The sequence below is a fragment of the Artemia sp. Qi Xiang Cuo genome, chromosome 13 (assembly GCF_049724085.1).
Source record: "Artemia sp. Qi Xiang Cuo chromosome 13, ASM4972408v1, whole genome shotgun sequence".
Lineage (NCBI taxonomy): Eukaryota > Metazoa > Arthropoda > Branchiopoda > Anostraca > Artemiidae > Artemia > Artemia sp. Qi Xiang Cuo.
Genome location: NC_142806.1, coordinates 42,038,503 through 42,182,681, shown reverse-complemented (window position 1 = coordinate 42,182,681; position 144,179 = coordinate 42,038,503). Strand labels below are relative to the sequence as shown.

The window sequence follows — 144,179 nt, the reverse complement described above, 5'->3', positions numbered from 1 at the left end:
GGAACCTCTACAGTAGGGTTCTCTGATGGCGTGATTTCCATTAGAATTCTTTGATTTTTATGGGGTGTTTTTCACCTTTTTCGAAAATTTGGCAAATTTTCTCAGGCCCACTAATGGGTAAAACTATACTTAAAAAATATTATATATTTGGAATCCGCACAATAAGCTAATTTTTTGGTACATCTTTTGATATTAAAATTGATTCCAGATCATCAAGATTCTAATTTTTCTTTTGCTAACTTTTCATTTTTAGTTAGTAATACTTGATAAATAGATGTTTTTTCCTGACTATTGGAAGCCGAAAGCGATTTTAAACTAAAAAGGTGCCTTCTTGCATATTATCTTGACTGTAGTGTAAAAGCAAGGATAAATAAAATCGTTTATAGATGAAAGACTACAAATTTGTAAAGAATTTCAAGAGTATTTGCAAATAGTTGTCTGCGGGAAAGAGCAAGCGACTCCGAAAAATAAGAACGTGTGTAAAAAAATAGTAGAAAGTAAGTAGTTAAGTAAATTTAGTGCTAGGCAAGTAGTTTTAATACTGATTTGGTGAAATTTTTTTTTTCTACAAAAATATGTATCCAGCAGGGAAATATTCTATTTTATGTCATAAATTTACAAAATATTTCCCTTATATGTCCCAAATTACTAAAATATTTCTCTTTTTTCCCCTATTAGGTCACTGTGTCCCGGCACACAGAAATATGTCCTTTGGACATAAAATATGTCCAGTTAGCAACCCTGATTTCGCTACGTCTGCGTCCCAGGCAGTGGTGTTTTGCGTTCAAGATTTTCTTTTGTCTGACTGTTATGCTGTCAGGGTAGCCAACTGGACATATTTTATGTCCAAAGGACATATTTCTGTGTGCCGGGACACAATGACATAATAGGGCAAAAAGGGACATTTTTTTTACAAATATTATTTTTTTTACAAACGTTATTATTTTTCAGAGTTGCTTGCTCTTTCCCGCAGACAACTATTTGCAAATACTCTTGAAAACTCTTTACAAGTTTGTATTCTTTCATCTATAAACGAATTTATTTCTCCTTGCTTTTACGCTACAGTCAAGATGAAAAAGAGCGTATTTTACGCTTTCTAACGACTATAAACATCGCATAGTGGATATTTTTTCGTATTGGGGGGGTATACCCTGAATTTGAATATACTGGAGGGGGACTACAAAAAATGATTTTATTTGGAAAAACCTAAGAATATTTACTAAACAGAACTCACATTATTAATCGATGTAGCTAAAACTTCCATGTTATCAATATCAGATGTTCTCTCCATGATGCCTTGAGACTGTATGATAATTGAACTTCACCGCATGTCCATTATAAACAAAATCTCAAGGGCGAATTGTATAGCAAGGGAAACCTTACGTAAATCCCTGATTGTCCTAGAAAGAGACACGTGATTCTGTCCCGTTAGCGCATCAATACATTTAGAAACATCCCCTGTTTGACCTAGAAAGAGAAACATGATACTGTTCCCGCTAGTGGATCAATAATCCAGCAATTGTTGATGGAGTTATGTTGACATCGAAGAAACATCCAGCAATTGTTGTTAGACATATGTCTACATCCATGAAAACAACAAATAAATTGACCGACACTCATAATCATCAAACAACCATCCAAAAACAGAACAGAAATCATCATATAACCATGAAAAAAACTTCAAATATCCATCAAACAGAATAGAACCATAAAATAACCATATAACCATCAACATACAGAACAGAAACAACATCAAATAACCATCAAACAACAATATAACCATGAAAAAAAAACATCAAATAACCATCAAACAGAACAAAACCATCAAATAACCATCAACAAACAGACCAAAAAACATGCATAAATTATGTACTCGTCGTATCTATTGGGTCCCTCCTACTTTCCCCAATGACCTTAAAAAGGATCAGAAACTAAATGAATATAAGTCTTTCTTCAAATAAAAGTATGGCAAGGAGTATTTTTCAGGCAGAATCGTAAGCAAAAAAATTTCTGGGAATGATTCGTAGCAGGGATGGAATTGTTTGGGGGTAATTTCCCGGCGGAACAATTTTACATGGGAGGAACTTTATATAGAGGAATATTTCATGGGGAAGTTTTCCACAGAGGGGGTGGATTTCCTGGGATTATCTGAAAAACGATCAGAAATAAATACAAAAACTAGCTTTTTCTACCGAAAGTAAGGAGTGACATTAAAACTTAAAACGTACAGAAATTATGCCATATATGATGGAGGCTACTCCCTCCTCAATATCCCCCTCTCTACGCCAATGTTCGACCTTTTGTCTCATTTTTTTAAGAACGATTCTTGAAACACAAGGACCGTGCCACCCTTGGAGTAAGCCCCCCTCCAGCCTTTTTGGAGAGGGGTGGAGCCACCCCCTCCACACTCGTATTCTTGTCCCTAGAAATCCAACAGAAATTTTGAGATATAAATTTTATTAAAAATGGTCTAAAGAACATATAGCAATGTCCTCAGCGTTTACACAGCCTATAAAACACAGCCCCTGGGACAAGGGTTGTAAGTTATGTCCCAGGGGCATATAAGGTTTTATGGAATGGGTTGTCGTATAAACTTCAGATGGGGCTCATTTGATTGAACTTTAGTGCCCTTTATAAGAGTCAAAAGTGATTTGAGTGCAACCCCCCTCCCTGCACCTATAAGTTCTGAAAACCAGCATCCAATCAGAATTTGCAGACATCTATTTTGTTCAGCATTGTTCAAAGGTCCAGTAATCATGCCTTTGGGGATGTCACCCCTCGGATTGAAGGGCAACTCAGCTTACCTAGCGCTCCGCAACGTCGCTTGATTCCTGGATTGTACCTTATAACATGCACAAGAAACAGTCTGATTTGCAAAAAGCTACCAAAAGAAGTGAAAATACTGACTCTCGTGCCGACCATACCTGTAAAGCGGAACTCTCGTAGGAAGATGAGGCTCAAGCTCCGACAGTTAGTTTTTTACTGTTTATATGTTTTTATTACTTTTGTGCTTTCACACTAGTTCATTTTTTATGGATGAACTAAATGAATCTTTTTCGTTTTTATTATATTCTATGTTAACTGACCACTTTGAAAGAGGTATACCAGTCGTAAAAAAACTAGTTTCTGCGATTTCAAGATGGACATATTATAGACAAAATATGAACATAATTTGACTGAAAAGGACACATTTTTGGATGCTCAAGGGACATATTCATTGACCAAAAAGTTGGCAATCATGCTGTCGTCTCAGCCCAGCTCAAAAAGACACAAAACCACAATAAGAGCGAAACAAATTGGCTTGATTGGCTTTTGTTTTAAAATGATAATGTTGGCGCATAGGGCGCCGGCTCTGGGAAATTCTGGGGTCTTTTGCGGGCCAATTTAATGTCATGGAATCTTAGTGGTTTCTAAGAACTGTCAAAATTATTCTAAAGAGGACACTAATTCGCCATTTGGCACCCGTTATGTCACAGGTTTTAAAATTTTCTGATTTTTTAAAGGTATTATTTATAAGAGATACAAAAAAATGTACAAAATGATTTTTCTTTTTATGAAAAATAACGAAGGGGTCTTGAAGTTTGTCTAGGACTCTCCCTGTAGTGTGAATTCAGCTGTGTCGGCTTTAAAGTTTTTAATTGTCATTTATTTTTCAGTTTTCCTGATGTGTTGCATATATATATATATATATATATATTTTTATATTTATATATATATTTTATATCTATATATTTTTATATATATATATTATATATATATATATATATATATATATATATATATATATATATATATATATATATATATATATATATATATATATATATATATATATATATATATCTTCAAAAAGGGCTCATTCGATTGGAAATGAAAATGGCCAGTGCCATTTTTAATAGTCGAAAGTGATTGGAGGGCAACTAACTCCCCTCCCATGCCCACCATTTCCCAAAACACATCCAATCAAAATTTTGAGATAGCTATTTTGTTCATCGTAGTTGAAAGTTCTGGAAATGAGGTATTTGAGGATGACAACCCCCAGCCCTAAGGGCTAGGGTTGTAAGTTATGCCCTGGGGGCATATAAGGTTTTTCATAGAAAGCATTGTCGCGGAAACTTCAAAAAGGGCTTATTTGATTGGAAATTGAAAGAGCTAGTGCCCATTCTAAGAGCAGAACGTAATTGGAGGGGAACCAACTCCCCTCTCATATCCACCGTTTCTTCAAACACATCCAATCCAAAATCTTGAAATAGCCATTTTTCAACGTAGTTGAAAAATCTGAAAATTAAGTCTTTGAGGTTGACAACCCCCTACAGCCGTCATGGTCAGGGTTGTAAGTTATGCCCTGGGGTTATATAAGGTTTTTTATAGAAAGCGTTGTTGTAGAAACTTCAAAGAGGACTCATCCGATTGGAAATTGAAAGGGCTAGTGCCCTTTTTAATAGTTGAAAGTGACTGAAGGGCAACTAGCCCCCTCTCATGCCCACCATTCCCCCCACCTCCCACAGTCCTGAGGACTAAGGTTTTAAAATTTGCCCTTGGTATACAAAATGTTTTTACAGACGGTTTTGTCTTAGAAACTTCAAAAAGGGCAAAATCAAATACAAATTAAGTTAGTTTCTGATAATTATAGCAGCCGAGGACAATCGGAATGAGTAGCCATACCCCTAACACGCATTATTTCTATAAACATTTCCTATCAGAATGCTCGAATTGCCTTCTTGTTCTACGTAGTTGAAAGATCTGGAAATTATGTCTTTGAGGATGACAACCATTTATTTTCTGCTCGTTTTGAGTTTGACTCTTGTTATTTTTTTCTGTTTGTTTTGGAATTCATTTATTTATTGATACTGATTTGAGGTAGTTGTATGCTTGGTAGATTATTTGATTCAATTTTTTTTCATTTTTGGTTTAATGGAGTTCTTTACTTTTTCTGGAAAAACTTATTTTGTGGAAAAAGTTTTTTTTAATTAATTTCTGTTCGTTTTATATTGACATAGTCTTATTCAGGGAAAAAGACTGAGCCTCTTCTAAAGTTAAACAACCATCCCTTCCATAAGAACCTTAAATACCCCCTGGGCGTAAGTTACAACTCCTGCCCCTAATATCTGGGGTTTCTTTCAACCCCAAAGGCCTTGTTATACGATATCTTGACTATTTTGAATGTAAAATGGCTATCTCAAAATTTCTATTAGATGCATTTCAGGACAACACGATGTGTGTGTGTGGAGGGGGTATAGCTGCCCTTCGATTACTTTGACTTTTAAAAAGAGCACTAGAGCGTCCGATTACCAATCCAATGAGCCCCCTCCGAAGTTTATATGACCATGCTTATTTTGTGGAAAAAGTTTTTTTTAACTAATTAAGAGTAAAAAGAGATTGGAGGGCAAGCAACCATTCTCTCAAGCCCATTAATTTTCCAAACGTATCCAGTCAACGTTTTGAGAGAGCCATTTTGTTCAGCATAGTAAAACGGTCCAGCAACTAACACCCACCCCCCCACAATTATGCCATTGGTTCATTATGCTTTAAAATTAAGTGTTGCTTTAAACTAAATCATAAGGCACTATGTTTATGGGTTCCAATAGGACACTTCAGCAATATATCGAGAACGACTAGGGGTATTAAGTTGAAACTTGTTGGTGTACTACTATTACTAACACTACTCTTACAATTTAAATAAATAAATAGAGTGTAAGTGTATCCAGGTTGTAAAAGAGCATAGATAGAAACTTTTGGGAATGATATTAAGTTTTATTTTTCAGATCAACTTCAGGAGTTATAAAATTAAATTAAAAAGTACTTTCAATAAAAAAAGAATAGATATTAATTTCAAAAATATTTTCCACAAAACAAGTTTTTCAAAGAAAAGTAAAGACCTCCATTAAGCAAAAAATGAGCAGAAATAAAGTCAAATAATCTCCCAATCGTAAAACGACCACAAATCACTATCAATAAATAAATGAAACTCAAAACGAACAGAAATTATAATAAATAGCCGAGTCAAAATCAAAACGAGCAAAAATTAAAATGAATAAGGCTGATAACCCCCATCCCTTCTCAAGACCAGAATATAATTTACGGTTTACTGAAAACAAAATAAGTTTTAAATGTTTTCGCCTTTTTTTTACTTTCATAAATAAAACATTATCAATACTTTAAGGAATAAATATCAACATGAGTCAATTAAACTGACAATCCACGGTCATTTGCTTATTTTTTTGCCAAGTTTTTACCCGTATTTTAATAATTGAGAAGTGCCTGAGTCATTAAACACATTGAGACCTCAGTTTTATAAATTTTGAGCAAGCGTTCGATTCAGCTGTTAAGAAGAGATTTAGCGAAGGTTTTATATTTGTATAGCATACGAGAGAAATACAATGAAGTGATTGGTGTTATGCACGAGAATGACATTGCTACGGTTGACGCAAGAAATGAAGTTAGTAGCTGGTTTCATACTATATCAGGAGTTAAGCAGGGTTGCGTTCTATCCCCATTTATAGGGATCATTTTGATGGCCTTTGTCTTAAGGATCATAGCAAAGGCAATGAGAGAATACCGAAGCAAATGGGGAAGCAGAACTCTCCTCGACTTAGATAATGGTGATGATTTCAGCATCGTAGATGAAGATATTAGCCAAGTGAATAAACTTTTAAAGGTTTTGCGAGTTCTGGGTGCGAGAATAGGTTTGAAAATTAATGTTAAGAACATCAAGTTGCTAAGGCTAGGAATAATTGAAGGTGAAAAGGTGATGTGAGGTAATGAGTAGATCGGTCAAGTGGGCAGCTACACTTACCTTGGTAGTATTAAAAGTAGAATAGCCAAGGCCCAGGGTGTTTTTTCACAGTTAAAAAAGTTTTTCGCAGTTGAAAAGAAAGGTTGAGATGGCTAGGGCACTTTCTGTGAGAGAAGGATGGCAAATGGCCAAAAAGATTTTCCTTTTCGGCCAACCGTCTAGGGCCAAAGGAAAGGCAGCTCGTCCCCTGTTGGGGTGGGATTATGTCGTAAGGAAAGATTTAAGGGAAATGGGAAATTCCTGGAATGGTGCAAAGACTGTGTATAGATTGGGATGAAGGAGGGCCGTGCGTAGCTGTGTTGGCCTCGGGCAGCTTGATGTTGTAGTGAATTGTTAGTAGTAGTAGAAGTAGTAGTAAAATTGTTTAACATTTTTGGGGTTTTCAGCGGAGGGCCAAACTGTAATAGCAGCCTTTTTGAACAAATTAAGTATATCCAGTAAAACCAAAATCGGTGCTTCGGTACCCGGGTAGGGGCGTCTTTGGATCTAAAGTCGGGTGACGCATCCTGTATTTGGTACCCAAGAAATTTGAAGCTATCTTAAAATCGGGGACGCTGGCTACTAATTTTGGTGCTTAAGACAATCAATAAAGTAATTCAGAGAACTTTATAGTACATACGATGGGCACCGATAGGATTATTATTTTCAAAACCACTTTGCTTGGAAAGCATGTCAATAACATGAATAGAATAAAGCAGTGAACAAATAGGATTTATGTAGTACCTCCCCTCCCCCTCCCTGAGAGCAAAAATTGTAGCTATTGGAATGAAATATTTTGTGTCTACTGCAAAGTATTCGCTGTTTCTCATACCAAGAGAGATCGCAGTAAAAATTTCTCAGAGCTTTCTCCCCTTGAGATAGTAACGATAATGGGGAGGTTGGAAAGAGGCTTGCAATTACTCTCGCTAGGTCTTAAAAATTATTTTTTGTTGTAATCATTTTGGGAAATCGACAAAAATAGAACAATCGAGATTTTGAAAAACACCTACTTTGTACCTTAAAAAATCGTTGTCTGACTAGTTCTTCGTGATCTGTAACTACTGCTCAGAACAAATTAAAAAAAGAAAAAAAATAGTTCTGAAGTCCAATTGGTTGGCTTTACTACGGTACCGGAATTAGCCAGCTGATGCCCTTTAGATGCCTTTGGGTATCGAAATTAGCAAAATGCCTTCCTGATTTTAGATCTAAAAGGTCACCGACCCGGGTACACAAGATTGTAAAAACCTAGTATACCCTTTTTAAACTTTTAACCTTGATTTTTTTAAAGGAGTATTTTTTTCAATTTCTTTTTCCAAAATCCTTCTTTTTCTGTCTGTTTCTATTTTTTTAAATACAATCGACTCTCGCTAACTCAAAATTCATGGGAACACGATGTTTCTTCGAGTTACATATAGCTCAATTTATGCATAGTTCGAGTTATAGAGATCATTTTACATAAGATTTGACTTATAAAGGCAACGAGTTATAGAGGTAAGCCAAATAAGAAATCGAGTTACCGAGGTACAAAGTCGCTGAATTTACTCGCTAAAGTGACTATAAAGCGAAGAATAACTTACTTTCAAATGTTAAGACTTCATTTTCAAATGCCAATAATAAATTTTGTTTGCTAGGAAACAGACACCTGAACATTTACAAAATCTGATATAAAAATATTTTAAACAAAATTAATGCATATCAAAGTATACATGTTACAACCTGCATACCGGTGTTTCGACTAACAGAGGTCCGTTGGAAAAACCTTGAGATACAGAGGTAAACTTAGACTTGTAGAGGTAAAGTGAAAATCAAATGACGACTTATCTACTGAATCTCGAGTGATATAGGTAATTTTCGGGTCACTTCGACTTACAGAGGTAAAATATGACCACAAAATTATTTTGAGTTATGTATGGTATTTTCTTCGACTTAGAAAGGTTATTCCAAGAGGATTGAAAATAATTCGAGATATCATGGACTTCGAGTTATCGAAAGTCGACTGTAGAAGGAAAGAAGAGATACGGAGATTTATTTTTCTGTTTTGTTGCTTTTTTCGCAAAATTTGCTGGGTATTTTCTCCTTCTTAAAATTATTATTTGCCTTGAACCTCATTTTTTGTCCCTCTTACAATTTCATAAGTGTTCCTTGATATTTTATTTCCTATTACTTGTATATTTTTATGTTCTTACCTCTCACAAGTTCTGTCTCTGCAATTACTGCAATTGATTCGCTATAGACTTTGAAGAATTGAGTGAATAATGAATAAACAGAAGTGTGATTATTTACCAGCCACTCAGTTCGGCCAAAATAAGCCCTCTTAATTATACAAAAGTCTTAGAAGGCAACTTGACCCAATCAAAGTTTTGTATTTGTATGGAATGGGTTTTAGGGGGGACAGAGGGGGTATGAAACCAAGAGAGGAAAGGAAATAACAAATGAAAAATAAAATCAAATAGGTGAGAAAATGAGGATTTTGTCAGCCAGTGGCAAAATATGATGACGAAGAACAAACAAATTTCAACAAGGACCTCCGCCAAGTCGTCCTCGGTGCTAAAAAAAAAAAAAAAAAAAAAAAAAAAAATCTAACATTCCGAAGTGAACCTAACAAGAGCAGAATGACCAGTGTCTATTCTACTCTTGTTAGATTCACTTTGGAAGGTTAGATTTTTTTTTTTTTTTTGGTCCTTGTCGAAATATTTGCTTGTTCTTCGTCTTCATATTTTGCCACTGGCTGACAAAATCCTCGTTTTCTCACCTATTTGATTTTATTTTTAATTAATTATTTCCTTTCCTCTCTTGGTTTCATACGTCATGTATAGCCAGTGTGGTTTCAGAATGTATTTACAGAGGGGGTACTTGCCCTGGGCACAGAAAATTTAAAGACGCGAAGTTTCAAATAAATAATCTAACTTTTGTAATCATTTTGTAATTTTTGGAATTTTATTTTTATTAAAGTAAAGCAGAGGGGGCAGTTGGCAGTAAGTTTAAGCAAATTGAATCCGAAATTCTCATTTTCCCCATATCTTTTCAATAAATGTAATTTTCGTTAAAATTTGGCTGAAAAATTTTCGGGAAATAAAAGTTAGGGGGGACACTAATCAAGATTTTGCAACGGGCGCAAGAGAGGCCAGAAGTGCCACTGTATTTGTCTATGTTTTATCAAAACGCTTGGATTGACCCTTAATTTTTCTTATCCAGAAAGATATTGCAATTTTGTATCTGGGATTAATTACTTTTTGATTAAATTTGACTTTTTCCATTCTAAGATTACTGATGAAATTATAGTTGCTAAGACATAGGCACATACAGATATGTTTATTAGGGGGCAGGGTCCCAGTAGTCCCAAATTGAAAAAAAAATGCAAAACAACCCAATAAAAACGAAATTTATGGGAAATTACAGTCAAAATCGAAAGAATCTTGAGTTTTTGGGCAACACGGATACAAAAGTCCCCACGCCTCCCCCCCCCCCATGCACATGCCTGATGAGGTTTAAGTAAACAATATAATTTTTGAATTTTCAAATTCATTAATGGACTAAAATCAAAATCAAAATATATTTTTTGTTTCCTCCACCGTGTGTTTTATGAACTTGGCCAAATTGGACTCTGAATCATCTGAATGGATCTTTTCAAATACTAATAATTAATAAGTTGAGCAAGTTGTTTCGATTCGTGTTACTCTTAGAAAATGTTTGCGATAAGAAAATTAGACCCAAGATTTCATTACGAGCAGGACTCCTACCGCGTAAGAGCTGCGTAGGCAAATTAGTTCGACAGAATAAACAGGCAATTATTTAAAAAAAGGCAGAAAAACCAAGTCTTCGAAGCTGCTAAACTAGCTTAGCAGAAAGGGTCAATTTAAGATTTGGCTGAGACGAATAGATAATATTTTAATTTACATTTTGAGCATGTGCTTCGTCAATGTCGCTGTAAACATCGAATCCATCATTTGCCTTATAAAACCGAATATGAATAATTTAAAATTTGTCCGGTACTGCTACCTAGCTACCTATTCATAAATGAGCAGAGTTTAAGCAGGAAACAATCAACTATTATAAACAAAAGAAGGCTCAACATCTTTGTAGAAAAGTCCTGGCCTCTCTATGCATTATTAAGCTCTCTTAAAGGAGGTAAAACCCTTCGATTTGAATAGCGTCGTGGCAAGGCCGTATCCAGGAAGGTAGGTAGTGGGTTTGAACCCGCCTGAAATGTTTGTCCGACTCGCAAAACATAATCAAAATACATAAAAACACATTCTTGATGGGGTTTCTAAAGTTTTTTTGTAACCTCCCCCACCCCCCGAATAAAAATCCTGGATACGGCCTTGTGTGTTGTATCGTAGCCAAAAATCAAAGAGCGAATTTCCCATTTTCCTAATTGACATATGAACAGAAATAAGATTTTTAAGCTTTTAGTGGAACAGTTTGTAATGTTCAAAAATTTAAATAAGTAAAAGTATGTTAAAATTGCAATGTGGTCTTCATTTTGGCGGATATTACATGAAATTAAGTGGTCTATATATCTGCACGTAGTAGGGGAAATTTTTGGAACTTTTCCGTTAATTGACTACGATTATTTTTTACCTGTAATTCCGTTAGTCCACTATCACTAACGTTCTTAGTAAAATTAAGATGGAAAAAACTCAATATAGTTTAGTATAAAAACATTGACTTTGTTTGCTGAATTAAAGTTCCTGATTTATTTTGGTGGCATAAACTCAGAAAACCACTGAAGCAGCTTCTAAAAGGAATTAACGTCAACAACATCACATCGGGGGGTTGCTCTCTATCGGAAATCATGTACACCATGCGGCAAGTGCCACACGTGGTGGAACTGTTCAAAGCGTTTCAAGAGTGTATCAAGTGTTTTGGGGGGTACTTATGTCTTATAGCCACCACACTCAAGTTCTTGGTCTTAGTAGAACTGGTTTCTTTCTGTATTTCAGTTTGTACTCGGAGATAATCAGCTTAGCTTGAGGAAGAGAAACTACAATGTAGGAATATTTTAATTAAATATTTTATATATAGAGTTGGTATTTTGGTTATCTTAGACTAGAAACCATTTAACATAATGCGTTCTGATGGCCTGATTTACATAATTCTCTGTTGTAGTTTCCATAATTTTGTTACTAAAGTATCATATTTTCATCATATTTAGGTATGTTTCAGGAGAATTAACCTAGCTTCACTTCTTGAGTGTGGTTGCTATAAGACACAATTAACGCTTTGGGAACTGTGAAAGTCGTGGCGGAACCGTGTGGCATATGTGGCGTTCCTAAATGCCAGGTGACGGGAGTCAGCAACCCCTCACGCCACATGTGGTCAATCGAGTAGCTAGATACCACTTCTATTCTTTGAATTATATTTTTTTAGACACCTTCGGGCTTTTTATGTTTACATCTATTTTACTTAAATAAACTATTCCCAGAAATAGAAGGTTAGTGGTAGTGAGTTAAATAATCACAATTTAAAGAGTAGGGGTGGTGCATCGGTAGTAAAGCTCCAACTTATTTGTTCAGCAATAATTCGTCTAGCCTAAAGCCTAGTGCCGGATTTAAAGTTTTGACGCATTTAGGCCCAAGGGTTTTTGCCGCACGTTTTTGCGAGATTTTCGAGGAAATCCCCAAAAATTTGGGTAAAGTGGATACGCTGAACAAAACGCAACTGATGAGCCAAAAGTACTGAAAGAGAGAGGTGATACCGAACTCTCAGCTGCCATTCTTGGGAGACACCTCAGTCTCCCAAGAAAAAGCATTTTATAAGTGGCCACGGAATTCCTGTGCTGTTTTAAAATAACTTTTCTGTTAAAAGTCAGCGGGGTGGTGGAGTGCGTCTGGCACTTTGACAATATAATCATTAGTTTGGTTTTTGCTAAGAAAAAATCACTCAGTGGTAAGTTTTTGCGCCCTCTTGCATTATGCACCCCTAGGCCCGGCCTACTGGGCCTTTTGGTAAATCCTGGTCTGCTATTGCGTCCTAAGGAGTCAATACACCTCTGCAAATGTCAGAACAATGGATTAATGCCTGCTAGTAAAATCTTTCTCATTATCATTAACTCATTTTCAAATAAGTTTTATATATATCCTTTGGGCTTGGGCACAAAGACGTGTTTTATATGAAAAAACTATTATTGAATAAGAATGTAAAGGAAAATCTGTCTGAATAAATCTTAAGCAATACCACTAATTTTCACTTATTCTATAAATCAAGTGATGTCTATTTTTTTCCGAAAATTACATATCCTGTATTAGCAGGGCAAAAGACCAGCAAGGACATACTTGGACAGTTCCCAATTATAGGCTAAAGGGTAATAATTTCCCTCTTTGCTTCGTTTCCTTGTCCGAATATCAAGTTCTTCCTAATTGGATTTGGAACAGAGATTTCCTATTTTCTTTGATTTTATCCGGTCACGAAAACTAATCCGTCCACAAGCGAAATAGAAATCGAAGATTGTCTTCCATTTCCCCAAAGATTAAGCTAATAGAAAAAGTTGATAAAATGAAGTTGCACAATACATAACAAAAATGAATGGTTTTTTGTAGCTTTGGTTGCTTTTCTAAAGAGTGTGTAAATTTAAATCCCGTTTCAAGGTTCTCCTAAGAGGTTGGATACTTTTTCACGTCATATGAGCTTAAACAGATTTGTAGGAATTTATATCTAGACGGCGGCATTTTAGCAGGGGATCAAGTATGAAAATACCCACAAAAAAGGCGAATTACTTAAGAAAAATTTCTTGAAACCTTGAAATATCTAGATATTTCTGTGAAGGAAAGGGGATGGGCCCAAAAGCTTCTCTTCAGCTACACTGGAGATATGAAAGCAATGATAGTGGCACACGCATAAAGCTGGGGATAGGCGGATTGGGATGAGGTGTATGGCCACCGAAGGTACGGCTGGTGTCGCAAAGTAGTTCACACCAAGGATAGACAGCTGCCAGTACTTTAGGTTTATGTAAGAGGAGCTGTATAGATACTATGAAACAATGTGGGGGTCTGTAATAGGCTGCATTGATTTTTCTAATGAGCAAAAATAAATAAAAAAAATCACAACCAAGGAATTATGCCCTTTTTCTGCAAGTAAGGCATGACCAGAGGCTTAGGGGTAAATCCAGATGTCGACTCAGAAACACGGGAGGCTAAATCTTTGCTCAGGGTCAGTCACAGCTGAATCAGACCAAGTTCGATCTTTTGACGAATATCTCAATTCGTTTACTCCCCAATTACAGTAAATAACGTTATTCTGCTCTGAGGTGATCCCATGAAAAAAGAACATAAAGTGTGAGCTTGCCTTCCTTTTTTTGAACGTACTACTATTTAAACCAAAAAGAAAAATATATCCACCGTTGCCCTCCCCCCTTCCCTTATCCCATCCATCGGGAAATGTGATAATTTAACACACGAGGCTTTGCAACAAAATATTGCCTCAAAAAAGCTGTTTTTGTTTAAGAGGCCAAATTTTAGAAATAGCCAAAAAGTTTAGAGCAAACGGGTACAAAGGAAAGGGGGGGGATCCAGGTTCCTGCCCCTCTAGATCTAAAAAACTATTGCGATCTTTCTTATAATTAAGTGTGCCCGGATTATTGTTTTGTATAAAGGTGGACCAAGAATTGAACCAGCGAATTATCGACAAGTTTCAATTTTATCAGTATTTAGTAAAATCTTTGAAAAGGCTATGCTTTCTCGTCTCCTTACTTTTCTCAAATCTAAAAATTTTCTTCATGATTTTCAATTTTGTTTCGGAATGAAACTCCACTGAGCATGCCTGTATGGCCCTTTTGAATTTGATACATTCTGCGTTAGATTCGAGATTAATTCTGGCTGCAATATATTCCTGGATATTCGTAAGGCATTCGATTCCTTAACCATGAAATTCTTCTACCGAAGATGTTTCATTTTTGCATAATAGGAAATTTTCTTGGGTTCAGTCTTATTTGAATGATAGGTTAATTTCTGTTGATCCACTTTTCCGTTCCTCCTCAGAAGTGAATTTTGGCGTCCCTTATATAAATGATCTTTTTTATGTAGTAAAAAAAAACCAAACTTATTAATTGCTATAGACTTTGTCATACTAAGGCTTCCCCTGTTTATAGTGGCAACTGTAGTTGGCCTTCTTCTGATGTCCTTGTTTGTTTTTCTGATGACAGTACACTAGGTACTTCGGGAAATTGCGAATCAGAGCTTCGATTAAATTCGGGAAATGTGTTTGAGAGAGTAATTTTATGGCTTCATGTTAATTATCTTACCCTAAATTTTGTAAGTCCAGTTTTTTATTTTTTCGTGTGTTTCTCAGGTTTTTCCCCAGTTACATGAAATTCACCAGCCAAATGGGATAATTCATAGATCCAAAGATAGATATGTTCGTCATTCTTGTTGATGAAAACCTGTCTTTCAAGTGCCACATTGATTTGATTAAAATGAAGATACACAGGAGTCTCGGTATTTTAAGGAAACTTAAACATACTTTTCTTGGATCAATTTTGAAAAATCCTTTTTCCCTGCTTGATCCAATCTTATGTTTCTTACTGTCCAATAGTATGGACGTCAATCTTTCCTTCACTGTTGAAACCACTTTCTAAGGTTTACGATAAAGCTAGAAACTTTCATTCAGGAAACCAATCGTTCAGGAGTTATCCCATTGCTTGGTTTCGAGTCTATGTATATTCTTTCGTGTGCATGTTTTACTTTTTCTCAGCTTCATGATGACCTCCCCCAGTCCCTAAGTGTTCTGCCATCCTTAACCTCTGAATAATTATAATCTTCACAATACTTACTTACTTAGGTCCCGGCCATCCTCGTGGGACGTTTTGGGGCCCATCCTCTTGCTAGTTCATGCGTACGGGCTCGGTACATTGCTCTGTCTGGTGCGATACGTGATAACTGGGCTATCTTGACGTTGTCGAAGTGGAATTCTCCATCCATTGTTTTCGTGGTCTGCCTCGTGGACGAAGGCCATCGAGGGATCTTTCGAGGGCAGTTTTCGGGAGGCGGCTCGGCTCCATTCGCTTGACGTGGCCGAACCACCACAGTTGTTGTTTCTTGATTTTACTGAGAATGGTTTCAGTGGACTGGAGCCTTTGACGTACTTCCACATTTGTGATTCGGTCAGTATATTTGATTCTAGCAATGCGTCGGAGGCATCTCATCTCAAAAGCTAGTAGTTTTCTCTCGTCTTCGGTTTTCAGGGTCCATATTTCGTATCCATAAATAACTCTGGGGACTACTAAACTGTTGAACAGGCGTAACTTGAATTTGTTGGATAGATGGACACTTTTCCATAGGTTGGCAAGTCTTCGGAAGCTAGAGCTAGCAAGTGCAAGTCGATGTTTCACGTCAGAGTTATGGCAATTTTCTGAGGAGACTTGGCTACTAAGGTACAGAAAGTGGTCAACCGTTTCAACCTGTCTCCTGCCTATGGTGATAATGGACGGGTTGTCCAGTTCACGTCTCGTAGTTACCATGACTTTGGTCTTTCTGGCATTGATCTCCATCCCGAACGGCTTTGTGGCATTGTAGAGTTTATCAGTTTGTGCCTGCAGTTCTTGTGTAGATTTGACCAGCACATCAACATCATCAGCATGCAACCCTGATAAGATGATAAGATGCAACCCTGAAGAACTCCTGAAGAAGTTGTGAACTCTTCTGACAACCCATTAGCGGTTTTTACTTGGCCTCAGAACTGGTCGTACAGACTCTTGATTATTTGGACTACTTCAAAAGGGATCCCGTAGTGAAGGAGGATATGCCAGAGTCCTTTGCGCCATATCTGGTCAAATGCCTGACGGAAATCAACGAATATTTGCTAGAGTTCTTGGTTGAATTCAATGTGTCGTTCCATGAGTTGTCGAACGACAAATATCAGATTGATTGTTGATCTCCCTGGGCAAAAGCCAGCCTGATATTCTCCAGTGGCAAAGGCAGTTGTTGTTTGTTTGCATCGGAGTAGGACTAATGTCAGGACACGGGAATGGTGGCTCGTGAGATTGATCGGACGGTAGTTTCCGCACTCTTTCTTTGACCCCTTCATGTAAATGGGTACAATGGCAGCCTTGCACCACTGACGGGGTACACGGCCGGTTTCCCACACCGCAGATACAATGGTATGGCGCAGATCAGTTACATCATCCGATCCGTCGTTAATGACTTCAGCGGTGACTCCGTCTGGACCAGGGGCTTTTCCATGCTTCAGCGAATTGATTGCTGACTCGGTTTCTGACTTGAGTGGGGGTGGTGGTCTGAGTTCTTGGTCGGGTACGGGGAAACGGGTTAGTATTTCAGGATCCACAGCTACTGGGGGATTCAATTTATCGTTAAAGTATTCTTTCCATCTTTCAATTTTCATCTTAGAATCGCCAATCTCATTTCTGTTTCTGTCCAAGATCACTGACGTTAGCGGCTCTTTTTTTCGGCTTAACCCTCGTACCATTCTGATAACTGCTCCGCTGTCCCCCTTCTTGAATAGTACTTCACAGTCTTCGCATTTCTTCCGCAGGTGGTTACGTAGTGCCTTTCTGATCTCTCGCTCTACTCTTCTCTTGAGGAGCTTGTAAATATCCCGGCTGTGGCGGTCGGATTTATTGCAAAACTGTCACAGTACAAACAATTATGTTCAAGTTCCTTCTACTCCGATTTAGGAGTAGAAGTAGTGTAAGGTCAGGAGTAGTGGTCAGTAGTGGAGTAGTGGTCAGGAGTCAGGAATCCGATTTAGGAGTAGTGTAAGGTCAGATTTTAATACTTTAACGGTGAATCATATTGTGTGAAATAAATTGTCCAAATCACCTCAAAGGTGCCACTCATTCGGTTTGTTAAAAAAAAATTGTTGAAATTCTTTGGCTTATGCTATCTATTTATCTTATATATTTATTGTTATTTTATTGGAGTCTATTTAATCTACTTAATTAATTTAGTCTCTTCAATCTATTTAGTCTTGTTTTCTATGGTTTTTATTTAATTCATATTTTCTTTTGTTCCCCTTTTTGCTCTTCTCTCTGTGAAAAAGTGATTTTTTTTTCTTCTCTGAGTAAGTGACTCGTTTGTCTTCCCCCTTCTTTACAGGCCAATGAGCCTTTGGGGGAATAGTAAAATGTAATATTGTATGTGTATTTCATTATGAATAAATCTTATCTTATCTCAATGCTTTAAATTTCTCCCAAAATTCATCCTTCGCATCTATTTAGAGGTTACGTCCCCCCATCTGAAAAATTTTGCTTGCGTACCTGTCTTAGAGTAATTCCATTACCTTCTTCTTCCCAACCCCTACAACATTTGACAAATCCCATATATCTCGCATGATTCAAACTTAATTTAAGTTTGTCAACAAATTTTTTGTTCACATCTTTTAAGGCTATTTTTACTCTGTTTTTAGTTATCTATTTTCATTCACATTTTTTCCGTTGATTGCTTGTTATTTCTTCAAGTTTTCTTTTGCGCTGAAGGTGGCAGAACGAGGGTCTCTGTTGAAATATTTGCCAGAACTCCAATCGTTGCTTGGACTACAAGAATTATAGTCTTTCAATAGTTCCAAGTGCTGCTTAGAAAGAAACAAAAGAATCACCCATCATACGTATTCTTTTTTTCTACCTTGATACTATAATTAGTTTCGCTCCAAATTGACAGACTAGGCAAATAAGATAGTTTGCAGACAATTTTACCGCACAGGAATCAACCTGTATGTCTGAATCCCAAAACTTAATTCTGGAAAATTAGATTGTCAAACAACTCCAACCCACGCAACTCAACACCCATGCTATTCAAAAATCACATAGATCCTATGCAGCTCAACACTAATATAGCTCAACCCCTATTCAGCTACAACGAAACTTATGCCCCACCCCCAGTGTCGTTACTAGTCCAATTTTTTTGGGGAGAGGGGGGGCAAGAGATTTAATAGCCATTTCGAATGCAATACGTAAAATCACTGCACGAGTCTGTGAAACCGCTGCATTTACCAACCGAGATTTAGATTTCGGTTATCATGTCACTATTTTAATGCTGATTATTTAACCAAATAGAAAGTTGTGGCACCATCTGTAAAATCACGACAGGAGTAGGTAAAACTGCTACGTTTATCGATCAAGTTCGAAATGTCTGTAGATGACATTTCAGTATTTTCGTGGTCTTTATTGAACCGAGCAAAGAATTTTAGCGGCGTCAAATAAATCGTGGCGCAAAGCGCCACAATTTGACCGATTTTTTCTACTGAGTGACCAAAAACATTCGGAGGCGGTGTCCACCCTCCCCCCATACATGACGGTCCTGCCTACCACTATTATAGTCACTCTGGTAAATAAATCCAAATTACGGTACAACTACAGCACCACTTGCATAATTTGATGAGGAGGTATGTTCAGCTTTCAAACGTAATTTCCATGATTGGTCACCCAAAATACATATTAAGGGAACAATTTTTAGAAATCAGAAAAGTTAGAATGATTACACATGTGGCCTGAGCCTATAGTATTGGAATGAAGATGTCCGGATTAAGCCGTATATTGAGATAAATACGGCACAATCAGGCACGTATGTAGATTCTTAGGGGAACACAATAAAAACAAAAAATAAATTCAAAATTTGAATGAGAATTGCTCAGAAATTTTAAGGAAATTTAACATTTCGGGAGCCCCCTCAAGACTCCTTGACCTCAATCCTGATGTCGTCCTTGGTCCTTACTTTACAGTTCCGACTTTCAAAATCAGAACCGGTTTAAGTTCGTACTTTACAAAGGGTTGAAATATGACCCTGTGTTCAAATTACAACCATGCAAGGGTTTTCAATATGCTGCATTTCAGGGCCTTAAGTGGATTCTTTGGCCAGTGCACCCTCAACCCCCCCCCATTCCTACTTCAAAAATATAGACATGTTGCATCTACTTCGAATAATGATCAAACACAGATTATTGCTGCATCAATTTTATTTATTTTAAATCATTAGGATCGCAGCACGGTTGTACTAAAAACCAAAAAACACACACACACACATTACAAAAATGGTGTTTGGTACCCACCAAAGCTGATTTGTAAGGTCTCTAAGCGTGTTGACAACAAATCCGAGGTTAACATAGAACTACTGATATATGTGATTGATACACTGACTTTATCACTGGAGGACAAAAATTTGCGCTTATCGGCTCTTGTTCCATCCAACATCCCCTTCATGTCAATAGAAGTGAGGCCCTCTTTTTTAAAGGACAAGGCCGTATCCAGAGGAGATTAGGGGGTTTGAACCCCCCTCCGAAATGTTTGTCGGAGTAAAAAAACGTAACAAAAATGAAAGTAAACACATTTTTGATGCGTTTTTTAAAATTTTATTTACCCCCCCCCCCCGAAAAAAAAATCCTGGATATGTTCTTGCTAGCGGAGATTTTTCCATTTTATACTATTTTTTTAAACATAAACGAATTATTTCTTAAACACGAGCTCCAAGTTTCTTCTACCTCCTTTTCATTTTTTTTTTTAGGGTATTCAACTTCTGAAAGAGCTCAGGCCAAGGCCGTATCCAGGGGGGGTTACCCGGTTTGAACCCCCCCCCCCCCTTAATTTTTGACCGACTCGAAAATAAGTCGAAAATTAGTAAAACCTAGGTAAAAATCAGTAAAATTAGTCGAAAACTGAGTCAAAAATTAGTAAACCCCACCCCCCCCCAAAAAAGTCAAAAATTAGTAAAACCCCCCCTGAACAAAAATCCTGGATACGGCCCTGGCTCAGGCTAAGATTCTCCTCCAATTTTTGAATTATCTTGACAATCCCCAGTGAAAGGAATGGGAGACAGAAAATGGTTAATAACTTCCTGTGAGCATCAATTCCGGCTTTTCGACTCGAGCTGATTGTCCCCTAAATTACTTTATTGCTTCTTCGATGTTTATCTCCTCAAATTTGAGGCGCTAAAAGCATTGGCTAGACAGGTAATTCAGTACAAGTCGTTGAACAAATGATCTGATCTGCAGATTTTTCAGCACTGATTAGATCGCCATATAAATGTATCATAAAACTTAAACATGGCGAGTTTCCTTGACACGAAACAAAATAGATGTTGCAGTATGTAGTAAGTTAGTACGTAACATCCCTTCAGCAAGACCTTCGTTTCGAAGGATCGTCCAAACAGCACACCCACTATTTCTTTTCCCAAACAAACAATTTATATGTCAAGTTTTAAGGGGGAAGTAGACTCATATATACTTCTCCCTTCCCTCTACCTTGGTATATGAAAAGTATATAAAAATCAAAAAAATGTATAATACCAAGAGGGTAATGACACTATTGGCGAAATACGATTTTTTCAAACCTCTGTCTCTTGAGATGAACCAATTTTTTTAGAACCGACCCCCCCTCCCCTCAGTTATTTTTTTACTGGCACCCATGCTCCAATTTAAGGTGACGATTATTCGGCTGTTATCATGTCAACGCCATGACGCTGATCAGGTGAAGAACAATATGCCTCCAATGTATATATTTTTGTTTTCCATTGGTTATCATAAAGGCAGGATTGTAGTAGACTGTTGTGGAAGGATTCATTTTATCACAAATTCTGACTGCAAGGTCGTATCCAGGGGAGGGGTTACCCGGTTTTACCCCCCCCCCCCCCCGAAATTTTCGACCGAGCCGAAAATTAGTCTAAAAAATACCTGTAAAGACGAAAATACCTGTAAAGACGGGAAAAAAATCAGGTAAACCACCCCCTCCCCCGAACAAAAATCCTGGATCCGCTCTTGTCTGGCTGTTATAAATTTTTAGAGCCAAAACCGATCAGAGAATATTCCAAGCCCCCCCCCCTTCTCCGCAATACCCCATGTTCTACGTATGACACTGCAACCGTAGATGGTATTTTGTTTTGGACAGCCTCTCGTAGACTAGATTTTTGTTTTCAGGAAATTTCAACTAATTAGCTAAAGGTTAAGCGGGGCGTGCCAAAATAAAGTTCTAGAATTGCCTATAATTTGATGATATTTTTAATCTAAATATTTTCCGATTAATTTTACGAAAGTAAGTTCTTCCTTTATGAAAAAAAAGTTTTTTTATATAAAAATTGTGCTTGGTCTTATTTCAGTCGTCTTTGGCGTGCCAATTATATATTGCGCTCTTTCTCACAATTCCAGGAAATTCTTTCTGTAAAAGATTTCCAAATGATTTTAAAAACAACTGGTATTCAATCCCCGATTTTCCCATTTATTTCTTCAAGAGAGAGAGCGAAAAGTTTTCCAGTTGATCCTTTCTTCACCCATCAATGATGCAGATCCATTAAGGAAATTCACAGCGATTCTTTTTTTCCGAAAATTAGCATGTACCAATAAAACATTTTGTAGTGTTTTTGATCCTAGAAATTTTTGATTTTAGGATCCTGCAATTGTTCTCCAGAACGGTATTCGAATGGTAGCCAAAGGGAGCCCAGACAAGAGGGAACCGAAAAATATACCTTGTTGCTTCTAGAAGCAGGATCTGTAGCGCATCTAGACGATAGTAAAATCCCAGCGGGAAGACGTCTGGACAGCGGCTCTTCCTCGATGTCTTAGGTAACTCTAGCAACACAGGAAAAACTAAGGTCCATGATCATGCCACCGGTTTTAAGTTATGTTCTTTATTTTGATACCGTTGGAGATTATCAATGTTATCCCATGTCCAAAAGAAAGTAAATCTCCAAACCCTTAGTGCGCGCAGGTGTTGAGATGTTAAGGGTAAGTGTCGGGGTAAATTTTCACCAGGATTGAATTATCTTGAGAATAAACCCGTGGGGATGAGGGATTTTTCCGTGGAGGTCTAGCCAGATTTCCTGACATTATTTAAAAAACCACCAGAAATTAAATAAAAAACCGAGTTTTTTCAACTCAAAGTAAGGAGCAACATTAAAACTGAAATTGAACAGAAATTATTACGTGTATGAGGGGGTTGCTCAGCCTCAACACCGGTATTATTCAAAAAATTGTCAGAAATTTAAGTAAAAACAATTTTTTTCAACTGAAAGTCCGGAACAACATTGAAACTTAAAAAGAACAGGAATTATTGCGTATATGGGGGGATTACCCCTCCTTAATGCATCGTTCTTTACGCTAAGGCTGGAATTTTCATCCTAATTCCTTTAGAACGACTCCTGAAACACAAGCGTCACTTAATTATAACAATAAGAAGTTTTTTAAAGCGTTAAAAACTTCAGCGTCAAGAGCGAGGCGTTAATCAGGGGTCAAACCCCCTCATATACGTAATGATTTCTGTTCATTTCGAGTTTTAATGTTGCTCCATACTTTCAGTTGAAAAAATGTTGTTGTTTTTCAGTTAAAGCCAGGTGCAAAACATGAAAAAAGTTTCATTAAAAGGTGATTCAAGAATAATAACTATTACATAGATTTGTTTTAGTAAAATTTTACTGTGGAAGCAATTTTCAAGAATTCAAAAATATAATTGGAATTACTCGAAAATGACAGCAGATCGAAATGGAAGGTGCACCATTAGAATTACCCTGGTCGAAAACCTTTGTTTATTGTTTTTTTTTTAATCCATCATCTCGAAAAGCAAGGAATTTCTCTTTTGCAAGGGTAGCAGTGATGGGTCCTTCTTTGGTCCTCAAATAATCTGTTTTTAGCCTTCCGGCCCCTTCCCCATTCAAAAAGTTCTTAAATATTTTCTCCCTGGAAGATTTCTAAGTCCACACCACTTACAACTTTCCAACTGGGCGTATTTCTTACAGTCAATAATATCTTAATTTTAAAAGCTCTAAAATTAAGTTACATTTTAATATGAATTTATCACTGCCCCTTCACAATGATTAACGTCTCTTTAATGCGACAAATCCTGAGCAACAGGTTCAATTTAACTTCCCCAAGGGATTAAACCGCTTTTCCGAGGTTGCACAAAACGGAGCATCTTAGCTCTCTCAGGTAAAATTGACTTGAGGTGCAGAGAATTTTTGGAACAGTTGTCCATCAGCTTGCTAACGCAAAAGTCTGGTTGGAATTGAAGGAATTCTGTCGTAGTGTAAGGATAATGAACATTGTTGGATTATAAACAAATTTGATATAGTGTTAATTTTTTGTAAGTTTTCCACAATATAGTATAATGGGTAAAGTTCTACCAAATCATATTATTGAGTTAGAAATAAAGTGAATACACCATTCGATGCCTTTTTTTATGCTGATTACGAATATAATAGCCTAATCATTTCTATCGGAAATGAATTTCAGCCCCCCCCCCGAGATATACCTAACCCTAAATTGGCATATATAGGGGGGGGGGCTGAAATTCATTTCCGATAGAAATGATTATTATATTCGTAATCAACATAAAAAAAGGCATCGAATGGTGTATTCACTTTTGTCCTAACTCAATAATATGATTTGGTAGAACTTTACCGTATAATGTTTTCTTAAGCTAAGCAACTTTTTTTTTTAAATAAAATGTCGATTTCCGGATAATGGACATTGTTTTTATTTTTTGGGAGAAAGGGGTACCATTATAATAAACATATGAATTATATATAGAAATGATAGGGACAATCTTTAGATTTTGGAAGTGACCCAAAGCCCTCCCCCTTTCACACGTGCCTGAGCTTGTGTAGGCCAAACTTTGATTGAGTTTGAGGGTAGACTACACAAATGCACGGAAAAATACAGTTTTTATTATTCAGATGTGGCTGAAGTAGGCCTTCCTGCATGGATTCATTTCGAGGTGGCGGGTGCAAATTCGTAATAAAAACGCCAAAAGAGACAAATTCAAAAAAAGATATGGAGGGAATTTTGGGTTTGAAATAAAAACTGTCAAAACCATACGGAAATATAGAAGATAGTGAAAAAATTCTTAAAATTCTTAGTAGGGGTGCGGTCCCTAAATCTCTTTCCCCTCCGCGCGTGCCTGGCGCCAAATATTATTGTTATTTTCTATCATTAATTTCTATCCGGGGGGGGGGGTGTAAAGTTGGAGCCGATTTTCCCAAGTCGATTGAAATTGTTAAAAGTAGAATAGCCAATGCTCAGGGTGTTTTTTCACAGTTAAAAAAGTTTGGAAGAATAGAAAGATAAGTCTGCAAACTAAGATTAGAATATTGGAAGCTACAGTGATGACAATGGTCAAATATGATTCTGAATATGGGCGCTCCAAACAGCTCCAATATGGCGCTCCAAACAGCTCCATATGGGTGCTCTATACAGCTCTATATGGGCGCTCCAAACAGCTCCAATATGGGCGCTCCAAACAGCGGATGAAGATTTGCTAGATGTTTTCCAGAGAAATTGCCTACGCATTGTTCTGGGTACCCGGATGACTGACCGTATTTCAAACAGTCGGCTGTACGAAAAATGTGGTTCAATCCCGCTTTCTAGGGCTATCAAACAGTTCGTGGTAACGAACTGTAAGTAAGGAGCGACGCTGCTCAATAGTAACCGAAACTCTAAAAATGGGATTTTGATACCAATAGATACAGTTTAGTCCTACCTATCAAAAGTTACGCGCCTGATAAAATTTAGCTGATTTTCGAAAAAAGGGGGAAAGACCCCCTAAAAGCTATAGAACCTTAACGAAAATCACACCATCAGATTCAGCGTATCGGAGAACCTTACTGTAGGTTCTCTGTAAGGTTCTCCTTCAAGCTCCTTTGCAAAAATGTGGAATTTTTTTTTTGCCAGAGGAAAGATCACGGATGTGTATGCGTGTTTATTTGTTTTGTTTTTTTCCAGGGGTGATCGTATCGACCCAGCGGTCCTACAATAGTTCGGGAGGGTTCATTCGAAAGGAAATTAAAAGTTCGAGTGCCTTTTTTAAGTGACCCAAAAAAAATGGAGGGCAACTAGGCCCCCTCCCACGCTCATTTTTCCCAAAGTAACCAGATCAAAATTTTGAGATAGTCATTTTGTCCAGGATGGTCGAAAATATAATAAATATGTCTTTTATGATGACTTAACCCCCCAAAGTTCCCGGGGGGAGGGCTGAAAGTTATGAACTTTACCCAATGGTTACAGTATTGGTTATTGGGAAGTATACAGGTAGTGGGGAGGGGTCGGGGGTTATGTGGGAGGATCTTTCCATGGGGGAAGGGACATTGCTATGAAGGGCACGCTGGATTTCCCAGCATTATTTAAAAAACGATCAGAAATTAAATAAAAAAATAAACAAGTTTCTCAACTGAAAGTAAGGAGCCATATCAAAACTTAAAACGAACAGAAATTATTAAGTATATGATTGGGTTTGCCCCCTAGTCCATACCTGGCTCTTTAAGCCAATGATTTTTTAGTACTTTCATAAGAGCTATTTATTCTAATTAACGGCCTTTGTGATTAAGGGGTCATTTTTAAAGAATTGGAACAAAATTCGAACTTTAGCGCAAAGAGCGAGGTAGTGACTAGGGGGCGAACCCCCTAATATACGTATCAAATCTATGAAAAAAATGGATATAGAAGTTCGTTACGTAAGTTCATTTGTAAGTTATGTATATTTATTACTAATAAAAACGTTCGTAAATAAAATTAAACAACTTTCGAGAAAGCCATTTAACCAAATAAAAGAAAATTAATATGCAATTCTTTTTTTAATCATTCATGTACGGTGAGCCAAAATCAAAACCTCCATTAATTCAAAAAGTTCAAAAATTAAATAAAAAAAAACAAGTTTTAAAACTGAAAGTAAGGAGCAACATTAAAACTTAAAATGAACATAAATTATTCCGTATATGAAAGGGGCTGACCCTCCACAACGCCTCGCTCTCTACGCTTAAGTTAGACCCTTTCTCACAACTCTATTTTTTTAAACAATAAAAAACATTAGCGTAAAGAGCGAGGCGTTGAAGGGGGGGGACAGTCCCTTTCATATACAGAATAATGTCTGTTCGTTTTAAGTTTTAATGTTGCTCCTTACCTTCAGTTAAAAAAACTTTTTTTTATTTATTTAATAATGAAAGAAAGGATGAGATGGCTAGGGCACGTTTTGCGGATGAAGGTTGACAGATTGCCGAAGATGGTCCTTTTCGGTCAACCGTCTTGGGCTAAATGGAAAGCAAGTTGTCCTCGTCTGGGGTGGGAGGATGTCATAAAGAAAAATTTAAAGGAAAGGGGAACTTCCTGGGAGGTTTGGAATAGATTTGGGATGGAGGAGGAGCGTACGTAGCTGTGTTGGTCTCAGGCGGTTTGGTGATGTGGTAAGTTGTTAGTAGTAGTAGTAGTAGATCTGTTACTGTGGATGTTTGAATTAGGTTGACCTCACTTAGTTTTGACAAGATTTGGAGACACCAAATATCAGCTTGGGGGGGGGGTAAGCTGGAGTCACGGGCGTAGTTGCCCCCCCCCCCTTCCTCATAACAAATTATATATCTCAATTGGATGTACGAGGTTGGATACTCTTTCCAGGCTAATATACAGGCAGTAGTAGCTGCCTATATATTTCTTAAGACTTCCAGAAACAGCGAAAACGCAATATAGACATAAATACTTACGTATTATACCGACCACATTGTTGTTCTTCATCTGTTTAAGACCGGTTTCTCTGCATACACCCGGTGATAAGTAGCTTAGCCTGAGTGAGATAAACTACTATGCAGGTATAATTTAATTAAATATTTAATACATAGAGTTGGTTAGGTATTTAATATAATGCGTTCTGGGCGGCCTGCTTTCCATAATTTTGTTATTAAAGTATTACATTTTGCATCGAATTTTGGTATATTTCATTATGATGAACCTAAATTCATTTATTGAGTGTGGTTTGTATAATACGTAAGTAACCAAGCATATTTAAACTTAAATAATCTTTTAAAATAAAAGTAAAAACGAGCAAGACCGGGGCATTTTTCTTAAAACGTAATGTAAACCAACTTTCTTTTATGAACTAAAATTTTTAACTTACAAAACAAAACTGTTATGTCGAAAAGTTATTTATATAGCCTCGCAGTTACAAGAGGCCACAATGCCAAAAGGTGGCGCGCATTCCTCCCCAAATATAGGATACACAATCAATACAAAATAAACGGTTATGCTATAAGACGATTATTCGTAAGCTTCGTTTGATTGAATTGATTCATTTGAAACTTTATTAATTTGTGTACGATAATGTGAAGTTAAGCACCATATATTACGGAGGAGGTTGATAAATCTTTCTGGGGGGAGGGTTCCAAAGCCTCAAAAAGTGCATTTTGAGGAATGAATTTCCCAAAATTCAGTGGAATGTTCTTCAGTAACAATGAAGGGGTGAGGGAATTTACCCCGTAACCTCCCATCATTTGGAAGAATATATTTGCATTCAGTTCGCAATATAGGTGCTGTAGGGTGATCGCTGCCCTTTTGTTGTAGAAATATTTTTTGAATGGAACATAAAATATTACTTTGAGATGCTTGCCTTCACAGCATAGGTCAGGGGGGGGGGTATTACCTAAGAACAAGATAAGCACGAAGAACTGCGAAATTGAAAACCATACAAATTATGATGCAAAAATTCATTTTCGCAGCTCAGACCCATCCCTTACTCACAGACCTACCAGGGATGACTTTTATTCTTGAAGCATTTTCTTTCTTTTCTTGTTTGTGCTCTGTCTTTTTCTGTTGATTGTAAGACAGGTTATTAATAAAATTCATTCATTCATTGTTATATTAAACTTAAACCTAAACAGTGGGGATTGAGAGAAGGCATCCACTCTTACATTAAAGAGAGCCCTGGATATGATATTTAAAAAGAACAGATATTAAATAAAAAAGAAGCACAAATTAAATTATAACTTTTTCAAATGAAGGTAAAGAGCGACACTAAAACTTGAAACGATTAATGTTGTTATATATATAAGGAAAGCTGTCGCCTTCCCAACCTCCCACCGTTTACGCTAAATAAAGTTTTACTTTACTGAAGGTATTAGGGATATACCTATAATACGTTGACACTTGAGCGTAAAGAGGTGGAGTTTGGGGCAAAAGTAATCGTCCTCATATATAAGATAATTTCTGCCAATTTAAGTCTTAATTTCGCTCTTTACCTTTACTTGAGTTTATTTTAAATGAGAATTTGCATGTAAAATGGTTATTGCTGCGCCCCCTAGTATTTGAAATCCATGAGCATGTGTAAAAAAAAGGGTAAAATCTTTGAAACAAGGGAAAACAAAGAGAAATATGTAGCTTGGAGCACAAACAAGAATTTTGATGTTTTAAGGAGAGACATTTAACTATACGCCAAAGACAAGCACTCAAATTATATAGTCAATATAGAAAAGTGTTTGGATAATGTTTTTTAAGGAGGTGGAGAGGGGAGGCTCACACTCTACACCTTTCCTCCCCTTGTATTTGTGCCTACATGTCTCCTCCATAAAATTTTGGGATGAATCTGACATAAACTGGTTTTCTCGGTTTGTGATAAGTGCAGATATTTTGGGTTTAGCTGCAAATACCCAACGAAGGAGTAAGGGTAAAAAAAAGGGGTTCTTTCTGGGGGATCAGTGTTCACGTAGCGACCCAGTCAAAGCTTATTCCAAGGATAATATCTTATTTTTGCAGGGAAAAAGGTAATGCATCCTGTCCTCCTGGATACAGCTATGCTTGATTTGATGACACATGGCAGTAGGTCACTTATCCCGTGAAAAAAGACTTTTTTTGCATGAATCGCATAGCCCAGTATGGTTAATTTTTATAGTGTATGGTGTTATTCAATGGTTCATTTGAAGACGTAAACGACAATAGCTTACTTAACAAATGACGAAAGAGATTTTTTTTATTTGTGTTATAATGATCCAAGTTAAGTCTATTTAATTTATTTTCTGCCATTTGCAATGGTCGAAGAAGTAAAATATTAGCTTTTTTATTTTGTAACATTAGTTTATTGATTTGAAAGGACATAGCGATCAAAATTTGAAATTTAAACGCATTTCTGATGTCTAAGTATTTCATAATAAACTCATGTTTAAACAGTTTCCTAATGTATCAACAATGTTTCAACTCTAATCTAAATATAACCTCAAGAGTCTTGACAGAAACCCTACAGTTTTTGTTGGTATTTCGATTACCCCCACTTAGAACCAACAACCAGCAAGGGGTCTTTTGACACTGACCAGTTTGCTATGATGGCATGCTGCTAAGCCAGTCGGAGCCCTTTTACCTGGATAAATCAGGTGGAATGATTTTGGGGTACACCCAGGGATGCAACAGAGAAGCTCGTGATTACGGGGTAGGAAGAAGGAATAAAACCCTTTGTGATGATAGATTACCGGGTTACTACCCCCGACTTGATTACTGAATGATATATTCTTTTAGGTTTGAATGGGAAGTGAATTAATGACAGGATGCTGCTATTTCGTTCGATTCTTTGGGTCGCAGCAGTTCAGTTTCTCAACGCCCAGGACTCATCGGATGAAGGTAGTAGAAATTGTTTCGTTATTGTTCGCCATGTTTCTAATTACATTGTGGTTCTACCAATGTTTTCCTTTTTAATTCTGCCCAAGTCATTTTGTTCGGCCAAAATAAAATGACCAGAAGAAAAATCGCCGAAAAAACCCAAAAGGGGTACTTTCTCATTATTTACTTCTAAAAAATCAAGTTTGGTTAATGCTAATGAAATAAAATAAAATAGGATGTATATATAATAGTTTATAAGCAAATTTGAGCTATATAGTTGCACATGAGGGGCGGGGGGGTTATGTGGATTGTAAAGCATTGCATATATTAAATACGTAACCTAGCCTAAACTAGGTACCCTTTTCTCCCCCTAAACCCCAAAAAACAACAGTTTAAATATTGTAAATTCAATGAGAAACCACGCTCTTCGATCAATTTAGATAACAATTACCCGCTTTACGAGTCTCCATCACTGCATTCCTTCGACTGTCTATAGCCGAAGTTCCCACATAATGGGAAAGTACCAAAAAATTTATTTAGAAACAATTAAATGGACGTAGTATCATAAACAAAACAATCTTGATTAATCCATGGTTATCAAATCATTAACCGGAACTAATTAAATTTTGCTCATTATTTTAGTAGATATGCACCAAATATCTTAATTCCCATTTTAACTTACTGAATTACTGACTTATCTTAAATGATATTTTACGGGGATCGATCGTAATAGTCAGATACCTTACTGCACCAAAACTACAACTACGACCCGATTTCAGTATTGAAGAGCCACATAAAATCAATTCAAAATCTAACATGTTCCTTTCAAATATTTCCTAAATAGTTTCAGGGTAGCAAGTCTCAAACCGCTTTTGATATTTTTGCTCAGTCAGATTCACGAGTAGTTTTAGCAACAGAAAAATCACCTTTGTCTAAAATTAGAAAAACAATGATTTGCAGTTTTAAACTAAAACTAAAGTTTTTGGGTACTAAATGTTAATTAATTCATTACGCCGTTAGAAATGCCCTCGGAAGTTGTAAATACTTTATTCAAAAAAATTTTGCAGCGCTTATACATAACACTGTAAAAGGTTTTCGGATTATATATATTAAATAAAAAACAAGTTTTTAATTTCTGAGCGTTTTTGAATTAATGCAGGTTTTGATTTTGGCGCACTGTACACGAATAATTGAAATGAAATTTGCATATTAGTTTTACTTTTTCTTGGCTAAATGGCTTTCTCGAAAGTTGTTTAATTTTATTTACGAACGTCTTTATTAGTAGTAAATATACGTAACTTACGAATTAACTTACATAACGAACATCTATATTCGTGCATTTTTATTACGTCCATTAGGGAGTTCGCCCCCTAGTCAATACCTCGCTCCTTACGCTAAAGTTCGATTTTTTTTTTAATTCTTTAAGAATGACCCCTTAATCACAAAGGCCGTTAATTAAAATGAATAGCTCCTATGAAAGTACTAAAAAAAGCTTTAATGTAAAGAGCGAGGTATTGACTAGGGGCAAACCCAATCATATACGTATTAGTTTCTGTTTTTTTATTTAATTTCTGATCGTTTTTTAAAACAATGTTGGGAAATCCGGTGCCCCCTTCATAGCAATATCCCCTCCCCCATGAAAACTTCCTCCGTGGAAAGATACTTCCAAGTAACCCCAGACTCACCCCCCTTCACTACCAGAAAAAATCCCCCTGAAAACGTCTGTATACTTCCCAATACCCAATACTATATGTAAACATTGGGCAAAGTTTATAACTTGCAGCCCTTCCCCCGGGGAATGTGGGGGATTAAGTCATCGTCAAAGACATAATTTTTATATTTTTCGACCCTGCTGGACAAAATGGCTATCTCAAAATTTTGATCGGGTGACTATGGGAAAAAAATGAGCGTGGGAGGGGGCCTAGTTACCCTCCATTTTTCGGTCACTTAAAAAATCCACTAGAACTTTTAATTTCCGTTTGAATGAGCCCTCCCGCGATATTCTAGGACCACTGGGTCGATACGATCACCCCTGGGAAAAAAAACAAATAAACAGGCATCCGTGATCTTTCTTCTGGCAAAAAAATACAAAATTCCAGATTATTAGAGACAGAAGTTCGAAACCACTACTATAGGGCTCTCTGATAAGTTGAATCTGATGGTGTGATTTTCATTAAGGTTCTATGACTTTTAGAGGGTGTTTCCCTCTTTTTTTTCAAAAATAAGGCACAACTTTTGATGGGTAAGACTAGACTTGATGAAACTTATATATTTGAAATCAGCATAAAAATATGATTCTTTTGATGCATCAATTGGTATCAAAATTTCGTTTTTAGACTTTCGGTTACTATTGAGCCGGGTCGCTCCTCACTTAGTTCGTTACCACGAACTGTTTGATATGTGTTATATATGTTTTCATTTAAAAGCTGGTAAAGCCATATACAAAACTTATACAGATAAATATAATAAATAGGCTGATACAAATAAATGAAAACTTCATATTTTCGAACCCTTAAACCTTTTAAAATGAAATTGCCTATCGTCACTATCGAATAGTTTGTGGTAACGAACTGTAAGTAAGAAACGATGCGGCTCAATAGTAACCGACACTCTGAGAAATTGAGTCTTGATAACAATAGATACATCAAAAGAATAAAATTTTGATGCTTATTCAAAATGTATAAAATTCAACAAGTTTAATGTTATCATCAAAGGTTACGAGCCTGTGAAAATTTTCCCAATTTTTGAAAAAGAGGGGAAATACCTCCAAAACATCTAGTGGCCTTAATGGTAATCACACCATCAGATTCAGCATATCAGATAACCCTACTGTAGAGGTTTCAAGCTCCTATATATAAAAACGTGGTATTTTGTGTTTCAGGAGTCATTCTTAAATAATTGGAACAAAAAGTCAAACTTTATTGTAAAGACCGAGGTATTGAGGAGGGGGAAACCCCCTCATATACGTAATAATTTCTGTTCGTTTCAAGTTTTAATGTGGATCCTTACTTTCAGCTGAAAAAACTTGTTTTTTTATTTAATATATTTATGAGTTGTTAGCTTATGGATTCGCTTTAGATTCGCCAAATCATTTCACTTAAAAAGAAAATTTTCCAACCCCTCCCCCAAAATACCGCATAGTGGGCAAACTCGTAGTCTCTTTGGAAAACTAATATCCCTCCAATTTGTTACAAGTGGTAGTCAGTTAGCTGGCACTTGAATCCAAATTCTAATATATTTATTTGGTAAAATTAATTGAAGTAATATTCTTCACCAAAACTCTCTTTAACACTTCTATAGAAAAATCACTTGTCAAAGCACTTGTGCCAGCACCTCAATGTTCAATCCCCTCGGTCTTCTAGCCTAGCCTTTCAATCCCTAAAAAAAGTATCCTCACTTTCTTTGGGGCCTTGACCATTATTCCATATATAGGAAATTTCACTTTCATTTAGCAGTTTTTTATCTGGAAAAAACTGTCCTGGAATAAACTTTCCTGGAATACTGGAAAACTGTCCTGGAATAGCAATTTGTATGACTAAAAGCGCAAAAACGAGTTTATTTATTACATTTGGAAATTGTTTTATAATCTATCTGCCTCAGGATTGTACTCTTTTTGACCAGACTGGGGATGGCCCCCTGAAGACTGACATAAAAAAAAAATTAAAGTGTGCTTCTATAAATTGAATGCGATTCGCATGTTTTGCTGTTTTGACACCACAGTAAATCACTTTGCGACACACCTCCAAAGTAAATAACTACACTCGTATTAGTCTACGCACCTAAGTTGACTTACTGAAAAAAGATAAAAAGAAGTAAAAAACAATGACCACCGATTTTTCCTTTTCTTTTTGTTAAAATGTGGTTTTTAATCTAGGTTGTAAAGGTTTGATTCGCAGAAAATTTTTGGGCGAGACCTAACCTAAATCAGCTAGTCATATCGCAAAATTCTACTGCAAAAACTACTATTTTTCAACCATCTCCTTTGAGTTTGAGTAACGCCAGAAACAGATGTCTATTTTTCCCTCTAATATACCCTTCATGCGAACTATATCATTAGTTCAAATGACCGAATCAGTACCAGTGATCATTGAAATGATAGTTCGAATCTGCTTATATGTTGCAAACACACCCCTGCATCTCTGAGATTAGGTGCAACTCCAAAGTGAACCATGCAACTTTGTGGAATTAGCTTCAAGTTTCGTATTTCAAAACAAAACGATTAGTGATCTAGAGTGGTAGTAGGGCTTCTGGCATAGTCTGCTAATGGCTGTTGTCTTTGCGTAATTGCATGTTATGGAAGAACTTTCTAGGATAAATCTTAAAATGTTCTCACGTTCCTAATTCTTCCTTGAATAATAGTGCATGCTGGAAACCTATTAGAAGCAGTAACCTTTGGCTCAAATTCGATAAAACTTATATTTTTGTGTCATGCATAATTTAGCCACTTAAATGCCAAATAAACAAAGTTCTTTTTATACATTAAAAAAAGAATTAGTTTCAAAGTGTTTAATGAACTCTAAATTGTTTTTTTTTTCAAATCCTATTGCCTTAATAAAATAAGGATTGATGCCATGTCCTGATAGCTTGATGCTTGGTTAAATGTTTTAGTGTTTGGGAACACACACTGAACAAAACAATTATTTAAGAAAATTCCCAAATAATCTACTCTTTGTCAATCTTGATATGAATGTTATAATAGGACAGTTTGTTGTGACGAACGGTAAGAAACGAGTGATCCACGTCAATAGTAGCCGAAACCGGAATTTGAAAACAATATACGGTGTGTATGAAAAGAATATCCATTTTATGTGCATTCCGTTGGTATTTTCGAAGACTATGCTGCATACCATGACGTACAAATAACAGTTCAATAGGGATAAATCCTTTATTTGAGAGTGAAACAAACAAAAAATCTCTGGATATTTCGGGCACATATACAGTGGCCGTCTTCAGCAGACAAACTGAACCTAGTCTGCTGAAGCCGGGCACTGTAGGCCTATATGTGACCGAAATATTCTGAGGTTTTTTGTTTGTTTCACTCTCAAATAAAACAATTTATTCCTATTGAACTGTTATTTATAGGTTATGTGTATTTCAAATCAGTAAAGTTTATTGGGTTTAAAGGTATCATTTTCAATCCCTTAACTGCGGGATGTGTAAACTTTTGTACTTTTTTATCTCATTAACACGCGTTTATTTATATTTTTTCCAACGCGGCAAATTGGGCGTCGCTTCAAAATTTCAAAGTGATTATTCCAATTAGAAAGGTTGAAGTATAAAAGAATATGTCACCGAAAGTAGCGTGATCAGTGTGGCGTCAGGGGCATGGGACTAAAACTTATGAAGAATTGCCAGTTTTATACAGAAGTGCGAGTAAACAAATTTTCGAAGAAATATAGGCTTGCTCTACATTGCTGACCTCAGGATCTTTCCCATACTTGGGCCAAGAAGATATATATTTTTCAAAAGACATTTCAGGGAGATAAACCCCGCATATACAGTTGACAAATTTTAAGTGAAAGGATTTACCGGTGACTGGCGAACACGCCTCAAAAAATTGCTACCTTTCTAAATATTCTTGAAATTGGAGGTGGAGTTTGGGCCCTGCTTTAGGCCCTCAATAATAGCTAGTATTTGTTTCTTGAATAACCACCAGTCAAAAGGGACATAATATCATATATTTATGAAGGTTGGAGAGGGAGACTACTGGTCCCTGATTTTTGGCACTCTAATTGTATAGATTATAGAATCCTTCAATTTTTTACTTTAAGGCCGTATGTAAAAAAATATGCAGTTACCAAGTTACCATATTTTCGATATAGTGCCCTCATCTGATCATCTAAGAAATATAGCTTAATTGCAAAACTATGCCTGAACGCTAAAGGGCCTTATATTATAAAATTGGGAGAGGGGGCTTAGAATCCAAGGTCCTGCAATCACGTAGAGTGGAAATTGTGGATAATCCTGACACTAATAAGGTATAACACGCTTACCGCTCAACTAGAATTTACATCTAAACTAACAAAAAATACTTTTCACGTATTCCTTAAAGAAACCAAGCGTTTGGGACTTTCGGATCTCAGCAGGAATTGAGTTCCAAGCATTTCCCAGAGTCATAACCAGATCAAAGTCCGAACAAACCGAGGGAGTGGCCGGGACCATTACACCATCCCGGTTACGAACTGCGTACGGATTGACTGTTGTCACAAGTAGAAGCAGTCAATAAAAGCACGATAGGAGCTCACCGCGAAAGTATTGGCATACCAGCAAAGATAAGGATAAATTATAAATATCCTTCATCCTTCGGAGATCAACAGGGGTGCTGGTAGTGGACTGTAGGACTCTAGCCGCTTTCTCTTGAAGTTGGCGAAAAGGTTGCAAGTAGAGATGAAAATTTAGATATCCACATAGACAAAAAGTAATTCACATAAGGATAAATACGAAAGAAGTATAAGTATGGAGGATAGAAAAAGGAAATACTCGCTTCAGTTTCCGGGTGATTCCAAGTCCATGCGGAACTTGGATCTTGCGTGTAAGACTGTCGAAATCTGTGTGTACATCAAGGAACATTGCTGCATGGATAATACAAAAATCTAGATATTATCGTATAATCTGAAGAAGTATGTTTAATATATGTTCCGTTGAATGCTTTGCGCGAAATACGAACTGATGCTAATTGAAAAAATCTTTGCTTCTGGAACGTAAAGAATTTAAAGTAAACAGCAAATTATGCTTTGGCCTTTAGAAAAATTAGATGACGTTAGCCTTACTCCTATTTGCAGTAATATCTGTTAGTGCTTGGGTTGGCTTGATTAATCACTACAATTTCTGTTCCTCTTAAATCTCATTTATTCGTTGATTGTGATTTCTGTTCATTTTAAGTTTGGATTATTACTTGACTTTATCTCTCCTCGTTTTCAACTTAATGAAGCATTGTTTGATTTTTTTTTTTGAAAAAGTTCTTTTTTAAGTTAATATTAAAATTAAACAAGCAGAGATAAAATCAAATAAAAAGTCAAAGTTACAATGAACATATAGCTATGAACAAGTGAAATATGAATTGGACACAAACTAAAATGCATGTTAAAGTCAAAATTAAAGCGGACCGAATTACTTTCATTAGGTTGGCCTGCCACCTTTCTTGTAACTCCCTAAAGTCCAAGGAATGTCGCTTGTGCTTTACTGAAAACTAAACAGATCTCTTAAAGATGGTCAATTGACTTTTTAAAAGCTATGGTAAGATATCAGTTTGTTTAAATATTGAATGAAATTGAATTAAAGGGGAAAATCCTAAGAGAACAAGTCGACTTTTAAAATAGTAGGGAATAAATTAATTATCAGAACTGGGTTTATCCTATGGTGTTTTTTCTTTGGGCAAACTTCACTTGTGTTTAGTTTTTTTCTTATGTTCTAATACATAAACGTTATTCAATATATATTATTTACACCAACAACATAATAGAATAGAGGTAAAAATTTGTTCGTGTATATCATGTAGTGTCATATTTTTGACTAGACACGATTGATTTTTTTTTGTCCGTTTAAAAATATAGGAGAACCAAAGCCCCTTAAAGTGTCACACTTAGTCTCTGTCTTTTCACATTTACCGATGACAGACTAGATAAACTTTTAAAAATAGATCAACATGACCAGGTGAAAAATGTCACAATTCCGACAAAGCATAATTATTTGACTGTTGAATATTCCCTCCTGTGTAGTGAAGATCTTGGGGAGATAATCAGATTCCACGTCAACTTGACGTTGTCATAAATGGTCATGGAACGTTCCCTGCTCTAGTGTTTGGTAAATACTGAAGCAATTAATTTTTTAGCGAATTCAGACTCCTTTTTGAAGCAGAAAAATGACGGGCATGGTTTGGAATAAATGGATAGAACAAGATCAGGTACTTATGTGTTATATAATACGCACTCGAAAAGTGAAGTTTGGTGAATGCTAATGAAATAAAACAAAATATGATGAAAATACAATACTTTAATAACAAATTATGAAAAATACAACAAAGAATTATGGAAGGGGGGCCACCAAGAGCACATTTTATTAGGCTAAATAAGTAACCTAAACTAACCTAACCTAGCCAAAATACCAACTAAATATTTAATTAAAATATAGCTATAACGTAGTTTCCCACCGAGCCAAAGCTAATTGTCTGGTATAAACACCGTGAAAACCGGATAATGTCTAATGTACGCGATAGAAGTTTTCTAGTGTGTATTATATAACACATAAGTACCGAAAACCATTTCAGATGTAAATCAATAAATTGCATTTTGAATGGCACCAGAAATCGGCTGTGTAAGTTTATTAGGCGGTTTGTGACACTTTTTGGGTACTGGTGCATTAGATGGTCACTTCTAAAAAGTCAAGTTTGGTTAATGCTAATGAAATAAAATAGGATGAATATATTATAGTTTATAAACAAATTTGGGCTGTATATTTGCACATTAGGGGTGGGGGGGGGGGTAAAGTATATCATATACTAAATACGTAACCTAACCTATGTACATTCCCCCCCCCCTAAACCCAAAAAACAACAGTTTAAATATCTTAAACACAATGAAAACTACTCTGCATTCTATTTCTTAATAGCGGTCTCTTTGAAAATAACCGGTCTCTGGCGGGTTTCGTCTGTCTTGCATGATTGGTTTCCTTGCATAGTATATAAAAGTGACCATCTAATGCACTAGTACCCATTTTTGCCTAGCCAAAATACAGGTTTGAACGATTGGCTATCTTTTCGTTTTCCTCAACTTACCGACTTTTTTCATTTATGCATTTCCAACTTAGGTCAATTTGATAACTCTGTTATGTAAAGCCCAATCCTTGTTGAGCCCCTTGTTTTCACTAATATTTATGATTCTCGACAAAAAGTGATTTTCTACTTTTCATTTCCTTTGAAAACGAAGGTAGGCTACTTGTATGATATACGCCCTACCTATTGTTCTTCTAATATCACTCTCTGACGTTCAACCCTAATGAAATATATCAAAGTAAGATAAAAATATAATACTTTAGAAACAAATTTGGTCTATGCTATATATTTGCACATTAGGGGGAGGGGTAAAAGTATACAGCGGGTCTGCGTGCCTGATGTTTTAGGTACAATTATTCTGCACATTATGTAGAAAGAATTTTTTTCTAACTTCACACTGTCCAAATGCTTTACCCCCCGCCCCCCCCCCTAATGTGCAAATATATAGCCCAAATTATATTTTTCCATCTATTCTGTCAGTTCTCTTTGTCTTGTCCCACGCTAAGCTGAAAGAAGCTAACGAAAAAAACGGTTCTATAATGCGTCATTTAATGAACAACTTGAACAGTAGGGCGTTCATCATACAAGTACGAAAACGAACTAAAACAAATATATGTATTTATCTTTTTTAAGATTTTAATTTGTCCAAAAAGTGCCTTCTTTTTCTCAGCCGCAGAAAAAGTTCGAAAGTGGAATATTGCATGGGCCATGTTTATCTTATCGCGTCTTCGAGGCTTGAAATTTCTTCCATTTGATCCTCTAACTTGCATTTAAAAATGCGAGAAGGAATTTCACAGTTTTCATTCTTCTGTTAAATGAATCTCTTGTAACATGACACCTTATGGATCACCACAACAATTTTTTTCTTGAAGAGACGTAGACCTGGTGGTTAAAGGGAGTAGGCCGGTCGATATGCTATTAAGTTCATATTTTTTACATTTCTTCACAATTTGGAGTTCAATTCTCCTGATAGCGTCATTCATTATTACACCTGGGTCTACTTAAAACACCATAGAACGACTAGAATTGAATCGTTGCTTTTTCTTGTATATTTAATCATTCCACATGTCACCTGGTAACTTTAAATATAATTCCTATAAATAAAATTCCCTCATTCTGTTGTGAAACTATGTACAATTTTTTCAAAGTGCATAGGTTTTCAGGGCTGTATTGGCTCTTCAGCTGGTTGGACCCCATCTAAGTACTGAATAGGCCGCTGCATAAGGATAACCGTGAAGTTATAGACCTACTTATTACTTTGTTGAAATCCAAGACCCCTCACACTTCTTAGAAGTAATTTCAGCATTCTTTCTCATGTCCATCCGTCCCAGAGCAATAAACAAATACTTTAGAAACACTTTCTTAGATGTTGGCTGCTTTTGACAAGCCCTATATTGAACCTGTATCCTTCTTAGCCTTGATGAAAAATTCCAGTGTGCGATATACACCGTTTAAAACAAAATCCTTAGGAGGATTTGTCCGGAAAAAAAAAAGATATATTGCGTTTCTATAGAAGTTAATGAACCATAGATTATTTGAAATGATTTGCAGAAAAGAAATCTTTTTCTGAAGATTAGGAATACGTAACCAAGGCAACCACAATCCGGTTTAATTACTTCTTTTTTGGAAAGATACACAGATTTCTTACCTTGACAACTATAAACGTTTTTCGTGACCCTGATTATCGGAAACCGTGAAATATTATTTATATTTCTATCGGTTTTGAGGTAGATCTATCTTTTTTTTTTACAGTAATATTCGTAGTACCATGGCTGGTAGTGTTGAAAAGCACTTCCGTGTAAAACTGCTGAAACTACTTTTAAGATAGTTTATGGATGATCTACTTTTAAGATGTCTATACAGAAAGTCACGCACACAGAGGGATGGTTCTTCAAGCCTTTTCCCTTGAAATCTCTAAGTTCTATGATTTCCCCTTACTTTCTTGTATTTTTCATGCAATTCAAGTTTTTCTCTGGCTTTTGTTTTTAGATTTACACCGTGACTTCATAGGAAATTTCTACATACGTGCCTGTTTGGAGATGGCTTAATCTAGGAGGTTGTTCCATCAATGTGCCAAGTGTGTGTAGCTTGTGGTAACTAACTATAAGTAAAGAGTGACCCATCTCAATGGTCTTGGTGAAAATTTACCTCTCCAAATTTATATTTCAAGTTTGAATTTCTAAAAACAAAAAGTATTTCTGAAATGGCTGTGCCATGGATACGTGTTTATTTGTTTGTTGTATCCTCCAGGGACCATACCGAATCAGTTTTCCTTAAATATCAGGAGAGGGCTCGTTCGAATAGAAATTTGAAGTGCTATTATTTTTTACGCAACAAAAGCGATTGTGCAACGTGTCGATTTACCTATTCTGTGCTGTTACATAACGAAGTTATCCCAACTGAAAACAAATTGCTATCGAGCAAAAACTCTGAGATAGCTGGTCGGCTTAGAAATATTCAAAGTTTTTGTACATAGCCTCCCAGTTTCGGATGCCACCCTGCCACGTGGTGGGCCATTTGTCCTTAAAAATATAAAATCCATGCAAAGTGAATGGTTCATAACATGAAACATGTATCCAGTTTCGCTACCAGTTATGCAATATTGCTTAGCTGCACATCAACTATTTACAATAGCAATTTTTGATGAATCTTCCTCCTCATTTGTGGGCTTTTGAGGAGAAAATGTTAAAAATACTTTGAAAAATGGTTGTTCGTATCATAGGCCTTTGTAAGATAATCATGCTCTGGTCTCTGAAAATTGCTTATGGTTGTTTTATTTCAACGAAATACTCCTTTTGTGACTTCAACTGCTAAATAAATTCATTCACATTGTTATATTAGTCTGCCCCCTCACAAATATCAAGGTGATTCTATAGTTAGTTTCAAATATATTTCAAATACTTTACATGTTTTTTTACCCCCCTAAAAACGACATGTGTGTTGGAAATTGGCTCTCCAATTTTTGACACACTACTCCTCATTTTTGATTCCGCTCTTATGGGGATAATGCTTTTTTAAATCAATTTGTTTCTATTTTCAGCTTCGAATCTTCTTCTTGACCCTTTGGTAGGTCCTGGAAAACCAAGTAGTTCCATGCCTGTTTTCTTAGAAGAACCTGAAGATAGCTTTGTGATCAAGAACAAGCCTGCGCAGCTTTCGTGTCGCGCAGCAAATGCTCTTCAACTATATTTTACTTGTAATGGTGAAGCTTTAAGAGGCAAACAACATAGTCTGCACGAATATGTTGATCCGATGACTGGCATACGCCAAGTTGAAATTAAGGCAGACATTACTAGAAATGCCGTGGATGAATATTTCGGTGATTTTACTTGTGAGTGTGTAGCATGGTCATCGGTTGGACAGCAAAGGAGCAGAAGGGCAAAAATCAATGTTGCAAGTAAGTAATTGAAGACTCGAAGTTGCAAAATGAACAGACATTATTACGTATATGAGGGGATTCGCCTCCTCGCCAATGCATTGCTCTGTACATAAAATTTCAAATTTTGTCCCACTGCTCTAAGAATGATCCCTGCATCACAAAGGCTATTTAATTAAAATTCACAGCTCTTTTGAAAGTACTTAAAAAAAAACACATTCTTACGAGTTTAAGGAACATTCAAGAGCTTTGAGGCAAATTCAGAATGATTGGGATTACATATATCTTCAATTGGTGAATTGTGATCTTTCGAAAAGAGATGTCGCTGCATAATTCACCTTGCCCCCAACATACCTATTTTCTTCTTTGATTTTAAAAGTACACGAGTTCTTTCTTTTTCCGAGCTAGCTGAAATTAACATAACGTAAAGTAACCCCATAATCGTGGCAAATTAACGTAAATCAACTTATCGTCATTAGCAAATTAACGTGAAGCAATCCCATAATTATGAGCGACCACATTCAAGGGGGGGGGGGGGGAGCTTGCAGCAAATTTTCCTGGAGGAGAGAGCGAAGACCTGTAAACTTTTTTTTACCAGAATCCTCCCTTCCCCCTGAATATTGAAAAATTTTGCAGCTCTGAATGTTGTGTCTTCCAGAGGGGGCGCAAATGGCCCCCCTTCGTCCTTGTGATTACGACTGCTTATAACTCCACAGTTATTATCCATAATCTTGCTGGTGTGTATATATATATATATATATATATATATATATATATATATATATATATATATATATATATATATATATATATATATATATATATATATATATATATATATGGGGGGGGGGGGGGGGGGGGGGGACACAAAAAATAAAAAAAAAAAAAATTAAAGAAAAAAAAAAAAAAAGAAAGACTGGGGGGGGGGGGGGGGGTGTGGGGGGGGGGGGGGACACACACACACACACACACACACACACACACACACACACACACATATATATATATATATATAATAAATATATATACATAAATATATATACATAAATATATATATATATATATATATATATACATATATATATATATATATATATATATATATATATATATATATATATATATATATATATATATATATATATATATATATATATATATATATATATATATATATATATATATATATATATATAAATCTAAAAAAAAAAAACCAACAATATTAATTATATTCATTATATTTTTTTAAATTTAAAATTTATTTTTATATAATAATATTTAATTAACAAAAAAATATATATATATTTATGTATATTTATGTATATATATTTATGTATATATATATATATATATATATATATATATATATATATATATATATATATATATATATACATATATATATACATATACATAAATATATATACATAAATATATATACATAAATATATATATATATATATATATATATATATATATATATATATATATATATATATATATATATATATATATATATATATATATATATATATATATATATATATATATATATGAGTATATATATATTTAGCGTCCAAAATGTTAAAAAGAGGAACTTATGTGTCATCAATGCATGGGTCACATTTGGAGTGAAAAATTTGTAATAATATTAGTAGTCTGTAGCAATGTCAAGTTGTTATTTGCATAACTTTTGCGTTTGGAAACGTTGCTTAAGTAAAATTGATTTATTTCTCAATCACTTGAATATTTTCCCCTCCTCCTCATCATTTACAACTTCCCAGACTCTTGGTAACTTGAAAAAGATTTTCCATGCTATCTTCAATAGATCCTTTGTCCAATCTTCATAATAGGCATAACTGTCAGCTCGACATTAGATCAACATGTCTATTTATATTAGTATGATAGATGAAGGGTTATTAAGTCGAGGCTTTCTTCATCACTATTCACCGAAACTCTTGAGCTAAATTACAGTGTTGACAAGCTCGGTGAGCGCTATGTTTTCTTAAGGGGTATAAGCTCCCTTTTCTTTGAAAATATATTGACAGCATAATGTCGTCCTCCTTGGGGACAATCATCAACAACTCTGATTTAACAAAAAGTGACAAAATTCTCCCAACGTTTAATATTTGGTTGTCATACGACACATTGCTGTTGTCGGTATTATAACGATATACGGAGTTTAATCCAAAAAGAACATATGCCTGAAATCCTGGCCCCTCAATTAGTTTGACGATACTAAGAAAAACTAGAAAGTAAAGACAGCTTTAGAAATTTTGGGCAGACACTTTATCGGGCGTTGATGTTTCTTTTTTGTCTTGAAACCCTGCTGGGTTCCGAATCCAAATCTTATAGTTTTCCATAGTCCACGCTACGGAACAGTGTGCTATATTTTAGCCACATTCAACTCAATGTTTATCGATTTCTAGGGCAGAGGCTGATTCTCAACTTTGCATTTTGACACCTTAAATTTTAGACAAATTATTATTATGTCGGCAATACTTTGTCATTAATTTTTATTGATAGACATGTATATTAGTGATTTCTCTATGAATAGAAAGCATCTCACAAAATGAATGTAGCTATAAGAAAAATAAACATATTTTATGATTATATCATTGCTTTTTTTGTTACATATTTACTTCTTCTTTTATCAAGTGCGGTAAAAAAAAATCTCACGCTTTAACGGCTGGGCACACGTAGCTGATTTCGGGAACTGATTTCTAAATCAGCGCCGATTTTAAAAGAAACTGGTGTCGATTTGAGCTTGAAAGTTTTTCTAGTTATCGGCGCTGATTTAGAAAATCAGCGCCGATTTTCATCATGATCATCACAAAAAACAGGGATACAAATAAATAGTCAGCTAGAGATGGCTGTGGTGAGAGACCCCGCTACTGAGCTGAGATCAATCATGCAACTATTAATAAACTCCAGGTGACTATTTGTGCCCATGATTCTTTGTTTTGAATCTCGCGCAATAAATTTTTCTTTCAACAAATTTTTCTTATCGCTATCGTTTGTCCACTGATGCTGAAATCGGTTCCCGGAATCAGCTACGCGTGCCGATCCCTTTACGGACAATTATCTTCCAACGAAGTTTTCTCGAGTAATATCTTCGAAAACTCAATTTTAGACGCCGTTTGTTATAGATATGATTTAGCAAATAAAATTTTATGCAACAATCATTAACTAAAAGCTTTGGATATATTCCTTCCAGACAAGGGGGTGTCCGGGTTTTTTGTTTGGGTAGAGGGGTACAGCAAAAACTCAATAGAATGCATCAAAAATGCGTTTATATGCATTTTTGTTCCGTTTAACGAGTCAAACAAAAATTTCAGGGGGAGGTTTAAACCCCGTAACCTCTCCCCCTGGGCAAGACCTCCAGACTTTAAACTAATCCTAAATTTAATCAATTCTAAACTTGGTATAAATTTGAATAGAGTTGTCATAACTCTTCAGAAGACGAAGAATACCAAAGTTGATATACACAATGATTGTGTTCCATGTGGAGATTGCAATTTAATTCGTATTTACTTCAAATTTAATACGATTTAACTGCCAACCTTGAACAGTTTATTAACTAATGCCTTAATATGCATTGTAATTTATAATTAAAACACGAGTAATGTTAATGAGGAATGAGTAAAATATGAAAAATATGAGTTTTGATTTCTTAATACTCATTAATTACTATTAGATTGGTCGTTTGCCTCCATTTTTCCCACTTTGATGATGAATTTACAGAAGTTAATTCAGTAAATACGCTAGTTAACCGTATTCACAAAAATTTAACACGAACTTAATTTTTGATCGTTCCAGCTGTTAATTCGCTCTCACCTGGAACGAAATATTAAATTTGTATTAAATATTATTAACTTTTCGTCGGACCGGGAACACGCCCAATGGTATATACAATAAATTCAAATATGCATCTCCTAAATTTGAGATTACCCATTTGATGTATCAATTTTTTAATTCAGATTTTTTTGTCATGGTACATTAACCTAAATCACTTTTAAAATAGCCTTTTATGAGCATTATTTAAGCAACCTCCATTATCAGTTTTTGCTGCTATTTCGTTATACACTAATGATTTGATGCATAGCTAATTGTCAAATAGTAACTGCCATACAGCTATGGTCAGGAACTCACTAATGAATTTTAATTAATAAGATAGCAAAACATACAAGGTTTTGTATCTGAAATCTGAATCGTTACGGCTTTTCCTTAATCCATGACCATGTAAGAAAAAAAGCAAAGTATGTATGCTATGTAACCGTTACTGAATCAATTAAAATATCAATCAATTCAGACCAATGTATTACGCCTCGAAGATGAGAGCATGGTGATAACATACCATTAATTCCTTTTCTGTTCTCGCTTTTGTTGTCTCAAGTTACATACAAAAATGCCTTGCCCTTTCGACATAGTATAAAACACGGGGAAATCAAGCTGTATCACATAAAATGGGCTAGAAGGTCAATAAGATTCTTTTCTCATTTTTTTTAGTCTTAATAGCAAGGCAGATGCAGTGAATTGGTTTCTTTTCTGTAATGATGCCTTTTTTGTTAGTTAAGAGATATATTTTTCAAAGAAATGTAAGAAACTGTATTAAAGCCAAAAAGGAGCAGAAATGAAGTCAGACAGTAATTCAGAATTTAAAACTAACACAAATTATGGTGAATTAAAACAAAAATAAAATTGAGGCTTTCACCTCCATCAATCCCCCCCCCCCCAAAGACATGAACGTTGTTTGCGCGTCATTTAGCCTACCTAACTTGTGCCACTGACTCAAGCTATGTGTCCCAAAAGTTTCAAAACAAAAGCTGCTTATCGTTCTGTTGAAAACAAAAGCTGCTTATGTTTTGTTGTGCTGCTTATGTTTATAAGCTGTGCTGCTTATGTTTATTTGTTGTGCTGCTTTATGTTTTTTTTAGCTGCTTATGTGCTGCTTATGTTTTGTTGAAAACAAAAGCTGCTTTTGTTTTCACCTTATGCAAGGTGAAAACAAAAGCTGCTTATCGTTCTGTTGAAAAAAATGATGGTAGTTGGTTATGCTGTAGATAGTACCAATCATACATAATGCAAAATTATAGCAAGTTTTCAATTTAAAAAAGTGCTAATTGCCTATCTTTCTGGATTTTTTTTTAACTATTTTTTTAGTTTCACCAGATTTGATCTTTTTAATTTTTTAACTGGCATATCCCAATTTAATTATTGAGTAACGAATGATTCTTTATTCAAAGACCATATTGAGGGGGAGGGTCGAGGATTTGAACCCCCCTCCAGAAATGTTTGTCCGACTCGTAAGAACATAACAAAAATGAATATAAACGAATTTTGTATGCGTTTTTCAAGTTACCCTCCCCCCCCCAAAAAAAAAAAAAATAATATCCTTTTGTAACCCCCCTTACCCCTAAAAAATCCTGGATATGGCCCTGCTATATTCTATTTTTTTTGTCGTTTTTGTTTTGGCATTCTTTGCCAGTTTTTCAGTTTTTGTGTTTTATGATTTTTCAATTCTGAAATTTTAATTTGGCCCTTTGCGCTACGATAGTAATTTTTTGAACTAAAGATATGATTTCCACTTGAATCTTTGGTCATTACATACCTCTCTATTGGCTATGTTGGTTCTGTCCTATACGGTACTTACAGTAATGCATGACCCCCCATGATACAAATAATAAGCCGTTTTTAAATAGTATTGCTATACTTTAGACAATCAATTTTTACAAGGCTATAGTTTCCACTTTAGAATTGAGCTTTGCTTCTTGAAAGCATAAAATTAGCACCTTATTTTCTTTACACTCACTAAAATACACATTTTCCACCAACTCGTTTACATTTGAGTTAATCGTCTCAGACTGCGTTAGAAGCATGCAAAAAAACAATCAGTCTAAATTATGAACAGTCAAATTCCCATGTATAATTATAACTTCTTACTAGCATAATTACACACCTCACGAGACTTGCTATGCTCTTCGCAGATTAAGGGTTATCTATGGTGTCGCAAATAATAAATTTGATGGACATTTCAAAAAACAATTTTATGTCTGTAGTGATACTATACAATGTATGTCCAAAACCGTCGGGTACATCGTAGGCAGAGGCAGGTTCTAGAGGGGTGGGCACTTGCCTCGAGTGCAGAAATTTTAGAGGCGCAAAATTTCAAATAAGTAATCTAACATTTATAATCAATTTGTTACATTTTGAAATTTTATTTTAATTAAAAAGAAAGTAGATGCTGCAGTCGGCAGTAGGCCCTAAGTATAAGCCAATTGAATCCGAACTTTTCATTTTTTCCTATATATTTTCCCATATAAAGAAAGAAAAGTAAAATTTAAATAGGTAAGAATTGGGTATTTTTGTTTTATAGCCACCACACTCAAGATCTTGTATCGCGAACATGAGACAATAACCAGTTTTCATGGTCTTTATACCAGACATTATTAGCTTCTGCTCGGTGGGAAACTACATTGTAGCTATATTTTAATTAAATATTAATCCTCGTCTAAAATCCTAACGATCATCATAAGCAAGCCATTCAGAATTTAAAAATGGAAATTCAAGCGTGAAACACTTTTTAAGAAACGTTTATAATTTGTTTTCGAAATTTATCCATTGCTTATCTGGAAATTTGATTCTGTTGCTGCTATATTGAATTTTCCATAACGTAACATAAACTAACGTAAAGTTCTACGTAGACCTCGATTCTACTTGGCCCTGCCTCCGTTACTGACATAATTCGCTCCGTAAGATTACGTAACTAACGTAAAATCTTAGAAAGAACCATTAAAGTTCTTAAAAAAAAATATAATATTCTTACGCGTCAAGAAATCAGCGTCAGTGTATCTGTAACACTTGTTCTATTCCCTGGAATCCAGATACGGATTTAAAAAATTAGATCCTTGTGCTTCAATATATGCCTGCACCAGTGCTCCTCCACCACTTGGTGCATCCTCTATAAGCCTGTGTCTAGACTCCCTTGTAAGTGTTGTATCAAAGCTGCCTATACTAAAGTTCTTTACCGCCCCATTTTCTTTCAAGCCCTCACGACCCGAGGGCAGAGAAGCAAATTGAGCTGAGCCAGTCTGGAGTTAGGCAAGTCCAACACAGCGTTTACAATTGCCAAATAGTTGCAAGCACTCCCCACCATGTCCCTTCCGCTTAAAAAGAAGAAGTAAAATAAAGGACTAATACTGTTTGGACTAACATTGGGCAGGCTACAAACGAAAAATATGGCTTGTTGTCTTATTATACGAAAACGAAACTGTTAATCAAGTTAAGATGTAAATTTAACAGAGTGTCTTCCAGCCCACAACAGGGAACGAATATAATACAATTTTTTTGGGGCTCTGTGAAGTATTGGCCTTCTAGAAATTATATTTTCAGGTAATATGTCATATTGTTACATGACAACAGCCGAAAAATTTCTTTCCTGTACTTTTTATCTGTTTGTTATTATTATTGTATTTTTTTTAATCTCTGAGTTAGTGTTTAAATAACATATGTGTCTTACGCCATCTTTATGGGCTATTGAGGAATTTCCAGGAATTGCAATTTAACGAATATTTTCCTGAACAATTTCATGTAAATCTTCGAATACATACAACAAAGCCTACACAACAATTAAACCCCCCTTTTTCAAAAATTTGCTTATCTTTTTTTTAATATTTTGCTTATCTTCAATGAGAAAGGCCCCACATTCAAAGAAACAAAAAACTGAGACCACAGTCCTGGTAGTTTAATGAGAACCTCTATTACCACAAATATACAGCTCGAACTACTAATGTACTTTTATTAGTCAAATGCTCACTTTTTTCAATTTATACTTCACGTCATGTCTTGTTCAGTCTTCATTCTATTCCTACTTCTGCACGAAGAAAAATAAAAAAAAGTGTTGTTGTAGACCAAGATAATCTTTTTTATATAGCCGGAAGACTTTAGCCGTTTCCCGAGTGCTCACAGGTAGGGTTGCCACCCAGCGAAAATACAAAACACTAGAGTTTAGTGATTTTTTGGTTGATTTGGTGGTTTTCTTCAGTAATCTAGTGATTTATTTGCTGATTTAGTTATTTTTTGTTTTGGCAATGTGAAAATCACTAGAAATAGTGATAAATAACTGGGGGGTGGTGGCAACCCTCCTCACAGGGAATGAGTTTTTGTGCTACCTGCAACGTTCCTTCCATTTTTCCTTTTGAATGTTTTCCAGTCAGTTTATATTCTTTTAGTCTATCACTCATGATAGTAAGATAAAATGTCTTACCACTCCAGAGATATCCTCCAACTCCCCTAAAAAAATTGGCCATTTGCACATTCAACTGCTGCTAGTGACTTAAAACCATTTTCTCCAATTTAGAACCGAATGTTTATTGGTTGTATTCCATCCAGAAATCCTTCGATAAGAGAATAGCCCTCTGTTGGCCTCCAATCTATAATTTTTGTTTTTATACTTCTTGTTTATAAATAAATATTGTCTCGCCTTACCTGTTTCTACGACCGGGGAAACTACTGCATTCTAAAGATTGCTATTCAAAATTTTGTTCAGGTCCCTACATCTTAAATACACCCCAATTAAGAATCAACTTCCGACATTTTAAATTGTACATCCGATGCTCCTAAGCACATCAGTGACATTTCCCCTTTTGTTTTTAAAGTTTTGACAGAAAACGCCTGGCCCCTATTAGCTGATCTTCAAATTCTTTAGAAATTATATGCGTCCACTTAAGATCTTGGATATACTACTGTCAGCCCATGTCTGGTTTGTGTGCTGCACCATTGAACCAAAAACATGTTTTAAGATCATCTTTCTTCCGGGCATTTAGAAGGGAAAATAGACCTATATAACGGCCTTTATGGCCCATCTCTGGCATATTGACTGTTTTAAAACTTGGATCGAAGCCTATCTATTTATCTCTTTAATAGATTCTACGGCTTTCATCTAAGGTAGGATTATTTTGAGGCAACAAAGAGGATATTCTCGGCTATCCAGAGGCGGATCCAGGATTTTTTTAGGGAGGGGGGGGGGCGCAAAATAGGTTGATCCGATAAACATGCGTTAGGAGCAATTTTAATTTACGCAAACTTGCGTTAATTAAGTAAACTACACTACTTTAGGATACGTTAGGGGGGGCGCCCCCTCGCCCCTCCCCTGGATCCGCCACTGCGGCTATCTGCGTCAGGATGAGGTTCTTTGTAATAACCAGCTTACATAAAGGCCTTGGAACTTAGAAATTGATTTTATTTCAAAAAGATATATCAGACGGAAATGAATTTGTATGCAAACACAACTTCTATTTCAGTTGTTGATAACTATCTGCAGCTTGTGTTTTTGTTTATGAAAAAATGAACATCGGAAATTCTCTTCCTTTTCATAATCGTTAAATCTTACCGACACCTTTTTTATCTTTTCCCAACAATCGATCACAGTTTCGTGTTTTTATCCTCTAAAAACTGGCACATTTATTTTCTAAGAAATAAAAATGGTAAAGTTAAAAGCGTCTGGTGCAAAAAAATTTAAAAAGAAAGCCGAATATAAAATTCAAAGATATAATGCTTGGAATCTGTGCATCACTTGTCTCTTCTCACTTTGCTCGTTGAGTAGGCCTCACCCGCGTCTAATAAGCTTCTTGCGATTGATTTTCATGATTTCTGGCGTTCAATTCTCAATTTTTGCGGTAATTGCAATTATTAAAATTGTGTTCAAAAGTGTTTATTGAAACCTATTGGATTAATTATTTGTTTATTGTGCTTCAATCCTCAATAAGTGGCAATTCATTTTTTTTTCTAGATAGAAAATTCTTGATCCATTATCAGGATAAACAAAAATTTTTCCTTTTAGTGCCTTTCTTAGAAATCAAGTGCTATCGAGACGGAAGAATCTTAATTTGAATGATTCTTTCCATTTTTAACTACAATTTTTGGTATAATAAGAGCAAGATAGAACACTTAATCCTTTTTACCATTTTTTTTTTAATTTTCAATTATTCGTGTGAAATTGACTTTACAGTCCGAACACCTTTCATTAGAGCAATTGTTTTACCTTTTTTCACATATTTAGGGGGGGCATGCCGTGGTGGATTCAGGGGGGGCGAGCCCCCCCCCCCTAACGTAGTTTAGAGTAGTGTAATTTACTTAATTATCGCAAATTTGCGTCAATTAAACGTGTTCCCAACGCAAGTTTATCGGATCAACCTATTTTGTCCCCCCGCCCTAAAAAAAATCCTGGATCCGCCTCTGGTTATGTCCTCTTGATTCGTCCGTGCCCGTCTCAGCATGACAAATGAAAAGAAATCTTATGCAAAAACCCTATAAATAGGTTCGGCGTCTTTGAAGACAATAATTCTTAGGACGCTTATTTCGCATGTATGGATACCTCAATGATTTAAATACTGTTAATCACAGACCTGCAGAAATGTATGCCTCTCTCCTTAAACAATAGCTAATCCTGATTGTTTTTGATGATACTAATGCATAAGTTGCGTGTCCAGACCAGAGTCAACTGCTCCTGTATACCCCTCAATTATGCAGTTTGTTTGTCTGATGTTCCTCCATCCGGTCGATTTTAACCTTTTTCTGTGTATTTCGTACCTCGGGGTTTTCGGTTTCTTCGAATTTATTCAAGAAATAAAAATTCCAAAATTGTAGACAGAAATGTATGTTTGGTTGCAAACCCATTTTTCTATTAATTGCAAGATCTTTTCGCAATGCCTTAAAATAAAAGTATTCAAGGGTTGGGGGGGGGGAGGGTGGCTAATAACTCTCCCTATCAAGAAAATATACTACACAATACTTTATATTTTTATTCATTCGTGGTTTTTCTCTGTATTCCATGAATATTTACAATTTTAGCCTGTTCAATGTTAAAACCAATGTCATGTTAATATATTTCTGCTAACAGTTTTTTTTTCTTAGGACTTAGAAAAAATAAAGAGTTCTAGTGAGTAATTTATTTGTCAATAGTCCTGGATTTTATTTGCAACTTTCATCTTAGATCGGCTTTAGAAATCAGGCATGGTTTTTTATATCAAATGGCACTAGCCACCTTAATTCAATCCCTTAACTTCTTTTAGGAATATAAAGAAGGTCTCATGAGAAAAAATTTACACGCTTAGGAGGGGAGTATGGGTGGTTTGCCAGAATACCCACGGAAGTCACAAGATTTTTACGATGTTTCCTATAATTTCTTGCAATTCCTATATAATTCATATATTTTTAGAAAACCATGCTCTAAATAATGTAACTGGAGCGAAGAGGGATGTGAAAATACACCCACGTAGTGCTTTTTGCCACTTAAGAGCACAACGGATTTTTTTTTTTTTTTTTTTTTTAATCCTTTTTTTTAATAAACGGTTTTAGCTGATCTTACTACGAAGATTTAAGGAACTGAGATTAAAATCATTTGATCAAAGGAGATTAATATAAATCACTATGTATTTTCCATTAACATAACCACAGACATGAAAAACGTATTGGCAAGTTGAATCAGGTAATAACCGTAATTATCTGCAACAGCGTTAAAAAGAAAGTATAAGCATGTCTTATACCTGTGTCGTGTTCAATGTTCAATCTTGAGCAAGTAATCTTCTAAACAATTATTTTAAGCTTCAAGCGATTACCAGTATTTCTATCAGTCACGTTCAAATAGTAATAACTTTTTCAATCTTTAAATCGTGTCGATTTTCTTTGACTATCCACGAAGAAACCTTCATTTTCAGATTTACAAAAAAAAGTCATATGCAGAGTGGGTTATTTCAGCCTCTTCCAAAGTTTTGGACGATGTTGTGTTTCTAAAAGAGTGTTCTAATTCTTTATTGCTGCTGATCCGCCCGATGACTTCAGAACTATATTATAGAGCTGACTATTAGGAAATATCACTTACTCACCTTTACAGACTGTTGCGTGTAAGGATAATCATTTCTTCTGTTATCTTCCAACGAGATATCAGTTGAAAGACTTATTGGATGCATGGGTGGCTTGTACTTCTCGTTTTCTTGTCTTTATTTTTTAAGGAAAGGCTTAGTAGCAGTTTAGCAATACAGTAATAATAATAATAGTGCTGTGAATTGAAGGAGGGGTATATCCCCCTATATTTTCCCAGTTCCCAGATTTATAAGAATATATTTTTGGGGATATTTTCAATAAAAAATGTCTTCGAGATTTTCACTGAGAAAAAGATTTTTAATACATTTTGCCCCCCCCCTAGCTTTTCGTTAATTGACGCCACTGAGTGATGGGCATTAAATTCCGGCATTCAAGCTTATTTTCGAGGAAAATAAAAGCAAAGAATATTTGAGCGGAGTAAGAACGTAAAACTTCGAAACTTACAGCTTGTTTCATCTTTTTAGTGAAGTATTTCGTTTTAGTAATTGTAAATCTATATTGCAGCCTTGAAGAAGTACTTCATCGAAAATCCATATTCAACTAGCGTTCAGGTTGAGCAGCAAGTTGAGCTTCGTTGTCTTCCGCCGGAAGGCGTTCCCCCACCTGATATATCTTGGCTCAAAAACGGCATGCCCATTGACCCAGCCGTGGAGCCAAACTATTTAATATCAAATGAAGGACATCTTCTGATAGTTCAAGCAAGCTTAGCAGATATTGGCAATTATACATGCGTGGCCGAGTCGATTGCGGGAAGAAGACTTAGCGAAGTTGCAGTCCTCACAGTTCTTGGTAATATTTATCTCCTTTTTTTTGTATTTGTGCACATCTACTAAGGGGAGTAGGCTACTAATTGGAGCTTTGGATTTTAAGTCCTTGACATATTTATCTAAGCGTACATTTTCTTATTTTTCAGGAAATGTATGAGAAAGTGTCTAGATTTTAGCATTTTTTTTTCAAAACTTTGCTGTAGCATAGTGGATTGGTGCTCTGCTTGGGGATACGGGGCCCAGGGTTCGATCCCCGTTTCAGCAAGATTGAGCAACAAGCTTGCTACTTGTCCCTGTAAAAAAGACCCAGCAGGCCAGCGACTGAAACGTCGATTTGACGCCCCATGCGCCCGCAATGGCTCAAGAGGATCTTTATCCTTTTATCTTTTATGTTTTTCAAAATCTATTTTTAAACCCATGAGGTACACATGCAGGGCCGTATCCAGGATTTTTTTCGGAGGGGGGGGGGGGTTACCAAAGGCTTTTTTCGGGGGGGGGGGGTACAAAGAAAAACTTCAAAAAACGCATACAAAATTTGTTTATATTTATTTTTGTTACGTTTTTACGAGTCGGACAAAAATTTCGGGGGTTTGGGTTCAAATCCCCTAACCTTTTCCCTGGGTACGGCCTTGTACCCATGTTTTTCGTGTATCTATATATTTTTTTTTAACTCGAGCTAAGCTTTTATGCTGACATCATAAGTGTCAGATTATAACATTTGTATAACTGCCTTGTCTTTGATTGAATAATGTTGTACTTTATTTGCTGGAACAATTAGGACTCAAATAGGTCAGCTCATGCCTATGCAAAATTGAGCCGAAAGGGCATAACTCCTGGGGATAGTCCTGTACCCCCCCGTCTATTCAGCAGTGCTTTTAGATGGCATATGTATCGATATTCAACAATTATCTGTAATACTCTTTTTTGGAAGAAATTTCTAATACGGTCCCCCTGGACCCACTAAAGGCTGTCTAAGAGGAGCTCAACACTCTTCAAAGAGGAGTTTCACTCACAAGAAACAAAGAAAAAAATAGTGGCACTTACAACTATTATTGACGGCTCAGTGAATTTTCTTATACAAAAATCTTTCACAGTTTTCGTGTTATTTTTCAGGATCAAAGATTGAACAGTGGAATTCTAAGAATACAAAATTCGAGTCCCAATCTTCAGTATATTCTAAACTATAATGTTTGCAACGCCCACAAAGAAACATTTCCGCTATATTAAACGCAAAAGAAAATATAAATTTGTGGTAATTTAAAAAAAAATCTTCAGCTGCAAAGCTTTGTTTAAAGCAGGATACACCTTTTCTGTAGCCTTGATGCTTATTATATGTTTATTTAATACCTTATAATTTACTTTAACGAGTTTTCATGTACTTATAATTTGCTCCGTTTCATAAGACCAAATAGAATGTATCTAATAAACAATAAAATTTGCATGCGACACAAGACCGTGGGATTCTTTTGAGACTTAATTTCTGGTACAACAACAGTTGGTTTATTTTTGTTTCTTTTTGATGAGACAACCGCCGCAACGCACCTGTACTCTCAAATAATTCCATTAAACGCACTTGTTCTATTCATAGCCAAAGTAAATCGTTTAATCAAAATCAATTCGCACAGACTAGTGTCCTTGATTTTTAATATGTGATAATTTACTAGGGCTACCACCAGAGCCGTTTCTAGGGTTGGTGGCACCCGGGAAAAAATTAATTACAGCGCTCATCTTCCTACTCAAATATAAAAAAAAGCTGAATCAAAGCGAAAATTTTTATCAAAATGGGCAACCCCCCAGCTGTGGTGCTCGGGGCAGCTGACACGGTCGCCCGCTCCCTTTAAACGGCTCTGGCTACCACATAAGCGATGCGCTAAGGAACTTTCTTTTGATAATTTTCGTGTCAGTCATAGAGTTTCAGACGAGTTATTTGCAGCGTAATGGAAACCACATCAGCTATACAACTCTTATGTCAGCCCAGGCACGTACCCAGGGTTTTTTTTCGAAAGGGGGAGGGAATAATAATAAAAAAAAAATCTGTGGGACCAATAATGAAAGATAATTTCTGTATAATAATTTGAATAAGAAATGCCCAGAAATTCAAGAAAATTTAGGGTTTTATGGGAGAGGGAGGCAGCCTCCCCTCTGCATGGTTTCGTGTGCCAGTCTGTTGACAACTTAGCTTAATCATGACATAAACTCGGAATCTGCATTTGTGATCACCTTGTTTCTAGATAATATGCTAAATATGTAGAATAAGGATGGTTTTGAAACTACTCAGGAAGAGTTTATTCTCAATCTTCTTTCCTATAGCATATGTCAATGCGAGGGCTTTGTTTAGTCTAAATCCCCCGTTCCCCACAAGGTTCTATCCAGAGGGGGTGCTGGGAGTTTGAACCCTCCCGTTTGAAATGTTTGTTCGACTCAAAAAACATAAAAAAAATGCATAAAAACACCTTTTTTGGTGCGTTTTTTCCAGTATTTTTTTGTATCCCCTCCCCAAACAAAAATCCTGGATACGACCTCCCACCCCACAGAAAAAAGAAATGGTCGGCTCTCAAATATGCTGATATCACATGTATGATTTGTATCGATATCCGACCATTCTTTGTGGGGTTCCCTCATTTCGTGAGACAAACTTACTTCTGTAAATTAAATTTGATGGTATGGTACCATAACTTGAAACATGGTGAACAATTTATATGTTGTTTTTTGGGATTGCCAGGAACAGCGATATCTTTCTATACACACTCCTCAGCAATGAGGCATATGGACAGTTAAAGCACGATAAGGCGGTTAACTGTGCTTATTTCCAAGAGAAAGCACCTTCGATGACTTGTTTAGGTTAGGTCGCTTAAGATAAACTGGTACCATTTAGGTAAACTGTCATTAAAGGGTGTATCAAGATACCGACTGAACGGGAAATAAGGGCGCCTTCGGAATAGTGCTCAGCACAAGATTAGCCCGGCATAATTTTGGCAGTCTAGGAGATTTGGCGACATTCAAAGTCAAGCGCTGGAAATGTGATAACAATTAGACACAGATAAGCATTGTTATCTACCTTAATGATGGATGAGGTTGGAATACGGCTTCTAACGCCAAATTTGATGATTGCTAATGATTAATTACTATTATGAAAGCAAACAGTGTGACATTCAATCGTTTCAGGTTTGAAAAATATTATCCATCCAAAATCAAAAGATACTAATTGTATGACAAGTTTTGAGTTATTCTTTTCCGTTATGCATAAAGGTGTTCAATCCAGTTTCGCGGAAAATGAGCGACAAAATGGCAAGAACAGGTCTCATAGTCGCAATTGCATGGCTTTATTTAGTTAATAAAGAGTAAGGGAGACCAACCAAGGTGAAAACAAAGGTCTGATTACCCTTAGCTCAAAGAGCGCGATGTAACTGTATGTGCTGTATACCAAAATGAAGCGACAATATTTCACTACACATTCCAAATTTTCACATTTCTACTTATTCAAGTCCTCAAAAGCAAAACTGCTCATCTCATAAAATGCTTGGAATTTAGTTCTCATGTAACTCAACCCAGTTCAACTCATCCCTCATTAAATTCAACCCCATTCAACTCAAACCTCGTTAATCTCAACGCCCCATTCAGTTCAATCCCATTCAACCCTCCCGTGCAATTCAACTCTTATTTACTCAATCCCCACGCAATTCAACCTCAATTCAATCCCCTTCAACTGGTCAGGCTACGCTGAGTAAATTTAAGTTGAATGGGGGGGGGAGTTAAACCGGGTTGAACTGAATTGGGATTGTGTCGAATGGGTTTTAATTTGGGTTCAACGGGGTTGAATTATACACACCCCTTAAAATATGCCTGTTTTTTTGCTCTTCTTATTTAAAATTTGAAAAAATGGACTCGACAACTTTATTGACAACAGCACGGATTTGCAGTTTCAACCAAGTTTGTTATACAGTAAATTTTAGTATATGTTGTATCTGGTTTTTCAGGTATTCATAATCGATACAGTGGGGCTGAAATCATCTTTTGCTACACAAAATTCAAAACCATGAAAAATGTATATAATTTGTTGTGATATTGAACGACCGATATGCTTAAATTGCAAATTAACTGTTGGCTACGTTCAACTTTTATGGTTTCAATGTATATTATTTTCTATAATTTATTTTTATTTGACCAAAGTGCGCAGTGGACAACATTGAATTATTGTGGCTTACTTCCCTGTGCTTAAACATCTACTGCGGTTACTAAGTTTCAAAGTGTCTGTCGAAAAAAAGCAGCCACATACCTAAGAATTTGTTTTTCATAAATAGGTACATCATATGAAAATTTCAAGAAATAATGGAAAAATCATAATTAACACGATAATTTTGGAGTACCTGGGCCTAAGCTTCCTCCCAATTTGCATACCCTAAAAGAATATTTTAATCAACCTAACTTTTGAAACAAAAGACGAATTTGAAACTTAAAATGGAAATGAATCACCCCGACGCAGCATTAAAATGTTGCTTTCGTTATGTTAACAGTCACTAAGTGTTGGTATTTATTTTGAAAAAAAAAATGAAAAAAAATCGCTCATTTGGTTCTAAAATTTGATATAGCATGTACGTTTTAATGCGTTTAAAATACGTTTTAATGAATTTGCTTCATATTGTGTTATTTGATCTTCCCACATGGTAAAACCCAAGGCCGTACCCAGGATTTTTTTCAGGAGAGGGGAGGGTTTACTCAAAGATTTTTTCGGGGGCGGGGTACACAAAAAAACTCAAAAAACGCATAAAAAATTTTCATATCCATTTTTGTTACGTTTTTACGAGCCTGAAAAACGTTTCGGGGGGGGGGGGGGGGTCGGTAAACCCCCCACCCCCCCCCCCCCCTGGGTACGACCTTTGTAAAACCTATCAGAATAAAATTTGTTTTTGACTTTCATCCAAAGATATTTAGGCCTATCGATGTGTGCGAGTTGGGGGGGGGGATCCTTATATGCCTGACCACTTCCGAAAGTTCAGTGTTTTTAAAATATTTCCAACATTTCCGATTTTTTTTTTTTTTAATGATTTGCCTTGTTTTGTGAAGTTCTGATCAGTGTGGCTCTTCATAATTCAGGCCTCCAAGATTTCCCCCTCCAAACTTACATGGACAATTGTCATATAGTTTGGTTGTTAGTCATTCGTATTAAATAGTCTCGAGCAGGGAAGAACGGACAGTCTAAAGAGTGTCTGGTCTAACCCTGCTGATTCAGGAGATGACCCCGAAAATTAGCATTTATCCCTCCCAGTTCTTCCCTCATTTTCTTGTGTATTTTCCCTTTTTTTGGTGGTTTTAAGAATAGCTTACCCCTTCCTAAGTAAATTCCTGTGGATGTACATGTACCTGATTAATTGTGCTGCATAATTTAGCCGTAATGTTAGTCAATCAATTCAACGCTGGCTCTTCAAAGAGCTGGTACAAGATCTCAAGAAATGGGTGAGCCATATAAAGGACCATCTAGAGCCAAGACTGGGGCTGGAGGACAGCTTTTTTCTATACCAATACGGTACCAATGTAAATTAAGCCTTTTCATAGCATTGGCTGTGGGTATTTGGAAGTGTAGAATTACACAACATTCCTAGATCTCTCCCGCAATCGTTGAATGGGGTTGAATGTTATTATGTTAATTTTTCTCAAACGCTTTGACAACGGATTCCATTGGACTTTCAATTTTGTATCTGAAGAAAAAAGAGGTCAGAAAAAATTATGAAATAAAAACTGTTCGATTGTAAATTAAAAAAATAAATAATAGTATCTGGAAAGGGCAGATGGAATCTGGAAAGGACGAAACAGGGAATGTCTTCGACGTGGCCTCTTCGAAGCTTGGACCTAAAGATATCACCCTGGAAGATATTGTCTTGCCCAGGGTCTCTGTCGAAAGCCCTAGCTAAATCAACATTAAAGGGTCTCAGAGCTGAAAATCAAACCATTTTCTGGTGCTCCAAACTAACATTTACCTGTCCCATAGGCTATTTGTATCTGGCACAGAGGTGGGTGAAAAGATCGGGGTGGTTCTCGCAAGTCTTAATTAGCCTATCCTTTGAATAGCTGTAAAAAAAGGTTCTTCTTCAACGGAATAACTGCAGATAATTAGGAGATAAGAAGTATTAGAGATAATGGAAACAACTAGGAGATTAAGGTCATATTACGCCTCCGCGCCAGTGACTCTGACAGTGACTCTGGCATAAGGCCTAGGTAGCCCATCGTGTTCCGGGGCTGTCTGTCTAATATTATAAGGATAATCTAGGTTAACAACCTTATCTTTCAAATAAGCCCTAATTATCATCCAACGACCATCCAATAAGCCGCTAGTCTGAAAAAAAGCTAAAATAGTACTCCCAATTAAAGCGTGGTTTTGTCTAGTTTTTGAGAAGGGAGGCGCTAAATCCCCACTCCTGATTTCCGGCCATCGAAATTCCAGTGTGTAGTTTACTTTCGATATGACACCATTTTGAGTGGTTTCAGGAGAGACATACGCCGGATTTATTGTGCAGAAGTGGCATAAATTCGATATAAACACAAAAGTAGATACACTATATGGGAATTTAAGTATTTGGAGGAATCACAGGAATTTGGAAATTTCAGAGGAGGGATCTTCGTCCGAAGGCTTCTCCTGCTCAAGTATCTGAGTTGTAGGTACTTATTGAATTGGTCGAAAATGTCTTTTTTGTTAATAAAATTATCATGAATCAATACTAATTGCATGCTTTTTGCACTAAGCTTTTCTTTAAATTGTAATATTTAAAACTTCATCTGCAATGGTTAGGATTTTCTCTTTACCTGGTTTTACCTCTTACTGAAAAGACGAACCCCCCCCCTCCAAAAAAAGTCCAATAACCACCATCCAAATAATTAGCCATATCTTCATAGAAAAATGAAACTTAAGCGCTCATGTGAGGGAGAGAAAAGAATTAATGAAGGATTATTTTACCGACTCTAGCCAGCTTTAAAATTCCGTTCTCGTAAAACCGCACGGTGCCTGAAGTATCGTTCATTGAATATACTTTTTATGTGTTTCTGTTATTTAGTTAATGCAAGCAAAACAACTTGTTAACTAAAGTAATTTGTTGAGTTCAGCCGGCTTTCATCTGTCATTTTACCCTATTATTTGTTAAATACAAGTAGCCCATATTTTGTACCATCCATCAAAATATGCTAATTTTATATTCGTGTACTGCCTATATTTCTCTGGCGCGTGTTACAGAGGAATTTATTATTATTTTCATACCCCTTGCTCTGACAGAAAATTCAAATGAGTTTGGTAACAGGCGTGTCTGACGATTAGTTTTTGTTTCGTCAGTTGGTGCTCAAACGGATCATTTTTCGCACCGATACTGTAGATATACTTATTGTGCGACTGATGATCTAACAATGTTTCCGGCATTTTACCTTTGCTGAAGGGCCGCCACTTTAGGCTGTTCACACCTACGTTTACCTAAGATTTCATAACTAACCATGCGATTCCCAGGAAAGTTATAATGTATAGAGCTGGTTCCCAGCCGTTGTGCCGTGACAGGCACCCTGGTGTGCCGCAAAAATATGTCATATGACAAAAATAGTGTACGTCTAATAGTAATAAGCAAGTCTCTGCAAACACCATTTTCAAAGATTTACAATGACTTACGTGCGATACGTATGAGATATCGTGCATATAAGTTAATCATAATTTATAATGCTTGGTTTAATGCACAGTAGACAGAATATAGTGTGGTTTAATGGTTAAATTTTGTTAGGACGCGTGAACAAGCTTTAAGAAATTGAGCAAAGCAAACTGAAAACACTAACAGCATGGGTAGTCACATTACAGAACTATGGCAACTCTTGTCACTTTGGTACCATAATATTGCGTTCGTTCAGTTACTTCAGCATATTTTATAAATAAATAAGCACTCCTATGAAAGTTGTTCCACGAAAATTAAGTAGCTTAGTTGCGCTTCACAATAAAAGAAAAAAAAGAAAAGAAAAAAAATTGTTGGGAGCTACTTGTTGAAAGATAGGTGTCTCTATACATACACTGGGACGCCGATTCACCAAAAGAAAAAAGAAAAACCTTGAAAACAAAACAGAACACGGAGCTGAATAATGAAGTTTTCTGATTGTTTTCTTCTGATTGTAATGAAGTTTTCTGAACTCCGGCATTGTATGTTTCGCTGCAAGTCGTTTCAACTCGGCACATAATTTCACGTGTGAACGGTAGCCATCTGGACAAAAAGGTCTAGCCAAACACATGTTTAGGCATATAAGTCTTGCTAGATATGCCCATCGAACGCCATTTACTTACAAACTCAATCCATCCTCCTGGGTGGTATTGGGTCAATTAAGGTCGTATGGCATCGATTTGGCGATTTTATATTTTTCCAAATCTCATTCCCCAGTCTTTAATTTCTCCATTTGTTAGGGAAGTTCCCCTTCCTCCGAAAAATCGAAAGCCGCTTGATTTGAAAACTCTTCGAGTTTCAAGGCTCAGGGGTTACTTCAACCGACAAGTCAATCTTTCTTGGTGCCCTCTGATTTCGTCCGGAATCCAACACGCTGGGTTATCTTGTTTTTAGAAAAACGTGTTATGTCTCTATGATAGCTTACCAAGAAATCTTTGGAAGTCCAGCTTATTTCGTCTTCCTCACTTGATTCTGAGGATACTTTGCAGCATTAGAATTGAGAAATCTTCATTTATCTGATAACTATTGATTTACTTCAACAAATGGTTTACACAGACCTAATGCTTTTTATTTTAGTTATTTATAGCTGCGTTGTGAAAAACGTACGTAATATTATCGTCAATTTACTGTTTTAACTATCATAAAAAGCTTTTTGCCAATTATCTAGTGCGCAAAGAAAAATATTAGTTCACTCTAAGCCGGTAACCAAGGCCGTATCGAGGGGGGGGGTCTCTGGGTTTGAACCCTCCCCCCAAATTTTATTTGGCTCGTAAAAACGTAACAAAACAGGGTGCTTTAGTATTAGGTGGTACCCACGCGAAAAGTCAAGTTTGGTTAATGCTAATGAAATAAAACAAAATAGGATGAAAATATAATAAGTTAGAAACAAATTTGGGCTATATATTAGCACAATAGCACAAAGCATACCATATATTTAATACGTAGCATAACCTAATCTAAGTACCTTTTCCCCCCTAAACCCCAAAAAATAATAGTTTAAATAGTGTAAACGCAGTGACAAACCACGATTTGCGATCAATTTCTCCATTGACAGATACCCATTTGACTAGTTTTCTTTAGCATTTCCCTATATAGTATATCGCGTGGGTACCAGCTAATACTAAGGTACCCAAAACAGCATATAGACAAATATTTTGTCCGTTTTTTAAAGTTTTTATTGCATCCCCCCTCGAAAAAAATATTTCTCGGACAAAATCCTGGCTACGCCGTTGCCGGTAAGGTCAGGTACAATCTACTCCATGAATTAATAGACAGCATCACTGAAATCGTTTACGCTGATTTCCCAGCTCCGTTTTTTTTTTTTTGATTTTTTAATTTTCATCAAGAAAACCACTTTACTAAATGTTTAGCCCCTTTTTATAAAATCATATAATTTTTTTTTTATATTAACGACGTTCGATGGGCAGGTGTAAACTTAATGAATTTTACAGGTTTGGAATCAGCAGTAAAAGTAGATTATTTTTTGACATGCTTTTTTGTTACGAAACTCACGTGTTTTAGGGTTTGGGTTCTTGTGACAAAGGTCGCTCTGTTCTTGCCTTTACTTATCAGTTTAATCTATAGAATTGGGTATAATTATTAATAAGTGATGCATATCCACATGAAGTAGTATGTTAAGTGGTACGTATTATTTTTAATGTATTTACGCATCATTTATTTATTAGCTAGTGTTGGCTCTGGCCTCTCTTGCGCCCGGAGCAAGTATTGATTAGGACCCCCCTCCCCGTCTGCTGAAAAATTTCAGGTCAAATTTTAACAAAATTTTCGTTTATTAACCAAATTTTGAGAACAAAATCTCACATAAAAACATTAAAATTAATTAAATTATGTATAGGCCTACTTAATTCTATTTTCAAGGAATGGTGATGAAGATATGGATAAAATGTAAATTTCGGATTCAATTTAATTGCACTTACTGCCAACTGCGCTCTCTACTTTATTTTGTTATAAATAAAATTTCAAAATTAAAAAATGATTCTAACCGTTAGATTATTTCATTGAAATTTGCGCCCCTTAAATCTCTGCGCCCGGGGCAATTGCCCCCTCTGTCTCCCTTAAATCGCCTCTGTTATTAACAAGTATTTACTCCATTATTCATTTATTAACACAGTATTTTTTTTAGTCAACGGTGGATGGTCATCGTGGTCGTCATGGGGTGAATGTACCCCTGTTCAAGGAGCTTGTGGAGTTGGCCTTAAAAAGCGTAGCCGATTTTGCAATGCTCCAGCTCCATTAAATGGAGGCAAACTTTGTCCAGGATTAGGAGTGATGAAGCAAGACTGTAGCATCCCCTGTCCTGGTAAGAGGAATATTTACTATTAGTGGTGTGAATTTATAAAAAAAAAAATAAGTGAGGGGGTAAGATGTATTTTTAACGTCTAGGCGGGGGGCAAAATTTCTCATTAAAAAAAACAAAAAGACATTTTTTAATGAAAGTACTCCAAAAGAGGTATTTTCAAAATCTAGGTGGACAAAACAGTCCCAAAGCCACCTCCAATTGACGCCACTGTTTACTATCTATGAAGAGAAGTATGGAAAGAGCATAAAATTGCACTTTTTTCATCTTTGAAAGCAATTTCACACACGTGCCCTTAAACAATACTTTTTTTTCTATGCTCCAAGTCTCCCTGTTGTTGATACATAGTTCGTTTTACATGCACATAATGCCCATTTCACTGGAAAATCCATGCAATGGTGTAAATTAAGGGTGGGGGTACGTGCTCATTCCTAGATTTTTTTTTTATTCCCCTTAGATTTCGAAAAATACCTTTTGGGGGTATTTTCATTGAATAAGTTTTTGGTCTTTCTATTGTAAAGATGATAAATTCCCCCATTTATTTTGAAAAATACATTGTTATCCTCCTCCTAAATGTCCATGAACTGACGCCACTGAATACACACAGAAAAATGCCAAGTCTAGTTTGACTAGTTGGAAAGTTTGAAATTGGCAGACTTCTTGCAAGCATCACATCAAATTTGAAACAGGTTGAAGTTCTTCTTTCAGTATCAAACAGTTCGTGGTAACGAACTGTAAGTAGACTCGGCCTAATACTAGCAGAAACTCTAAAAACAGAATTTTTATAACAATTAATACATCAAAAAGATTGGTTTTTTGTGTTGATTTCAAATATATAGCCTAAAATACATTAAGTTTAGGTTTAGTTGTCGTAGAAACTTCAAAAGGGACTCATATAATTGAAAATTGCAACGTTCAGTGCCCTTTTAATAGTCGAAAGGGATTAGAGGCCAACCACATCCCCCCTCACGCCCATCATTTCCCAAATACATCCAATCAAAATTTCGAGATAGCCGTTTTGTTCAGCATAGTTCAAAGGACCAGTAATTATGTCTTTGAAGATGACACCCCCCCCCACAGTCCTCAGGGCAAGGACTGTAAGTTATACCCCCGGGGGTATATAAGATTTTATGGAAAGGGTGGTCGTTAAACACCGAGTCAAAGTGATCGGAGGGCAACTTGCCCCCCGCCTTTGATTGGAAATTGATATTTCTAGTTTCGTTTTAACAGTCCAAAATAATGGAGAGCATCTAACCCCCCTCTCCTTTACAGTTTTTCGACACAATTGTGAGATAGCCGTTATCCACAATAATCCAAAGAGCGTATGACGATGCCTTCAGGGTAGACATAACCCTTCAGAGCCCAGGGGCAAGGATTGTAAGAAATGCCCCGGGGCATATAAGGTTTTTATGGAACGGGTGGTCATATAAACGTTGGAAAGAATGGGGATCATTTGATTAGAAGTCCGAAAATTTGGTGCCCTTTTTAAGAGTCAAAAGCGAATGGAGAGCAACCAAACCCTCCTCCACAAGCCTATCATTCCCCAAAAAACATCCAATCAAAATGTGTAAAGAATTTTTTTGTCCAGTATAGTTGAAAGATCCAACAACCATGTCTTTGGGGATATCAACCTCCCCACAGTCCTCGGGGCAAGGGATTTAAGCTAGGCAATTCGTTCATTGTTTACATATAGTAGGTCAATATTTTACTGAGAAAGGTACGCATGTTTGAACTTTACTTTCCAAAAAGACGAAGAGCATTCAGGTGAGCCTTTCAGAGAATACTGAGGGGAGTGTTGAATAAAACCGAAACACGTAATGTGTATACGGACCGTCAAAAGGGCGTAAGTCTTGAATGACTGGGTATATTAATTTGGAACTTTCAGGAAATGATAAGGAAGATGTCAAAATGGGAATGTTTGCATGTAACCACTACTCCTACAACTACCACTACTACTACTACTACTACTGCTACCACACTACTCCATTTACAATACTGGGAGAAAATTTGAACTAAATCAAAAGACGCTATGTGCATGAAATTATCAAAATAGCTTATCCCAAGAATTGATTTGGGTATTAAGTTGGAACTTTCAGAGAATGCTAAAAGGGGAAAATCATCTGACCAAAAGGCTATATGTGCATGCTGCTACTAATACTTCCATTACTGCTACACTTACTATTACTACTACCACTTCAACTACTACTTCTATTGCAACTGCTTGTAAAGGCAGTACGTTAACACTACTGCTGCTGCTAGTACTACCACTATTGCTATAAATACTACTACTAGTAATACAAATACTACTGCTGTGACTACTATTGCAACTATGCCTAAGGGCATGAAGGTGAAATTTTCAAGGATTTTTTTTCTGGGGTGGGGGTGAACTTAATCACAGCACGTGGTCTGTATGCAGCTTGTCAAAAGGGCGTAACAGCAATATCCTAGGAACAGTTTGGTGTGTGAAGTTGAAACTAGCATGGCTTGTTGTGGGGGATGTTGAACTAACCAAAAGAAAATATTTGGATCCTAATGCTACTGCTTCTACTCATGCTACTGTCATTACTACTTCTTCTACTACTACTGCCACCAAAGCTAAGGCTACTACTATTAATTCCACTGCTACTACTAGTACTGCTGTTACTAAAACTAAGGATATTGAGGCGAAAAAATCGGAAAATATTGAAACTGTATGGAACTAAATTGAAACACACTATGCCCACATAGGTTGTTAAGAGGATGTATCATAACTGTTTTAGGAACAGTTGAAGGTATTAAGTTGAAACTCTCAGTGTGTGTTGAAAGGGATGTTGAAGAAACCAAAGGTGCAATGCGCATACTGCTACTAAATGCTACTACAACTATTTTCTACTACGCAAGCTAAGAGTATTAAGGTGAAGCTTTCAAGGAATATTTAGGCGGATGTTGAACTAAATCAAAAAGTTCTAGCGCCATTTTTAAGAGTCAAAAAAGATTGGAGGACAAGCAGCCCTCCTCCCAAGCCCATTCATTTTCCAAACACATTCAGTCAAAATTTTGAGACAGCCATTTTGTTTAGCATTGTAGAACGGTCTAGGAATTATGTCTCTAGGGATATTGAGAATGTTAACCCCACAATTATGCAATTGGTCCATTATGCTTCAAAACTAAATGTTGTTTTGAGACTTTATAAACCGATGTTGCGACTATGGTTGCCAAAAGTACGTCTCAGCAGTATATCGAGAACGACTGGGGGAATTAAGTTGAAACTTTCAGGGCTACTATTATTACTGCCTCTGATCTTACAATTTAAAGTTATCAAAAGAGTGTAAGTGTATCCAAGTCGTCAAAGAGCATAGAAAGAATTTTTGGGGGAATTATATTATGTTCTATTTGTCAGGTCAACTTGAGGAGGTATAAAATTAAATTAAAAAATACTATTTGTGTTAGGATTAAGCCTTGGCGAAAAGGTTTCTCCAACCTATACTAATAGCATACTTTTTCCAGGAAAAACACTATACCAATAAAAAAGGAACAGAAATTAATTTCAAAAACTTTTTCCACAAAACAAGTTTTTCAACGAAAAGTAGAGCTCCATTAAACAAAAATAAGGAGAAATAAAGCTGAATAATCTTCCAAGCGTAAAACTACCATAAATCACCATCAATAAATAAATGAAACCCAAAATGAACCGATATTATAAAAAATAAACGAGTCAAACTCAAAACGAGCAAAAACTAACATGAGTATGGCTGACAAGCCCCACACCTTCTCAAGACCAGAACATAATTTGTACTTTACTGAAAAAAAAACAACAACAACTACTGACCATAGATTGTCAGTTTAATATACATATACTGATATTTATTCCTTAAAGTTTTTTGAAAGTCAAAAAAGTGAAAACATGTTAAATGTAATTTGTTTTCCAATAACGTGCAAATTTCTGGTCTTGAGAAGGCTTGGGGTTTGTCAGCCCTACTCATGTCAAGTTTTGCTAGTTTTGAGTTTGACTCGGTTATTTATTGCTATTTCTGTTCGTTTTGGGTTTCATTTGCTTATTGATGATGATTTGTAATAGTTTCACTCTTGGAAGATTATTTGAGTTTATTTCTGCTCATTTTTGGTCTAATGAGCTCTTTTAAATTTCTTTGGAAAATTCGTTTTGTGGAAAAAGTTTTTTAAATTAATTACGTAAAAGATCCTTTCAAGAGACACTATTGTTCGCTTTTTTTTTCAGCCGTTGATGGTAAATGGACGTCTTGGTCTGCGTGGTCAATTTGTGGTCCCGATTGCAAACAACAAAAGAAAAGAACATGCACAAGCCCTCCACCGTCCGGTTCAGGGAGGTATTGTATAGGAAAGGATCTGGTTTTTGCAAATTGTACTGGAGGCATGTGCAAAGGTATAGTCCTATCATCCGCCTAATACTATTTGACAGCCTAACCATCACTATTGTCATGACTATTAAGAAAACCTGGTAAAATCCCATTTTATGGGCCTCTCGGCTTAATCACTATAGACTGGCCCATAAAATGGGATTGTACCGAAAACATTTAAATCGTTTGTATGTACTGGATTTTTCAAAGACGCTTTGTAAATAGTTGGAAAACGGATATACAAGGATATATTTTTTCTCCTGGAATTCTGCTTATACACTACGAAACCTAATGACGAATGTAAAAAAATGAGCTGAATTTTTGTAAAGGGCAATTTTAGTGGAGCCATATAGGCTACGCTATTAAAATTTTTAGAGGACATTAGAAGGATGACCATTACGACTACAGATCCTAAATAGGGTAACTAGTTGCCACTCCAGTCATCCCGTTCATCCTAGGTCAAGCAAATAGAAATGAGTCTTCTTTTCCCATGCTCCGGTTGTATTGAGAAATTGATAGACCTTGCTACCCATTATGTTTAACTCATAGGTTTGGTTTTGTTGAACAAGATGACTTGTAATGAAAACAAATAAACCCAGGTCATTGATTTAGCATTCCGTATTATTCATACTATTTTTGACTCCTTAAAAAGTATATTTCATTCCAGCAACGATCTGACAAAATGTGTTAAAATACAACGACTGGAAAGTCTCCGATCTTTTGAAAAGTCATCAAGTTTGTTTTTAAGAAAGGTAAATTGGTATATTCCCTCTTTGAATTTATGGAAATGTCACAAACTAGCGATGTAGACGAATTTAACGTCAAAAGTAATGTACGGGCTCAAAGGAAGGCGTAGGCCACGTAGGGCTAGCATACATTCTACGATGTAGAAATGATTAATAATATATGTGATTGAGCGCGTAGTGTAGCTTCGAATGGAATAGGGTTTATAAAAACTGGTTAATTTTGTTTCTTTATGCATGTTAAATCTTAATTTAAAAGGAAACTAGCGTAGTCAAAAATGAAATAGCCACTATAACCACCAACCCTTGTTGATCATTAAAAATGTGCTAAGGGGCTGTATACCCAGTCAGGAATTGTGCAGGGCACGGGGTGCCCCCTCCAGAAATATTGAATTTTCCACAAATTATTGACTGTTTTTAATATTTGTCATTAGCCCCTCGAAAAAAATCTGTATGCGTGCGTGAGGGAAGTGCCTATTGAAGTTAATCTTTAGGGTCCCATCCTCCTCGTGGAAAGCGTATGGCCAAAGAATCTGATTTTCTAAAAAAAATTACCCCCGCCCTCCTCAAGAAAAATATTATACCACCATATTGGTGCGTATGTTGTAAAAATAAAATAGAAACCTTGCGGAAGTTCACTGCGTGTTAACAATTTGTGTTGAATTGTAAAATGCCCTTCAAAGATTATTTTTGTGCAAAAAGAAAAGAAAGTAAGATCTGGTTTTCCACTTAGTTTAAAGTTTTATATTTTTAACTAGTCGTTGTAGAGGTTACCAAACAACTAGAGGTTTAGGATCTATGTTCCGTTAATCTTTTTTTTTCCTTCTTTTTGTTTAATTAGCTTTATTTGTATGAACTGAATTCTTAGGAGAAATAAGCCATCTAAAAAATTATGCGTCAGCATTGCCACATCGTGTATCCCTTAACTGCAGTAAAATACCCCTGAAGTAAGTCAAGTAAAAAATAATTAAGGGCAAAGTTAGTAAAGATGAACAATCGAAAATGTAACACCATTTTTTCATTTATGTCATCTTTTCCATGCGGGTGGTCATTTTAACGGAACTCAAATTAGATAATTTATTTTTAGCATGTGAGAGGTAAACCAAATTCATTAAAAGGAGGCAGGGCTTCTAAATGTTAGTCCTCCATCAACTTATTCCACAATTACCTCCCATTAAATCATGGACTAGGGGCGGTTGTGTTTCCAATTAGTGTTGATTAGGCTCTGTAACTCCGTCACATCACGAGAGAAAACTTGGCCTGTGTTCGTTAATCTCTAAAGGTTCTTCCTTCTTACTTCAAGAAAATTGTTTTGGACTTCTTTATTCATGTCACAAAATAGCAATTAACTGGAAAAGGTAATCCAAACCGGAAAGTAATTTGAAGCCGTAAATTTTTCGGCCGTAATTTTTGAGAAATATATAAGCTTGATGGAGCAAAGTGCAAAAAGCTGTTGTTAGAAAACGGCAGTACTTTTTCTACTACTTTTTGCTACCAGAATTAGGGTTAACTATAATTTATTGATGGTTCCTTTTTAATGCATGGAACAGCAGTCCTGGGTGCACTGAAGGCTGTATCCAGGGAGGGGGTGGTGTTTGACCCCCCCTCCCGGAAATGTTTGTTCAGCTTGTAAAAACGCAACAAAAATGAATAAAAAAAAATTTTGATGCGTTTTTAAATTTTTTCTAGTGCCTCTTCAACCCAAAAAAAAAAATTTTTAACCCCCCCCCCCCAAAAAAAAAATCCTGGATATGGCCCCCGTGCGCACCACAGAGCTTAAAACAAGGAGGACTGGTCTAGTCTGGTGTTCTGGTGCCTAAATCTTGTGCAATGTTGCTATCTAACTAAGAATTAGACATGCTTTCTTACCGTAATTATACCTCTCCCTCCCCAGAAATAATTTTGATCATGATTTGCCAATGCTAACTATTTATATTGTATCTTTTTGTAATATTGTGCTCAATTGCTAGGTTTCGTAAGAACATTTTTATTTCAAATCTATCCTGGTAAAATAATGTTTTGGCTGGATTTTTCAGGGGTATTGTACATTTCAGGCAGTTTCTTGTCTTTTTTGTTATAAGATGATGAGAAATTTGAATAAAAACCAGTAAAACTAAGCCATATGAAGGCTCAACATAATGAGGGCAAATATTAGTGTCTTGGCGCTCGCTGTTTACATTTTGTAAGATTATATTTTGCATGATTACATTTTGCATGGCCGCATTTGAAAAACCTATACCGTTTCTACTGTACCCACAGACAATCGATATATCTGACGGTTTTCACTATCATCAGCAGCAGAGTAAAAACAAACATTTGAAGCTTTTCGCTTTGATAGCTTTTTTTAGATGATTTTTAACAACAAAATAAAGCATTTTATAGGAGAAGTAGTCGCAGAGCCACTCGGATGACAGGCGTAACATACAAAAACGTATACTCACTTGTGAGGATCCAAAGTCTACTGAATCTGATTGTTTAATAGGAACTTGGTCGCTTCAGGTACCCATTAGGAGAAGTCAAACGACTGTTTTCTGATTAGGGATTAGTTGGGAGTTTCAGACATTTACCTGGTTATATAAAGCACATGTACAGAAATGTTCCAGGGGGGGGGGCTTCAAAACATGGATGATTCATATTGAACAAATAAGCAGCTACTGCACATATTCTAACAATAATGACATTAGAGAAGGTACGAATCACTTCCTGCCTACGGGCCTGGCAGTCCTAACCTGTTATGAAGCAAAAATATCTTGAAAATTGTGAAATGTGTCGCGCACAATATTTCATATGTAGAAAAAATCTAAGGTGCGCCCTTTGGTTTTGTGGACAATATGCTACCGTTTGTTGTTTCTCTTTTTTCTAAATCATTAAGAAGCATAATATTCAAATATTAGAATCTAAAAAGAGAGGGCAAAATAACCCATAAAACATATGGCCCAAAACAACAAAGGTTTAAGAATTGCAATACTTCAAGCAGCAGGAAGTTGCATCCAGATCTTTAATTCAGTTTGTTTTTACGAGGTCATTTCTTTTCGGTCTATGCGGGCTGAAAGAATCATTAATAAAAAATCAGCATGGTTGTATATTATTCCGAATTGCTGTTAACCATTTTTTTGACAGTGATGCATCGCCAGTGTTCAAACTGTTGAGTGGCTCAATGGAACCACCCAGGTAAACGGCGGAGTTTTAATTGATGTTGGCTAATAAAAAAATGTGGGTCTAGGGATACCCATATAAACTCTCCCTTAAAAATTAGACGTCAACCAACAAAATTATATACTGAATGGTTCCCCTTGTTTTGATCTATTCTAAACCTGAGGTCCAAGAGAACTTATGATTACGAAACGGCATCACACACTAGCTACCTTTTATGCCAAGACCACCCAGAACTTTTTTGCGTTTTTTTTATATTTTTCGCAATTTGTAAATAAATTTGCATATGCCATTTCCATAAATTTCCAAGATTCAACTTTTTAGATAAATGTTTTCTATTTATATTTATCAGTTAAATATTACACAAGAAGACACTTTATCTATATAACTCTGGATCAAGGAATTCAAATTAGAATGGATGAGCGTGAAACTCTTTTAATAAGCAATTGAACAGATTAACTGCTAAATATATTTAGTCTTTCTGAGTTAGATCTCAAGGTTAAAACATAGTGCATGTGTACCTCTAAATGGGGGCTTTAACAGTGGCCGGGGGATGACGTAAACTACGCCTATATTGATAAAATACGCCTAGTTTAAGCTAAGTAAAGCTAGTTTAAGTTACATAAATTACGCCTATATTGATAAAATATGCCTAGTTTAAGCTACGTAAAGCTAGTTTAAGCTAAGTAAACTATGTCTATATTGATAAAATACGCCTAGTTTAAGCTTAAAGGATCTTTAATTGATTGAGATGAAAGATTAAAAGATTGGGATTGAATTAAAAGATTGAAAAATGAAAGATTGGGATGGAGTAGGAGCGTGCGTAGCTGTGCTGGCCTCAGGCGGCTTGGTGCTGCGGTGAGTTGTTGTTAGTAGTAGTAGTGGTATTACACAGGAAAAAATGGACACTGCTTTTAACACCCTTGGCCCAAGATTGGCCGGGGATTCAATTTAGGATTTATTGGCATCGCAGCTTGGGGACTCTAAAGCCTTTCTCTAAATTTCAGGACTTTTAAAACTAATCTGGAACCCTCAGTTTTGTTCATGTAATCAACTTTCCCTTAATTGATTTATGCAATCCTCCCTGCCTGAATCTTTGTAATGCCCTACGTATGACTCACTGTTCTTATCACGCCTTTTTAGTGGAAGCCGTATTATTTTATAGCTACTGTTTTTTTTTTATATAGTTATTGCTTTCATAGCGTTTTAGTTTCTTGATACTTGGCAGTAAAAGGGAGCTGGTTTTTTCTCAAGTTTCAATTTTTTTCATTTTTTCTTCTCTTGTCGAGCTTCGCCTATTAAGTTATCAAAAAAGCCCTTTAAAGATTGACTTTTTCATGCATATTAATCCCCCCATTAGGCTATGTCTTCTGAGAAACCTTTCTTGAAGAAGTAGATGAAACCCTTAAAGTGTTCTTTTTTTTTTCAGTTGGACAAGAAGCCCTATTTCCGGACGGTGATTACGATACTGGTGACGAAGGTAGGAAGACAAAACGACCATATATGTATAAATTTTTGTAATCAAAAATGAGGAACTCGCATCATAGCATCTTTGGTGTGGATACTAAAGAGCTTTAGCCAGGATTTGACTGGGGCGGGGGGGGAGTAGAAGATATCCGTTTTAGTTTAATCGCTAGCATTAACCACGATATGTGTTTAATTGCATCATTGATTCTATCCGTGGTAGGGGTATTTATGCGGAAAACATCATAAACGCGGAGGAAATCGTAAAAAGTTTTGGTTTTCTAGGGGACAAGGGCCTCCCTTTTGGTTGTATAGGCCTACTTGCGAGAAAAGTATCCATACCGGAGTTTAATATTAAATAGCCAACATTAATATATTGTTAAATCCATTCATTTTTGCTTCCAAGTGGATGATATTTACCCTCAGATTTTTCATAGGATCTGCTGGGTTATTGAGACTGAAAATCATTGAACAAAAATTGTCTGAATAAAGTTTTGTACACCTTTGACTAAAATATGCAAGTCCTTGTTACTAACGCTAGACAGTCATTGGACTTGTCACTAATGGGCGTTGAAGAATTATCTGACGATTTGAGCAAGTTGTTTTACCTGCGAAAAAAGTTGATAATTGCATGATAATTACCTGGTTGTTTTCATAATCTTGATAGGTCATTATGTTTGTCCATGGATTTCACAAGTGGTGTTTTCTTCGGGGCATTATATCTGAAAAACAACGTATTTAAGCTACGTTACCTCACGATCATCATCATCCTTGATGGCATTTAGTTGTCATTTTGAAAAATCATTTTCTACACTTTGGCGCCAATGCAACCAATTTTTCGGTTGTGGCCTTTTTCGTTAGTTTTGTCGGTAGGAAATTGGTATGTGTTTCTTATGCCGTTTCGCCTTTTCATGTGCGATTTATAATATCATTAGGTCATATCATATATATTTCTTTACCTTTGAATGTTTACCTCACAAAATTTCTAATCAGCACAGCCTAGTAAAGAACGAACCCTAGCTCATAGTAACTGAAAATTTAAAAACGCGCTTTGAATTCGCATGAGAAGCAGTGATCAGGGGCGAATCTCCAGCAATTTTATTGGGGGGGGGGGGGCGAGAGGGGTCCATATCTGGAAAGTCAAAGGGCAGGGGATGTTTAATATTTTTTCTCCACATTATTGGGGGGGGGCAATTGCCACCCCCAAACGACGCCCCTGGCAGTGATGTGTCTCCTTCTTTTCTTCTTTTTTTATTATATCGCTAGTAGGCCACTGAAACACCATAGAAAAATGTTGAAGGACTCATTTGAAAGTTATTTTTTATATCGGCGCAATTTTGGGCAAAAACTGCATCTTGATATAGAAGATGATACACCATACGTATGTTTTGACAAGAGATAAAGTAAGACGAGTATATTTTGAAAATTTGCTTTTCTGGAGTATGACGACATATTATAGTGACTCCGCTGCCTGATTCCTTGTGCTTCGGTCTTTACCAGATTCCAGCTTCGAAAAAGCTTCAGACGCGACCTAGTGAAAAACGAACTCTAGCCCACAGTAATCGAAAATTTAGAAACGCATTTTGAAAAGAAACTGTGGAGTGAGGAAGAATCGCCCTTTGAAGTTGATTCAGGAATTGTAACTATTATTTTGGTCAATCTTAATGGTAAATGTTTGTTGCAAAAACATATCAAAGAGGAATCAGTCACGTTTTTAAAAGGCGAGTTTATTGCTTCCAATTCTGGTAGGCTATACGTCTAAGGAACAATGTGATTAACTTACGAACATACGCCATAAACGTACAGCAATGAAATTACTGCACCGTTTTTACCACAAAATTGTTGGAAAGTAATTTTTCTTTTTTATCTTTAATTTAACCGCGCAGATCTCCACTCACTGAGGATAGACTATTTCTGCAAGAGAGGGGGCACTTTAAGGGGAAAAAAGTTCCGAGAACGAAATAAGTTACATGAAAAGGGATTATACCTATTGATTGAACGTGCTGGGCTGGGCTATCAATTTCAGTTTAAAAAAAATAAGTCACACAAGGCTTTTACAATTACCGCAGGTTATTGACAGGGCCGTACCCCGAGGGGGGGAGGTTTAGGGGGTTTGAACCCCTCCCGAAATGTTTTTTTGAATCGTAAAAACGTAAAAAAAATGGATATAAACAAATTTTATATGCGTTTTTTGTTTTTTTTTGTATACACACCCCCCCAAAAAAAAAGTCTTTGAGTAGAATTCCGTTTCGAAAAAAAATCCTGGGTACGGCCTTGGTTATTAAGTAATCCCATGAATCTAGAAGTCCAAAATTTAAATGCTTTCCTCTCAAAAGTATATGTAATACGAAGCTGAAATAATAAATACAAATCAAACAAGTTTTTCAGATGTATGGTTTCTGCATTAGCATTTAAATGTTCAAGGGCTTAAAACAAGTCACTATTAGGCTAACCTAAAGAATATCTTACCAAGGAAGTTGGAATGGAACAAATATCTCTATTCCTCGATTTGTTTCGAATCATGTTATTTCCGCCTTAGAGATCTCTATAAGTGGATCCATAGCTTGTAGTGTATAAGAATACATGAATTTGCTTTTAGCATGTAAGGGAACTATCTAGTCGAATTGTGGTTTCTAAACTGGGTTTTGCAATTCGATTGGATTTTATATCCTATCTTCTGTAAGGGATCTTAATTTGTTAGATTTGTACCATACTTATCTGCGTGGTAAACCTACAAAATGGAAGACAAAAGTTGACATGGATACAACAGGAGGGAGGAGTACCGGACATGCATTCGGGTATCGGGTACCGGAAATGCATGCAGCCATTATCTCTAGGAGTCATAAGGTGATGTATGAGACATAGAAAGTGTGTTTTTGCAGCATGCGCTTATGCAAGAATATATTTCAGGATGGAATTTATTTCGGAGGTGACAAGGGAAGCAAAGTAGAAAAAAAGCCAAAAAGGAGAATTATATTAAGCTGTTGGAAATTTTGCAAAAAAAAAAACTAAAATGGTGTAAGTTCTGGGAAAATTAGTTATTAAGAATCCCTTTATTCTCATCCCTGCTGGACCCTGATTTGGGCAAATTTTAAAAAAACATTGCAAAGTATCCACGTTCTCTTGTATGCAGGTTAGCATTTGACGGCCAACGTCTATAGCTCCTGGATAAAGCTCGCACCAATTCAGTTTGTTTTAAAATTTAACAAATTGATTTTAAAAATTTTTGACTTGAGAATCATTTTTTTAAACCTCTTTCTATGGCCCAACTCAGTTTGTTCACTTTATTCTAAAAGCTCTTTTTTTATCTAACCTTTGCAATCTCTTTCCCTTAATTGTTTTTCCGTGCTGCTTCGTTTTTCTTTTCTTTTTTAAATGCAACGTGGGATACAGCAATATATATGATTCTTTTTCGTCAGCCTCTATCATCCTGATCTTCTAACAAAGTGAGGCTTTGCTTGAGCTGCCAAAATATAGACAAGGTCATTCATATTCGCTGTCTTCCTTTACCCAAGTCACTAATATCCATCAATTTGTCATGGATTCGACTCCCCTAGCATTGGATAAAAGACCTACAGACAGTTAAAAAGTCCTTGTGATTTGTATAAGTACTAAAGATGGGGGAGCTTCTGAAGCGTGGCAAAGGGCCTATTCACAGCTTCTTCCGGAGAGGGTCAACATTTTCTTGTTTATTGATATGCTGACTCATCTTGATGCGGTACTTTCTAATCCTTTTTCTGTCGCTACATCAACACAAAATATGCTCTAGCAAAAGAATATAAAATAGTCATTGAATAAACAGAAAGTAGAAAATAAGTTTTAATGCCTGAATAGTTTATGCTGCTCATGGCCGCCCATAAGCTGAATTCCAGGGGGGGGCAAACCTCGTCTAATTGGCACTTTTAATGCTATATAATAGAAATCCCAGAACAAAAATACAAAAATAAGGCAGCATCATTCAGCCAGGGAGGGGGGGCGGGCGGCGCCCCCCCCCCTTGTGGGTGCCCATGGCTGCTGGCTTTCCTGACTGTTACATGCTGGATAGAATGTCTTATATTCCTTCGGATATACTGCATTTCGCCTAAGAAGTACCTACTTCCAATGAATGTAGTGAAACTTCCTTTGGGGTTGATCCTCTTGGTGAAATATTCACCTCTAGATGTCGATTATAACGCAACCTAAGAATCTTTTGAAAATGAGGGCGTTAATCAGCTGTTAGGCAAAAATAAATCCAATAGCCTCCATCAAAATCTAAATATTCTTTGGTTTTCCGCTAGGCTAAATACTTAAAAATTGCCACAAAAGGCCCATTTCTGAGAACTTTTCGTAACAAAAAAAAAGATAAAATGGGTCTACATAGGGTTTTTAATATTACTATAACAAGCAAATTGGACATAGAAAGAAAAAAATGCTGCCCGAATAAGGAGTTATGTCATTGACCTATTTTTTATTTAGTTCGGGGCTTCTCAACCAGAACAAGGAAGGATTCGTTGAGACATGTAATTCCTCTTAAGGTTTTCGCGAGGATTAATAGGGTGAAAATTGTTATTCTAGGTCTTTTAAAACTATAGATATTAAAGTTGGCAGATTGGCTTGTTGTAAGTCTGGTTTTGTAGAAAAACAAAATTTCTTTTTACGGGGTGCTACCCTTTCATCTAACCGTCATAAGCACTAAACGACATAACATCTAACCGTCACAAGCACTAAACGTCATAACATCTAACCGTCAGGACATCGACAAAAAATTTATAAGTTTATATAATAGTAACAAGTATATTATAGTTTAGAAACAAATTTCGGCTATATATTTGCACATCAGGGGGGTGGGGGTAAAGCATAGCATATATTAAATACGTAACCTAACCTAACCTAGGTACCTTTTCCCCCCTAAACCCCCCAAAACTAAAGTTTTAAAATTTGTCGATGTCCTGTCGTGTCGATATCCTGACGGATTTTTTTGTCGATATTATGACGGATTTTGACGATGTCCTGACGGTTAGATGTTATGACGCCTTCCCCTTTTTACTGTGATTGCCTTGCAAATGTGTAAACTTTATATTGGGGATTCAGAAGATTCCCAGCCAAGGACGTTTATGTTAGCGTATGTTCTTAATATTTTCGAAAACTTAAGTGCTTCTAATAATAATTACAATTTGCTTTGTGTCAGGTGTTACCTCCGCCATTTTATGTTATTAGGAACTCCCACTAAGTTAAATGTATCTATTTCTTTATTTTGGCATGGAAAGTGGACATCATGGAGCGCTGGCTTATTGAGATTATAATCACTGTTATCAACTTGATACAAACACTTCCTTATTTGAGGGCTCTTTCACTTTTTTATACTGAAGTTCTACTTAGCTGCGCAAGCAGAATAGGTGACATTCTAATTTGGGTGTTTTGTAAATAACAAGCCAAACAGCCTATTGGACGACTAGCATAAATAAAAATAATTACCGTGATGTATGCTACTTTCTGGAGACCAGAGATAAATATTCTGCCCCATCCCCCATAATTCTAAATCCCCTCTACCCAAAATAAAAGAAAATTTTATCTTGGAAGTTTCAACTCAACCTGCGAGACACAACAGGTCATGCATACCAAACTACGTATAAAAAATTGTCACCTTCTACTGACCTACTGACTACATGCAGTCGATATAATGGGGCTTGTCGTTTGCCTTTTGACAAAAACGCAAACTCTCTTGTGATCATTTGGAAACCAACTGACTGATCTCACTGTAAAAGTATCTGTTCTCTGGGAAAACTGTTATCCATTCTGAAGTTCTTATGTTAGCATAACGCCATAGTTTTCAGATTAGCTAGTAAATGGTAAGTATTACCAACATTGCTGATCGTGGTTGCAGCGGTAGCAGCAACCACGCCCCTTATTAGCCATACGCCTCAACGCCCCATAGTAACCAAAAATTTAAAACACGTAAAAAAAAATGGCAAGTGACAAAAGATTGCTATTTCTAGGTGATTCAGGAATGGTTGTTAATAACTAAATAAGGCTTGATAGCAAAAGGCTATTTTGGAAACAGATTTCAGGGAATTTCGGAGAATAGTCTGAAACCCCTAAAAATGTCGTCAGATCGAAACAAAAGTACAACATTGGAATCGTCATGGCTGACTCACATTATAGTCCCCCGGCTTGAACAACAAGGAAAATCACTTTTTTGCATGGGTAGCATCACTGATGTATCCCTTTTTCCGTTTTGAGCTGTTTGAGGCCTCTTTTTGAAAGAAATGCTATGTCTACTCCATTTTGTAATTAACAAAACATCATTTTTAAATTGAAATCAAGTTTTTGACAAAAAATGATTATATTATATACTTGGCTATGTTTAAAAATTAAAAGTAAAATACACTTTGCTGGACAACATCAGTTAGAACCGTTAAATTTTGTTTATTCGAATTAGAGTATTCGTAATTAAACTCCTTTTATTTTTGTTTCTGGACATAGTAGCAAAATGAAGTCTCGCTGCCTCTTTGTTACGTTTTGGACGCGTGAGAATTCACGAAGTGGGAAGCTACTAGAGCAGTGGTTCTCAAGCTTATTTAGACACTGTACCCCTTTTTGCCCAAAATTTTTTTTTAGGTACCCCTTCTCAGTTATCGGTACTAAGTAAACTATAGCTAAAATCAAAATAAAATTGCCAGTCCTAGGGTTAAAGGGTTGTTTTATTTTTTTTTGGTCGGACGCGTACCCCCTGCAAAATTTTGCGTACCCCCCAGGGGTACGCGTACCACAGTTTGAGAACCATTGTACTATAGCATCGTTTCTCAACCTTTATAATGTTGAAATAGGACCTCCCTAAATAGGTTTATAAACAAAATGTTTTTCACTAGATACACTAGAAAAACAAAAGTGTTGTTCTTTGGTTTTTCATGTGATTTTTAGGATATTGAGACTAAAAAGTGTCCACTTTTGTGCTAAGTAAATACATTTGTTGAACTTTTCAGTATTTATAACTAGTAATCTAACTGCAGTGATATTCATTACTAAAGTAGTCCAAGAAAAGAAAATTAATCGCAATGAAATTGACTCCCAGAGTCAAGGCCATATCCAGGATTTTTTTTCGGATGGGATTTACAAAAGATTTCTTTTTTTGGGGGGGGGTCACCCCAAAAAACCTAAAAAACACATACAAAATTTGTCTATGCTCATTTTGTTACGTTTTTACGAGTCGGAAAACATTTGGGGGGGCGGGTTCAAACTGCCTACCGCCTCCCTCCTGAATACGGCCTAAAGTTACGACTAAAATTGAATCCCTTATGCTCGTTTATAGTTTTGTAAAACCAGTAAAGCAGCGTGATACTAATTTGCTATGGAAAGTATGAACATCTTTCGGTAAAGCCGAGAACAGCAAACGAAGCAAAACTAAGTAGATGCGGTTGCCTGCTCCTATGATAGAAATTCATTCCGTTTTTTCAGCGCTTCAAAGAGTATCTCGGGAAATGTAGAAAATTCGAACGTAGCTCTTGAAGATAGCAACAATATCGATCTTGAGCCAAGTAGCGAGTAGGCCTACCCGTACTTTGTTTGATCCTGCGTTCAATAAGCTTGTCGCGATTGATGTGTGTAACTTTTAGCATTCAAGAGTCAATTGCAGCCACTGAATTGCGTTCAAAAGCGTATTTGCTTATTGTTCTTCAGTGTTCAAGAAGCTGCAATTCGTCATTTAAAAAAAAATTGGAACCAAGGCCGTATCCTCGGGGGTTGGAGGGTTTGAACCCCCATCGAGATGTTTGTCTGACTCGTAAAATCTTAACAAAAATGAATTTAAACAATTTTTTGATGTGTTTTTTAAAGTTTTTTTTGTACCCCCCTCCAAAACAACTCTTTTTGTACCTTCCCTCTCCCAACATTTATTTATTAGTATAAGCTAACAATATTTTCGGTTAGTTTCAAAGGTTCTGTGGGTTTTGTACAATTTTTTTTTGTAAAAAAAGGAAATTCATTCTTATATTGAAACCGTGCTCAATAGCGCACATTAGTTACGCTTATTCAATAAGTTACTTCAATTTATTGTAATCAATTTGAGTAAAATCTTTGAACGTAGGGCGTAGGGTAAGTTAAGAAAAAACTTATCTATTTGAATACCGAATAGCCCTTCTACTTAAAGTTGATGCTTACATGGAATTCGATTCCTTGATTATAATACAATTTCTATTTTATTCTGATTGTTGTTCATTAGCTGTCTAGGACGCCAGTATCAGCAAGGACTATTTGTTATTGTTAAAACTGAAGCCTTTTCTAGTGTTACATTAACCCTTTTACTATGAGGCTGCATAAATAGTAGGGTCAATATTGCAGCTGAAAAAATCCCACAGTATATCAGCAGATAAATCAAGACCAGAAGAAAATATTGATGGCTTCACCAGTGGCTGGTTTCAACGACTGTTTATCCATGTTTCTGACGAATTAATTTTTGCCCGTTCGTGTAAATCTTTAAAAGATAGCCAGGGTGAATATTTATCACTCTGCCTAAATTTATTAAGATGCGAAACGAGAATTGGGCGTATTTCTTGTTAATTTTTATATTTCTTACTTATCGTATTTTGGAGATCGGTACGATAAGCCCTGATTTAAAGCTACTACTAATTAGATGCAAGGCCAGCTTAATACTTCTAAAGCTTAACATATTTTTTGGCAGGCTAGAGTATTCAGTCAGATCTACTTATAGATTAGTTGCATTCCTTACGGAGCTGTAATAGGTTCTAAGGACGTCAAAGATTTGTTTTTCCTTTTTAGTCAGAAATAAAGATGAAACTAATATTAAACTTAATCAGTTGTAATAATTAATTGATTTGATGTAATACTTAATATAATTGAATATTTAATGAAATGTAGTTACTGCTAATTTATTCGAAAAAAATTTAAAAGCACAGTATAGTCGATCGTCTCTTGTTTTAGTTAAGTGTTGGTATAAGCGATTGCTGATAGCAGCAATTACTAGCAATTAGCTTGATTCAAAAGCCAATCATGCCTCTAAAAAAGGAATCAACCCTTGTAAATAGCCTCACGGATAAAAAATAGTCAGCAAGTCTATCATGGGCTCGAAAAATGTCGTTCAATGAACGATGATTTTATAAAGATTTAAACTGGTAATCAGGTAACTCTGAAATAAATTGTGTTCAAGCATAATGCGCCTTCTTTGGCTAGGAATTGTAGCTCTCCTTCAGGTCGCAAATTAATTCTTTCAGTAACCAATTCATTTATGTCGGGGGAATTAAAAATGATGTCTAGTTAGTTTTGATTTTTATTAGTGTTCCAAAGTTCTTGTAAAAATATGACTTGACTCAAGGTTATTCAATGAATCTATAGGCTGTCTCCTACTATAGGGTGCAGAAACTTAGCCTACAACCACCGTGACTTTGAGGAAGCTGGATGTGACTCAAACCAAAAGACTCCATAAGATAGAGGAACTCTGCTGGCAGGATTTTATCAGCAACACCAACCTCCGAACCCGTACGGTCCAGATTCCATTTTCCCTACAAGTAGCACAGCGTAAGTGGAGATGGTATGGTCATCTTCTCCGAAATCCAGAAGAAACCCCTCTCACCCCGCCTATGATTTCGACACCGTGACCGCAGGATTGAAACGACCACGTCGTCGTCTAAGAATGAGATAGTCCGATAGTTTACATCAGTTCCTAAGCAAGGCAGGAATAAGACCTGAAGATGCACTTGCGGCTGCTCAAGACCGGGTTTCCTGGAGGAAGATGGTGTCTGCTCTCTCGACGCTGGTAGCCAGCAAGGAAATTACGTAAAGGGCATTTGAAGGATGGGACTTGAGCTGCTCTTGACTCAAAGCTCAAATCTGAACCTATTTCCGAGTTATTATCCCTTTCATAACAAATTTTACACATTCTTTATGTGTCTCTACCGGTCGTGTTTCTTCTGGTGCAGATTGCTGACATTTAAGATATGTTATGCTGCTTTTAATTAGCCCTCATTTTATCCCTGCAAGTATTGTCTTATTAATTCAAAATGGTTGTAACAAGGTCTTTAATCAGACCGAAGTCTGAGGTAAAACTTTGGAACATCATTTCTTTTTCTGGTAATTCCCATTATAAAGAGCAGGATCGAAAAAGGGCAGTTGTGGGCTGCATATGATCCATCGACAAAGGGTCATTGGCCCATCAGGATTGATGTATATTCGGGTTATTTGATAGTGTAAATCGCAAAATAAGCAGAATTTGAAATTTAAAATTTGCGCAACCATTTTATCTAATTTGTTGTTTTTTTTTTTAGTTTCTTCCATTGGTGACGACTCAGATATTGCCCTCTATGTTGGCGTTGCGGTTGCTATTGTGGTTGTTGCCCTGATTATTCTAGTTGTTCTAACTTTGAGACTAATTCAAAACAAAGCCCACAGGAATAGTGGTTATCCATCAAAGAATTCAGGTAACATTTTCCTTATGAATATTTATAGTTTGTCATAACTAAATATATGTTAGTATCATGTACATATATAAAAGTGAGCCTCTTCACTTGGATAAATTTCGTGATTCCACCCATAATTTCTCATGAGATTCATTGAACTTACCACTATTTTTACTTTTTTGGCGAATATGCCCCTCCCTTCAAAATAAATTCACATGTATGTGCCTTCAAGACCTTATCCAGGGGGAGGGAGGTTAAAGGGTCTAACCCCCCTCCGCCGAAATGCGTTCCCAACTCGCATAGACGTAATAAAAATGCATAAAAACTCATTTTTGATGGGTTTTCTTAAGTTTTAAGCCCCCCCCCCCCGAACAAAAGTCTTGGATACGGCCTTGTGTGCCCTATTGCATAGCTTATATTTACATATATTTATTTGATCTATTCCTTTATTTTGAAGTTGCTAAATATCTAGAAATCAATGGGTGAACGCGATTTTTTCTTTTTTTTTTTAGATGGGTTTAACCGTTAGACTTTGGGGACATTTTAACGGTATAAACTTTAAAGGGAACTGACACCCGCTTCGTGGGATTGCTGTGAAACAACGTCAATTTTTCAAATGGTGACCCTATGGATATTTCTATATTTCTATTCATGCTGAAGAATAATGTAGATTCTTCCCGAATTTCTTTCTACAAATGTCCTGGCAAATACTTTTGACAATAAATGATTCTTAGTAGCAAATATGTTGACAAAACATGATATACAAGGGACACTCCCATCCGTTTGAAGGAGGGGGAGGGGTTTGGGGCGTCTTCAAAATTTCAAATATTAACCTCCTAACAAGATTTGTATATTGGGACTCAATATAAAAATCACAAAAAACTAAGATATAAGGCCCTCCCATATTTTGTCTTATGACTTCTGGAATCAAAAGTTGGTGGGATTTTATGTCATTTGGTAGGTACTTAAAAAATGTAGATAGTAACTTTAACTACGATTACCAGTTATGTGTTACAATCAGGAACCTACGCAGGGGGTGCCTCCGGGCCCGCCCCCCCCCCCCGAAATCTCACGATTTTTTTCATTTTCCCATAATTTTCTGATTTTTCTCACAGAATAATGGGTTTGAAGGATTTGCCCCCCCCCAAAAACAAATTCCTGCGTACGTGCCTGGTTACAATAACTTAGTGTTTTGTGATGGCTTTAGAATAAAAAAGAAATGACATCTGCGTGTTCATGCCTATCTGAAAAAAAGAAAATCAGGTTATCACCTCAAGAGTTTGACTTTAAGACTTCAATCAGGGTAAGTTATTTCGGAGCTGGGTAAGGGTTCATGAGTCAAAAAAAGGTAAGACCCTGCGCTGAAAAAATGAGACTTTTCCTAACCAGGAATGTGATTATTTTAGTGAAAAGTTTACACTCCCCCACCTCCAAGGTAAAATTCTAAAAGGGGTCCTGAATTTGATGTCTTGAAATATCGAAATTGTTTTGGAATTCTGACTTTTAGCTTATGAAATGGCCAAAAAAGGCCTTCGCTATATACCCCCCTCAAAAATAGACTGATTCCTACATCCCACCCCTTTAACCGAAATACTGGATAGATCCCTGCCCCCTCTCTCCCACCAATCTGTTAGATCCGATGTTTCCAAGAACATCTTCTGTTAGAAGATGTTTTGGTACTCTTGCATTATGCGGACCTCTCGGATTAACTACTATAGAGTAGGCAATGATAAAACTCGTTTTTGACTTGTTTACCGCTATAGACTAGACAATGATAGCGTGGTTGTCATTGCGTATACGCTACTAAACTGTGTTTTTTTGGGGTTTAGGGGGGGGAGGGAAGGTACCTAGGTTAGGTTACGTATTTAATATATACTATGCTTTACCCCACATCCCCCCCCTAATGTGCGAATATTTAGCCCAAATTTGTTTCTAAGCTATTAAATATTCACCCTATTTTATTTTATTTCATTGGCATTAACCAAACTTGACTTTTTAGAAAGGTCCGCATAATGCAAGAGTATTGATGTTTTGATACTGATTTTTCTTGTTCAAATTCAAGTTATCTTAAAAGAAAGAAGAATAGAACCTAATAAGTCGTAAAAAATATTACATCTGCTGATATTAAATATATCCCAATTTTTCACAATAACTTTGTCAAGAGAATAGCCTATTAAATATGCAAATACTGTTTTTTATGTTTATACCTCATACAGTGCAACTATTCTACAAATGTTTATAAGAACCAGAGGGTTCTTATCTGATCGGAAATATTACACCAGATCCTATTTAACACCGACACAGTTGGTGCCGTCCAAACATGGAAATATGGTCTTAATTGCGTTATTCGAAAACAATGGGAAACACAATTTAATTCATTTCGTACTCAGTAATTTTACTTGTCCACTAACCCAACAGGTGTCCATCCGTCTGGCGTGTGCTTTCTCACGGCCAAAAAATACCAAGCTGGACAATCTGACAAAATAAAATAAAAAGGGAAGAAAGATAAGGCGCGCTCACAAAAAAAGGCTGTCAGAGCTAATGATATTTAGAAAAGCTTATGTTCCAACCTTTTGACTGTTATTTACAAATAGTGTAGTTGATTGGGTGGAATAAGATGTCATTTTATGGGTTTTTCAATTATAATCCGGACCTTTTATTACAATTGATGGATGGCTAGTAATAATTTAATTTTTAATGACAATTCTAGATTTGCAGTTGATAATCCAGCTTTCGACAATGCAACAGTAACATAAAAATGTGACAATAACCCGAATTAAACATGGATTTTCAATTGCTTTGATCTGAGAACCGAAATGGGCCCCTGGCCTCTCTTCTTATCAATTTTTAGCACAAATTTAGATACGTAGCATCTTATTTGAAGTGAAATGATGCTTGGATTTTGAATATCTATTAATAGTGGCACGAACTTGTCTCTTATAAACCCATTTAACCTATACTATAGTCAGCGAGTATCATATTTGACAAAATTTTTGGAATCTTAAGTTAAACTTTTTTTTTTATTATATTGAGTTGCTGAAAGTTGACAACCAAAATTTGTAGTTTTTCAATTTGCCATTGTACATTACTTGGATGATTGTATTTCAAAAGTTTGGTTTACCATTTTGACAAAATTTGAATTATTCCGAACAATCTTCAAGTCTCTTCCTCGATAGAAACATTGTCGATTTTAGTTAGAAGATTGTAGAATCCCCCTTTGTAGGATTCAACGAAAGTGTTTTTCTATGGATTAACAGACCCCCTTCCCCCTCCAAAAAATGTAAAAAATCAATTCCTTTTTGATAAAATAAAAGCCACCGTCTTCTCTACAGTAGCGCTTCCCCTTAAATAAGCTAGCCCTCTCTCGAAATGCAATCCTGGATACGTCCATTGCTAGGCAACAAAGAAATACATAAGGAAAAAGCATTGTCTAAATGTGTTGCAACTTCCGGTGTATTCCATCTTACAAGAGCATTTCCAACCAGACTCATACTAAGGAATCTATTTTTGGGTACAGCATATAATAGGGGGGCCTACTATTTAAGCTACTGGGACTGAAGCCACCCCCCTCGCTGCTTAAGAAGGGGCTTCCAACAGCAAGGTTGTGTATCAAAGCAATAACCTACATATTGGCTTGGAAGACACTTCGTGGTAATCTAATGGGCAAATTATTTACTGCCTTGAATCCTTCTATTCTTGTTCAAAGACCCCATTGTCTAAACTTTCTTTTTTTATACTAAGAAATTACAAAACCATTCTTGTGGCCTACACAATTCAGGACCTTGGGGGGATCCTCCAAGGGCACGCTGACACCCAAATATTGATTTTTTAGGCTCCAGAAATTATGGTTTTTCATGAATTTACGATTTTTTGACGAAAGCTCTCAGCGATTTTTTGGACAAGCATTACCCTTGCGTACACGATCTTTCATCTACTTTTTTTTCTTAAATGGTGCCCCTTATATGGAACTTTCTCGAATAAAGCAGTTCTGGAAATGGTGTTGTAAAATTACCGCAAAATAAAAATCCGGTAAGTAAAATCAGCCACATTTCTCGTATAATATAGCCTATATGTTATTTTTCATTTATTTATAAAAGCACCGAATACAAGTAAAAAAGTGGTTTGTAACGTTTGATGACTTTGGTCACCAAATCACTGGATCATAATAGCAAAACATTCAGTCACTTTCAGTCATTAAGACCATCTTCAACGTAATCTGCTGGCAAATCTAGCTCTTCCCCTTCAGGCTCAGATTCTGATTCAGATGATTGTGCCTGTTCCGAAGAAGAGTGCTTGATTTTGGACATCTATAAAAAAAAGCATTGTTTGGGAGTAAAATCATATTACAATTTTTTTCTACAATTTAACCTAAGAAATGTTACCCTAACAGACTTGCATATTGAAATAGCCAATCAGTCAAAATCAGCCGCATTTCTCATATCATATACATGTTATTTTTCATTTATTTATAAAAGCACCAAATACAAGTAAAAAAGTGGTTTATAACGTTTGACGACTTCGACTACCTAATCCCTGGATCATAATAGCAAAACATTCAGTCACTTTCAGTCATTAAGACCGTCTTCAACATAATCTGCTGGTAAATCTAGCTCCTCTCCTTCAGACTCAGATTATGCTTCAGATGACTGTGCCTGTTCCGAAGCTTCCCCCCCCCCGAAAAAAAACAATTAAAGTCCTGGATACGGCCGTGAGGATTATACATCAATTTCTACCTCCAACCTTCCGTATCTCTCTCTTAGAACTAATTCTGTATTTATCTGAAGATTATTTCAAAGCAACTGCTTAAACACAAGGGTCGTTAAACTACAATAATAATTTCTTAAAGACACTAGTCAGTAACAACACATTTGGTTGCAATTGGTTGAAAAGTAGGCTAAATTTTAGAAAGGGGCACTGGAACTTTCTATTTCCAATTGACTGACCCCCTCCAAAATTTATTCGCCCACCCATTCTACATGAAGTGCCTCTGGGAAAAAATAAACGAACAAATATTAATACTTTAAACCCTTATGGGTCTTCAGTCTTTACTATAAGCAATGCGGTACTCTTGCATTATATGGGCCTTTCTAAAAGTCAAGTTTGGTTAATGCTAATGAAATAAAATACGATGAATATATAATAGTTTAGAAACAAATTTGGGCTATATATTTGCACATTAGGGGGGTGGGGGTAAATCAGCATATATTAAATACTTAACCTAATCTAACCTAGGTACCTTCCCCCCCCCTAAACCCTAAAAAAACACAGTTTAAATATCGCATACGCAATGAAAACCACGCTATCATTACCTACTCTATAGCGGTTAACCCGTCAAAAACGGTTTTTTCGTGACTGGTTTCTTTTAAAGGCCCAGGGATAGTAGAAATTTCAATTTCCCTTCTAATGAAGATCCGGACTTATCCAGAGGGGAAATGGGCGGGGGGTTCCGTAGGGCAGGGGCAAATTCTCCATGGGGGTATTTTTCGGGGGGGGGGGGTAAATATCGCCTCCCGGGGGAATGACGGTATGAACACAAGATTTCTTTGGGATGTAAAATTTAAAATAAAAATGAGAATATTTATTCTGCTTCAGCCCTCCACATCATTGAAAATCTAGATCGTTTAGTTCTTTTTGATGAGGAAACTTTAATATCTGAAGCAAATGGCTTCCCACATTCTTTTAGGAATGCAATTGAAATTAAAAAAATCAATAAACACAAAACTAAACTAAAATAGATTAAAATTAAAGGATTCAAATAACATTTTTTCTTCAGCCTAAATTAAGATCATCTGACCACACTTATAATTAAAATTAGGTCAGTAAGAAAAGCCAAGTCAATCACTAAGCGGAGAATTCTTGTCCAATCTAATTGGTGAATTGTCTTTCATTTATTCTTGCTTGGTTTGTTTGATCCAGTCTTTCTTCTGCTCTGTTAAGAGTTACTTCAAAAGGGTTTTCTCGGCTATTTGGTTTTGCTATTTTTTTCTTGTTTGCCATATGTCAATCCTGATTGTATCTGGAAAGCTCACTGCCATTTCCGTTTGTTTTGAGTTTTATATCTTATCATTAGGAATTTCTTATCGTTTTTGCTTTGATATCTTACAGCTAATTTCTGCTATCCTTGCCTCTAAATTTGTCCATGACTTTTCAGGGACAATTTTTTATGTATATCTGGGTTTTCTTTTATTAATATACCGTTTTGTACATATTGGCAGTAGTAATTCTGGTTAACAAGGCCATACCCAGGGGTAGGTGGTTTGACCCCCCCCCCCCGCCCAAAATGTTTGTCTTAATCGTAAAAACATAACAAAAATGGATAAAAAAAAAATTTGTATGCGTTTTTTGATTTTTTTTTAACCCCCCTTCCACCCCGCAAAAATCCTTGAATAAAACACCCCCCCCCCCCGAAAAAATTTCTAGGTACGGCCCTGCTGGTTAATAATCCTACTAATAATACAAGCTTCGTGAATGAGCTGTAGAAACGGGTTAGTAAGCTGTGGTTGGAATAGTCGCAGAATGAATACAAACATCGGTGCATATTAAACACATTTTTGAAACATTTGCTTAATGGGCTCAGATTTACAATCAACTGCCTCAGAAATTCTTTAATACCAATTTTGGTGAAAATTTGTGTGTGCTTGATATGTTTTCAGTTTAGTACATTCAGACCTTAATGATGCTTAAATGACTAAAATATAATCTTTGAAGTCCATTCCCTAAATAATACTTCGTGATTGATCACGAGTCAAAAGTGGCTCAATATGTCTATATATGAGATTTTGGGATGGGGTAGTATGTTTCATGGGCCAAGGGTCCCAATTTCGACCATCCATTCATACAGATGAAAATCTTTGCATGACTCAAAATTCGACAAGGTGCGACACTTTCAGTATTTGTGAAATTTCCACTTAAGTATTTTCTACGCTTAAAGTGTTTTCTTTTGGACGTGTAAATTTCAATATTAGCTTGAAATTTCTAATCAGCATCCTCAACAATCCTTGTAAACCAATTTTAATGGAAACAAAACACATTTGTTAAATGTTTACTAAGTGAACTTTTAGTTAGGATGGTCATGCTGCGATTTTAAACATTTTTTGTGACTAACTATAATCGTTAATAAGGAAATGTTGAAAGATGGACTATACACACTGTCGACCAAAGGAGGCGTTGGAGGCAGAGCGTACGTACTGTTTACCAAAAGGGGCTGGAGACATGGATTACGCATTTTATACCAAAGGGAGGGGGTCAAGGATAAACCACATACGCTATTTGTTAAAGCGCGCTCGCTCAATCAGTAAGTCCTTAAATAATTTTTGGGGGAAATCATTCATAACCTGTGAAAAATGAACCTTTTTTTTTACTCTGTACAGTCATATGTTGACTTTTGACACTTCCAATAATGAAAATTTTATCATGCGGAACTATTTCCTGAAGCACCTCTGATTTATTGTGAGTCAAAAGATGTACTTTTCCCTTGCTATTTGCAGCTATATTTAATCTCAACACAATGAAACGTGTCCCCCTTTTTATTAAATTGCCTTTATGTAGACTTTGTTTGCATAATTTGGGGCCCTTGCCCCTAGGACTGTACCCATTATGTTGCCCCTAGTGTTGGCAAAATTTTCGGGCCTTTTGACTATTTTGACTAAAATGGCTGTAACAATTTTGGTCCAATGCCATATGGTACTGTGCATTGGAGCTCAGAATTTATGGTCGAATGATTCCTTACAAAGCTTTCTACGAGGATCTTTTCTATATGAGGACCCTTGGGGAAAAAACATGGGAGACATTTCTCTCTGCCAAGTCAACGCTGATGGGACAGTATTTGCTCCTCGCTTTGTCCAGTCCACCATTACAATCACCCGTACCCAGTAAATCCTCCCAAAATTTCACAACCCGCCAGATTCTGCTTACTCTGCTAAGTCTCCACAGCTGTTTCAGCTTACTCATCGATCCGTGCCTTTACCGAGTACCCAGAGATAGGGAAGAAATTTAACCCCTTTTATAAAGCAACATCTTAACAAAATCAATAGGGCAAGTAAATTTTTCCTAAATTACATATTGTTCCTCCGTCCCGATTTAGTTTTTTGGGTATTTTCACTTGTTAAATTTGATTTCCTTTTTATGCACCCTAAGCTCTAGTTTTACGCTTCTTGTATTGTCAATTGCTTATTTTAGTGTTGCTTCTTTTTGGGTCACTATATCCTATTTCTTCATGTTTTTTTTTTTTTTTTTTTTTTTTTTTTTTATTGTTTCACCTGGGACGCAAATTCTGCTTTACTATATTCTGATAGTGGTTTTTCAATGAATCATTTTCTTGCGTTAACGCATTGAATATGGAAACTAGGGAAAGTGACTTACTTCAGGCACGTACGCAGGAATTTGTTTCGGGGGGGGGGGACCAAATCCTTCAAACCCATTATTCTGTGAGAAAAATCAGAAAATTATGGGAAAATGAAAAAAATCGTGAGATTTCGGGGGGGGGGGGCCGGAGCCCCCGCCCCTGCGTACGTCCCTGACTTACTTTACCCCTTTCTGGAAAATTTAGTTTCCTACGTTGAATTGGAAGATAATATGTATTTTTTTCGAAATTTATAGGTTATCACGGTACTTGTTACTTTGCAAATGGAAAAGGTCATGAAATGCAGCCTGATTTGATGCAAACTGTAAATCTTCTGGGAAAAGGGTCTGGGATTCCATGCTGCGACTACAACTATTCTGAGCCTTCTAGTGCACTGTAAGTTTCTTGTTTTGTTTTTATTATTATTTTTCAGGGCTATTTCTTATCAAGGTAAGAAGCTTATCAAGGTCTTTTCTTATCAAGGTCTTTTATATATTAAAAAACACATATTTTCGCTATTGAATGTTACCTGATCTTTAATTCACATCATTTTCCTTTCATTTTTTTGTTTGTAGTTTTATATGTACGTTATCGAGGGATTGATCGTGACCCAAGTTTTGTGGTTATCTTTTAATTAGCCAAAAAGCCAGGCGTAAAAAAAGTAGCATTTACTGATTTGAGAGGACCGGAAAAAAGTAACTTGTCTCCTTCCCTTAATATTTGAAGTCCACTTATCCTCTCTCAAAAAACGGAAAAACTGTTCCTGAAACCTTAATTCGCTCTCCAAGTCATAGGACAAACAGGGTGGGCTATAATTAACAAATTAGGTATAAAAATCATCGCCCTTCATGAAAATAATTTACTCCATTCAATTTATATAATGAGATAGTGTCGCTTACATTTTGTAAAGAAATGCATACTATCTTGTGAGAATCCATAATCAATTGACTGATCTGGTCTCAGGATAGCATTTACAGCACCACGTCATAGTTTTCTGATTAGCTATTGACTTACTGAATCTTGCCAAAACTCTAATTTGTATAATCAAACAGTTCGTGGTAACGAACTGTAAGAAAGGAGCGACCCAGCTCAATAGTAACCGAAACTCTGAAAAAACGGAAGGTTGATATATCAAAAGAATCGGCTTATTCTGCTGATTTTAAATATATCAGTTTCAATAAGCTTAGTTTTGCTTATTAAAGGCTACGAGCCTGAGAAATTGTGCCTGATTTTCGAAAAAGGGGGAAACCCCTTAAAAGTCATAGAATATTAACGAAAATTACACCGTCAGATTCAGCGTATCAGAAAACCCTATTGTAGAGGTTTCAAGCTCATATCTACAAAAATACGGAATTTTGTATTTTTTGCCAGAGGCAAAAAGATCACGGATGCGTGTTTATTTTTTTTTTTTTTTTTTTTTTTTTTTTTCAGGGGTGATCGTGTCGACCCAGCAAGGGCGGATCCAGGATTTTTTAGGGGGGGGGGCAAAATAGTTAGTTCCGATAAACTTGTGTTAGGAGCAAGTTAAATTAACGCAAACTTGCGTTAATTAAGTAAATTGCACTATTTTAGACTACGTTAGGAGGGCGCGCGCCGCCTCGCCCCTCCTCTGGATCCGCCACTGCAACCCAGTGGATACCGCCACTGCAACCTAGAATATCGTGAGACGGCTCATTTTAACGGAAATAAAAAGTTCTAGTACCCTTTGTAAGTGACCGGAAAGACTGGAAGGCAACTAGGCCCCCTTCCCCCCTCATCTTTTCCCCAAAATCGTCTGATCAAAATTTTGAGATAGCCATTTCGTTCATTATCATTTAAAGGCCCAATAACTATGCTTTTGTGTATGAAATTACCCTCCCCCCTCCACAGTCCCAGGGGAAAGGTCTTTAAGTTATAAAAATTTGCCCGTTGTTTGCGCATGGTATTTGTTATTGGAAGTATGTATACATTTTCGAGTAGGGGACGACTTTTCTGCTGGGGGTTTATCCACGGTGGAATTTTCGATGGGGAGGGAAGTTTTCAGGTGGTGAACTTGTCAAGGGAAATTATACACTGAAGAAATTTGCCAGAATTCCTATACAAAATTCTTCTTATATGTCTTGCTTTCTTTCTTCCGTCTCAATTTTACGCGTTTAGTTGTTAAGGGTAATTGTCTGGGGTAAATTTTCACCGGGATTTGATTGTCTAGAGGATATTTCTGTGGGCAGGGGGATTTCTCCGTGGAGGTGGGGCCAGATTTCCTGTATTATTTAAAAAATTATCAGACATTATATATATTTTTTTCAATTGAAAGTAAGGAGCAACATTAAAACTTAGAACAAACAGAAATTATTATGTACATTAAGGGGATTAGCCTATCCCCTCCCCAACACCTCGCTGTGTACGCTAAAGTTTGAAATTTGTCGCAATTCTTTAAGAACGACTCCTGAAATACAATGTTTGTTTAATTAGAACAATAAAAAGCTTTTTTAAAAATACTAAAAAACTTTACCAGATGAAAACAAAAGTTTGAAAAGCAAATTTGGAGAGTTATGTTTTTACAATCAGGAAACGTTACAACAGAACCTTTTAAGAAGTCTATCATTAGGACTGCAAATTATTTTTAATTTCAATATCATTTATCTTTTGGGACAAATTAGAAAGGAACCACATTCGCAAAAGTAATACTTTTATTTACAAGCGTTCGTAATTATGTAACAGACATAAACATTAATATACAAAAACTGCAACTTGATGGAAGTCGTCGCAACAGATTGGCTAAGGAAAAGGCTTTGTTAGAGAACAAGGGTCCTTTACGGTCCGGTTAGAGGACAACAGGAAACAAATTTTCCTGTGAGAGGCTTGTCTGCAAAGTTTCATCACTAGTAGTGGGCGCGGGGGGATGTCAAGACTTGAAAAAAACTACCAAATATTTGTCATATTTAATCGAAATCATTTCTTTTTTTTCTAAAGGGCATTCACGCGCAACAATTCATGAGAAATTCGATTTTCGCTGTCAGTTCTCTAAGAATGTGGTGTAAAATTAATTCTAATAATAATATAATAATTCTAAAATAATTCTAATATAATTCTAATATAATAAGAATGAGGTACAAAACTTAGTGTACAATAGAGCCCATATGAATATGCAGACGCTTCCTAAGCGCCAAAGCTGTTGCAGTCATTTCAGCCAGAAAGTAAAATTTGGCTGTTGCCTATTATGAAGAGAATATAATGCCGGTTCTTCGCCTAAAACCATAGAGGCTGTTTGATTTCGTATAAAATAGTGCCATTCCCTAAGTATCATCATATGTTACGATTGTAATTGGCAAATAAAGAAAAAAAGTAATATCCTCGTCTTAGCACCGTGTTGTAGTGACAAAATTTAGCCTTCAGCCCTGCATACCTCCAATAAATTTCTAACATCTTTTATGCTTGTGTCAGCTTTAATTTTCTACACATAATGAATAAGAAAAATAAATAAATAATAACTGATTTGTAAGTCTTTTGAAAATTGTCACATTGAAATCTTGACAATAGATGACAACCATGTTTGACTAGCCACCTAATTACTGTTGGATTATATACATTTGCTGCCTTTACCAAGGAGCTACGCACTAAATTCTTTCATTTACATCCAAGTTCTCTGGAGTTTGAACCAAGCCAGGGGTAAATCTAGATTTAGGCTTGGAGGCCCATGTACCAGTCGGACGCGCGAGGAATAGGACTGGCGGTTAGAAGGTATAAAGTTGAATACACCTTTGACAGACAATGTTCACCCCCTTGCTCTCTGCTCTTCTTCAATATGATTTGTGAGTAATTAATGTCAAAAGAGATTTAAAAAGAACACTTACTCTTGTACTTCTGTGATTCAGTTATGCGATGCATGGCTGGATCTTGTCCAACAATTTTTTATACTTATTTTTTTTCTTGTATGATTTTTATTGTTTATTGCTGGTTATGAATATGGAATAGGTTTCTTATTGTTACAAACGTTCTTCCTTCTTTATGATTGATGCCAATTCAGGCAAAAAAAAAAAAAATGAAAGAATTACGATTTCTACTAATTTATTATATAATCTTGGGAAAACACAAATCAAAATTTGGTTCGAGGACTAAAAACCGATTGGGACAACTACAAATTTGGAAACACTTGTCTATCTAAATAAATCTAGTGAAAAATATACTAAGACGTCGTCTGGGGAAGACTCAGTGGGACCATGTTCCCCAAGGACTCAAAATGGATAGGGCACCAGCCGAAAGGAGCCCATCTCCTGAAAATAGGGTAAAAACAAAATATAATTCAGTACTTGTCTGTTAAACGGAACGCACTCAATAATTATGCTGTGAAAGATGTAACAGAAACCAGTTTCCCTTCCTTGATTGGTTATGATTTGCTTATTTTGAGTGAAAAAAACTACGTTGTATGTATATTTTTATTAAATATTTAATATATAGGGTGGTTAGGGGTTATTTTAGGTTATGTTGGGTTAGATATTTAGTATAATGCGTTCTGCAAGGCCTGCTTTCCACAATTCTTTGTCGTAGTCTCCATAAATTTTTTTCTAAAGTATTATATTATCATCATATTGCGGTATATTTCATTAGGATTAATATAACTTCACTTGTTGAGTGCGTTCCGCTTAACAGACAAGTTCCAATAATACTATCCCCCCTCTAAAAGAGTAAAATGGAACTGGTGCTTCCGATACGGCTTCTTGTACGTTTGCTACAAAATAGTCTAACGCAAGCAGGGATGTCAGTTAACGGAAATGTTGGGGGTGGGGGGGTATATAAAATGCATTTTTCAAAATCTAGAGGGGAGGATTTTGTTTTCGATTTTTAAAAATGAATAAAACCAAAAGAAAGTATATTTTTCAATGAAACGCCACTATGGGGCAAAAAGTATAAGGTGCAATTTCCTCCTGTGCCTCCTCCCCCTCCCCCAAAAACACACATAAAAATAAAACATGTTTTTAAAATATTGAGTAGCTACAGAAGTCAAGAATAGCACTTTACTTCTCTGTCGTGTGAAGCACAAAAACGCCTCCTAGTTTGGCTACTTTTTTTTCGTTTGTCGTAAAATTTTTCAAAAAATCAGTGGCGCTTATACATCAGATGGAAAGCCATAAACTCACTCAGATATGACCTAGATTTGTTTAAAAAATTAAGCAAGATTTTAATTAATATGGCGATGGCATTAATATAATGTTCATTGCCATGGGCGCCCATAAGGGGGTTGGGGGAGCGATGCCATCCCCCTCCCTTGGCTGAATGATGCTGCCTTATATTTTAATATTTTTGTTTTGAGATTTCTATTATACAGCATTGGAAGTCCCAATTAGACCGGGTAAGCCACCTCCCTAAAGATCAGCTTATGGGGAACCCATGTTCATTGCCATATAGTTGTTTTTGAAATTTCAGCACGCTAATAATGTCTTGGACATTCAATATTTTGAACTTAGTTTATTTTACGGTCATGTATTGTGTATCTAGACTCTGTTTAATAAGCTTTTTATTTTGTTTAACCTTTCTTATTCAGATTGTCATCTGCTAAATGTGCGCCCACCTCTATATCTGAACATCTTTATGAACTCCCACAAATGCCTACTCCACATTCCTGCTCTAGTCACCAAGCTGGTCAGAGTTCATTTTTGACAAGTTCTACAAATTCAGGCAATAAGCCAAAGTCGTCCTTGTCAGATGGAAGTCTCAGCAGTACAAACAATATCTCCAGTAAGTTACATTTCAAATGAAGACTTTACCAACCAGAAAACTGTCTTTTTTTTGGCAGTGGCTATGATCCTGTTATTATCTTTCTGAATTTATCCGCCTATGCTTTTCCCAGGGGCAGAGTTAAAGCAAAGATTAAATCATCCAAATTTTAATTTTGTGTCACAATTTTCACCTTTTTCTTGTAAAAAAACAACAAAAACCTGTTTTTTTTACCGACATGCATTTCCTCAAGCCGACTACTTGCAAGTCATAGCAGTGCCAACCTTCCTCAAATACCCTGACTACCTCCAAAGAAATCCCGAAAAGCTAAAGTTGTTTTTATAGTATAATCCTTGCTTGACTTGGGGTTTCCAGCCGCTTGCAGGTTATAAGTTTGATGTGTTTTTAATGAATGCCGTCTTCCACTGATGGGCCATGTTCAAACAGCCGAAGACTCTTTTTCATAGAATTGAAGAATGGAATCGAATTGTATATCTCTTGCCCAAAATATACCTTAAGCTTTGACTGCCTATTTTTCTTCTTCGAGTAGTGTTCATCCAACCTTGATTTAAACCATATTGTTTTATTTCATAGTTAATTATAGTTGGTATATAATTATGTATTTAGAGGCAGTGTAAATTAAAATTGTTTGTGCTGAATTGAAAGATGCAACCCAAGGTTTTCAATTCTTACGTGTTGTACGGGTCCAACACGTGCGAACTGGGGATACCAGCCAATTTTGATGACGTTTGCTGAAATTAGCTAAAAGTATTTCTTCTGGGAGCAACTTTTCCTTGAGGAGGAGTTTATCTCAGAAGCGAGTTTCCCTTGTACCAGTTTTCTCGTCTAAAACATAAATACAATCTGAATGAACAGAAGAAGTTTCCCAATTATTTTTGTTAGAATAAGCTAATATAAACTCTGATTATAGCACCATGTTATAACCACAAGCTGTAATTCTGATTATTTGGTGAAACTAGTCATATGGAAATGAACAAAAAAATGACTTTAAGACGCACAGGCTCGGTAATTTTATCTTGCATCGGCTAAACGTACTGTTTTTTTTCTATTTTTAAAGTAATATCAACGAATCCCTATTCGAAATCTGAAACACCACAGAAAAACATCAAAGGGGTACTACGGGAAAACTATGGGCGCTAGGAAAAATCAGATTAAGTTTATAAATTTGCACTTTCCTTATCCTTTTATTGTGCCTTATTCTGGCGAAAGAAGGTATGAGAGTCTATTTCTCTCCTTAGTAATTCCCTCGCCTGGAAATAAGGCTAATTTTCTATCAGGTTTGCTATTGCCAAGTTATGAAAAACGCTCTGTTATAATTCTCGCCTTCTTCTGCAGGGAAAATAGTAATAAATTTATAAATCGTGGAGGTTTACATGGCTTATTCTAACAAAGACCTTTGTCTCCGAGGCTCCGTGAGAAGCAAAAGTTTCTGTTTTGATTCCCTATATGATAGCTACCATTGCCTTCACCCATGGTCTAAGGATTGGCACTCTTTCAGTTTTACTGGCCTTATTTCTGTGTCTTTTTTTACAGTCTAGAAACAAAAAAACGGGCTGTCTCTTAAAAAAAAGTAAAAGATCATTTTTAAAAATGTTACTCGCTAATAACTTAGAAAATTAGACAACAATTAAAAATCCAAAATCTCGTTCTTAAAATCAAGTCTACTATTGGATTGTTATTTAAATCTTTTAAAAACTTACTAAAAAACTTTAGAAAACGCGTCAAGAATTTTTTATATTCATTTTTGTTACGCTTTTACAAATTTTTTTAGCGGGGAGGGGCTTCAAACTTGGTAACCCACCCGATGCAGTTTCTCCCGAATTCTGCAAATTGGACCATACTTTCGCACTCGGTTAATATCTAGAACCAAAGATATTGGATTTTTGTGGGGGAGAGGGCAGGTGGAATTTGTCCCCTAGAATTATTTGCCCCCTCACACTCGTAGATTTTGAAAAAATATCCTTATTTGTTTTTTTTTCATTGAAAAATACCCTTTTTTGGTATTTCCACTGAAAAAATAAAAATAAATTGCCCCCCCCCCCAGAGTATGAAAGATATATTTAACCCGCTCACATTTCTATGAACCAACGCTGTTAGGGTAGGGCAGAAAGGAGTCTCAAGATAAAGAACCTTCTGTAAGGAGCCTCATCACTCTGATAGATATGTGCATAATAATGCTTAGTTGTGTTAGTTTAGGTATATCTGTTACTAGCCTAGTTCTTCTTTCTCGAATCCAGTATGCAATGGTATGGAGCCGGTGTAATTTCCTCTTCTTTTGTTTAGTAGAAAAGTTTCATATCATAAAATACACGGATGATTTTCCATGATAATTATTCTTCTAACCAAATTAATCAAATATTGTATATAGTAGACGAGTTATGATTTGTGTTATTGCAGAAATTAATAATACGAAAAAGTTTTATTCTCTTAGGCATAAAAACGGGAGTTTTTCCTCACAAAAAAATCTAAAGATTAAAGTTTTTAATAGTAGCCTAATAATAGTTGTAAAACTTTGAGCAATATATTGCAACTTACGGAATACTTAAAATGAGAAAAACTAGAAGCAACTTTTCGCCATAGGTTAAAATTAGTTTTTTTTTCGGCAGATTCGCTTTATTGCTGGAAATAGAAAACAGTTTATCTTTGTAACTTCTGTAGGGAACAGTGAAAATCTTGGGACTGATCTTTTTTGTAAGTTTATCGCAGTAGCGATATAATTTCCTGCTGCAGTCTCTGGAAAATGTTTTGTACAGAGCTATTCTGTGAGTGCTATCTTCTTTAGATTTTTATGATAGTTATATTATAAAACGTAAAAGACCAGAGCTTCCTATTAAATGTTCAAGAATGCAAGATTTATCTCAGTAGTTTTACTTTTTTTTGGTGTCAAAAAAGGGACCAGAGTAATATCCAGTTGTAGGCTAGATAGGTATAACAAAGCTATCATTATGCAATTCTCAGCTGCGATTAAGTTTACAAATTGTAGCATTAATTAAAAAAATTGTAGTATTAAAAAAATAATGCATTTTTTGTTTCGCCTTCCCCCTCCCCGCGCCGTAACAACATAATTGGGCCTAATGTACATGAAATATTAAGAATATCTATTATCTAAATGCCACCTCAACAGAAGCTGTACCCGCAGACAAGTATGTCCCTTCCCAGGGCCGTCATTTTTTCTTGGGGGGGGGCAAAGTGGGTCAGCTGCCCCCAATAATTTCGAGAAGAATATTATTTAGCCCATGCCCCTTGACTATCTGAATATGGATCCCTCTTCTCCCCCCCCCCCCAAAAAAAAATACTGAAGCTACAACCCTGCCCCTTCCCCTGACTATGCCGCTATTCAATTGTAGCATTAACAAAGCGGCCACAGTAATATCCAATTGTGAATAGGTACAACAAAGTTATCATTATTCAATTCCCCGCTACAATTGAATTCACCAATTGTAGCATTAATTGTAATGCCATATAAAGCCAAACAACGAGAGAGAATGTAATTTTGTGTGTTCCATGAATGAAAATGAGTATTGTTGAGCTAAATCCCAGGCTCAGTTTTCTACCGGAAATTTTGAATACTATCTCCAAAAAAAATGGCTCAAAAGCTGTAATGGCTAAAGTTTATTTTTAGTAAGTTAGGTTTACAGTTAGGGGCCATACTTTTACTTTATTCTTATTGTTATTTATCCTTGTTTGTTTTTCCTTAACAGCTCTCTTGTTTTTGTTTTCTTGATGCCTCGATTTTTGTTCTCTCTTGTGTTAACTCATACTTCTTACAAGCTATGATTTATGGGGCAATACCTTACGTTTCAAATAATTGTTTGTACGTTTTTAGCGTAAATACAGATTTAGATTTAGGTTTTTGACATAAATTATTCTTACTTTTTATCCCCTAGCTGGTTCTACAAGTCCTTACGACACAGACACCGGAATTTCGGGCATCAAAGATGTTCAAAGTGTTTGTGCATGGGGCAGTGTGACCTCTGCAGGTGCTCGTATTGAGTTACCTGATTATGGGATAGCCCTAACTATACCAGAAGGTGCTTTATCAAACAACAGAACGGAGGACATGTACTTAGCTTTGTTAGCAGATGATCGAGATAGACCAAGATTAGATAGTGAGTATATTCTTTGAACCTCAAACTGCTGTACCTTCTTTTGATATCCGTTGTTCTTATTAGTCCTTGTTTTAAGTCGTTGCATATCTGAACCATTCAGAGGACAATTTGACCAAGTCCCCGAACAGTAAGAAGGTAAAGGTCTAGATTAGGGGCTATTGAGAAGGAAACATGTTCAGAAAACAATTCTCACTTTAGAATATGCAGAATCATTATAGTTAAGACGTTTTGACTGCAGCTGCACTTTACTTTACCCCCTTCTCCCCTTATGTACAAATACACAACCCACATTATAATCATGTATTCCGCCATCCGTCACTCGTTTTTCTGGTTCTTGTTTCGTCACAGTTGATTCAATTTACCGGTACACGGGTTGAAACAAGAAAGATTCATTGGCAGAATGCATGGGAAATATGTAATCTGGGATGTATATTTGCACATTAGGAGGGTCTGTGGGCAAAGTACAGTGGAGCTGCATTCAAAATGTGTTAGCTACAATTATTCTGTATACGTATTATGAAGTAAGAATTGTTTTCTTAGCATATTCCGTTCTCAGTAGCCCTTTTCAATCGAGACCTTTATCAGTAAGAAATAAAGGAAATTCAACAAGGAGATCCATACCTGGTTTTGATTTCTCGTTTCCTGTGAATTACCTGGTAAAAAATGTTCCAGAAGCTATAGTTAATTGCTTATGGCTATGTTATGGGGAACAGTCTCGAGTGTATTTTAGAATCGCCTTAGTTAAATTGACTGTTAAACACATTATTTAGCACTGAGTGAGTGTAAAGGGTTTGTCATTTAATTAGTCTTAATTGTTAGTTTTAGAAAATATTCTTGTGACTATACAAAGCAAAGAGCCAATGGAATTCTTTAATCCTAAAACATCAATACAACGTTAAAAAACGGGCTTTGTCAGAGGAGCCATTGACGTTCTATATTTACTCAAACTTTTTTTCTTTTTTTGTTCCTTGTCCGTCTTCTTGGTGCAAAATTTGGTCACTGTCGCTGTGTAATCTCGAGTTTTCTAAAATATAGAATAACTTATTCATATTCTTGATAAGATCTATTAGCCACAGTGAAGATTTGGTTTTCCCCTAGAAGGACCTCAATTGTTCCTAGGGTCACTCGCTAACGTCGGGAGCCTTCAGCAGAATCTGTGAATAATTATATTGTTTCCTCTGACTTCTAATGCTAACTTTTAAAGCATCCTTTCCATAATTTGTAACCTTCCGAATTAAAATGTGTTGAAGTTAAGTCCACGGGAAGGACTCATTCCTCTGAAATGTAAAAGGAAGTTTTTCTCTACAACATGGCACGTTTTTTGCTTTTATATAAGTAGCGTTTTTTGGGAAGAAGGTATTTCTCTTGACAGAGTGTTAAACAAAGCAACTAACAGAGTCCCTCCTCTTCACCAAAATATATTTCTATTTTAGGCTACTATGTTTTTTTAATTAATTACACATAAAGGAATTTGAATGCAGCTTTGAGGAAAAGTGATTCGACAGGTGAATCTTAAACAATAAAGAAGGATGGTTTGTTGTCTTATCTTCATATAGATGTCATTAAATTTTAAATATAGATCTAACTAGATAAATTTCAAATGATTTCAATGCAAACTGCTACATCTAAAAAAAATGAGGGTACTTGTTTAGAATCCGGACAACACACGAGAAAGACCGCATCGAAATCTCAAAGATGCTATATGAAAAACAGGTTTCATTGCTTAGTGAGGTATTACTTTCTCCTTGACAAAGATTTAAACTTTAGTTTTTGGGGGTTAAAGAGGCAAATAAAGATACCTAGGTTAGGCTATGTATTTAATATATGCTATGCTTTACCCCCACCCCCTAATGTAAAAATATATAGCCCAAATTTGTTTCTGAATTATTATATTTTATCATACTTTGTTTTATTTCATTAGCATTAACCAAATTTCACTTCTCGCGTGTTGCCCGGATTCTAAACAATTACCAAAATGAGCAGTAACATACCTGACTATTGATCCATGACACCCTCTCCCCCTCCTTGAATTATACTTTTTTTAATTTTTCTGTAAATTGACGATTTTCTTCCAGGGAAACAAACGTTACTAAGTCCGCTAATTTCATGCGGCCCAGGTGGCATGAAACTGAAGAAGCCTGTTGTAATAACGTTTCAACATAGTGCAATTATAGATAATAGCGGTAGCTGGTCCCTTACATTGCTAAGCAGTCCTAGAGGACCGAATGAAAGTCCTGTTTGGGAGGTAAGCATCATCAGTTTACAATAATCTATTGATAATTATTAAGGTGAGCACCATCAGTTTACAATAATCTATTGGTAATTATTGAGGTAAGTACCATCAGTTTACAATAACCTATTGGTAATTATTAAGGTAAGTACCACCAGTTTACAATGACCTATTGGTAATTATTAAGGTAAGCACCATCAGTTTACAATAATCTATTGATAATTATTAAGGTGAGCACCATCAGTTTACAATAATCTATTGGTAATTATTAAGGTAAGCACCATCAGTTTACAATAATCTGCTGGTAATTATTAAGGTAAGCACCATCAGTTTACAATAATCTATTGGTAATTATTAAGGTAAGTACCACCAGTTTACAATAACCTATTGGTAATTATTAAGGTAAGCACCATCAGTTTACAATAATCTATTGGTATTATCAAGTCTTGGCTCAGTTTAGGCTTCCACCAAAAGTTGCGAATGAAGACTTAGTTTAAAGTGGTCAATAATATCGTCACTAATATCCGGCATTAATATGGTCGGGATGATCGAGACACTGATCGCAGTAAGTTGTCAATACTTTAGTTTATGTTTTAGTCAAGGCCGTATTCAGGAGGGGTTTAGGGGGTTTGAACCCCTCCCTCCGTAAATTTTATCCAACTCGTAAATATGTAACAAAATGAATATAATCAAATTGGTTTCACTCCTGCTCTGGCAATCTGTCCTTTTGTTTTTAGATTAAAAGATCTGCTAACCATTGCATATATATATATATATATATATATATATATATATATATATATATATATATATATATATATATATATATATATATATATATATATATATATATATATACATATATATTTTAGTTTGCACAAGGGTTAGATTACGAATATATCATTTTCGTTTGTTGACGGGTTCTTATCAGTGGGTTTAACATTATGTACATGCATGTGTTGCAAGCTTCTAAGTTTTAGTATATTGAACTATTGATATTATATCATACTTCAAAACTAATTTGCATCTTGTTCTCTTCAAACCCAAAAAGTTGATGTTAGTTAGATCATTCTTTCTTATCTGTCATAGATAACTGATTTCCGATTTTTTTTTTTTTTTTATTAAGGTTTTATCATTAGCTTCCCCTTATCTTTACACCAAACGAATAACGTTGCAAAAATGTGAAGAACACAAAGAAACTGCTTTTAGCATGTTCCTATTGTCTCGCAATTCTCTGGAACAATGTTCTTACAATCATTGATAGTTTCCTGCAAGACATTTTAGATTGCAATAAAACAAGGGAGGGCCTAGTTAAACCCCTTATCGCTGCTCTTTTTTGAGGGAATTGCCCTATAAATTACATTTCAAACTTAAATTTCTCGTGCCGTTATTTCTAACTTATCTGAAAGTGTTCATAAAATAAGAACGTCAGTGAAGTCAATGATTTATGATTTAACTCCAACCTGTCGCATCTCATTATCCCTCCTCTATCTTTCCAGAAAGTCGTAAGCCTGGGCGAAGAGACAGTTAATACTCCCGTTTATGTTCACTTGGATTCCCAAGAATGTCATATTGTGTCTGACAGTTTAAACTATTTTGCCCTTATTGGAGAAAGTCTTCCTAGTTGTCGAGCGATCAAACAACTTCGACTGGCGACTTTTCTCTCCCAGATTCATCCTATGGAGTACCAAATAAAAGTTTACGTCTTAGAAGATGTTGTCTCTGTCTTACAGGTAAGCATTTAAGTATATCAGCATGGATACGGGAGGTATATCAACTGAATTTGGACCTACCCTAAAAAAAAAACAGAGGAAAAAAAAATTATTTGCTTTTTTGCCAAAGTATAACTACTAAAGCCGCTCCTTTGCCATGGGGTATTAGGTATACACGACATAGAATCCCAATGCCTACCTCTTGTTTTTATAATCCCCTATCCACCTGCATGTCCTTGCCTCGCTCACCACGGTGTCTGTCGAGCACCCTGTCTTCTTAACAACCTTACCTGAATATACCACTGAAGAAGCGCACTAGAAAACTACTTTTTCACAAACTTTTCTGAAATATGATTACAAAACGCTGTTACACCTGATGTTTCTGAAGTGTTAGACTTACGTGGTTGTAAGATAAGGATATCCAGTGGCGGATACAGGGGGTGGGGTTCCCTCATTCCTTGCTTCTTTTTTTTACTCTTATTTTAGAATAAATTTGTCAATTTGGTCAATTATTGGCACCTTTGTCACATTGAGCCCTCCCCAAGATTTTACTCATTGGAGCCCTTGTCACATTGGGCCTCTCCCAAGATTTTGCTCTTGATTCACCCCTGAGGATATCAAACTATTTCATGCGTACTTTAATGAATCTTTATGTATAAAGCATACGCAGTTCAGTATGAAAATAAGGTTTAACAAAAATTGAATTTCAAAGTTGGGTCTGCTATTAATTATGCTGTTTTATGTTTGAAGATAGTTTGAATTGAAAGATTATTGCTTCGACCAGGCCTGTGTTTTTTTGTGGCATTCTTGGGCTTCAAGTGTTGTTTAATATCGTTTCTATGGGTGGGTGGTGAAAACAGAAAAAAAGGCATTCTCTGCTCGACATGGCCATGCTCTTACATGGTGCATAACCATGTGTTTTTGTTTAAAAAAGCTGCATTTAGTTTGTTGGAACGTAGCTTTTACAGAGGTTATTAGATTTTTCGAGAACAAAAAAACAAAATAAGTTGTGTTCATTGAATTTTTTCGTCCAAAAAGTATGTTCGTCTACAGGTTAACTATATTGTCCGTTAATCGCTCAATAATATAGCTGGCTATGGTAATAAACATGTAAGTAAGGAGCGATCTATTTCTAGGGAAACCGAAACCCAAGGTAGTTTCGTAAATGCTTCAAAGAACCTATGTTTCATGGTGATGACACACATGAAAATTTCGACAATTTTAAAGTTGCCCATGAAATTTGATAGCGTCAGAATCTTTTTATAATTTTAGAAGAAGGAAGACGCCCTTTGTTGATTAATGTTGAGCCCTAAAATACAGCATGTCGGAGAACACCGTGCCGGCAGTTTCATCCTCTACATCCCGAACTGCAAAAAAAAAAAAAAAAAAAAAAAAAAACAATCTCGATTTTTTCAACAGGAATGATCATATCGAATCCGTGATTTTAGAATAAGCAGAGAGGGATCATTCGAATGTAAATTTGGCGCTCTGGTTCCATTATTAAGAAGAATACCTCAAGAAAAAAAATATAAGTTGTTGTGTTATTGAAATTTTTCTCATTCTAGCTAGGCTATGCTCTTCTATAGGCTAACTATATTGTTCGCTCAAGAATACCAACATTCTTGGTAATAAATATTGAAGTAAGGAGCGATCAGTCTCAAGAGAAAGTGAAACCCCTGGTAGTTTGATAATAATACATACTTCAAAGAATCTAATTTTCATGGTGATTACAAATGTATAAATTTCATTAAGTTTAAAGTTATCATCGAAGTCATAGCGTTAGAAAATGTGCATAATTAAACAAGAAAAAAAAAAATCCACATTGATGAAAATTTCACCATAAAATACAACATGTTAGAGAACCCCACACCGGAAATTTCATGCCTCTATACCCAAAGTTGCAAAAAAAATTTCTTTTTCTCGGGAATTATTATTATGACTGCGTTTTTTTCACCAGGAACTGTCATATCGAATCAGAGACTTTTGAAATATCTGTAGAGGGATCATTCGGGTGGAACTTTAGTGTTCTAGTCTACTGGTTTAAAACTATCTAAAAGCATCTCAATTTCAAAGGCCTTAGTCCTACGCGGTTTCGTCGCTAAATATATATTGAAAAAACAAGCTGTTTCAAGCGATAGTAAAAAGTGCCACCAGAATTTAAAGCGAACTAATATCCTATGTAGCCTATATATATATATATATATATATATATATATATATATATATATATATATATATATATATATATATATATATATATAATTTCGAAGACCACACTGCCTTTCCATGACGATAAATAAAAGTTCAAATAGGGATACAATTCTTTTAATAGACAGTGATGATGATAACAGTGATAGAAATTCACAAAAATACCAGATATTTCGGTCACATATACAGTGACCGTCATCAGTAGTAAAACTCCTACTCCTACTACTGATGACGGTCACTGTATATGTGACCGAAATATCTGGTATTTTTGTGAATTTCTATCACTGTTATCATCATCACTGTCTATTAAAAGGATTTTATCCCTATTTGAACTTTTATTTATTTATATATATATATATATATATATATATATATATATATATATATATATATATATATATATATATATATATATATATATATAGCCCTCACCCCTCCGCTTTTCGTGCTAAAGTTGGACGTTTGCCTCAATGCTCCCGAATAAGTGCTCGAAAACAAGAGGGATGTGATATCAAGTTTAGTTTTCGTATCGCAATACTTTTGGAATTAAAAGGCATATTTATTTCCAAATTGGTAAAAAAAAAAAAAAATGCAGTTAACAATCGGCTATTTTTCCGCCACTGTAAAATAATTGCTGGAAATTGTTACTCAAATTGTACCGTAGAGTGGAGAACGAAGGGGGAAGGGGATAGTCTTTCTCATGTTCTTCATACCTGTTTTAAATTGTAATGGTGCTCGTTCCTGTCAGTCAAAACCGCTTGTTTTTTTTTCGTATTATTCTTTTAAATTTAGTTACTTTTTTTAATGTCATCAGCTTTTTTATTTTTTAAGATCATAATAAACATTATCTTTAATATATATTAACCATACCCTTAATAAAGCTGAAGCTTCATTTGATTTTGGTAGTCCCCCTTACAAATAGGATAACTAGTTACTATAATGAGCACAAAATCTCAATTTATGTTCGTTTAAAATTTTAATGTCGCAACTAATCTCATTAAAAAATAACTCTTTAAAATTTCGTTCTTAGGGGATATCCACCCACCCTCTCCCTTTTGTGCAGGGGTTTGGATGTAGCCTTTATGCTACGCTAAAGATATTCCTCAATAAGATGAGTTGTCTCCCCCATACTGCAGCCTTATTCTAAATGCATTTCTAAGAATAAAGGAAAGATATGGGGCTAACTCCCAATTCCATATCGAATCGGAGGTCGACCTTTCGCGGAATAGTGGGAAGCTCTGGCTTGAAAACACGAAGTTTTAGCACTTCCACTTCCCGCTCCCTAAACCCAAAGAAAGATCTCCTAGGTAATAGTTGGTGTGCAACCAGTAACTGTTTATTTTGTATGGATTTCATATCCATAGGAAGAATGCGTCACTTTGCGTCGTACAACAATGCGGCCTCATAAGCTGGGAGACAATTGAATTAGCTTTTGGATTGTTTATAAGGATTGGTTATATCGAAAATTGCACTAATCGATGGGGTAGCCCCTGGAGAAAAAAAGAACAATTCAGAACGTAATCGTGACTATCCTTAAACAGAAAATGTGAAATTTTTTACTTGTATAGTAGGGAGGGAGCCAGAAACCTCCGCTGAAGGACTAAAAAAATGGAATTGATAATAGAATTTTCCTCAAGGCATCCTTTTAGGGCTGTTTTTTCCTTTTTGTGAAATTATGAAATATAACTTTTGATTCATGATTTTAGATTTTACGATGTTTGGAATCAGCATGAAAACCAAACCCCCATGTATTTTTACTTTTTGGTAAATTATGGTTAAATTCATTTCTTAGAGTTTGACTACTATTGATACGGCTTGGTCTTTACTTACACTTTGTTACCACGATTTGTTTTATACAGTCCATACTAAATGAAAGATGATTTTAAGCCGTTTATACAATAGGCCTAATAATCACAGTGCATACCAGCTATTAGGAGAAGGGAACCAGTAGGTCTTTTTTGGGGGAGAAGGGGGTGTCTAATGCAACAAAAAGTGCAAATATCGACCTTTTTTTTTTTTTTTTTTTTTTTTACGACATATTACATAAATCTGAAGGTATAAAACCATGTCTAGCTACCTAAGACACTTAGCATTTCAGGAGCTTAAGCATTTCAAGGGCGATGATCGTTTTCGTAGCTTTGTTATACAAAATTCGAATTTCTATGTAACGAACGGAGAAGGGGGTATCTAAGGTGGCCGGTATAGCCCCTTGTGTCTGGGATACTCTGGATATGCTATTGAAATCTCAACATATACTAGATATTTATCGTACTCTCCATAAAATATAAGTTGAACTTAATCTTAAATAGCCTTGGGGGAGGGGAAAAGCACCTCCCTCATACATAGGGCAATATCAGTTCATATTAGGGTTTAATGTCACTTCACTTTCATTTGAAAAAAAAACGTAATTTTTATTTATTCCAAACTTCCGTAATCAAATTTTAAATTTATTGACGAATTTATTATAGTTATTTGATATAGTTGAATTAAAAAGGGTACTTCAACATGAATCCCAGTTTCTATGCAGAGTTGAGAAGGCCCATCCTAGGGGTCTAGAGGAATTGGGTTTTATTTTATTGGATCTTTTTTTTTCAAACAGTTCCTGGTAGCGAACTGTAAGTAAGGAGCGACCCGGCTCAATAGGAACCAAAACTCTAAAAAACGGAAGTTTGATACCAGTAGGTACATCAAAAGAATCATATTTTTATGCTGATTTCAAATATTTAAGTTTCATCAAGTTTAACCTTACCCATCAAAAGTTACTAGCCTGAAAAAAATTGCCTTATTTTCGAAAAAGGGGGAAAACTCCCCCTAAAAGTAATAGAATCTTAATGAAAGTCAAACCATCATATTCAGCGTATTAGAGAACCCTTATGTAGAGGTTTTAAGCACATACCTGAAAAAACGTGGGACTGTGTATTTTTTTTTGCCAGAAGAAAGATTACGGATGCGTGTTTATTTGTTTGTTTTTTTTCCAGGGGTGATCGTATCGATCCAGTGGTCATAAAATATCGCGAGAGGGCTCATTCGAACGGAAACCGAAAGTTCTAGTGCCCTTTTTTAAGTGACCAAAAAATTGGAGGGCAACTAGGCCCCCTCCCACCCTCATTTCTTCCCAAAGTCACCTGATCAAGATTTTGAGATAGCCATTTTGTTCAGCACAGTCGAAAACCTAATAAATATGTCTTTGAGAATTACTTTATCCCCCCAGTCCCCGGGGGAAGGGCTGCAAGTTATCAGATTTGCCCATTGTTTACATATAGCATTTGTTATTTGGAAACATGCTGATATTTTATAGAGGAATTTTTTCTGGTGTGGTGGGGTGTCAGAGAAGTGAGCTACGTCGGAAGATCTTTCCATGTAGTATTTTGTCATGGGGGAAGGGACATTTCTATGAGGGGGGCGTCGGATTTCCCAGCATTATTTAAAAAACGATCAGGAATTAAATAAAAAAACAAGTTTTTTCAACTGAAAGTAAGGAGCAACATTAAAACTTAAAACGAACAGAAATTATTCCTTGTATGAGGGGTTCTCCCCAAGGCTGTATCCAGGGGGGGGGGATTACCTGGTTTGACCCCCGCCCCCCGAAATTTTTGACCGAGTCGAAAATTAGTCTAAAAAATACCTGTAAAGACAAAACCTTACCAGAAAAAAGATACTATAAAAAAAATCGGTAAAAATTCGGGTAGCCCCCCCCCCCCGAACAAAAATCCTGGATACCTGCTTGGTTCTCCCCCTAGTCAATACCTCGCTCTTAAAGCTAAAGTTTGTTTAGTACTTCCGAAAGAGCAATTTATTCTAAATAAGCGGCCTTTGTGATTCAGCAGTTATTCTTAAAGAATGGAACAAAATTTGAACTTTAGCGTAAAGATCGAGGTCTTGAATAGGGGGAGAGCCCCTCATTTACGTAATAAAAATATACGAATATAGAAGTTCGTTACGTAAGTTATTTCGTAAGTTACGTCAGACCAAATTTCGAGAAAGCCATTTAGCCAAAAAAGTAAAATTAATATGCAAATTTCATTTTAATTATTCATGCACGGTGAGTTAAAATCTAAGCTACATTAATTCAAAAGCGTTCAGAAGTTTTTTAAACTGAAAGTAAGAAGCGACATTAAAACTTAAAACGAACAGAAATTATTCCGTGTATGAAAGGGGTTGTCCCCTCCTCACCGCCTTGCTCTTTATGATAAAGTTTTTATCGTTTTAAAAATTAGAGTTGTGAGAAAGAGTCAAACTTTAGCGTAAAGAGCAAGGCGTTGAGGAGGGGGCAGCCCCTTTCATATACGGAATAATTTCTGTTCGTTTTAATTTTTAATGTCGCCCCTTGCTTTCAGTTAAAAAAAAACTTGTTTGTTTTTATTTAGTTATTATAAGGATCCATTCAGAAAAAGACGAGCGTTAGTCATTGCTTGACATTCTGGTTCTTACGAACTTTTCTTGTAAGATATTATCGAGTTAATCATACGAATTTAGCACAGATTTAAAAAATACTATTTGATTGGGCTAGGAAACTGTCAGTTTTAATTTGTGATTTTTTTTATATATATAATCGCCTTGACATTCTCTTAAAAATTCGAAAGATTTGACCGATTTTCGTTTGAGGTTTACCATACAGTTTACCATATATACTCGCCTTGACATTCTCTTAAAAATTCGAAAGATTTGACCGATTTTCGTTTGAGGTTTACCATACAGTATTGGACTTTAAGTTCCAAAGAAACAACAACTAATATTAATTTAGTTTCAAAGAAATTTTGCCATTTGAAAATGAACTGGCAACAAATTTGAACTGTCAACCAATCATATTAGAAGCCAAGTTTGTTTCCAGAATAGGACGAAAACAGGTTCATAAAGCAAATTGGATTTAGAATCTGTATTTTCGTGTGTGTGTAAGTACAGCAGGATATCACACAGGAATCACTCTCTAAGGGAAGTGTTTATCTGAACTAGTTGCTATTTATAGAGGGTATCCCAAAAGTCCCTTTATAAAGAAAAGCCAAACTACTTCTCCATATATTTGCATAAAAAACAGCTCGTTTTTTATGCTTGTTTTTTTCCGGGATTCAAGATCCCAAATCAAGACATAATAATCGTACTGAAAATACAAAATACTTACACCTTTCTGAAATTCACGCTCTTGTTTCTGCTACGAGTCAAAGCCGAGCTTTTTCACGGCAGCTGTCGGCAGCCGTCTTGCGAAATAAGAAGACCATCACCAGTTTGTAATCGAAACATAAGGGAGCAAGAGGATTTGCCACGCTGAACACGAAAATTCGAAGCGAAAAATAATATATATCGCACGTTAATTATCGATGGATACACTTTGAATGTTCGATTAGTAGAAATTACTCACAAGTTCACGCTGTGCTTGGGTCAAAATATGACTCGATTCCTAGTCTATCATCGATATTAGACCATGTATAGCTAGTTTTCTCGAATGGGGCTCCCTAGACCTACAAAATGCTTACAGGCTCTTTGAGAAAGAGAGGTATAAGCTAATGTAATATTTATCACGTAGATTCAGATGAAAAACAATGAAATGGATATAGTTTATGGTGTGTAAGGACTTTTTGAGACAAGTAATATATTTTAATAGTTATAGATGGTTAAAAGGGTTGAAAAATATTGACTCCAGGCATAGTACTCTAGCTTAAACCTTGCTTGGCTCAACTTGAATTCAACTGAAGACTTCAACTCAACTCGAGGTCACCCCTATTATTACACTACTAAATAATTCGCTGGTCTCAGAATATGGTTTGGACTTCAAAACTAGAAAACCTTATAACGTATGACAAAAGTACAATATTTTTCAGGATTGATGGCAATTTTGTGTGAAAAAAAAATATTAACATCTCTTCTGCCCCAGAAAGAATACAAGTTACTACGAAATGCTCGTAAGTATTTCTAACCATGTGAAGGTCCAACTCTCATGGTTGTCCTTGTTTAGGTCCGATATTTAAGTTCATCGTTTGTAAAACTTATTCTAATAATACAATAAACCATACTCTCAACAACCCCCATTCTTGCTCCCAAAAATTTCTCCTTAAAATCCACTTCTGGAATTAATGGGTAAACAAAAAGAAAAGAAAGAAAGAAAGAAGATCTCATTAATACAAGCAGCGTACATTGGATAAGAGCAAGGACCAATATTATAATCCCTAATCGTCCCATCTCTATTTGAAGCAGGTATATCTTAGGTATATTACCGTTTTATAAAACTAGGAGCTATTTTTTCCCCTCAACTGTGCTATGAGGTTCGAACAGATTAGCCCTGTAGGATTATTAAGAACCTATCTTACAAAAAAAAAAAATTGAGTTTAAGTTGTAAGGATTGGTACAAAGCGATTTTCTCGATTACATAGCTCATACTAGCTGTCATTAATGTCAATTATAAATCTTTTTCACACACTTTGAAATCGTCCTTCCAGCAGCTTAATGTCCTAAACTTGTACATGTTCTGTCTTCCATGAAACCATGTAGCCTTTTTTTGTGTACAGTTAAAGACACAAAGACAGTAAGATAGCCCTGTGTTTTTTGCCTTAATGTCGTTGAATATGCAGCTGGATTCGTCATTCACATTAAGATTCATTTGTGTACATTTGCTTGAGAATACCCATGAAAAAATGATGACTTTAATTATATGTCATCGTTTTTCTTATATTCAATGTGACTTCTGATGGGGAAAAAAAAAATCAAATTCATGAACCTTTGCTCAATGACTTGTAAAATTAAGTTCTCGTTTGCTCGGTTTTGAGCGCTTTAATGACTCTCAACTAATCTGGAGAAGATAAATATTTTTATCTATTAGCTGTCAAGGATCAGAATACATTAAGTGCAAATACAAGCTTGAACAATTGAAGCTTGAATTTATTTGTGGTAAAGCAAAACACTGACGAATTTTTAAGGGCATCAGACCCTTCCCCCTTGGAATATCCTTTTTATCTTCCATTAAAGATTGGGCTTGTACCCATCCATGTTGTTATGCATCAATGGGTCGTCCATTTTAAGTCATATCCTCCTCCCAAAACACCATGATTCCAGAACCCTGTACCCAACTCCATTACGTTCCAAGCCTGCTCTGCAAGTTACAGACGCGCTACATGAATATCAGGGGAAGGCCCGATCGATCATAAATTCAGAAATCTAGTGCGCTTTCTAAAAAGCAAAATAGATCAGAGGTCATTCCATTGTGCATCCTTTGCGCCCCGTGAATTCACATGGTATCTGAGCCAAATTTGGGTTGGCCATTAGAAAGTCTTTCGGCCTCTCTATCCCCAGCGTCACGTATTGCAGACACGATCCGTCCGTTTTAACTCAGGATTAATCCAGGATCGTTTTTTTCAGAATGATCCAAAATAGTCTGTAATTTTATGTTAATACTAAGATTAAATTTAATCAATGCCGATCATGACTTTGGGGCCCCACTTGGTACCGAACCAAAATTGCCACGAAAAAAAAATTGAATCATATTCTAAGACATTTGTTTAGTAATTACAAGCTACATTTTCAAATCTGAGAAATTCTAGTTTTACCAAAAGCATCCAGAACATAAAATATAAATTACAAGCTACAAAATTGTTTTTCAATTACTCAGGTTACATTATGTAATTTGAGGCATTCTAACCTTACACAACACGTTTAACCCACAAAACATAATACTATAGAGGTACGAGCTGGAATGTTAAAGCTTGTGGAAATTAGAAAGCTGCAAAGATTTAAACTGTAAAATGTAAGGGCTAACTAAGAACTTGCGGGCCCCTACTCCCCCTCAAACTCGTACAAGTTAAGGTGTTTTACCATTATATACACATTGCACCATTCTCGACTTAGGGTTATTCCGGGATCCTTTTTCTTTAGTTGGCTAGACCGTCTATGTATATTACTTACTGGATGCAGCTATGCAGCTGCTATTCAGTAGCTTCCCTTTGTGTTCAAGGTTAAAGGCGTGTATAAAAGGGAAGGGTCTCTCGGATGATGGCAGGTTTGCTTTCGCACTTTGTATAACTCTGGTAAGGATATTCTGGAATATTGTCTGAGTCGGCCTGTTGGGGGTTAGAGATTGTTTGTTCGGAGATGGCGAATGGCTTCTTCCAGATGTTGTAAGAGTAGGCCTACTTCATCTCGGTCTGTTTGTTTTGTAGGGTGTTGTTTTGTCAAAATGTTTGTAATAAGGAAAGGACATTGATGTGTATGTTTTGTCTCATAACACGTTATCTGGATAATGAAATAAGTTTTGAAAATAAAGAAAACTTTTATTTATAAAATTTTTACTAGACCCTGCTCTAGATCAGTCATATAAGTAGATGATAAGTCGATTTGAAACCCTTTTTTGCGTGATTTCCACCCCTTCCCCCTACCTTGATGTAAATTCATATGAACAAGCCTGCTTTTTTCTGAAGATTTTGGAATAAAACACAAGTTACAAATCCGTCACATTCGCCAATGTTACTCAACATACCTTAGCACGGATCCTCACGTACTCTTAAAGAAAAATGATGACATGTTTTAATTAGTATGCAAATTGATGCTGTCTACTTTTCCCATTAGAGTTAGACACAAATCATTGTGTTAATATAATTACTATATTATAGGAGCTTCATTGAACTAGACGCTTATTTATTAAACCCTATTACTTGTGCAACTTGTGCTGAAGAAAGTATATGATAGACACGCAAAGTGCTAGATTTTAAATACATCCGATTACAATCTATATCACCGTCCATTACAACAGTATTAATGATCGTTTTAAATAATTTAGCACCGTATTGAATAGTCTTCCAACTGGTTTAGGCTACTGTATCTTTCATTTTAAGTTTGAATTATCAACGTAGCTTCTAGATCAAGATTTCTCGGCTTTCTTCAAGCCGTTACAAAGACAAACTTAGTCAGGCTGTTGGTTGCCTACAATGGTAGCATAGCTTGTTACAGCTGCCAGCGTGCCTAAGAACTCAAGTGTTTTAGCTTATTCTCAATATCTGAGTCTTTGGTTTTGGAACAAGTATGTTGACGCCGTTAGGCTTAATGACGCTGTGCCCTACTTCTATAATAAAGCTATTGCGAGTTTGTTTGAAATAAGGCCGTGTCCAGAGAAGGGAGGAGGGGCCCGAAAGTATCAACCCCCTGGGCATGGCATTATTGCCTGACTCGTAAAAACGTAACAAAGGTGCATGCAAACAAATTTTTGAGGCATTTTTTAAAGTTTAGTCCTATCCCCCGGCCCAACAAAAGTCCTTGGTACGGCCTTAGTTTGAAATGTAATCTTGAGATTAACTTTTGTTGAATGGTACAGACATTATGTGCCCATAACAATATAGTATTGAGATGTTACTTATTTAACTGATTTAAGTCTAATGATCCCGCTCACCGTTGGATATAGGTAACACTCCTCTAGAAAGCTCTTCTGGAAAATATTGTCATGATGTTCTAAGATCTGCATGTCGTGACAGCTCTATAATGTTTGCTGGTGGCCTAAGTTCTCAATCCATCTCTCAATAGCGATCTAACAATATCGCACCAAATTGTACCGTCTAAAGGATAATTTTGTGCATTGGCGTCAATTCATAAAAATTGAAGGGGGAGGGGCAAATATATTTTCAAATTCTAGGGGGAAAATGTGTTGTTTTAGTTCAATTTTTTCAATGATGATACCGAAAAGGGCATTTTTCAGTGAAAATTCAAAAAGGGTACTTTTCGAAATCTAAACGGAGGGACAAAAAGTTAAGGGGAACCAATCCCCCCCCCACCGATCCTCCCAAGTGACGGCACTGGTTCTATAGAAAGCCAAAAAACTAAAATTGTTATTGAGCCTAACAACGACAACATATAATTTGGAAAACTTTAAAAAATAATACAACACCCGATTAGAGCATATAAAGTATTCTAAAATCAAAACTCCTAAAAGCTATTCTTGCAGTAGATTCAAATAACAATTTTTCTTTTCTCATTAGAAAGTATGTCAGAAAGAAGCACGACATGGGGGCCGTCCATTGGACCTAAAGAAGACAACTGGCTTTAAAGACGACGGACAGTCCCTCCGGCTGGAAATTTCAGACCTTAGTGAAGGCTGGTCCACAAAATCATCCTCTTTCAGTCAGGTAAATATCTCGTGTCCACCTTTTTTTTGCTTGGCTTTTTAATGATCATTGTCCAACTTAGTTCAGCTTTTGGCTTTACACTTTAATTGGAGTATTCTAATATTACTTTCGTAAAATATGTGAATGTCGTAACTATAAAGGGAAGTAAGGTGCTTATTTTCTATAAAGAAAATTGCCTCAAAAGCACTAAATTATTGGGTCTGGTGCTTGGTAATCTTAATCCACACCGGCACTACAAAAGGAAAATATAATATGTATATACATGCACTTTTTAGGTTTGTACAGCATATCCCAAGTCTAGTGCAACCAGCAGGGCCAACTGCGGGGGAGGTTTATCAAATGGTGGACATATGCCTCCTAATTTTTCCCCCCTCTCGATTTTGGAAAAAAATATTTTCGGGAAGGGTGGATTTATTGTTTTTTTTTATTGAAAAATACATTTTTTAGGTATTTTTGTTGAAGAAGTTGAGAAGCGACAAATTTGTCCCCTTTTAGTTTTGAAGCCCCCCCCCCCTTGTAAATTTTCATGACTTGAATGAAACTTGACCTAAATGAAACAGTTGAAAGAATGAACATGTTATGTTAACTGAATGAAACACAAACGTGAAATTAACTGAATGTGACAAGCAGACATTTCAGAAAATACTCTCCCTTTAAGTTTATCTATAGGTTTGGAGAAAAGGCAATTGCATGAATTTTGAAGTTGTGCATGGGCTTTTAGGGGGGGGGCAGGCGCTTACTTCTAAATTTTGTTTAGTATCCTCTTATTTAGTATTTTATACTTTTAATGCAGACGAAAAATAATCGTGATTTGTCTGATTAATTTTTCTTCTTCTTTTACAAATAAATTTATCAATTAGAAGTTTTGAACATTCAGACTTTTAAGTAAATTGGATTGTTTAAATTGAGTTTTCTTGTGTTTAAATATTTATGCATAATCGGTACTTAAGCATTAGATGGTCACTTTTATATATTGTGCAAGGAAACCAGTCACGAAAAAACCCGCCATACGGTTTAAATGCAAGATACCGCTATAGAGAAATGCAATGCAAAACGTTGATTCCATTGTGTTTACGATATTTAAATTGTTGTTTTTAGGGTTTAGGGGGGGATGGTACATAGATTAGGTTAGTTACGCATTTAATATATGCAATGCTTTATCCCCAAACCCCTCCCCCCTAATGTGTAAATATGTAGCCCAAATTTGTTTATAAACTATTATATATTCATCCTATTTTATTTTATTTCATTAGCGTTAACCAAACTTGACTTCTTTAGCAGTATATAGAAGTGACCATATAATGCTTAAGTACCGTATAATCTTATGTATAATGTGCAGTTTAAATTGAATCCTCTAATTGTATTTATATGTTGTTTATTGTATTTGTATGTTTTTTTTGTGGCCACGGCCTTGACGGTATTTTTTTTTTTTTTCAAATATACTATACTATCTTTTTAGAGGATGGGACAAACTTTGGTGTTTAAAATAACACCCTGTATTAACATTAATACGAAAAAAAAAATTATTGTTGCAGGAAATTCCATTTGAATTAATCTGGTGCTCTCAGCAAACAGTTTATTCAACGTTCACCATCATAAAACGATCTTCCCAAACATCAGAGCTTTCTTGTTCAATTTTTGCCAAACAGTCATTGCAATGCCAGACCCTAATACGAATCTCGAGGTCAGATCTTAGAAAGATCGCGACGCAAAGTCCAGTCCCGCAGCGGTGGCTGAACTCGGTAGTGAACTCATCTAGAAATCAAATTTCCACTGTTATTCAAGAAAATTACAATCAACCATTCAGGTAATGATTTTTGTCAATATTTATCGCTGTGTTCGAAGTGCTTTGCTCATTAATCAACTAAATATTGAAGGGGCTCCATGATTTTTTATTAACTGAAATAAACGAAGTAAAACCCCGGAGAAGCTCAATTGTGACTAAGTAAAATCCGCTAGGTTTACGCACTCTCTAAGTGTGAGAATCTAGAGGCGGTCCAAACATAAGAGCTGCCAATCATTAGAGGAAAAATATTTGACAGAAGTGGTACCAGTTGGTCAATCCACTACTAACTTATAAATGCTTTGGTTCTATATTTGCTTGTTCATAATTCGGCATTCGAAAATGGAAACGTACTATTTATCTTTCCCACTTTTCAGTTTGATAGATTATGTTCATTTAGGCAGGGAGGAAGGGGGGGGGGGTTTCTCTGAGTCATAAAGCTTGCCTTTTTTGGCTATTTTTCTGAACCTTCGCTTCTCACTCCGGAAATATATTCTTGCACATTTGCTAAATTCATCAGATAAGCAAATTTTAATTTGATAAATTGTTAATTTACTTGAAATGTGTTAAGTTTGTTATTTTTTGTGGTCAAATTGATTTTTTTTTTTTAACTTACACTTTGGTCAAGTTTGCCCATAGGCTTAAATTTATCGAGGGTACACATTCCCAGAAGATATGTAGAATGAAGACGGAAGAGTACAGGTGAGCATTACAACCTTAAACTGGGCATAACGTAAATTTAAAGGGTTTGAAATTATTCTTTATTGCTCAAATAATATGAGCATATGAGTTATATTAGAAAGAAACTCCCAAGATTTGACAAAAGAAAATGTAAAAGAGATAACAAAGAAAGAAAAGAATCTCTCATTAAAATAAACAAAAAAAATGTTTCTTGTAATTATCAATCAATCAGTTTTGTTAGAAAATATGGATCAGCACCAAATATGAGATAACAGGATTCTGAATCGTTAAGCCTAGGGGGGGGGGGGGTCATGAAACCTTTCATATTTATTTCCTGAATATTGCAAAATAGTATATCGTTTAGTACATTTAAGGATTTCTTCCAAGGATCAGCTGCTTCGTTACTCTTTTCTCTGGTGCCCCTTTCATAAAGTTAAAACTCAACTTTTATTTGCTATAATTCAAACTTATCAGTTTAGTAATTCAGCATAGGAGTAATTTTAAAGCAGTGCTTGCCTTTTACTTGTCTCAGTACTTGTCCTACTAATCTGTGTTCTAATTGAAGGTCTAATGTCGCATGCCCTTTTGTATAGCCTTTTTTTTATTTTGATAGTTATGTTTGTTCTACGGCTTATATGCAAGAGGCAATTAGTTACGCTAGCCTTAATTAATAAACATATTCTCCAGGTGTCGCTGCTCATTATTGCCACACCAGCTTATCCTCCTCCTCATAATTATGTTTCCTGAAAAAACGTTAATCATCCGAAGGTTTTGAATAAGCGATTTAAATCTGGTGTAATAAGTAACGTTGGGGAAGTCATTTGCTGTTAACCGTTAGGTGACATTTGATCAGCAATACAGAAACATGGAATCTGAAGAGGATTTGATCCCTGAACCGCTGGCAGGGCTGTATTCAGAGGGATACCAGGTTTGACACCCCCTCCTCACGAAAGTTTTTTCAGACTGGCAAAAACGTGACAAAAATGCATAAAAACAAATATTCGACGAGTTTTCTTAAGTTTCTTTTGTAAAAACCCCTTCAAAAAATACATCCTCCCGAACAAAAATCCTGGATATGCCCTTGTCTTCAGGTACGTAAAATCAAACTGTAATGAATACTGTGGCATAGCGAAGGATCTGGCAGCCCTCTTACCGTTCCTCTACTTTGATTGCTATATACATCGAAGTATATACATATTTCTGATTTCATTTGCCGCTTAATTAATTGAAAAATATATTGATGAACACGAGACAGTCAAAAAGATTCAGAAGTTCATGGCAATATCAGAATAATTACGCTGGTACGAGTATTTCAGTGTCAAAAGAAATTTATATATTTGTCAGAAAGAAAAAACAGAAAAATCATGGCGCTACAAATTTCTTCATTAAAGTTGTTAGTCCTTCATATAAGACCGACAAGTTACAGGTAAGTAATAGGATTCCCCCTCCCCTACTGTAATGGCTTTCCTAGCCACTTTGCAAATCTCGCGTAATCCCTGATACATCTCTGAAGTGATGGTTTTGTTTTACATGTGTATTCCTTGCCAAACCAACAAACCCTGATAAACAAAATATAAATAGACGAATAAAGGAAAATGTAAATAAAAGACAAAAAGTTAATGACGAAAAATAACAAAGGCTGATGGAAAAAAGAGGAAAACTCAATAGCTTTCTCTTTCTCTTTTTCTCTCTTGACTTATCCTTTTTAAATTTTCTTATCCCTCTCAACAGATTTTCTCTTTCAACTTTCCTTTTTCTGTGACAAATTAAAGAATTAAGTTTTATCAACCTTCGTTGATAAATTTACAAAAAATGCAAGACTTCTGTAAACAAAATTCGTTATCTGCAACTACATGTGTTTATCCCCTGTTGTAATCGCCACCTATGGGCGGGGTTGAAGGAAGAAGAGCTGTCTTAAAGATGCTGCTTGTGGTGAATTAGCCACCATTGTGGAGAAAGTAGTGTTGGAAGAGTTATACAAAACTAAAGAATTTCCTTCTGATAATATAGGGTAAGGGATTTGATCATTTCGGATGGACAAGCCGCACAATCCGTGGTTCGGGAACCGGCATCTAACATCGTGGTTCGGCCTCCCTGATTTACGGGAAAAAGTGACTGTGCTAAGGGAAAGCTGACGGAATCTGCAGGCCTTACTGTGCACCATAATTTACGTCGCTTTATGTAAATAATTGTTAAGCGTGCAAGTTTGCTTTTTGTTCTTGATGTACTCCACTTCTCTTTGTTCATAGTCAGTAATAAATGAATTAATATTAATATTTTTATATGTTCCAGAAAAATGGAAGATTGGCAAGCTGTATCTCCGATTATAAAAAGCAAGCTATTTTGTTATAGCATTAGATTTAATTTAACTTACACTACTTATATTTCCATAATGTTTAGATTTGTCCGTAGTGGTTTTGAGCTTGCTGTAACCATTTGAGTTATGATTAGCTGTGTGGCATAAGCCATTAGTAGAATATATTATCGATCATCACTAAATTTATCTTAACACTTTGTTAAGCTATTAATTTCAAATAAATGAATCAAAAGATTTGAAAAGGTCATGACCTTAGGAATTTTAGGTGTATGTAAATAAAAAATGGACTATGAGTCTTCAAATGTCGGATTTGAATTAAATTGTCATTATATTAACAGAGTGATGCTTTTGCAATTTTGTTTCATAAGGCATTTTGATTTTTATCTTTATGGTTTTCCATTTGTTGTGTGTTGAGCTCCTCATAATACAGCTAATGTCTTTCGGAGTAATAGAGATTCAGTATAAATTAGACAGAGGCTAGGAACTTGTGCATCATGGCGCGTTTGTGCGTTGCTAGCACTGTATATATAATGGGTTAGGTTAGGCTAATTATATATACAGTGGTTGCTAGATAGTAGTAGCTGGATACTTTTCTGGGGGGGGGGGGTCAGAATTGAATGAGATGAAAAAACAGTATTTAGTATATTGCTGAAGAATAACCCGATATTATTACTTTTAACAGTATTTTCTTACTTGAATACATAAGCCCCCCCCCCCTCAACCTCCGTTTTCTATGCCAAAGTTTGACTTATCTCTCTAAACTTTAATAATGATTGCTATAACACATGTGCAATTGGAAATGGGGTTAAGAGTATTTTGCCCAATGTTTCAAAGGATTTTGAAACTCTTGAAAAGGGATTTTAACAGCAATATATACATAAAAAACATGTCTTCAATGGTATTCTCAGACTTGTAAAATTAATTGAGTTTACCGTTATCAATTGAAAGTACTTGACATAATAAAATTTGTATTAATCCAGAAAAAAGGGACAAACACCCCTCCCCCAATAAAAAAAAATGGAAATCTCAATCTCTATTGTATGGATTCAGTAATAGTAAAATACGGGAAGAGGGATCGTTCAAACATACTTTTGATGTTCTAGCGTCACTTTGAGTAACAAAAGAAATCGTACTCCAGCGAAATGCCGATTTCTTCCAATTTAAGCCAGAAGACAATATTTGTGACCCGTAGATGGCCAAAACACTGCTGTGTGTAAATTCTGAAACAGCTATAGTGCTTAGAACTATCAATATACTTCTTTTGAACGGCCTTTCAGCATCAGAGGCCATGCCTGTCTTATAGTGGTATACATGTCCCTAAATACGTGTATTGTCAATGTAAAACGGGCCGGGGGTAAAATTTGTCCAATGAGCCTCCGTTCTCTTGAAAAATTTTGAAATAATTGCATACAAGATTTCAGTGGCTGATCCAGGGAGCGAGGGGGCGCGCGCCCCCTAACGTAAACGAAATTAGTGTAATTTACTTAATTAAAGCAAGTTTGAGTTTATTTAACTTGCTCCTAACGCAAGTTTATCGGATCAACCTCTTTTGCGCCCCCCCCCCTAAAAAGAGTCCTGGATCCGCCCTTGCAAGATGTAACCCCGGCAAGTAAATTCTTATGAAAATGTGAGTCTTTAGCGTAGAGGGGAGGGGATTGTGAGTTTCATATTTCTAATTTCACATTTCTAGTAATCCTGAATATTATATTGAAAACGGACTGGAATTAAATGAAAAAAATAAAATTCTGGTGAAATAGGAGGGAAAATAAAACTTAAAACGAACAGACACTATTCTATAAGAGAAGGGGACCGTTACTCCCTTTGGCCCCATTCTCTGCGCTTAAGCTTAGCTTATGTATTACTTAGGGTCTAGACACTACTCTACAATTTGTTAAAACTGTAACGTAAACAGCGAGAAGCTTAGGGGACAGAAGGTCTCCTTTTTTATTTAATTAAATTTTAAAATTCAATTAAGTAAGAAACACGGAGATGTTATGTCGCAAAGATTAAATATAGTCTGTCATGTAGCAGAAAACGGTCCAGAGCTGATGGTGCTTCTGTTGATTGAATATCAAGTTGCCATTGTCAAAACGGGGGTAATTTTCTATGAAGCAGGGGTGAACTGTCCCCAGACCCCATCTTGCCCCTCCGATACCCCAGTTTGCCCACCCAAGATGAAGTTTAGCTTATTCAAATATTTTGTCAAAACTAAGATAAGCCTGGATAATTCAAGCCTCCATAGAAACAAATCAGGTTTCTTTAGTATATCTTTGCCTTTATGGCTTGTTTTCCTATTTTCACTGTCATTTCGGCTTGATTTGGGAAATTTGGCTCCAAGTTTGCCCCCACCCCCCTGGATTTTGACGAAATTACGCCACTGACTGTCAATACAGATGAAAAACCAAGGAATAAGTAGCAAGAAAAGCCAATACTTTGAAAGCTTCAAAATTGTACTGGCAAACCTTTTTTCTTTTTTTAGGTTACCAATAAGTGTAAAAAGGCAGTTGAGTTTATCCCTTGACCCGCCAAACGCGAGAGGCAGTGATTGGCGGCTACTGGCAGAAGAACTCAAGTTTCAGAGGTAATTTTTACTTTAGTATTATATTCCTATTGAGTGCATTGCCATGTTTTGGAAACAATCGTGTTTTGACCACTTATCCGATCATCGAAACAATTAATAAGCTCTTAGTACTTCCTCAGGGGGTCACAATAAACCTCTGATAAATAAATAAAGCGCTGGTTTAAAATACAAAGGTATTACAAACATAGACGTATTATTAAAATTATTTAAAATTATAAATATATGATTACAAGTCAATCCCCAAGCCTAAGAAATTTGCCGTTTAAATTTACTTATTTTGTAACAGTTGGTAACCAAGAGCTAGGTCACTCGGAACAATCAAGGGTGTCAATTGGGGGAGGGAGAAAAAAAAACCTTTTCGGGGGGTATTTTCACTGAAAATGCCCTTTTGGTATTTTCATGACAATCCCCCTCCATATTTTGGAAATACATTTTCTGGGGGTATTTTCACTGAAAATGCTTTTTTGGCATTTTCACTGACATAATTAAACAAAAGCCAAATTTACCCGCCTCTCTCCCTAAATTATTGTGAATTGACGCCACTGGAAATAATCCTTCAGTTTGCAATCCTAAAAACATTATGATAGTGATCAACTAAAATGAGCAAAGGAAACAAGAATGTTAGAACGAATTTTTGAACAACTTAGGGAATTTTCTAAAACAAGGTTATGTTTTAAGAGCGCAATGAACTACGATGTACCGTTCGTATTTTGATTTGCTTGAATAGTTGAGAAAATTTAGAGTTAAGTTCGAATAAGTTTTAGCAAAATATTTTTTGGGGCAGTCAATATACTGCTCTAAAAAATATATCGTCTATGTTTTATCCCCCCCCCTCCCCTGCTCTACCACTGCTTTGTGTTTTTACTTTATTTTGATCGCTAAATTTGTTTACAAGTAAATATCTTTCTCACGATTCTTCTACTGCAACCCATGATATTTTGCTCTCTTAATTTATATTAGGAAATCATTGTCTAGTCATCAGATTTTCTTGTATTTTGAGTGATTATATCTAATTTCTCTCCAATTATGTTAGCATGATTTTTTGTCTGCCAGAGTATCGGTTCCTTCCGTCTAATTCCGAGAGCCAATTGCTCGTGCAAAATTATATTTCAGCACGAATGCAACCAAAGAGGTTGCGCGTTGATTGTTTTACATTAAACAGGGCCGTATCCAGGATTTTTTCGGGGGGGGGGTTACAAAAGAATTTTTTCGGGGGGAAGTTACAAGAAAGCACTTCAAAGAACACATCAAAAATTTGTTTATATTCATTTTTGTTACGTTTTTTATGAGTCGGATAAACATGTCGAGGGAGGGGAGGGGGTCAAAGCCCCTAACCTCCCTGGATACAGCCTTGACGGTATATATGGCTTTATGCCCCCTGTCACGCTTCAGGGTGTACATCCTATGCCTTAAAACTTTCACTCAACATCTTTCAATTCTTCATCCGTGCCTTGATCTTGCCTCTTGTGTATAATAAGCTACCTAATGCCTAACTCCTTGATGAGATCATAGGAGTAAGCATTACATTTTAAATATGCATCTATCAATAAACTTATGGTGGAAAAGTGATACGCTTTTTAGATTAATTATTTCAAATTAAGTCAATCCTAGTTTTTTATTCCTTTTCCAGTTGGAAATTTTTTTCCTGGTCACGATCAAGAACACTTCAATGGGAAGTTGCCTGTGGCAAAGCGTGTCTTGCATTGGAAATAAAGTTTTCTGTTAGTTTGTTCAACGTGGGAAAGTCAAGGAGAAAATTGTATTTTCTTTCTTTTAAGACAAGCCATATTGTATTTCTGACTGTAAAGAGGTGGGATTTCAGATGTTTTTAACGATAACATAAATAAGGAGAAAATCCAAGTTTAAGGAAAGAACAATTTCAAACTGACTGAACAGAAATACTTCAATAGGAATGAAAATCTTACTTATTCTCAACATTAAATGACGGTTTTCTTCATTTTTATGAATGACACATTAGAACGCAAAACACGTAAATTATTTGTTGTTGAAGTTATTTCATGTATCAAAACAAAATGCTGTATTCAAAATCGTTGAAAAAAACAACTAAAAAAAAAAAATTATGCCCACTACGGCAGATGAAGTTTGAAAACTTTTGTTTGTAGGCCTGTACAAAATATAAACAAAGAAAAACAAACAAACCATGAAATGGAATCGATTTTTCTAGACAGTGGAAGAAAAAAAAGGACAATCGATTTCCGTATATTTTGAGTACACACTCAACAATCGTCGTCAGCGGACACAATCATAAAAGTACATAAAATTAAAATTTATTAAATCTAATAATTAATTACTGAAAAGATAAAGCTGAGGAACCTTTGGTCCTCAGTTTTATACATTATGAGCAAGCGTTCGATTCTGTTGATAGAAGAGCTTTAGTGAATGTTTTATCCTTGTATGGTATACCAGACAAATATATTAAAGTGATTAGTGCTATGTACGAGAATAACACTGCTGCGGTTAAGGTAGGAAATGAGGTTAGCAGCTGGTTTTGTATTAAATCAGGAGTTAAGCAGGGCTGTGTTCTACCCCCCCTTTATATGGATTATTTTGATGGACTTTGCCTTAAGGAGCACAGGAAAGCCAATGGGAGACCAGGGAGTCAAATGGGGAGGGAAAAGTCTCCGGGACTTAGATTATGCTAATGGTGTAAGCATCCTAGAGGAAAGTGCGAGCAAAGTGAATGAACTTTTAGAGGTTTTTCAACCTCAAGGTGCTAGTACTGGTTTGAAAATTAATGTTACGAAGACCAAGTCACTAAGGCTAGGAATAAGTGAAAATGAAAAGGTGATGTTGGGCAATAAAAAGATTCATCAGGTTGGCAGCTCCACTTACCTTGGTAGTTCTATTAATCAAGATTACCGTGGCTCTGAAGATCTTAAACGAAGAATAGTCGAAGTCGGGGATGTTTTTTCATAGTTAAAAAGTTTAGAAGGATTGGAAGATTTCTCTAGAAGCCAAGATTACAGTATTATAGGCTACGTTAATGATAATGTTCAAATATGGCTCTGAAGCATGGACGCTCAGAAAAGCGGATGAAGATTTGCTTAGATGTATTCCAGAGAAAATGCTTAAGGATTGTTCTGGATACCCGGATGACTGACCGTATTTCAAACAATATGCTATACGAAAAATACGGTTCAATACTGCGCTCTATGGCTTTAATTAAAGAAAGATTGAGGGGGCTAGGACACGTTGTGGTAATGAAGCATGACATATTGCCGAAAATTTTTCTTTTCGGCAAACCGTCTAGGGCTAAACGGAAATAAAGTCGTCCTCGTCTGGGGTGGGAGGACGTCACAAAGAAAGATTTAAAGGAAATGGGAACTTCGTGGAAGGGCCTAAGGAGGGATGCTTTAAATAAATTGGGATTGAGGAGGAGCGTGCGTAGCTGTGTTGGCCTCGGGCGACTTTGAGCTTTGATTAGCTGTTACTAGTATTAGTAGTAGTAGTAATAATAATTAATTGCGGGTCCGACCTTCACCATCACCAATCCAAGGTGCAACCTAGATTCTGTCCTTGGTTCTGAAATAACGATTACTGGCCTCACAATTGTATGTCTCGTATTCTAGAATTTCGGTACTTATCTGTTAGCTAGTACACACTGGAGAATCTCCATCTACAGGTACGGGGTTGAAACAACTGAGACGCTTGGGAAATAGATAGGATGCATATAATTTTGGATCTATGTTTTCAAATTAGGTGGGGAGGGTTGGGGGTTAAGCATAGCGGGGCTGCATGCAAAATGTAACCTAACCAAAATACCAACTAAATATTTATTAAAATATAGCTGCCATATAGTTTTCCACTGAGCCAAAGCTACCTGTCTCCGAATACAAACAGCAATAAACCGGTTATTATCTATTTTATTGATCAAAATTCTCGAGTGTGTAGTGGCTAACAGATAAGTACTAGAATTTAGAATTTTTGGTGACATAAGATTGCGTCTGCTGATGACGATTATCCAGTGTACTATTAGAATATTCAGATGCTTGGTTTTGTAGATTCCTGAGAAAATTCAACTCTCTATTGGCTTTTTTTTTAATTCTTCACTCATATGATGCAAATGCAGTGTGATCTTCGCAATATTTACGGATATAGAGAAAGATGTATACCAAATAGATTTGTAGTAAAAAAAATGTGTCTTTCAAAACTGTTTTCTCTCAAATTCCCGCCCACCAATTTTCTCTGACATTTAAATTGCGACATCAAAAATTGAAGTCAATGACACATAAAACCCACAGACATGTATCATAGCCGACTAAAGTAAATCTTGTAGTGCGGCGAATAGTCTACAAAAACCATATAATAAATTTGAAAAAATTCAGAAAAAAATGACATGGCGTGTAATTAAGTTTTTCCAACAGATACATTAACTTCTTTGCGACAAAGCCGAGTCCAACGGAGCATATTCTCGATTTGTGGGAGGCAAAAAACAAAGATGTTAATGCCATTGTGGGGCTGATCAACGTCCTAAGACTGATGCATAGGGAAGATGCTGTAGCCATTCTAGAGCAAGTTGCCGGGCCTTGGTGCTGACAGAACCTGATGTTTGACTGAGAATCGTACTTTTTCTAGAACTTATTAAACAATATTAAAATATCTATAATGTTTGTGTGGCAATTTTGGGGACAAGCGTTGAGTTTCAAGTTTGTTCTATATTACTGTTAGATTATGAGTTTTATAATTCGTATTTTAAGGAGGGAGTTGATTTCTTTGTGTTTAAAATTGGCGATAAAGGACAATAATGATTTAGGTTTATCGTCTTATATGATCAAGGTGATTTTTGTTATATTTTCTTTGTTTAGGAGTATCTAAGGTAGTTTATTATTGAGATACGCTTGAATCCAAGAGTTCGCCCCTCGGCAGGTTTTGGCAAATTACCAGCCACTTAAGGCCGTATCCAGGGGGTGGGTTAGGGGTTTGAACTCCTAACTTTACAAAAATGCATATACAATTTTTATTATGGGTTTTTAAAGATTTTTTGCCCCCCCCCCCAAAAAAAAGAATACCTCCTCCTCCTCCAAAAAATACCCCCCCTCCCCCGAGCAAAATCCTGGATACGGCTTTGCACCAACGTTTAATTAAAGTATTTCCGGTATGCTCAACTTCAAATAGAAGGAGCATCTTAATTTAGCCCGCTGAAAAAAAAAAATCTTTGTGAGCTCTTTTTTAATCTTCCTAGCATGATTAACCAGTCTATCATCCTATTCAAACACATCTGCAGAAATACACTCGGAGGCTTCCTATCTTTAGGGGGACAAGGGGAGGGGGTAAAAATTAAAAAAATGATGGATTATATGGAACATGCATAATGATAAAAATCAAATGAATCATGCTTATGCTTTAAATCATGAAATTTCAAGGGTTTTAATCCGAGGTGCAGCTCCCTACGCATATGTGCCGGTTCTTAATCATAGAAGTTCATCTCGAAAAACGTCATTTATTGCTTATGAAAAGTGCATCGAATCCATCAATGAGCTGTATTTTAAGGAATTTTTCCTTAGGAGAAGCTTGCTCTCTAATCTAACGCTTTTAAGCAAAATTGATACAACGTCCAATTCCTCGGAAGACGTTTATAAGGATTCCTTGTTAAAGATGCGGAAATACGACCAGCGGGGTTAAAATTTTATTACTTCCTTTCTTTTTGCTAGTTGTTGAAGATCATTTCTAAGTGAGATTTTCTATCAAGGGATAAGGTCGATTAATTTCACATCGTTTTCAGATTGGAAAAAAAGAGACAAGAAATGAGCATGCCTTTTAGGCTTAGAAGGCCTACAATGCTGTTTTGTAAAATGCTCTTTTACTAAATTCGTTAAAGAGATTTTACAAGTTTTGCCTTGAGTCTCTTACATTCATATCGGTTTGGAATCGAAAAGACGTAGGTGGCAGTTTTTATATTTACTTTATCACTCGAAATCAATCACACTGGATCAGTTGGTCCAAGTCGTATTCCAGCATCTTTTCTAGTTCTTATGAAACTTCGATGTTTTGAATTTTGCAATATTGATTTGTGCAAAATTTATTTGTATTTATCTTATTCTTGCTTGGAGTAATCGTCGATAATTTAAGCTTTTAATTTTTTTTTCTTGTCTCAGAGGCCAAAAGAAACCTCTCGACGAAGAGTAATTCGTCACTAACATTTTAAACTGAATTAATCTAAAAACTTTAATAGTTTAATATTATGTTCGGTCCTCTGAAAACTCTGTACCGTGTAACTCAACACCATTTGATTTGAATTATTGATGCTGGGTTTCTTCCGTCAATTGCATTTAGGGGGCGGGAGGTTGGAACTAAGCCAAAGATTAGATTTAGCTAATAATGTATTAGATATTTAACGGGCAGTGAATTTTTTTTTTGGTCAATCGGAATTTCCTCACCTACAATTTCATTGCTAATCCCATGTTAATAATCTAAATCAAAAGACCTGGTTAGATAGCCTTTGTTCAGATAGTAATATGTATTTCGGCCCTTCCCGTCCAGATTTCCGGGTCATTGAATAAAATTCTTATGTCGCTATTTTAAGTAGTACCTGATTTACTTTTGTTTTTGTATTTCCCATGCTTATGTTACAATAATCTTTGTGCCTTTATAAATGCTTTTAGTGCTTGTTGTTTAGACATTTCGTATTATATCGGAAATATCATTTTGAGCCTGGCTGGTAGAAATAGTCTGACGACCAGTGTTCACGTGTCAGACGATTTATTATGTTCTGCGTGTGCATTAACGGTAAGCGGTGTATACCGTTTGTACTAAACGGTTAAGTAACTACATTTTCATAAATATCCTGTACACAAAAAAATCCCAAAAATTACAAATGAAAAATCCCAAAATCCCAAAATTTAAAGAAAAAAACTACCTCTTGGTAGTTTTTTTTTATTTCGATATTCATCGAAATAAAATTTATTTCGATATTCATTCTTCGAAAGTCTTGTGATATTCGTTAACTGGTAAAATTCCTATTTTGATACCTGGCAAGCATAGGGGATACTGCATAAGACCTAATCATAATATTACAATGTCTCATCATTTTGGACAAACTCCCCAGGTATTGTGAATGGAAACAAATTAAACATTTTACGTATAAGAAGAAACTTAACTCCCCATATTATCGTGCACAAAACAAAAATGTGTAGGCCTATCTCTTACTTTTCTCGAAAGTTCTAAAAAACAGTTTTCGCTAAGATGAAATACTGTTTTCGGCACCTCATAAATTTACGAAATGTAAGATATTAGGTTTTATTTCAGGCATAAGGATATGTTTTGAAGGTGTTACTGCAGAACATTTTGCAGAGAATGCATTGTATATATGCATTATGCTATAAGTTTTATAGTCGCTAAAGTATTTCAGTTTTATATTATGATGTGACGCGCTTTAGTATTTGTCATGATTGTTATATTATAAATGTAAATACATAAATTTGTATTGAAATTGAATTTATTTAATGTTGTATTTTATAGTTCTATTATTTATAAATAATAAACTGGAAATGAATTACATCTTTGCTGCTATAAGACTTTTAATGTCCAAGCAGTCGCGGACTTGAAAAAGAGTTAGGGCTTTCTTGGAAATTAACGCTTCAGGAATTTTTTTTTTGTATTAGTTTGTTTTTTATATTAGATGTTTCATACTTTTAGGTAGAATAAAAAACTCCAGAAATGGTCCAAGCAAGAAGGTTCTTAGTCCAGGACCTTGCGGGTGCAAGTTTTGAGCCGTTCAGAAAAAAAGGTTTTTGCTCCTTAATCTCGGGACCAATATTTTATTTTCTACTTTATAATGTAAATGTGTATCTTCTTGGCTGAAGGACTCAAGGGTATAAGTTTTGAGCTGATCAGAAAAAAAAAACCGTTTTACGCCCTCTTGGGCCCTATTTTGAGGGGACCGTGCTCAAACACCGTTTTTTTACATTAGTATACCATCGGTCCAGGGCCTTATGGCTGTAAGTTTTAAACTGACCAACAGGTTTTTCGGTCCATTTCTGGGTCCGCTACCGCTCTTTTCCATTTCAACAAAATATCTGATTCCTTTAGCCCAAGCAACGATTTTTGAAAGTTTCAAGCCAATCGAATAAAAGTGTTTTTGGGATACCAGGAAAATAAGTTTACCAAGGGAACAAGTTTAGAGTTTGTAAAAACAAATAGTGTTTGGCCCTTTTTTAGTTTTATTCTTGAGGGGACCATGCTTCCAAATCTTTTTTACAATAGACTTTTTTTTTACATTAGGAGCTTCTTGGCACAGGAAATTACGGCTGTAAGTTTCAAGATGATCAAGGAAAAAAAAATCTTTGGCCTGTTTCTGAGTCTCCTAACAAGTCCCTCCCTCCTTTGAAATGCCTGGTCCTCTTGTCCGCCGGAACGATCCTAGCAAGGGTCGAGTCAGTTGAACACCCATGATCAAACATGCCCGTCTTTTACCATTACAACCTATCTGTAAACATTTGGCAGTTTGCATTTTTTACGGCCCTTGCCCCAGCAGCCGTGATGGTCAGGTATTCCCAGAGGCATAATTCGACTATTTTGAGAGATATGACTTTCTGGGTTGTAGGCTGATTCACCCTGGAAAATTTCTGCAAAAATCCCTTCCATGGAAAATTTCTGTCTCCCTACAGAACAATTACCTCCCGCTAGCAATAACCCCCCCCCCCCAAAAAAAAAAAAATATGTCCCCACTTTTAAAATTGAGCAGTCAAAGGGAAAGTCTGACAAATAAAAATAAAGAACAGAAGGAATTTCAGAATATTTTACCTGTATTCCTGTGTTCCAAAATGTAGCTAGAATATATGGTGCAGAATATCCCATAGTATTTATTTTTATATTTGTATTTCTTTCAATTATTTTTTGGTACTATTGAGGTGTTGGGGGTTGAGTTATAATATCAGGGTAAGATAATGGTTAAAGAAAGTAATTTGTAATTGTAAAATTAGTAACATCTACTGAAGGAATACCCTATAACGGAAGTACCCAGTAATACAGCCAGGGATTAAGAAGTACAAGTAATCACTTCCTGTGGACTTGGTGTTGCACGCATATCTACAGCACAATATATCTGTTCACCCCTTGCTATTGAGATTGCGTCCATTTGGCATGCATCAGAAAGTTTTCCCGTCCGAAGTACCTTTAAGTTTTTTTGTTTTTTTTTATTTAATTCAAATAACATGAATGAAACTTTAAGTCAGAACCAAGCAAATTTGAAATTAACAAAACTTCTCATTTAAACAAGCAAAAGAATAATTTTCTTAGCCTTTATCTTAGCTTGCTATAATGACTCAATCCCAAAAGCACGAAGAAGTATAAAAATATAAAAATAAATCTTATAGGATATTTTACACCATACATTCTACCTGTATTTTAGAATATAAAAGGAATATTCCAAAATCTATTCTTTTCTACATTCTCTTATTTGTCTTACTTTCCCTTTGACTGCTCAATTTTACATGTGGGGAAATATCCCTGGGGTTAATTGTCTGGGGGGGGGGGGTACTGCCCGTGGGGGAGGGATTTTTTTTTGGAGGAATTTTCTGTGGGGGTATTTCTTGGGGGGAATCATCCAGACACTGGCTTTCTAGAAGTTCTGATTGGATGCAAGGCCGTACCCAGAGGGAGGGAAACACCCCCCCCCCCGAAACGTTTTTCTGACTCGTAAAAACACAACAAAAAATGGATATAAACAAATTTTGTATGCGTTTTTTTAGTTTTTTTGTGTAGCTCCCCCCCCCCGAAATTTTTTTTTGGTAAAGCCCCCTCCGAAAAAAATACCGGGTACGGCCTTGATTGGGTGTCTTTTTGGGTAGGAGAGTCAGTTGCAAAAAACACCATCAAGGTGGCTGGTTTACTTCCAATTAATATGACTCTTCGAAGGGACACTAGAAATTTTAATTTCTAGTCCAATGAACCTCTCCCAATTTTCTATAAGCATCCCTTTAATATGAAGTGGCCGGGGAAAAAAAAAAGTATGAGATATGGATGGTTCTATACAAAGGCAACACTGGAGCATTGCCTCAGACAAATCTAGTTATTTGAGCTGTCTAATTCATGGGCATACAACAAAGGTGAAAGAAGACTTTCAAGTTTTCCCCGTGAAGTAAAGTCTCATTTGTTGCTCCGCAACTTTAACCCTTAGGTCATATTTGCTGCAACACTTCGTACGGTCTTAGAATCGGATATATATATCAAGGGCGGATCCAGGATTTTTTTTTCGGGGGGGGGGGGTTACTAATTTTTGAATTTTTTCGGGGGGGGGGTTACTAATTTTTGACTCAGTTTTCGACTAATTTTACTGATTTTTACCTAGGTTTTACTAATTTTCTACTTATTTTCCACTCGGCCAAAAATTTCGGGGGGGGGGTTCAAACCGGGTAACCCCCCCCCCCCCAGATACGGCCTTGATATATATATATATATATATATATATATATATATATATATATATATATATATATATATATATATATATATATATATATATATATATATATATATATATATATATATATATATATATATATATATATATATATATATTATATATATATATATATATATATATATATATATATATATATATATATATATATATATATATATATATATATATATATATATATATATATATATATATATATATATATATATATATATATATATATATATATATATATTCGTCCAACAACAACAAACCCCAATTTCATTAGTATCCTTAATAGTCTCTTTAAAGCTTCTTGGAGCACAAGAATTGAACCCCAAGAGATAGGTCTCTGCACAAACAGTTGAAAACGCCCTAAGTTATGCAAAACCTTCTTCCGAAAAGACTGAAATTGATTGTTTCAATTTGAAATGTAAATGGCCCAAATCGAATGATGATGTTTTGATTTCGGGTCGGACCTTTTCTTTATTTGATACCGTTTATCACTTTTGACGACAGGTGGCCATGGGTTTGGTTGTTAATTTGGTTTGCAAATTAATCCACGAAGGTTGTGAAAAACTGTAACTTTGTTATAAATGTGCAGTCCCTTTTAATAGGGCATTAATATTTCTCATGACTTTGACTAATAAAGAACGCCTTGGCTAAATCTTGTCTGAGATCAAGACCGATAATAGGAAAATCTTTTTTTAAAACCTTTTTTCAATTTGACGGTCGATGTCAGGGAGGAAGAGCAAAGCCCACTGTAATAATTATGTTCTTGTAGGTTCGGCTGAACATTTCAGATTCCAAAGGTAACTAAATCAAATAATTAAATTTTTTGTGCTGCAAAGCAACATTTTTTTTTTTTTTTAGCATATTGTGTCTCAGCGGTAGGAAGATATGAAAAGTCAAAATAATTTTCCAATGCTAGAATCGTGAAACGGAAAAGAAAATTCCTATATCGTTTGCAAAATCTCTAGTTATATTCTCAGAAATCATTCTAGAATAAATAGATGAGTCAGAATAAAGAGGTCAGTGCATTTGATTCTAGCACATATCATTCCCAATCTCAATGAAGCTTAAAACAGAATGAAGTGGAGGATGAGCGTGCACAGCTTTGTTGGTCTCAGGCAGGGCCATACCCAGGATTTTTTTTCGGAGGGGGTTTTACTCAAAGATTTTTTTCGAGGGGGGGGGGGGCTACACAAAAAAACTCAAAAAACGCATATAAAATTTTTATATCCATTTTTGTTAAGTTTTTACCAGTCAAACAAACATTTCGGGGAGGGGGGATTCAAAACCCCCTCTTGATCGCGATATCATGGCGAAGGTCTTATAGACAACTGAATATAATTTCGAGTACATGTGCCACCAAGAAAAACTACTCATTCAGTAAGTCAGCAGCAATTTTTAGGAGGGGGAGGGGGAAGCTCCGCTTAAGCAGCAAAAAAGGCGATTTTTTTATTATAGACATTACCGTAAAAACATCAAATCTGGAGAGGGGAGGTCCAAAGTCTCCTGATGTCAAGGCCGTATCCAGGGGAGCAAGTTAAGGGGTTTTACCCCCTCCCAAATGTTTGTCCGACTCGTAAAAACGTAACAAAAATGAATATAACACAAACTCTTGAAGCGTTTTTTGAAGTTTATTTGTATCTACCCACCCCCCTCCCCCCGAAAAAAATCCTGGATACGCTCTTGCCTGCTGTAGCCTATACAAGCTTCCTTCTTATAATATTTTGTTTTCAAAATTATAGACATATACTTTAAAACGAAAGAAAATTAGTTTTAAATACTTAAAAAATTAGTATTTGTACTAGACCTCGGCGCCGCGCCGATAAGGGAATACCGGTGGTGGCGGGGCCAAAAATAGCAGCGGCGGTGCGCCGCCTATGATTTTTTCGCACCGCCACCAGTAAGATGTCGGCGACGCGGCGCTGGCGCGATCAATGTTGATTGCAAACATTAATGTTTTCATCAGTCTTTCTCAAATCCCAGCTTGAATTTACAACATATTTGGGCCTATTCATGAATTAAAAACCTCGCAAGTCGCTGGCTGGACGCTGGTCTTCTTCGTTATTCCCCAAGAGAGGTAGAAATCTTGTAGAAACGAAATGCCAGAGGTGTTTCAGAACCCTTGCATAATTAATGAAATAACAGATAATGGAATCGTCGCGTCATTCAATAAGATCCGAGGAATTCGGTTAGAAGGAAGCACACACAAAAGTCAAATTAGAGAAGTAGCATACAAGAAGTCGAATACTACCCAAGACAATGAACAGATCCCAATGGGGGCCCTGGATGTATAAAAATATTTCTATGGTTTTCCAGGGAATTTGATATCATTTTCTTCCGTCTCCGCTTTAGATGAAAAAAATAAATGGCTTTTTGGCATCCCTGCTTTAAATTAAAAAAATTGAGATATTATCATTTAAGATAATAGCCCCATATCCTCCCCCCTATAGGCAATTACATACAATTTTTTTATAAATCGTATTTTTGGGGTCACTTCCGTCTCAATCTTCAATTCCTCAACCTTGTACATAGTCTATAGCTAAGTTTTGTCTTAATAGAAGGTTTTTTGGGATGGGGGGGGGAGGGGAGGGGGGTAAAAAACAATTTTAGAGAGAAGATTGTATTTTCTTTAATCTATCAGGCTTTCCATAATTATGTATTAAACATTCAGAAAATGTATCTAAAAATAGCAAAAGAAAATAAAATTCTACAAACTTACGGTTCAGCTGTCGCAATAGTATGTTGGCTATCAATAGTGTAACAACTTAAAAATAAAACTTGACTACGAATGATGGAAAAATCTTATAGCAATTGGGAAAATGCATTCAAAATGGCTTAATCTCATAAAACAGTTCGTGGTAACGAACTGTAAGTAGGGAGCGACCCGGCTCAATAATAACCGAAACTCTAAAAAACGGATACCAATTTTGATGCCAATAGATACATCAAAAGAATTTGATTTTTATGCCGATCTCAAATATGTAAATTTCATCAAGTTTAGTGTTACCCATCAAAAGTTACGAGCCTGAGAACGTTTGCCTTATTTTCGAAAGAGGGGAAAACACCCCCAAAATTCATAGAATCTTAATGAAAATCACACCATCAGATTTAGCGTGTCAGATAACCCTTCTGTACAGATTTAAAGCTCCTATATGCAAAAATGTTGAATTTTGTTGTTTTTTTTCTGCCAGAAGAAAGATCACGCATGCGTGCTTATATGTTTGTTTATTTTTCTTCCCAGGGGTGATCCGGTGATCGTATCTACCCAGTGGTCCTAAAATACCGTGAGAGGGCTCATTCGAACGGAAATTAAAAGTTCTAGTGCCCTTTTTAAGTTACCAAAAAAACTTGAGGGCAACTAGGCCCCCTCTCACTCTCATTTTCCCCCAAAGTCACCGGATTGAAATTTTGAGATAGCTGTTTTGTTCAGTATAGTCGAAAAATCTAATAGTTATGTTTCTAGGTGTAAAATGACCCGCCGCAGTCCCCGGAGGAAAGGCTACAAGTTGTGAAATTTGCCCATTGTTTACATATAGTATTTGTTATTGGGAAATATACAGCCATTTATTCGAGGCCGGGGGGGGGGGGTTGTACTTGGGGTGGATTTTTAAGGGGACAATCTTCCTTTGGGAGGGATATTTCTGATGAGTGAATATTCTAGGGGAAATGTTGCACTGGGAGTTTTGACAGAATTACTGTACGAAATTCTTTTTAATTGTCTTGCATATTCTTTGCCAAAATTTTTTTATATGGAGATGTTCCGGGGGAATGATCCCGGGGCTTTTATCCGCGCGTTTTATATTCTGGGAAATAATTTCCACGGAAGGGGGCATTTATTGAGTGATCGAGAAACCGATTACAGATTATATTCTTTTCCAATGAAAAATTGATAAGGACAATTTTTAAGGGTGAATCATCAACAAGCCATTTTACAGAGAGGGGGGATTCTCAGCGAGGAAGGAACTGTCTGAAGGGAATTTGACAGGGGGGGGGGGTGCACTTTACACTGGATGTAATTTCTATGGAGAAGTTTTACGTGAGGCGGAGGGGTATATTTCATAGAGGGTGAGCCAGATTTACCGGGATCATTTAAAAAACGAACAGAAATTATGCCATATATGAAGGGCTGCTCCCTCCTCAATACCTTATTCTTTACGCTAAAGTTTGACTGTTTACTAAAATTGAAACACAGGGGCTGTTTAATTAGAATAGGAAGCTTTTGTAAAAGTGCTAACAGCTTTAGCGTAACGAGCAAGGTATTGAGGAGGGGGTGACCCTTCATATCCTGAATAAATCTGCCAAAATTAATATGCAAATTGTGTTTCAATTTTCATGCACGGCGAGCCGAAATCGAACCTGTATTAGTTGAAAAACATTCAGAAATTAAATAAAAAACCAGGTTTTTTTAAACTGCAAGTAAGGAGCGACATTGAAAATTACAACAAACAGCAATTATTCCGTATATGAAAGGGGCTATGCCCTCCTCAACGCCTCACTCTTTGCACTAAACTTTGACTCTTTTTCACCACTCTACTTTTTAAAACAATAAAAAACTTTACCGTGAGGAGCGAGGCGTTGAGGAGTAGACAGCCCCTTCCATATACGGAATAATTCCTGTTCGTTTTAAGTTTTAATGTCGTTCCTTACTTTCAGTTAAAAAAAACAACTTAATTTTCTTATTTAATTTCATAAAGACGATACTTTTGTCAATATATAAAGGTGTATATTGCAATTGTATCTGTCTGTTTTATATGCAAAGTAACACAAGAGACAAAAATTAACGAACAAGAGAGTAGTGAAGAAGTATGGTATGCAAAGTAATAATTGTCAGGGGTAGTCACTAGTGATAAATCACTAGGGGTGGCACCGTGATTGGGTGGTTTTTGGGGATTCGGCAAACCAATTTTTTTGGAGTGACACATAGATTTTCAGGAAATCCCCGAAAATTCAGGGATAGTGCAAGCCCTGCTTGATTTCTAATAAGAAAAATTGAAATACTTAACCACGCGAGAAAAGAAAAGCTCCAACTTTGTGGTTGACGCAAGTAGTATAGCTATAATGATAGAGAGCGGGGTGTCTCCTTATATAGGTATAACGATAGAGAGCGGGGTGTCTTCCATATAGCTATAACAGTTTCAAGCGGACAGTACTCCCGCCATACAAGCAGACAGTGTAATGACCGGATTCAACCACAATGAAAAATTCGTGCTGATCTCTGTTCAAAGTGCGTGATGTTTTCACGGTAGTGATTCGTTCACTCTGACATTGAGCGTGGATATAAAAAAAAAGTTAAAAAAAGTTAAAAAAAGTTCAAGAGTTAAAAAACAAATTTAAAAAAAAGTTTAAAAAAGTTAAAAAAAAGATTAAAAAAAATGTAAAAAAAAAGTTAAAAAAAAAAATTGTCAGAAATTTAAAAAAAAAACAGAAAAAAAAAGATTCAGATTCCATGAACAAAATTAGTTTCAATATGTAGAAAAAAAAAAATCAATGTACTTGTTTCACGAAGAGAAAAAATAAACATGCAACAAATTTCAGGAATAAAAAATCAGCACGCAACAAGTAAATTGATTTTTTTTTCTACCTAGTGAAACTAATTTTGTTCATGGAATCTGAATTTTTTTTTCTTTCTAATATATTTATCTGTAAGACTATCGCATGATTCTAAAAGACACAATTTCCTAGATATATATAAAAAAAAGGTGTTTTATTGAAGTATTGGATAAAGATCTATATATTCTATCGTTTTTATTATTTTGGCATCATCATCATCATCATCATCATCAACTGCTGATCTCTCTATGCTGACATCTTCTTTCCGTCTTTTAGCGGGTGGGGGGAGAAACTCTATACTATCCCCATCGATATATATTTCTTCAATCCTTCGTCTTTTAGTGGGTGGGGGATGAAACTCTATTCTATCTTCATCCTCTGCCAGGTCTACTCTTTCTAGAGTTTTCAACTTTTTCTCCCCCCGGTCTACAGAACTTCCTACACTTGTTAATGTTATATCCTCCTCTTCAGTTAATGACATTTCTCTCCATTGGCTACAATCAAAGATTGATTTTGCCTCCTGAAAGTTAAAAATAAAATATGAGGATCATGTTAGTAAAGTTAAATGAATATAAACCCTTTTTATGCATGTATGATTCGGACAGCTAATTTACTCGAATTTCTAAAGTTTAGAATCTCCTGAAACCTAGATCTCGGAAGCTTATTATGTTATTTTTTTATTTTTATTATTATTATTAAGCATTTTCAATCAAATAAAAGAGAATTTTCAAAGAAAAAGAAGATATTTAACTGGAATCTCCTGAAACCTAGATCTCAGAAGTCTTTTATATTATATTTTTTTTATTATTAAGCAATTTCAGTCAAATAAATGAGAATATTTAAAGAAAAAGAAGACATTTAACTGGAATCTCCTGATTATCTCAAAATTTTTATCCGATACTTTTGGGGGAAAAGGGCAGAGGGCTTGCTGCCCTTCGATCACTTTTGACCTTTAAAAAGTGAACTACAACTTTCAGTTTTCAA

The 144,179-nt window shown here is 35.9% G+C and overlaps 1 protein-coding gene across 3 annotated transcripts; it reads left to right on the top strand.

The window, feature by feature from the left end:
* Nucleotides 1-23,676: 23,676 nt before the first annotated feature.
* LOC148945302 (netrin receptor UNC5C-like) lies at nucleotides 23,677-134,723 on the top strand. Of its 3 annotated transcripts, none has more exons than XM_089098689.1 (17): nucleotides 23,677-23,786; nucleotides 29,966-30,067; nucleotides 41,857-42,213; nucleotides 54,580-54,864; nucleotides 65,163-65,339; nucleotides 69,553-69,717; nucleotides 75,017-75,067; nucleotides 85,308-85,460; nucleotides 94,038-94,176; nucleotides 99,302-99,495; nucleotides 103,383-103,604; nucleotides 105,680-105,849; nucleotides 107,334-107,567; nucleotides 119,705-119,851; nucleotides 121,387-121,658; nucleotides 127,112-127,213; nucleotides 131,599-134,723. In XM_089098689.1, the coding sequence occupies exons 2-17, from the start codon at nucleotides 29,995-29,997 to the stop codon at nucleotides 131,768-131,770; spliced, it is 2,913 nt and encodes a 970-aa protein (XP_088954815.1). In that variant the 5' UTR covers nucleotides 23,677-23,786; nucleotides 29,966-29,994; the 3' UTR covers nucleotides 131,771-134,723. The 3 variants fall into 3 exon arrangements, 2 of the variants coding, with proteins under 2 accessions (XP_088954815.1, XP_088954816.1); XM_089098690.1 differs by having other exon boundaries at nucleotides 23,681-23,729; XR_016142689.1 differs by lacking the exon at nucleotides 121,387-121,658 and having other exon boundaries at nucleotides 131,599-131,736.
* The last annotated feature ends 9,456 nt before the right edge of the window (nucleotides 134,724-144,179 follow it).

Bases quoted from the DNA above. Each gene is read 5' to 3' on its own strand.
- LOC148945302 (XM_089098689.1), top strand. From the start codon at position 29,995: ATGCTGCTATTTCGTTCGATTCTTTGGGTCGCAGCAGTTCAGTTTCTC. The intron at 42,214-54,579 runs GTAAGTAATTGA...TCTATATTGCAG, and splicing joins GGCAAAAATCAATGTTGCAA to CCTTGAAGAAGTACTTCATC. The intron at 75,068-85,307 runs GTAGGAAGACAA...TTTTTTTTTTAG, and splicing joins TTACGATACTGGTGACGAAG to TTTCTTCCATTGGTGACGAC.